General features: G+C 38.6%; 11 protein-coding genes and 1 long non-coding RNA gene across 16 annotated transcripts; 8 read left to right on the top strand and 4 right to left on the bottom strand.

Moving 5' to 3' along the window:
• The first annotated feature begins 2,375 nt into the window (after positions 1-2,375).
• LOC117290776 lies at positions 2,376-25,575 on the top strand. Of its 4 annotated transcripts, none has more exons than XM_033772323.1 (2): positions 2,376-2,895; positions 23,868-25,575. In XM_033772323.1, the coding sequence occupies exons 1-2, from the start codon at positions 2,851-2,853 to the stop codon at positions 24,519-24,521; spliced, it is 699 nt and encodes a 232-aa protein (XP_033628214.1). In that variant the 5' UTR covers positions 2,376-2,850; the 3' UTR covers positions 24,522-25,575. The 4 variants fall into 4 exon arrangements, with proteins under 4 accessions (XP_033628214.1, XP_033628215.1, XP_033628217.1 ...); XM_033772324.1 differs by lacking the exon at positions 2,376-2,895 and adding an exon at positions 11,595-11,807; XM_033772326.1 differs by lacking the exon at positions 2,376-2,895 and adding an exon at positions 17,579-17,833.
• A 6,082-nt stretch (positions 25,576-31,657) lies between these two features.
• On the bottom strand, positions 31,658-41,504 carry LOC117290621 (protein LIAT1-like). The gene is made up of 2 exons (XM_033772086.1): positions 41,203-41,504; positions 31,658-33,009 (listed from the first exon to the last, which is right to left on the bottom strand). Exons 1-2 carry the CDS (start codon positions 41,465-41,467, stop codon positions 32,594-32,596), a joined length of 681 nt encoding a protein of 226 aa, XP_033627977.1. The 5' UTR covers positions 41,468-41,504; the 3' UTR covers positions 31,658-32,593.
• Positions 41,505-41,842: 338 nt separating this feature from the next.
• On the top strand, positions 41,843-44,670 carry LOC117290778 (exonuclease V-like). Its single transcript, XM_033772329.1, has 2 exons — positions 41,843-42,857; positions 43,874-44,670. The coding sequence occupies exons 1-2, from the start codon at positions 42,299-42,301 to the stop codon at positions 44,632-44,634; spliced, it is 1,320 nt and encodes a 439-aa protein (XP_033628220.1). The 5' UTR covers positions 41,843-42,298; the 3' UTR covers positions 44,635-44,670.
• Positions 44,671-49,032: 4,362 nt separating this feature from the next.
• LOC117290643 (tenascin-R-like) lies at positions 49,033-54,775 on the top strand. Its single transcript, XM_033772157.1, has 5 exons — positions 49,033-49,203; positions 51,292-51,444; positions 51,896-52,509; positions 52,899-53,178; positions 54,388-54,775. Exons 1-5 carry the CDS (start codon positions 49,158-49,160, stop codon positions 54,684-54,686), a joined length of 1,392 nt encoding a protein of 463 aa, XP_033628048.1. The 5' UTR covers positions 49,033-49,157; the 3' UTR covers positions 54,687-54,775.
• A 1,882-nt stretch (positions 54,776-56,657) lies between these two features.
• Positions 56,658-60,870, top strand: LOC117290907. Its single transcript, XR_004519098.1, has 3 exons — positions 56,658-56,989; positions 57,804-57,867; positions 58,165-60,870. It is a non-coding gene; the product is annotated as an uncharacterized LOC117290907 (long non-coding RNA).
• Positions 60,871-65,076: 4,206 nt separating this feature from the next.
• LOC117290115 (mucin-2-like) lies at positions 65,077-69,778 on the top strand. The gene is made up of 5 exons (XM_033771369.1): positions 65,077-65,146; positions 66,231-66,383; positions 66,837-67,513; positions 67,902-68,181; positions 69,351-69,778. Exons 1-5 carry the CDS (start codon positions 65,077-65,079, stop codon positions 69,644-69,646), a joined length of 1,476 nt encoding a protein of 491 aa, XP_033627260.1. The 3' UTR covers positions 69,647-69,778.
• Positions 69,779-73,363: 3,585 nt separating this feature from the next.
• LOC117290114 (tenascin-R-like) lies at positions 73,364-82,883 on the top strand. The gene is made up of 5 exons (XM_033771368.1): positions 73,364-73,675; positions 74,389-74,541; positions 79,525-80,261; positions 80,925-81,198; positions 81,842-82,883. Exons 1-5 carry the CDS (start codon positions 73,630-73,632, stop codon positions 82,126-82,128), a joined length of 1,497 nt encoding a protein of 498 aa, XP_033627259.1. The 5' UTR covers positions 73,364-73,629; the 3' UTR covers positions 82,129-82,883.
• Positions 82,884-88,563: 5,680 nt separating this feature from the next.
• On the bottom strand, positions 88,564-91,875 carry LOC117290113 (macrophage migration inhibitory factor-like). Its single transcript, XM_033771367.1, is given in 4 exon segments — positions 88,564-88,722; positions 88,724-88,753; positions 90,056-90,173; positions 91,741-91,875. Coding segments are annotated over 3 exon segments (285 nt in total). The 5' UTR covers positions 90,152-90,173; positions 91,741-91,875.
• Positions 91,876-94,646: 2,771 nt separating this feature from the next.
• LOC117290254 (macrophage migration inhibitory factor-like) lies at positions 94,647-101,641 on the bottom strand. Its single transcript, XM_033771549.1, has 4 exons — positions 101,557-101,641; positions 98,939-99,065; positions 96,763-96,932; positions 94,647-95,249 (listed from the first exon to the last, which is right to left on the bottom strand). The coding sequence occupies exons 2-4, from the start codon at positions 99,044-99,046 to the stop codon at positions 95,174-95,176; spliced, it is 354 nt and encodes a 117-aa protein (XP_033627440.1). The 5' UTR covers positions 99,047-99,065; positions 101,557-101,641; the 3' UTR covers positions 94,647-95,173.
• Positions 101,642-101,909: 268 nt separating this feature from the next.
• LOC117290253 lies at positions 101,910-108,588 on the top strand. Its single transcript, XM_033771548.1, has 7 exons — positions 101,910-102,127; positions 103,103-103,143; positions 103,681-104,195; positions 105,171-105,269; positions 106,050-106,201; positions 106,978-107,020; positions 107,355-108,588. The coding sequence occupies exons 1-7, from the start codon at positions 101,946-101,948 to the stop codon at positions 107,538-107,540; spliced, it is 1,218 nt and encodes a 405-aa protein (XP_033627439.1). The 5' UTR covers positions 101,910-101,945; the 3' UTR covers positions 107,541-108,588.
• Positions 108,589-111,417: 2,829 nt separating this feature from the next.
• Positions 111,418-123,677, bottom strand: LOC117290889 (phosphorylase b kinase gamma catalytic chain, skeletal muscle/heart isoform-like). Of its 2 annotated transcripts, none has more exons than XM_033772456.1 (11): positions 123,428-123,677; positions 119,881-120,323; positions 119,012-119,193; positions 117,959-118,013; positions 117,354-117,419; positions 116,644-116,716; positions 116,178-116,268; positions 115,395-115,518; positions 114,685-114,808; positions 113,715-113,840; positions 111,418-112,743 (listed from the first exon to the last, which is right to left on the bottom strand). In XM_033772456.1, the coding sequence occupies exons 2-11, from the start codon at positions 119,979-119,981 to the stop codon at positions 112,444-112,446; spliced, it is 1,242 nt and encodes a 413-aa protein (XP_033628347.1). In that variant the 5' UTR covers positions 119,982-120,323; positions 123,428-123,677; the 3' UTR covers positions 111,418-112,443. The 2 variants fall into 2 exon arrangements, with proteins under 2 accessions (XP_033628347.1, XP_033628348.1); XM_033772457.1 differs by lacking the exon at positions 123,428-123,677 and adding an exon at positions 123,285-123,338.
• An 812-nt stretch (positions 123,678-124,489) lies between these two features.
• LOC117290813 lies at positions 124,490-133,448 on the top strand. Its single transcript, XM_033772376.1, has 9 exons — positions 124,490-124,591; positions 125,639-126,182; positions 128,759-128,806; positions 129,311-129,370; positions 130,247-130,376; positions 131,475-131,667; positions 131,958-132,067; positions 132,753-132,800; positions 133,162-133,448. Exons 2-9 carry the CDS (start codon positions 125,858-125,860, stop codon positions 133,298-133,300), a joined length of 1,053 nt encoding a protein of 350 aa, XP_033628267.1. The 5' UTR covers positions 124,490-124,591; positions 125,639-125,857; the 3' UTR covers positions 133,301-133,448.
• The last annotated feature ends 1,530 nt before the right edge of the window (positions 133,449-134,978 follow it).

Here is a 134,978-nt window from a genome sequence, read left to right as displayed (position 1 = left end):
GTACAGGGCCCAATAGAGCTGCTATAGAGGCGCAACAATTTGCTTAGCATGAAAATTATTCCTTGACAAAAATAGGATTACCAACCAAATTTCAACGTGGTATATTCAGGACAAGCAAACAACAGCTGAATACCATCAGTTAACTATCAATCAATATGCAACAAGTGTAAATTTGGTTTGTAATACTGTTTTTACCAAGGACGAAATTTCATGCTAAGCAAATTTGTGTGCTACTGCCACAGCAGTTTTACAAAGTTGGGCCCTGATGATAAACACATTGAAGTTTCCTTTTTTTAATCTTAGGAACTTGTGGTGGTCTCTGGAATTGAAATAAAGGAAATGAGTCTTTTTGTTATCAATGTGACTTGAGGTCACTAAAGTTGTGAACTTTTCAGAGTTCAATGAATTGTGTCAACTCATACCTGGTGATCCTACCAGGGAACTCGTGGTAATTAATTGTTTTCTGTTATATTGTGCTTTGTTGTATACTTTTTGAGACATGGTGAAAAATATCAGAATTAGTGCACTGTGTGTTTGGGGTATAAAACGAGGATTGGGTTAGGGTGTGGTTCCGGTTCTGGTTAGGTTGGGGAAGGGTAGTTATAGGTTTGGGGTTAGTATGTGGGGCAAGAAGAGTCACGGTTATAGGGTTTGTGGTTAAGGTTAGAGTTGGGGTTCTAATATTTCTGAACATTTTTATCCACATTTTTTAAAGGTCATTCAACACCTTTCACAAAGAATAAGTGTTAATAAAGTGTTGATAAAATCACAATTCGGCCGTTCGATGTGGTTTTGGTTTGGGTATAAATAGGTATGCCTACAGGTTAATTCAAAATAATATTTGATATATTGAGAAAGTACAGACTAGGGGGTAAGCTTTTCACCTTTGGGAACATTTAATCCACGAAAATAATATTGTAAATAATAAATCGACTGAGTTCTAGGTTGAAGTGGGTGATTAAGGCAACTTTGTATCTAGCCTTGTTTATGGAGTCATATCGTTCATACACAAATATTAGGACCGTTTTAGTAATCACAATAATATGACAAAATTCAACACACTGCTCGGTTGCGAACAGGAAATTACAAATTAAGGCTGACTGGAAGAACTCGACCTAGTCACATGGTTCAGTAACAAAGGGCTTCTTATAGTATATAATACAGACCTTGACGGATACAACCACTGAGCTATTAAAGGCACTGGACGCTATTGGTAATTACTCAAAATAATTGTTAGCATAACAACTTACTTGTTAACGAGCAATGGAGAGCTGCTGGTAGTATAAAACAATGTGAGAAAACTCCCCCTCTGAAGTAACGTATAGTTTTTTTTTTCACTCAAATAATAACGTGCTTTAACTAAAGCCTTTTATTACAGCATCTGAAGTGAAATCACAAATGTGTGCACTAAGTGTCTTTTTCTTTCATTATTCTCATGCGTCTTCGATGATGACCAATTGAGTCAAAAGTTTCACAATTAATTAGTTAGTTATTTTTATGCAAATGCTGGGACACCAAGTGAAAATACTGGTCTGTGAAACCAAAGGTGTCCAGTGCCTTCAAGCGAACATATGATGATTATCATTTTTTTATGCGATAGAAGATTGTTTTCGAAACATCTTGGCCATAGGCCTACCGGAAGCTACTTTGAATGTCCTCGTTTTTATAATAAACGGATTGTGTGCGGTTAATAAAGTGTGATGATGAATGCCATCACGTGATCATGTGTCCATCCTTATCATAACTCATCATCAGTATTATACTTAAAGACACTCTCTATCTTCATTAAATTCCAAAATTTCGTAAGAATTGGGTTACACGCCAAGTTGACAACACATGGTAAATGAGTTATCGTCCACCCCAAAAGCTTCACCAGCAACGGTTCCTTTAACCCGTCAAACTATTCTGTTTTACTTGAGGCATGTAAATATTTTGAATTAATGAAGACAAATAATATTTTAATTGTTGCTTTTTCTGTTGTTATTTATGTAGATCAAAATCATATGCATCCTGGAAAAATTTGTTTCTATCAGATCTACAAAAAAAAATTAGTACGCTTGCAAACTGCATAATAATTTATACATTAATTGAAGAAAAAATGAATTGCTCGAATTGTCACTCAGTGAGTTGCAGCTCTTCTAACTGACCGTAAATAAAGCACATGTCAACAGTCAACGAATGAACTGCGCTATAAGCAATTTTTGGGGAGCTAAATCTCCCACTACTGCACCTTTAACTGCGAAGTGCTGTTCTATTTATAGCCTTCCACGCGAGAGTAGAGAAAGTGAACGTGATCTGCGCAGCCTTTGTTCACGCGCCTCTTGTGAGTTTACAAAAAAATTCATTGTGTACATTGTTGTCTGCAGCCACAGAACATAAACACACGCACGTGCCGTGCTCTGTACGTACATACTACACTGCTCTTCAACGAGAAAAACAAGAACAAGTTTCTCGTAAATTTGGCAGATAAAACACCAGTTAGTCATCAGATTTCGAACTTTGCTGAAACAACTTGCTCTTGTGGGTATTTTAGGCCAGGTTTTTGTCTTGAAACACGTTGGTTTGTAGAGTTGGCGGCCACTGCTTTGGTTGTGAAAAATATCGTCTGCTAGGAGTTGCATGCACAACGTATACTGGTGCCATTTTAATGTCGCAAGTACTGTAAATACGGCGATTTGGTTTTATCGAGTTTGCTGAAGAATTGATCTACAAGGCTCCGAAGCAACAAGCCAGTGGTGGACTCTAACTATACGTGGATTTCCTCGAACATTTGTCAGAATTTACTAGGAATTTCTACCGTGTTCGGGCTTATTGTTCATCGTCGTTGCTCCATATTGCATCTATTTCAAAATGGTGGTCATTCCTCTTCAACGGTCTATTCTTAAAATTAGAGAGGTAAGTTACTTTCATAATTATTATTAATCAGCTGTTCAATTTGTTTGTAAATTAAACAAATGAATCTTCAACATGTGGTCGGAACCTGAAAGGCTCCATTGTTGAGCGGATTAATAAAGAAAAGGCAAATAAACCTGAGTCCATTTCTATAATTACGTTGAGATGATTTTTTAACGGAGGTGGGATTTCGTTTAGGTACTGAAAACTCATGCTAGGTGGCATGGGCTACTGTGACTGTACTGGGGTTGGAACCGACTAGCGATAGTAACTTCAAAGATACCATCGATGTCACGATTGTCACCCAACTGATATTGTTGGCTGCTATAAATAAAACATTGGATATTCAAACTTTTTGTAGAATCATTTCTGGGAAACGTAAATTGTTAAGAATATTATTTGCATTCCCTGCAATATTGTTGGTCTGCCCGTTGTTCAATGTTCTGGCTGAAAAACACAACTCAAAAGCACTGAATTCACTTCTTTCCCTATACACGCTGTCAAGATCGAGATCATTCCGTAAACGTAATAATGTTTGGCATCTGTGTATTTATATAAGGTTTGCTGCTCGTATACTATTCTTTTAGAGTGAACTAAATGTGACATTGCTATCATCTGTCCCTATAGGGGGCCTATGTTTAAAAGAAAATCTCGAAGCGCAATCTCGAATTTTAGTTCCCATCAGCCTCGTTTTGGTCAGGGGTTTGACTCAAAGAAAAGCAAGATGGTTGCGAAGATAAAGGTTAAGTGGTGGGACACTTCCTCAAACCAAGCTCATACATTGCAGTTGCACTCTGATAATGGCAAATCTATGCATGATTGTTGTAGCACAAGACTGAAAGATAGAGTGTGGTTTCTCTCTCCTGTATATGCTGATTGTGCACAACTTCCGTGTCATTATACTCGTGTAATCATGAGTGAAGCAAATCAAAAACTAAAAGAAGTTTATTTCATAAAAAAATATTCAAAAACTTAATCTAGTGTCAGACAACATTTAATCCTTATATCAAATTTGAAAAGAAATAGTGCCGAGTCTGACGCCTATGCCAGAATATCTGATATTTTCAAACGAGGGCAAACGATTTCCGATAATCAATTTAGATTGATTTTGCTATACAACGCGTGTTTGACCGTTTACGCGATTGGTTGTTATTATGTAAAAACTATTTCCAGTCGAGTTGCCATCGCCCCCGACCTTTTGGGTACCGGCCTACATCGCGAGCAACCCATACGTTAAATTCATTATCAAGCAGAGGCTAGGTTCCTCAAAATAATCGTTATCATAAAAGCTTAAAGGCAGTGGACACTTTTGGTAATTACTCAAAATACTTATTAGCATAACACCTTATCATGGTAATGAGTAATGGGGAGAGGTTGGTAGTATAAAACATTGTGAGAAACGGCTCCCTCTGAAGTGACGTAGTTTTCGAGACAGAAGTAATTTTCCACGAATTTGATTTCGAGACCTCAAGTTTGAATTTGAGGTCTCGAATTCAAGCACCTGAAAGCACGTAACTTCGTGTAATCAGGATGGTTTTTTTTATCATTGTGATCTCGCAGCTTCGATGACCAATTGAGCTCAAATTTTCACAGGTTTTGTTTATTTTATGCATAAGTTGAGATACACCAAGTGAGAAGACTTGTCTTTGACAATGACCAATAGTGTCCATTTTCTTTAATTGGTAACGGGCAATGGAGAGCTGTTGGTGGTATAAAACCTTGTGAGAAACGACTCCTTCTGAAGGAAGGCCTAATAACGTAGATTTTTAATTTTCCAATAACGTAGATTTTTGAAAGGGGTAGTTTCTTACTTTTAAAGATACTAAAAGACTTGATGCCTGAAGCATTTTATCATGCATCTGAAAGCACACACAATAATTTTGTGCAATGGTGAAAAAAAATTATTACAGGTCAAACATTTCCAACATTCACCACAGAGCAGACATTTTTATCAAGTTTGCCAATCGATGTTAAAAATTAAACAAAGAAACCCCCAAACAAGCAAACAGACAAATCGAGTTCAAGATATTATTATTGCTCATGTTCCTCAAATTACAGACCCACCAGGAACAAAATTGCAAAGTCCTGCAGCCGTTCACTATCACCCACTTTACCCACATGCTTGATAGAGGTATCAGGCTGTAGGCCCCCTAACCAATAATAAAGATATAAAATTATATTAAAATTAATAACCAACGGATAGAATACAGACCAATCTGCTGACTATTTGCACCTAAACAAAATGACTGAAAATAATTTTCCCCTCAAATAGTAAGAGTCATCTGTCCGGAGAAAGTTAACAGGTAAACAAGTACCCTTTTACCCTCTGGTACCTCGCTCGACCATTAAAAGCCACACAATACACGTTCCCTCGATACGGATCAGCTCCGTACAGGAATGAACAAGCCGTTTAGAGGGAGGGTAGCCAAAAGTGCATGACCCCACGGTGGGGGTCTCTCTGGTGATCCGGGCCACTTATTATTGCGGGGAAAAATAGAGCGGGTTGACCATATACGGGCAAGTCTGGGGAATAAGATGGCTTTAAGGTAGTTTCTGTGAGATAGATGAGCGCAAGGGAGGAGACAAAGAGGATTTTTTACGGGTAGCATTCGGGCAGGGACAGTAGAGGAGGGCCTTTTAATTGTGGACCGTTGTTTGATACAGAATCTGACTGCCTGTAGCACGCTGCTCGGTGGATCAAAGTAACTCGAAGAACTTTGTTGATATGAAAGATTTTACTTTGGAATAAGATTGCTGTAAGGAGTTTCTGTGAGATAGATGAGCCCTTGAGATGAGACAAAGAGGATTTGTACGGGTAGCATGAGGGTAGGGACAGTAAAGGAGGGCCTTTGTGTGCATTTTGTGTCCCCCGTTTTTTTTTTTTTTTTTTTTTTTAGAAAGATGCGGCTTCGGAGAAATTTGCTTCTATAAGTGAAGATTAATAAATGGTTTTGAGGTAGTTGTTGCTTAGGTTTTTAAAATGCTTTTTTTTTTAGATGTTAGTTTTAGCACTGCCCGATCAGATAGCTGTAACAGGCTATGTAACTATACAGGTAGCTCACCAGAGCAGAGAAATTGAGTCAGTAGAGGCATCCTCTTGAATCCGTTTAGTTGATATACAGACCTATAAATTATAATAACATGACATAGTGATTTGTAACACGTACTTGACTAATATGCAATGATACTGTGGATAACAGACGGATTTAACGATGATACAAAACTGTCACGTCATGGTCAAGGTCTTATATAAACAACCACCACAAGCAACCATTTTCTTTTGATGGAGTCACTTCCCGCAAGAGATAAACAACTTTTACTCTTTCTGGAAAGTTTCCAACCACGGCCCTGGAGTATTCGTGATTGGGCCACACAGACGTCCCTGAAATATCCGTGATTGGGCAAGTGCAAATTTAAACAGAGACGGCCCTGAAATATTCGTGATTGAGCCTGTGCAAACTTGACACAAACGGCTATGAAATATTCGTGATTGGGCCAGTGCATATTTAAACGCATCTGTGTTTACAAAGGAAGTGAGGGGAGTATTCGTGATTGGGTCACTTCAAATTTAAACGCATCTGTGTTTACAAGGGAAGTGCGCAATTCATAGCATGGCTGAATACCAATAGATTACACGCTTGGGCCAAATCAGATGCATCCAAACTTCCGAACTTGGAATGGGCTCAAGAAGCTGTTTAGGATTGTGGACAGTTTTTGGAGCGTGATGATGGCGGCACAACAACGCCGTTGTTTGTGTTGGTATCCGGGGTTGGTTCGTTGCATGGTTCACGGTCATAGAGTTTTCTGTCCACTCATAATGACTCCAAATTTATTGTGTGTTGTCACCACCAGCTCATTTACACATTTTTTTTAACAAATAGTATATCAAAGTGGCATAAGAAAACAAATTAACCTGTTGCATGCACGAGTTGCCATCGGCACACTTTCATAAAGTCTGTAAAGAAGCGAAACAATTTGCTAAGCACAGAAAAGTATTGCTTTACAAAAACCGGGTTACTTCTTTTAACTAGCAAGTTGTGAGTGGTGCAATTTTGGCTTAGCAAAGATTTGTGAAGCAGTGTTTTTTTTTTATTAACAGCTTTATTAAATTGGGCCTTATAAATTACACTGGCCTACAGTGATAAAATTTTCAGTATCCAAATGAAACACTAAGTCCACTTTTAGGTTGTTTTTGATGTTCAACAAAATGCATTTCCAAATTCCTCAATCAATATAAGTACAATTTGATACAGGAACTTTAGGAATTGTTGTCGCGTATAATAACCCCCATAAACTTTTAAGTCGAATATAATTAAATTTGCCATTGAGATTATGTTTTGCCATTGTTTGTCGAAACAAGTTTGACTTTTGGATCAACTTAATGTCATTAAATAAGAATTACACAAATCTTTACCCTGCAAAATTTACGTCATATTTTCAGACTCGCCTTTGTTGACTTGGATACTCTACTCAGTGCACTAGACTTGACTCAAGTCCCAATCCCGTGCTATCCCCAGAAAACTATTGCTTTGTGATGCTCTGCATTCCCCAACCTGTTCCACATTTTGACGGCGATCGAGCGCGCACTGTACTGTTTGATAGTATGTTGGCGTGACATGCTTAGGGACCTCTCACACGAGAATGGGACTTGAATAAAGTCTATCAGTGCACGGGTTCCCGTGTTTCGATTAAACTTGCAATAAACCTGTAAATTGTGTGTCTATATGGTTTTTTTGGTGAGCATGTTTTTACGTTTGTTATATATGGTTTGTATATCAAACAGTGCAAATATACAGTGACCCTTTATCCAATGGTTTCTTCAACAATTAGTTTCGTTTTTGCTCCTCAAAGTTCATGATGTTTTACAAAAAAGGCATAAAGAACACACGTTATATATGTCCCACATGAGGAACTATAACGTATTTACTTAATACATAAATAACTATGAACATTTTCCATATGGAGAGAAACTACATCGTGTTGAACTTTCGAAACTCATGTCATTGTGTTTCTGAAAATTCAGGATTCGGGACTTCTGTTTAGTGCTCGGTGAAATCCGGTTGCTGTGTGGCCTAACAAACGGTTTCGTTTTGTTTGGAGGAAGACCAATGATTTATATTTAATTGCAGAATTTCAAATGACGACAACTATTTATTGAGGGTACTGTCAAAAAAGGGTGCACATCTAAAAGGACAAACGTGGACAAACGAAATCCTTCCCCTATTGTTCTTTGCCCGTTTTAAAATAAAATAATAATAAAAAAAATACAATAGGCCTACATCTTGATTGTAATGTTGTATGTCAGTAAATGGTTCCCGGCTCCTTTTGTCAACAACAACAACAATAACAAATCGACAAAAACAAACACAACGCCGACAATGTCAAAGTCTGACTTAAATTACAACCAGAAACAGATTTGACCAACATCAATCATTACGGGTAATAATTGAAAACACAAAGACCTTTTAAATCAGTTATTGCAGTGGTCTCTATTTCTGATGCACCCATACGAAATTGTTCATACTGTAAGGGTACCCTTAACAAAAATAGGGTACATTTAAAATGCAAAACGTGGACTCAATTGTTCCTTTATTTAATTTGTTTTGCCGAAGAGAAGAATGCCTCATCTTGGTACGTATTTCTTTTGTGGTGTGTGTGTGTGTGATTAAAGGCACTAGACACTTGGTAATTTTCAAAGACCAGTCCTCTCACTATCTCATTATATGCACAAGATAAAAAACCTGTGAAATTTTGAACTCAATTGGTCGTCGAAGTTGCGAGATAGTAATGGAAGGAAAAAAACACCCTTGTCACACGAACTTGAGTGCTTTCAGATGCTTGATTTCGGGACCTCAAAATCTAATTCTGAGGTATCGAAATCAAATTTGTGGAAAAGTACTTGTTTCTCGAAAAGTTCTGTACTTCAGAGGGAGCCATTTCTCACAATGTTTTATACTATCAACCTCTCCATTACTCGTTACTAAGTAAGGTTTTATGCTAATAATTATTTTGAGTAATTACCAATAGTGTCCACTGCCTTTAAGCTGGATCCGAGCTCCCCTTTGCCTGTGGCTATATTTCACTGAGTTGTAACGAGTTGAACAAACATGAACACCAATTTAATACCTGCCCAACATTATTATGTTTTCATAGCAAATAAACTCACAAATCAAACACCATTGTCAAAGGCAAAGCCGTCTAATGATAATGGATGCGAACTCTTTGGGTACAAATATTTGATTAGGCCTATAGACCTTTATCACGCTGTCACCATCTTGGTCATGTTCCCTGTTTCCACTGTAACGGATGCCAACATTCATTGCGCAAACATGGCACCAGACTATTATTTCGTCCAGCCTCAGTTTGGTTACAATAAGTTGGAATGGAGTAAAATCAAGATGGCCACAATTTTTGTGTGATATCATAAAAGAAAGAAATCCCTCCCCCATCAAAGGATTGTATTTTTTGTTCATGCCCTGTTCGAGAAGATTTGTTTCTTCTCTAGTTTTCAAATGTTAATGCAAAGTTGAATTTAATCATTCATGAATGTTGAATGGTGCCTATAACGTTTACAAGTTTTGTGGCACTTGTGTGCCACAGTGGGCTACTTCATGAAGATACACTCAACGCTGATACGCTGATGACCCGGAAACAGTGTCAAAATGAAACAGAAAGAGTTAAAAACACGCAGAATCAGAGTTACCAATATCCTGGTCAGCCCATGTCAGCCTGACCAGGAAATGGTTCAGGACCCGATGATACCAGGAATCCGGGTCAATTTTGACCCGGTACGGTGGTAGTTAGAGTGTCGTATCTGACGGTGATGGACAGACCTGGGCCCAATTCCAAAAAGCTGCTTGAGTACAAAAGGTGGTATAGTTGGTATGACACTGCTCTTAGAATCGAAAGTTCGTGGGTTCGAATCCCACCCGAGTAATATGGCTGTGATTTTTTTCCCCACAGAACTCGGGTAAGATTGAGCAGTGCTAAAACACACCGGTGTATGGGTAAAAAAAAAATTAACATAGAAAAGATTAGCATACCTGTCACAAGTTGAACATGTGACATGGTACTTTGGCTGGCAACCTTGGCTGGCACAATGTTGCTGTGCTACTTGTTGTTGTTAAGCAGCTCTTTGAAATTTGGCCCAGGGTTGGGTGTTGAGTCCATCCATTGAAGAAACTGTACTTATTGCACTAAAGTCTCGGTACAGCAACCAGACTAAAAAATAATTTAATCCTCAACTTCTCCTAATCAAATAAGTATGTTAAGCAAACATTTTTTTTTCTCCGTGCATCTTACTGAAGTTTGATGAGCACAGATCCAAGCCAAGGTATTAGAACAACATCCAAAAATAAATTTTAGGGCGACATCGACGCCATTTTATGTATGCGGGTATATCTTTTAGGCGGGAACTTTTGATCGTCTGCTGGTCAGTTTTCATGTCCGTGTGTTTGTGTATAGACGGCTCCTTTGACTAGTTGTTTATCTTACAAATTATCAGCAATAAAATAATAAAAACAGCATGTTCGTGTCGGAGCTGATGCGGTGGTTAATAATACTTTGCCGAAACCAGTGACGTGTGACTGCACTTATTATATTGGGTGCCTTACTTGGTTAAACGAGCAGTGGGGAGCTTTTGATAGTAGAAAACATTGTGAGAAACAGCTCCTTCTAAAATAATGTAGTTTTTGAGAAAGAGGTAATGTCTCACCCAAAATAATAATAAAAGATCTCAGACCTGAAGCCTTTTTTTAAATCAATTTAGAACCAATTTTGTTTCTGTTGTTTAAAATTGCCATCCTCAAAAAATTCCTGATTTTTTTTAAGGATTCCCCTTTTTTGAATCGATTTAGAACAAAACAAATTCTCCATTGAAAAGCACTAAACGACAGTGGCAATTTTGATTTACAGAAACCAAAATTGCCGACGGGAGTGGAGGCAGGAGGTTTTCTCAAGTACTTCGCTTTTCATCTTGTTTTTACCACAAGGAACGCAATGTGAAACCTTCAACCCGGGTCGACTCTTTTTACTGTTTGTGATTAGATTTGCAATCTGTCTAATAGTACAAGATAGATGAGGGTAGGTTATTACGTCCGTCCAGTGAGTTAATAATTTACATCATAGTATCAAATTATATAGCAGGGTGTTTACTAATAATGCTTGTCTAGATGTACAGAGCGACTTGCCATGTTAAAGGCACATGCACCTTTGGTAATACTGTCAAAGACTTGGTGTATCCCAACTTGCATAAAATAACAATTGGGCTCAATTGGTCATCGAATTTGCAAGAGAATAATGAAAGAAAAAATACCTTTATTGCATTCTTAATATGTGCTTTCAGATGCATAATAAAGGGCTTGAGCTTAAGCCTTTTACTATTTAAGCAGGGATTACCCGTTTCTCAAAAACTATGATACTACAGTAGGAGCGGTTTATCACAACGTTTTATGCAGCTCTCCACATGCTCGTTACCAAGTAAATTTTAATGCTAACAGTTATTTCAAGTTATAACCCAAAGTGTCCAGCGCCTTTAAGCCTCCATGCATAACAACAACCATCTCCCCTATTCAAACCACCTTCACGATAAGCAAGGACTCCCCCTGTTGTAGACGACACTTGCGTTCCCCCAACCATACGGAAGATAATACATACAGAATCCCCATTATGCATCATTGATCATCAGCATCAACATACACACACATCGCACTGCTGAGGATGAGAACAGGCGTTGCATACATCCAAGGATGCATCTATTAGTCTAACCTATACACTCTTTAGTCTTTGATTTAACCTATTGGTTATCGTCACGGAGGAAGAAAGGCTCACTTCTTAATTAAAAGGGATCATTTATTTGAGACAAGGTGAAGATGACCATACTTAAACCACAACGGGCTTTCTACGTTATACGGACAGTAAGTGCAGTTTTGGTTATACACTAAACGTATAAGGCAAAAAAGAAAAACACGTTTAGCGTCCTCCCCTTTTGGAAAAAAGGTAGGAGGAGTTTTTTTTTATTTTAAATTAATGGCCGCCCGACACTTTTTTTATCAGACAAACGGCTGGGTGTATTTGTCAATTTTGTTGCTGTTTGCTATTTTAAATATATCGTTTCATTTTCTTTGTAAAAAAAAATTGTCATTTAAAAAAGGGAAATATAGAAAAGGGAGGCGGCCTTTAAAAAGGAAGCGGGCGGATATACTAAACTTGTTTTTATGGTTATTTGGCCTAATGACAGTCTCCCTGCTGCACTGATGGAGGACAATAAATCCAAATTACTGTTATTATTTACATGGAATTCCTGGCCACTGTTCTTTGTACGGATCATTGATTGCTTCCTAAAATCTCAATATATTGTATTGATTTATATATTGATTATGTATTGATCATGTATCGATTATGAATAAAAAGGCAGGCTGCTGTGTATGTTCCATCTAACTGCACACTTTAGCTAATGTATTTTGTCACCACAACTATGCACAATATTTGGTAACAAGTACAGCAAAAAAAAAAAAAAAAACATTGTTTCGTTTTTTATGAGATGAAAAAAATACAAATTTAGATTTTTTTGTTAACTAATATACAGTGACATTTTTGTTTTTATTTTATTTTTGTGTGGATGTATTGTTAATACCACACACTCGATCCTGTGTATTGTTTTGTTTCATTAATGTAATGGATGGAGCAACAAAAGACTCCAGACTTCATTGTTATTTTTTTTACGAGCAGAAAACATACAAATATATATATATATATATTTTTTAATTCATATAATATTCAGTGATTTAAATGTGTTATAGGTGAACTTTTTATTTAGATTTTTTTGGGAACCTACAACAAATTAGCTCGTAGAATAAACAATTTTACAATTTTAAGCCTTAATCGGACATTCACTCGCTGTATTTAAAAAAATATCTATACTGTTACATTAACAATGCAATGTCTGATATGCTTTAAATTATAATCGTGTAACATTTTTCCCCCTTTTGATTGGAGGTTTACGACTCCGTTTTCTTCACACTCGAGAATATCAAATCCTTCACAAACAAAACACCCAAAACTTATTTACAAATAACAGGAATAAAGGTAATTTATATAATAAATACATTATTCACTTTGCATTGATTTATATTTTTCTGATTATTCCTGATTTTGGATGTGAAATTAACTTGCGGTATCCGGCAAAGAAAATCATAGAAGAAGTCAACATAAAGTCTGTGATTATTTTTGTTCATCATCGACAAACATAGTCATGAGTAGATTCGTACGGTAACCGAACTAACTATTTATAAATGCATATTTTTAAATTAATTATGTATACAACCTTGCCGACAAAAATTGAGAATGTCTGTCCCCCAAAATTATAATATCTGACAGATAACCATGGTAATGTTTCTGCTGTACTCCATACAAATGTTAATAATGTGCTTTGTGGGTGTGTGTGAAAAAAAGCACGTTAAGCGCCGCTACCACCAGACGGGTGCCCCACACTAACAAAATAATAGTAACATGCACCGTAAATGCTAAATATTAAAACAAATACTCAACAAATTATTTAAGTCTCCCAGCCTCTTGAAAACCAATCAGATATGTTCTCACACAACTAAAATTCGAATTTGTTTTTGTTTATTTGTAGGCCCTAGAGCAGCCGTTTTGTTGTTGTTTTTTCCCTTTTTTCTTCAAATTACCCGAGAAAACAAGATCTAATGTGCTCTTCCAAATGAGGCATTTCTCCCATACCCAAGCCAAATTAATAGTACCAACTATAAAACCCCCAAAATATCAAATCTCCTCAAAGTTTAAGCACAGTGCCCAAAGGTTATGATACAGTGTTGTAATTAAACAGTCTATTAATTGCATGACCCCCCAAAACGTGATTATTCAAAAGATTTTGTAGGGCCTACAAATTATAATAATCATACGCTTTTCGGACTAGACTAGCTAACTAGTCAATCGAGACGAGACCGTGAACTGACCAGGTATTGGAACATTGTACAGTGTTATGCGTGTGCTTGTTCTGCGCTGTTGTTTTTGTGTTCGGATGACTGAAGCCAGTTATTACCTTAAGATCCAGTGTACCGAGTATAGTTAATTTTTCTGACGGCTGTTGAAGATTGCAAAAAGATATACACAAGGTTGTTGCCAGGATTCGGCAAAGGGGTGTCCAAAATTTGCTTGAAATTAAAAGAACACGTTGCCTTTGATCGGTCGAGTTGGTCTTTGAAAAGCGTTTGTAACCGTTTGTTATAAAATGCATTAAAGAAAGATGATTTAAAAGTAGAATACAATGATCCACACACATTTGCCTCGGAATTGCACGGTTTTCCTTTTTTTTTTACATGAAAACAAAACATGGATGCTACACTTTTAAGGGGATGTAACATTGGACAGTGATATTCCACCCACTTATTTTAAACTGAAAATTACCCATGACAGCAGTTCAAGCGAAACTAATAATATGACAATCTACAACGATAAGGCATACAGAAGTTGCTGTGTTTTTGTGCATTGTACCATTATTGATACTCTTGTATAAAAACAAAATCAAGGGCAGTTTTTATCGCAGTCATAATCACGTGAGGGCGCTTTTCATTTGAGTCCGAGAGGGTGCGTGTTTTAACTTAACATCAAGTGAAATCTCGAGTTTGATAATATTGAGCAAATATTTTTGACATAGTTTTTATCTGAGCTTCAAACTTTATAGGTTGACGTATGGTCATAGTCACACACAAGGATTGACCATTAATTAAAACTTTCAGTGACAAGCAATTTGCAGTGACCACTATTAGTAGTTGCCCTTTCGGCGGGCAAGTGCATCAGTGAGTCAATAGAGACACGTCGCGACGCCACGACGACGACGCCACGACGCGTCGTGGTACAACCAAGTTGTGAAAACGTCATCAATTCGGTGGTCACGTTTAAGCGATCTCAAAGAAAAATCTTTAAAAAACAACAAACAAACAAACAAACAAACAAACAAACAAACAAACAAACATCGAATGCTCGGTTCAGAGCCGTTGTCAGTGATTTGGTTATGTGAATTATAAATATTATGATTTGAAGTTGAAAACAAAACTGACATTGTAACACATGGCTTTATTTCATCAGACGGACAATAATTATTATTCTCTAAAAATATAAAGTTAATGTTAGAAAAAACCGCACCTCATGTTACTGAAAATGATAAATCATACATCATACCTTGAAGGATTTTAAGCTTGAATTATTAAGCAGCAAACTGGAAATAATCAGACTTGTCTGTTGACAAGATGAAGGTAAAAATTATATCATAATAGAGACACGGCAACGACCTTGGTTTACCGCTGATGCAGAAAGAGAGAGACCGTGACAGAGAGATGTTGAGAGAGGGCGCCAGATATGCCGCGCAGTGGGGGGAAAATCAGGCAAAATTAAGTTGAATGGGTAAAATTTTCTGTTCGTTCGACATCAACATTGTAGAGCGCCCTCTTTTGGTTAAAGGAAGTCATTCAGAAGTAGAGGGCGTACACAAACTTGTAACATGGTCCATACAAAACATTTTTGGCCATTGGGAAAAAATAATGTCACCCCGAATTACAGGTCATATCGGACCAGTTCACACACCCGACATTTTGTAAGTGGACATATTAGTATGTAATTTGCATATGGATTTGTGGTCATGGTGGGATAGCGCAATTACGTGTGCGTAACAAATAACGGTTGTTCCCTCTTCTACAATAGGCCTAAAAAAACTAAATTATGTTCAGCCAAATAATATTTTGTTGACCCAAGTATAAAACGGTGGTGTATTAAAAAGCATGAAGGAGTGAAATTGTATGAATTCTTAGTCTTAGGTTTAAGCTAGAGGTCAGGTAGGCCTACTACACTAGAACAGAATATATGAATGAATATGAATGGTGAAAAATAGGTTTTCCATCGTGACATTGATCACTGTGACTGGTGTATAGTCAACACCAGCTTGTCCATAGATGAGTCGGTGGGCCCATCCAAAAACAAGAGGTCCAGCCTCAAGAGGGTCTTAAACCGGGACTAGATTTCTAGAACCCCCCCCCCAAAAAAAAAAAACAAAAAAAAAAAAAACAATTAGTGCGACTGATGGCGTTTTATTTCTAAACTTGGAGTTGAGAATACAAGCATTAATACACGTCTGTACATTGGCATGCGAGATTAACATGTTGATATACACTAATATCAGTAAAACAAAAAAAGTCACAGTTCCCTTCACAAAAAAAGGAAGGGGCCTGACAGAGAAAACCCATGTATTACTGGCATTCTTCAAAGACTTGTTAGTCCCAACTTAGCGTTCTCACGGCCAGTCTCCCTTTTCTCCATCACTCATTATACGGAGGGAGAAAGGCGGCATATAGCTGCTGATAATGTAAACCAACTTGACCTCGAAGGGTCAAGTTTGGTTCCCACTGGCATCTGTAACTACCAATTGAAAAATGGTAACTTTAAACAATTGCTTAAAGGGTAGGTCCGTTTCTTTTGTAAAAACAGAATCTGTCAAATTGTGAACAAAACTAGTCAGAAGATACTAAATAGGCAACAAATTTATGGAGTAAAATCAATTCAAGTTTGGTACATCCCATGACATCTGTAATTACTCACAATCGGAAAATGTTAACTTTAAACAACTGCGTAGAGAGAAGGTCCATGTTGGGTGTACACAAATCTGTGAAATTGTGAATAAAATATCGGTATAGTCCGCAAATTTATGGAGTAAAATCAATTCACCATTAATGAACGAGTGTACATATACTAGTACATGTACTTATTGAATCTTATTGAACATTCCTTGATACTGGTAGTGGTAGGCCCACTACATCATGCACATCTGTACACGTATCATACAAGTTGGAGGTAGAAATTATACACTCCTGCCTTCAAAACCTAAGAACTTTGAGAAAATAATGAATGTTTGTGTCCTCGATTTCGGATAAGACAATCTTTAACCAACCCACCCTTGAGACGGATCTCACAGACGCTCATTTAGAACATAGTCTGGAAAACATCAACATGTGTTGAGGAAAAACAACGACCGAGTCCCAGGATGTTTTGCTTCCAACGTCCATCCATCAACCTATACTACTAGAAAATGCTTACGGGTGACCGTTTCCCTGGGATTATTTTGAAGGGGGTAATTACCCAGTCATCCACCGTGTCTCTTTTTAAAGGCACTGGACACGTTTGGTAATATTTTCAAAGACCAGTTCATTCCCACTTAGTGCATCACAGCATACGCATAAAATAATAATGGTCATGGAATTTGCAAGAGAATAATGAAAGAAAAACCCACACCCTTGTTGCATTTAGATTACTTTCAGATGCACAAATTAAGGGCTCAGTTGAAGTCCTCTATTATCCGAGTGAGAAATTATCTCTTCCTCAATACGTAGTCCTAGCTCTCTGTTCAGTGTGAGCCGTTTCTCACAATGTTTTACAAATCAACAGCTCTCCATTGCTCTTCAATACAAAGTAAGTTTGTATGATCACAATTATTTTGAGTAATTATAACCAAGAGTGTCCAGTGCCTTTAAGGGTCATAACGCTGCTTGATCAGCCTCCCTGGGGGAGCATAGGCTTTCGATATGAAGTGGGTGACGCTACTGTCAGTGTGTTAGTGTACCCATAGCTCCATACGAGAAAGAGAGAGAGAGAGAGTGAGTTACTGCTGATGCCCAGAGTCAGTTGACCGGATCCTCTCATTTACTCATTTTGGCAATAACTAGACCGACTGCTTACAACTAACATACACGTAGCGCAGTAGCAGACGACTTCTGATTATGCGTGCATGTGTTCTTGCTGGTGCAGACAATTAAGTTTCCCGCCGGATTAGCATTATCCGTGATTGTCTCATTGTCTTAAGTCGCCTGGAGCTTGAGTCATTTAGGTTTTGGAGGAAGCGGGATAGTGTACGATGGAACTACTGCGTAAGAGGGTATGTAGGGACGATAGCTAAATTCCACATAATTGTTACTTGTTGGTTTCTTCGTTTCTTCATTAAATTTCAGTTTGTCAATCGTTTCACACGGCTGATGGCGATGCCATGATCGAGACTCTGCTTGGTTGCTGTTTTATATTTCAAGGAACAACAGTTTTATAGCATTAAACTTAGGGGCCATTCATTTCTGTATTAAATCATCACAACACGGATAACTCTGCTAACAATATTATTGTGTTTTTTAAATCACATTTTGTCAGTACAATGTTTTCGGTGAGTGATTTATCGAGTTAGTTAAAGTTTGTGAGAGTTTCTTAATTATACCATTATGAAAATATTATGTGTAGGCCTATAGTGTTTTATTACATGGGCTTCACGTGCATTGCTGCCTTATGATGGATGTATCATTGAGACTATTTAGGCTGGTTGCATGTTTTTCTTCTGGTGACTTTAAATATTGGGGTCAATTCAGTTTGGTTTTACAATTTTCAGTGCTTGGATTTTTGCAATCCTACATATATTGTCTGAATGTTATTGTTATTCCTCTCGCCCTCGCCACATTACATTTATACATACCTAAATCAACTACATACAAAGTAAGTAAATCATTTAAAACAAATCATTTTGTTGGCTATTTAAAGGCAGTGGACACTATTGGTAATTGCCAAAGACTAGCCTTCACAGTTGGTGTATCATAACATATGCATAAAATAACAAACCTGTGAAAATTTGAGCTCAATCGGTCATCGAACTTGCGAGATAGTAATGAAAGAAAAAACACCCTTGTCACACGCAGTTGTGTGCTTTCATCAGATGCTTGATTTCGATACCTCAAATTCTAAATCTGAGGTCTCGAAATCAAATTCGTAGAAAATTACTTCTTTCTCGTACACTATGTTACTTCAGAGGGAACCATTTCTCACAGTGTTTTATACCATCAAACTCTCCCCATTACTCTTTACCAAGTAAGGTTTTATGCTAATAATTACCAATAGTGTCCACTGCCTTTAAACTTCTCTTCTACATGAAACTGAGAAAGATAAAATCCCCATAGATACACACTGAGTTGGAGCCAATTGAAAACGAGTCCCTTTTTATGATGCATCGGATAAGGTTTCCTTCGTGACGTCATACAATTACTTGGAGGGGCACTGAATGCGGCCTTTTGGTTTCGAAACCCACAATACAAAATCTGGACCTTCAAACACCCCCGAGTAATTGAAAGGGTGTTGGCGGGACATGAAACTTAATATTTTAAGGGGTATGCCGCTGTTTTGTACTGAAGTCATGACATGTTGTTCACCATTAATAGGCACCATACTGCCAACTCCATAGGCTCATGGACTCTCGGTGTGACGTCATACACTCAGGATTTGGTATCAAAACAGCAAGGCATTTTAGAAAGTGGTGTTACTGGTTGCCGTGGTGATAGTCTCCACGGCAAAGCCACCTGTGAAATAAAATACTGGCTCGCCGAGGAATAATGTCAGGAACGAGTAATTGATAAAACCACCCAACTACTCAGAATCGTTTACCAGAAAGTAATGCAAGATGATAAATAACCTATATATAAATAATATATATATTCTTGTTCAGTTCATCTATTTTTTTCTTTTGTGCATATCTGCGCATTGCGAGGCCATTTTCATCACAGATATTGTACTGCTGGCCAGTATCAAACTTGGATAGTTTCTGCAGTGTGAAAAAAAGACATTACAATGTTCAAATTACAGTAATAGCTAGGCCTACATCCATGGTTATAGTTACCAGTGATTAAAGACAGTGGACACTATTGGTAATTGTCAAAGACCTGTCTTCTCACTTGGTGTATCTCAACATATGCATAAAATAACAAACCTGTTAAAATTTGAGCTCGATTGGTCGTCTGAGTTGCGAGATAACTACGAAAGAAAAAAAAACACCCTTGTCACACGAAGTTGTGTGCTTTTCAGATGCTTGATTTCGAGACCTCAAATTCTAAACTTGAGGTCTCGAAATCAAATTCGTAAAAAATTACTTCTTTCGCGAAAACTACGTCACTTCAGATGTAGGCCGTTTATCATCAACAGCTCCCCATTACTCGTTACCAAGTGAGGTTTTATGTTGATAATTATTTTGAGTAATTACCAATAGTCTCTACTGCCTTTAATGAATATTTAAATTGTAACCAGCGGCTGAAGTTGTAATGAAAAACTCAAACCAATGCAATAATTGAACTTGAACTAGAATTAACATATTGTTGGCTGCAACGCACATTGTCTCCAAATATCGACTTCATGAAAGCTTGCGATCGAAACAATTTCCGTCACTTCTGACATAAATGGGGTAATATTTCTGTTTTGGGACTATTTTATTTATCATCAAGTTCAGTTCAGTTCTTGTGCAACTGGCCCACATCACTCTTCGCGTAAATAAGTCAAGCCCCATTACTCTCTCTCTGAACGACCGTATTCATGCGTCACTCTGCACCTGTTGATTTGTTTATATTTTTGTTTAGCTCTCAGTTTAGCTCCAGTTTTTCAGCTCCTGCGGGGAAATTCTAACCTCTGACCCGTTCTCGCTGCCGGGGAGAACTCCATTTCTATGTGAACTTTCTGACGCATGTGATATTTATTCTTGTTCATTTCTAAACACAAGTTGACATGTAGAATGTTCCTGATGTGTGGAATTCTTGAGAGGTGTTTCGTCCAAACAAATTTTCCCTCGCTGGATCCCTCCCAAAACAAACGTCGTGAATACATGCAATAATATTGATCACTAACTTTTGGTATTAATATTGAAATGGGTGGCGATATTGGTTAGACCATGGATGGAGGGTTTGATACACGTACGGTGTAATGTACGTTCTTTGAATACAGTGTCAGCTATAAAAATATGCAGGCTGATAGTGTGTGGTATTATAGTCCTGGCGGCCTTACACTTTAATATTGTATAGAGGAAGAGGTAGTGGTTTTACAGCCCAGGGCTTTGATAACCATAAAACAATTCGCTTAGCAATTTTTAAGCAAGCCTGCCCAGCTCGTTCAGTGATAGCACCAAGTGTATGTCGCCTGGTGCCTCATTACATCATTAATCGGTAGAAATATGTTATTCTAAAAAATTGTCGCTAATCAAACAATTACTCCCGCTTAGCTATTTTAGCAAGCCTGTCAATTGTTTGTTCTGTCTGATCTTTGATATCCAAATATTTCGTCTGGTGCCTCATTACATTTTTATAATCGGTAGATTCTACTAAACAATAATTCAGACCCTAAAATCGATTGGTGCAGCTTGAATATATTAACAGTCACCAATAGCAGTCACAGTGACTCGAGTATTGCACACGTTTATCGGCATAGCTTCCTCTAAGTATCGGCTACCATCCATAACGATCGTCACGAACTATCGATTTCGTTCACACGGTTCCCCCCTTCGCAATCTCCCGCCTTTTGTGACGAAAGGGCATGTCAACAAGTCGACTACATGCTCCTATTGTTGAGGCTCTGTGTCACACACCAGGAAGCTATAAGCCTACTAGAGAAACCCGCTAGGCTGTAGGCAGCCCTTCCTAAGTACCCACTTCAAGAGCACTGCAGTGGTGTTTTGAAAACCGGTTGACTGTTGCGGTTGTGTTTTCTTTTAAACCGGTTGACTTTCCTTAGACGATTTGTAACTTTGCTGTGTGTGGCAGTTCCCAGATTATAGAAACACTGTTGGCATAAACATCTTTAGAGAGAAATGGATATTGTTCCTAAGCGTGCTAAGGTAGGCTGTTATTTCCTAGTTAGATTATAGTGGAAGGGCGTGTGTTTGTGTTTGTTTAAGCTTCAAGTGGTGTTTTTGTTTTTCACTTTCAATAGTAATCCGTTTATGTTGACGTATCATTGGAGAGCGAGAAGGATGCTGATAATGGAACACAGCCTGATCAATATGTAGTCCGCTATAATGTTACTATTCTCTCAAGTCTCTCTGGTCAGAATTGACCCGGACGATTCAAGGTCATTGTGTCGATTTCACAGAAAGTTGGGACAAGTCCTAACTTAGGACTAGTCCTATGGAGATATTAAAAACTTACAGATTGTCCTAAGTTAGAACGAATAACTCGTCCTAACTCGAATTAAGACTAGTCTCAACTCTTTGTGACCCGAGGTGTGGATAGTCTTATCTCGAGATCGGACGAATTACTCGCCCTAACCATCCATAACTTAGGATCGACTAGCCTTTAATCTGTAACATTTCCTAAGACTAGTCCTAAGTTTTGTTTGTTTGTTTGAACGATCTTTCCATCAAGTGAACACCGCAAACTCACACAAGGGGGCATAAACACCAAGGCTCGCAACAACCAATCTCTCTCAATCTCATACAAACAATGGTTTAACGTCCATTATGAAATACACAAATCGAGACATTGTGATTCAGTAACTAGACAACAATATTATTTAGTCATTGTGAAATCAGCGGTTAGCTGGGGGATTCGAACCCACAATCTTGCGAATGCAAGTACTGCACAGTCTAACCACTTGACCACGGTGACAGAGGACTATGTCCTAAGTTCTTTGTGGAATCGACCCTGACTCATGTCAGAGTCAAGCTGACTAGGAAAGTGGTCATTAAAATTAAAATTTTGCGTCAGTTTGAACAAATTCTGGGTATTGTTGACTCAGATTCCTGGTCAAAGTGACCTCACTAGGACTAGCCCTAGCAGAGTTATTAAAAACTTTCACAATATACATGTAGTTCTAAAGTTAGGACGAGTAACTCGTCTTAACTCGATATAAAGACTGGTCTTAAATCTTTGTGAAATCCACCCCTGGTAAATTTTGACCATGACATTTTAAGACTGCATACATGTATACTGTATGTGTTTTTTCCATAGGTTAGAGATTTTGAGCGGGGTCAGCCCCAAATTTTCCCCAGCTTTCTTAAAGAGAATCTCTTGACCAGACACCCACACGGAGACCACCGCAGCTGTCTTGGCCCACAACCCGCGCCCACTCATTCCTTGAAATAATACCCTCAAATGAAATCCAAAACATCGGGTAAACAGCGTGAGCCCAGCATGAGTCTAAAACAAGAGATGTGGCAGTTTTATACATTTTTTTAAAACATTTTCTTTTGATTTTACAAAATAATTCGGTACTATAAAAATAGAGTTCGCCATTGGGCGTCATAGAAAAGCTCCCGTTGAGGGATGAGTGGGCATGGCTACCAGTTTCGTTTCATCACAGAAATATTTTGACCACTGCTGCCACAAAAACAAATCTGTAGCATTTCGTTCACTCGATGATTGAATGGCTTTTTGCATTACACATGTTCAACAGCTGGCATGTTTGTGTCTTTATAAATGTTAGGCAGTCCGGGTATATCATTAGTTGTATCCCATGAATATCTGAATATTGTTGTTCTCATGATAATAATGCATAACGTAAATGTATTGTACCATTACCCATTTTAGTAGGCCTTTATACACGTTGTGTAGGTTGATGGGTCAACAGCGTTTGTAAAAACCAACAGCCTGTTTAAAGTGGTCAACAAAATAACCATTTCATAACATGTCGTTAGCTTCAACACAACAATTGCCCTCCGAAGCTAATCATGTCCCAAGTTCCTCTTTCTTACTGATGGCAATTCTTATAAACGAATGTGATCTATGACTGCATGGTCTTATCAAAGACGTGCTATATAACTTTCCTTCGGCAAAGAAATCTATCATCACCGTCAACAACCGACCACAAGCCGCATACAACCAATTTTCACTTGCGACGGCTCTTTTGAGCTCATTTTGCGCAGAGATGAGGAGTGAAAAAAAAAGTATGACATCAAAAGAAATACATAACCTAAAACTTTGCAGAAAACTAGCAACATTTGTAATTCCATACTGTTATTTTTGCAAGGCAGAGCTAGCCCAATCTTTTTATCATCAGCTTGAGGCATGGAGGTGGAGGGAAATAGCACCATTGATGTTGGCAAGTAATTTGGGTATTATTGTTTAACAAAAGAAATTATGTTTTTCCTCTAAACCTAATCCATGATTTATTTTGTATGTCACCAGGAGGTTACAGAGAGGGACATCGACCCTGCTGACATTCCCTTCGGAAACCCTTCTCAGCTCTACCACCGTCATCATAACAATCACACCGGTAAACACCTCAGCAATGGCGGTAGTCTCTCAGGCTCATCCTACACATCGTCCAGCCACTCCAACAAGACGTACTCGGACTCCGAGTCAGACTCCTGCTTCTCAGAGGAGGAAGATGACGGGGAGGACGACGCGCTGCACGGCAGGGAGTACCCGGTCCATTACCGGCACTACTCGGAGAGCGTCACTTTAACGGAGAGGCCGGCCTACCAGAGACGGCACTATGGCATGGAATGGGTCTTACAGGACCGGCGTCGCTTCCGCGAGGAGGTTCAGATCAAACTGGGTGCCAAACCGACCACCATGTACAGCACCACAACACAGTGTTTCATCAATAGTAAGTTCCGCTGGTACCGGGATGCCGTGTACATCATGCCCGGGGCTGCCTCCTCGGCAGCGGCCCCGAAGAGGTTCACCACGACGGTGTTCATCTTTCCAAAGTTCCCGCGGCAGAATGTTGTGAGCAGCTTGGAGCACCACACGGCCAAGACGATCAAGTGGTACAAAGTATCCATGGAGCTTGAAGCTCGAGATTTTGTCTCCATTAAATTGGTAAACCTGTCTTGATTTATGTAGTGATTGGGGTGAAACTGTGAAAACATTTCTTTCTCAAAGAGAGAGATAGACATAAAGACAATGTTGAACAATTCGTGAGATTCAAACGTACCGCCCAACGGAGGATGAACCCCAAACGTCCGAGATCAACCTCATCCCCGTGGGTATACCATCTCGCATTTAGCCGTAATGGCCTGTACAACGGCACAGTGCCCATGGGGACGAGGTCGGTGCGAGCTGCGAATGCTGTCTGAACTCCTCAATATTGAGGAGCCGGTTGTGAACAAACTGTTACCTCACAGCAATTCTTACTTTTAAACGTCTTCCGTATAAACTCAAGGTTTTTTTTACGGCATGTGCCGGTCAAAAAAAGAGACTTTTTGTCAGCATTATGAGATGTGCTTTACTGTTTGTATCTTTTCAAGTACGCATTATAGGTTTATTATGTGTGGGTTTTTTTCGCTGTCAAAAATGTATGTTACTCATTGCTTGCTCAAACTGTCGATTTCCCGTTCGTGCGATATCAGCTGTGTACCCTACCTAACTTGCTATTACGGGGCATGTTTCTGACTTCGGAACTTAAGCTAAATATTTGCAGTGTAGTATCCGTGAGTATTATGCCATTCCAATGGGGATTTTGTTGTTTTTAACGTCCTCTTGATTTAAATAATATTAACATAATGAGGTTGTGCGAATTCCACACAACAAAGGCTTCTGCTTTTGTTATGGAAGGGCGTGTATTGCTTACTTGGACGAGAAAGTACATTCAGTTTGCGTTTTTTGCAACATAGCTGGAAGCTGTTTTGGTTGGGCAGATAACCTTTGTTGCAAAGGCACCTCGATCAACAGACTTCGGTAGAGATTAAATGTACACTGTACGTGTACGGCGCATAGGGGTAAAAGGTACAGCTGTAGAATTATAAAGTGTATGGTTTTTATGAATATGAATATGCAGACATCTGAAAACTATGTATTGTACGGTATTTGGCGTTGTGTGGAATTGTCCCCAAATAACAAATATTTTGCCTGTCAGTTTAATTTGTTCTTTCTTAAGGGTTGGTGGTGGTGGTGGTGGGGGGGGGGGGGGGTTGAAAACAGTGACATGTTGTTAGTGACCGTAAACCGCACCCTAAAACTTAAAAACAAAATAATGAGACCTATACATGTAGAGTCATCCAAATGGCCCCACATAGCCACTCTTCCGAACTCAGACAATTTTAATCTTTAACACATTGCTTAAAACGAGAATAACTTTTGCATTTCCAGAAAAGCAGGAGACAATTTCATTGTCCAAATTACATTAAAACCCGACATCCGGCTGATTGTTAACAAAAACTCAAAAGATGATGTTTTCCAGAGTTATGCCTCAATTTACAGAACGGTTGAATGCCCCTATGCACATTGGGTTTACCGATGGGGGGGGGGGGGGGGGCGGGGCATTCCGATCCATGCCATGCTTCAGTTACTTACTTCTGAAAACTTTTTGTATGCGTAAAAAATGTAGTATTGTGAAAACTTTTTAGAAACTCATTATTTTCCGTTCTAAAGGAAATCACAATGCAGTGGCGAAGTGCCGTGTTATGAATATGATGCAATGCTTCAGTTATTTACTTTCTGAACATTTTTCGTATGGGTAAACAAAGATATTTTGTAGTGTCACAATTTTTGGCAACTATATGGGAAACAAAATCATACTATTTTCCGTTCTAGAGGAAATCACAATGCAATGACGTGATGTGTGCTGGAAAACCCTAAACTTGTCCATTCTATAAAGCAAAACGAAGGTCACCAGCCAAAAGTCATGTAATGTGCAACTGTAATTACTGATTGGTTCCCGGCTATTGGGATACCTGTACATTTTTAAACCATAGCATTGCTTAAAATATCAGACGTATAGGGCAGACTTGAAACCTTACTGATCCATGATTACATCATGACAACCAAAGAAATTAAATTGTTTTTCATCAATATTGGTTGCATAGAGTGAGAGCAAAGAGGGACGTACCCGTGGTAGGGGCTATCCACACGGAGTGCGTTAGTTTAGCTTCCCTGGGTCGACCCCGGTGTGTGGTTTTTTTTTTCCCAGGACGAGTGTGTGCAGATAATTACCCACGTTCGTCCTGGTAAAAAACAAAACACGCACCATGGTCGACCCAGGAGAGCTAAACGAACGCACCCTATATACCTTTTCCTTTGCTACGGTCAAGTTCACATTCCATGATATACCATTGTGTACATTTCGAACGAGAAGAAAAGTGAGCACAAGAATATTGCTTAAAGGCAGTGGACACTATTGGTAATTACTCAAAATAATTATGGGCATAAAAACCTTACCTGGTAACGAGAAATGGGGAGAGGTTGATAGTATAAAACATTGTGAGAAACGGCTCCCTCTGAAGTGACGTAGTTTTGGAGAAAGAAGTAATTTTCCACGAATTTGATTTCGAGACCTCAAGTTTAGAACTTGAGGTCTCGAAATCAAGCATCTGAAAGCACACAACTTCGTGTGACAAGGGTGTTTTTTCTTTCATAGTTATCTCGCAACTCCGACGACCGATCGAGCTCAAATTTTCACAGGTTTGTTATTTTATGCATATGTTGAGATACACCAAGTGACAAGACTGGTCTTTGACAATTACCAATAGTGTCCACTGGCTTTAAAAGAGATGGGGAGACGGGAGAGTTTTGTCTGATGACAAGTTTTTGCAGGGCAAGTTCTTTCATGAACCCCGAACAAAATTGTAATTAAATTTAGTCAGCTTTAACATTTTTGTAAATACATTTATTTATTTAGAGAAGCATTTTGAAAACATATTACGTACGTACAAAATATTAAGTAAGGTTAAAACATGCAGTTGCAACATTCCACAAAAAACCACGGTCAGTCTTTAGACCTTCATGTGATTGGTGACGTCATATTATTTGACAGCGCCCTCTAGTGACAGGTTATACTTTTCAAACGGAAAATGTTTATATTAGCCAAAATGTAATCCAATTGTACAAGTAGAGTGTATAATTAGATCACAATCTGAGGAAGCATAACTGTGGCAAAAGACATATCGTTTGTACGGTAAAGTTAATTTTCGAAATCAAATCAAACGCCTATAAGGGGCGTGGTGTTACCCTCAGAAGACTGTTTCACCATTTCGGGTTTGAATGAATCAAAGATTAACTTGCTCATTACATGTATCTATTTTTTACATTAAATGAGCAGAAATTGCGCCCTCTTGTGGTTGAGAACCCTCTAATCTGTAGGAGCAAGACAAACATTACTTGAAAGCTTCTCACGTAAATCAGATGGACCGAATCAGAGATGATGATAAAGATGGACATTTGAATCGGGGATAACGAATATTAATTTTTGTGTTATGTTTGGGTGAAACCAATTAATATGATAAAGATTGTTGCCGATGCTTACTGTCTTGAATCAGTATAAGGTATACAACTGGTTCCCCATGGCAAAGTGCTGCTTTTGGTTATGTTTTAATGTATAATTAAATAAATATTTTATACAGTAGGTCGGAGCTGAGGGGGGGGGGGGGGTTACCTCAGTGTCATTTTTTTATGATAATGGTTTCCTAATAATCGTTTAGTGTGTACTTTTAAACAATGCATGCATTATCATGTAAATGTAAAGACTTGAGCAAACTATGTCATTTTTTATTGACTACAATTTTGTACTGGTGTTTGTGAACAATTAAAAGAAATAAGTTATCAAGGAAAGCATATCTTAGTAAAACTCTGCTTTATTAATGATTTCAGTTCGAAAGAACAAATCACATTTTGTGGAAGCTTACACTTTCACAAACAAGTTTTTTATTACACATCTGGAAAGCAAAATAATAAAACCAGAAAATAAGTAAAAACACAATTCATAAACTTGCACTTTTAAAAAGTGGCTTATAACTCTCAAAAGAAATCTGTTGGAAAATGTACATCTTCAGTTAAAAATGTGTGTCAGTTTAGAGACCTAACACCAAGTCTTAAACTTCAATAAATAAAAGTACAATAAGCAATTTCGAGATATGGTGGAAAAATCAGTAGTGCACTAGTATTTAGTTTGGGTAAATTTGTCTGTATACATTACACCCAAATCAAACAGTGCACTCCTGGGGTGGATTTCACAAAGGTAGTCCTAACTTAGGACTAGTCCTAGGCAATGCTAAGAGATAGGACCAGTCCTAAGTTAGGATGGGTTACTGGTCCTAACTTAGGACCAGTCCTATCTCTTATTATTGCCTAGGACTAGTCCTAAGTTAGGACTACCTAAAAAAAAAAATCCACCCCAGATCCTATAGTGTCCTCCATATCTCAATAAGGCTAGCGGTGTCTTCACAGAAAATGTTTTGTTTGTTGTTAAATACTAAACCAGGGTTTTTAGAAAGGGCCTACATGTATGCGATAAATATTTCAGTTTTTACTGAATTGCTCTTTTTAGGATAAAACACTGAAGTCATACTGTTGTGCATGTACATGTGTACACGTATCTTGTTATGCTCAGATTTGCATACATACAAGTCTGTTATTTATTCTGCTTGCAACGTAAGAAATCCTGCGACACGTCTTCTGTAAATAGTTGGCAAGCTTGATAGTAACCACTCTTGGAGATTAAAACAACACAAAACCATTCATGATATTAGCTACAACCGCCCTTACAGATGTCAAGCTGTTTACACCATTTCTGCAATTTATCATGCAAGTTTGGAACAACATTTATCTTCTCTGATAAATATTTTGAGATTGTTAAGTAAGATCTTGGAAGTGATCTATGATTGATGACAAGCAGTGTATATGGAGCAACCATTGGAAATTAATTGTGGGTTAAAATTGTTTGGATTTTACACTAAGTCTGAGTAGGGCTGCAGGGCATTAGGCTGCAAGGATCTAATGCCTGAAATTGTTCATTGAATTCAAAAATAAAAGCGTGGTGAAAAAAAGTAGAAATTGTTACTGCACATAATATATTAAACCAAATACAGTTTAACTAATGGATCTACCATAAGAAATTTGGAATTCAAGATGTTTGAGTGTTAGAGAATTTTAAGTAGGGCTATGTGCTGCTTTTCTAGAGCACAAAAAAAAACAAGAATCTAATGCTTGAAATTATTAGATGATTTCAAAATAAAAGGCTTGGGTTTATACTGCACATTATATCAGACAGTATCCATAAAACGCCAGCCAGAAACATGTTTTGTGACATTCTGACCCAATTCACTTAAAAACACATCTCTTTCCAATCTCTCTTATCTGCCTGAATCAGATAATGTAAACTTGGGCTCCAAATAAGGTCAAGAATGGCAATCCATGGAATAAATCATTGACATTCCTTGACAGTTGGCACTCCCCGGTTCCACCAAATGATTTATATCCTTAATTATTTTTTTTCTTTCTTCTTTTAACGATTACAGGGCTTCAATATCGTGGCGCTGCTCAAAACAGCAGAGCTAGGCAATTACGACCTGAAAAGCGCGTACTTTTATAGGCAGTTAACACAGACCTCCATGATCACAGGGCTTCAATATCATGGCGCTGCTCAAAACAGCAGAGCTAGGCAATTACGACCTGAAAAGCGCGTACTTTTACAGGCAGTTAACACAGAACTCCATGGGGAGTACTGCATCAGGCATGATGTTTGGTTCATGGACAAAAATGAGAAATATTTCAATGAGCAGACAACATGTATACATGAAACATAACTATAAATATGTAGCTTCAGAAGAACGACTATTCAGGCCACATAATCACAATTTTTCCCATCGGCAAAACAATTATGGAATAAAGTAGGAAGAATATATCATGCCTAAAGCATGCAATCAGAAGTTAAAAGTGATGGATTTTTATTTTTATTTTATTTTTATGATTATGACAGTTTGAAAATGTGTTTGGATTGGTTGACGAAGTGTAAGGTCTATTTTGAAAGAAAATTCTGCCAGGCAAAGGGAAATAGACCAGTGATTGTTTTTCAAAGAGGGCAAACATCCTAAGATGGGCGCGCCAATCAATTGATCATAATTGCTATTTGCACAGTTTGAGTATAGAGTACAAACTACAATGTACATGTACATTGGTATGGTGACAGTGAAATCTCCATTCTGACTCGTACCAGGACGACCCTTGCCTTAGGGGGAATCGAACCTGGTACCTAAAGAATGGGTATGTTAAGATGGCTATCACAGCTTAAGTGGTTATCACAGCTTATACAAAACCCCCCTTCTGTACATAGTCAAGATAATGAGTAATCAGTACTCATAAATTTAGCATTGAGTCACCTCATTTGCACTGTGAACATTTCAAGGGCCTGGCAGGCAAGACATTATGCTGTTCAATAATGAGGGGGCAATGATGAATATCAATCTCAAGAGAAAAACCACCCAACAAACAACAACAATTTGTAGGATTTGAAACTTTGCATGGTGGAAATACGATATGGAAAGGTTTGCGGTAACACCATGTAATGACTAGTAAGTTGGGGGTGATTCTGAAAAGAACCGTTGGTTTCAAATCGAAACAAATTGAAGGTGCTTCTGACCCGATGAACCTTGATGACGATCCTATATGTATTAAATGGCCCTCTTCGGACCTGCACGTCTAGTGCCCAATTTCATCGAGCTGCTTAAACAGAAAAAATACTGCTTAAAAAATCCCTGCTTAGCAATAATTAAGAGGATACCAGTCACAACTTGTACATGTGACAGGGTATTTTGGGTGGTAACCTTATTCTAGTTAGCATAATTTTGATGTGCTGAGCTTATTATTGTGCTTTTAAAAGCAGCTCTATGAGTTTGGGCCCAGATGATATATGGTGACCACACAGGAGGACAAAGGACTTTAAAGGAACACGTTGCCTTGGATTGGCCACGTTGGTCTTCGAGAAGCGTTTGTAACCGTTTGTTATAAAATGCACATGATTAGAAAGATATTTTAAAAGTAGAATATAATAATCCACACAAATTTTCCTCAAAGTTGCGTGATTTTCCTTTAACTTTGCGAACTAACACGGTCGGCCATTTATGGGAGTCAAAAATTTGACAACCATAAATGGCCGACCGTGTTAGTCAAGGAGGTAAAAGGAAAACCACACAATTTCGAGTGATACTTGTGTGGATCAATACATTCTACTTTTAAATCATCTTTCTAATCATACGCATTTTTAACAAACGGTTTCAAACGCTTTTCAAAGACCAACTCGACCGATCCAAGACAGCGTGTTCCTTTAAGGCTATACACTTGGTTACATTTTAGAGCAGAGAGGGCAGCCCCACCATTTCAGTGATGCAGTGCTGGAGTCCCGGCCTGCTCTCAAATCTGTTTTGCGGTGGACTTGGATTTAGACAGGCCTGAAATTACACAGAGGCCACTGAGGCGAGCGAGGGCCTCTGTTTTCCTGGTCTTGGCCTTAGTGCCAAAGTTTGGCACAACAGACTTTTCGATGGAAGCGCCTTTGGAAAATGAAAATGCCTTGCCCTGTCAAACTCACTTGACTAAGTTGACTAGGGCTTGGACATGATACGTACTGTCTGGACCTGGACCAGGCTTAAGGTTGAGTCCCACTGCAGCGATAACGAAAACGATCATGACGCAAAGAGAACGCATTCCATTGGTTGAATGAGCTTGTGCGTATTCTGCGTGGAGCAATTCAACAATGGAATGCATTCTCTTAGCGTCGTGATCGTTATCGTTGTCGCTGCAGTGGGACTCGGCCTTTAGGCTTGAACCTGTTCTTGGACAGGAACTTGTTCTTGGACTGGAATTGTTCTTGGACTTGAACTTGGTACATGTATGTCTGGACTAGGACTCTGACTGTGGAAATGTGGACCCAGGACTTGGGACTTTGAAGGAAGTCTTCCAATTTGGGCTTCTCTGGACTTCTGCTGAGAAGGACTCAACCTCAACACTGCACTCAACTGGTTGATCCGTGGCAGAGTGGACCAAGTCTGTTACATAACGGTTTGTAACAAGCTGTTATACATCCACCATGAAGCTCAGCCCTCAAGTAGCAACAGACTCCTCGTAAAGCCTAATCCATTGTAATCCAACAGATTATCTCCTGAATTTCATCTGTTGAATCTAGTGTATATCCTTCCTCAGCTATCATCACACGCTGCTATTTCCTTCGCAAAGCTCAACACACTCTCCTTATCCTGGCGTTGCCTCAGTGACTCGGCCAGGTAACGCTTCCTGCGATTGATCTTATAGATCCTGATTCTCTCTGCCTCTTGGGTCGGGTCCGAGCAAACATTGTCCCATCTCAGGCTCTCGTTTATCTTCTCTGCAACCTCGCTGGCGTTGGACTCAAACGAGGACTGCGAGGCCTTGGTTTTGATGGATTCAGAGCTTGATTTTTGCTGGTTGTCAGTGTTACTAGTTCTCCCGCGAAGGCCTATCACAGGTGCCGAGGTGGAGCCGTTGTTGGTGACATTCGTCTGGCTGTTTTTGGCACTTGATTTCACAGTTCTTTGTTCTGCGGAGAGGTTGGAATGCTTCTTGGCTTGGCGTTTAGCTGTATTCGAAATGAGAGGGGGTGTAAAAGGAAGTCAGTACTCAACAAGGCAGACTAAGAGCTTTAACCAGTCTTACATGTACATGATCAGGGCTCCAAGTTTGGATGAAAAATCCACAAGACTGCACGGCTTGTAGCTCAAAACTGTTACTGGACAAGAGAAATTGTTACAAGACCGGAATCAAAAAAAAAAGAGAAATGATAATTGTATGGTTTGAGGGGTACAATGAAACGTGCCTTGAAAATACCCCAATGAAAGTTTCACAACACTTTGATTGTTGTGAAAAGTTCTTCAATTTTGTAAATAATCCTAGGAACTTTACAAAACGCATCAATGTAATGACTGAAGTACCCACAGCTCAATGACCTGTGAATTTGCTCTGTAAGCAGTCATGGCAATCTCCATCGATGATTGGAAAGCACTTTAAAAACAGGACAATATCTCGCAGCATCACATTACAATGAGCAACAAGGCACACCATAAGAATACCCCGTAGAAATTGCTGGATGTGCTCTATAACCATGATGTTTTTATCTTTCAGTAGGCCTACATGTATGTTGTGGATAACAAAATCAAGATAGCACATTTTCTTTCAAGCACATTTTCTTGTCTTTCAAACAGGAATGTTGTCCTACATGTCATGGCTTTATAAGTCTTTACAGACTGAGAAAAATGTTGCCTTCATATAAAACCTGAAATCATAATAATTGATTCCACAAAAAGATAATATAACATTCCAATCAATGCATACCACCTTAGTGGAAGTCCCAACAGTTTGGGTGTTGATTTAAAACCATAAAATGATGTCGGATTTTGTTGCAGTGTGGAAGTGTCCAAGTAAATCCCTCAATGGAGTTATGCAACAGTTTAGCGCAGTATTCTAAATTTTTGCAGTCATGTGTCAGGTTGATATTATAACACACCTCTTGTTTTGTCTGTATTCTGGTTGGCTGAAACACAGTCACGTGGGATGAACTAATATAGTCTAGTGATCGCAACCGAGCGAGCACTAGTCTTTGAAAAAAGTGCCCGGTTAGAGCGCCCTCTCTTGACTTGAACCGTGAACAACAACTACAAAACTTCTTTTCTTTTCCAGATTTCTGTTCTTTTTTTCACATTTAAGACCGAGCTGTGTTATAAAACACATATTGACTGGCATAATTCGGTAACTAGCGTACGTCTTTTCCCCCTCGGGCCTGTGAGTAACCAGAAGAGGGGCCTATTTCCCTCGGCCTTCAGCCTTGGGAAATAGGTCGCTCTTTTGGTCACTCAAAGTCCCTCGGGGGAATAGATGTACACTAGTTATCTCATTGCCAGTCAGTATGTGTATACTAGGGTAGCTTGAGTACAAGTATTAGGGTGGCCAAATAGAACTTGAGTATGAATACTTGGTAACTGAGTACGTGTGTCGAATAGTACTCGAGTATGAATACTTGGTTCACTGAGTGCGAGTGTCAAATAGTACTCGAGTATGAATACTTAGTTCACTGAGTACGAGTTTCAGAGTACTGAGCATTCTGACATCCTTCAGTCAGGTATCGAGTATTGTTGAGTACTAGGGTAGCTGAGTAGTACTTGAGTACAAGTACTAGGGTGTCTGAGTACATGTAGTATGAATACTAGGTTCACTGAGTACTGAGTATTCTGACATCCTTCACTCAGGTATCGAGTATTGTTGAGTACTATGTTAGCTGAGTAGTACTTGTTAAGTGACAAGGTTGACTGAGTAGTACTTTAAGAGTACAAGTGCTAGGGTCTCTGAGTGCGAGTACTTCATAAAAGAAAATACTACAAAGGTATTCAAACAGTTATTGTTTCTTATACTAATTTCAAGACAACTATGAGTGCTCATTAGGACAACTATCTTTAAAACATGAATACATTACAACTTCAATTCTACCTTTTCTACAAGCTTTCACGTATTCCTTGCATAAATTATGCATGTAGGAAAGTGGAAAGTATAAAGTGGTTTTTTACCATGAGCACAAAATATCAGAGTCTGAGTATTGCGTACGAGACTTTTGAGTACAGATTATTTTTCAGTCGAGTATCGAGTCTGGTGGCCGGATAAGAGCACCGAACTCAAGCTCTGGTACTTCTGTTCAGCAGAGTGTGGGTTCGAATCCCGGTCGTGAAACTTGTGTCCCTAAGCAAGGACTATAATTGCTTCTCTCCACCCAGGGGTAAATTGGTATGTGAGGGCAGAGATGAATCTTGTGATTGATTTAGCTGAGTAGCGCGTGCACTACTCAGCAAAATTAATCACAAGAACCACATTATTTCGTTGCACAGGCTGTATACCGGTACTCCCCAGGGAGCTGAGATGGTTTGAGGAATGAATTAAGGCCCAGTGACCAGGGGTAATAATATTGGAAGTGCTTTGAGATGCCCTTTGGGTGTGAAAAGCTGGTTATTACTTAGTCTTATGGACTTTGAGTAAGAGTGTTTTGTGAGCAAGTTTGAGTACCATCAAAACGGTACTTTAGTAGTACTTGAGTAATCAAGTAAAAGTACTAAAATCACTGAGTATCATTGTGCCTAGTAAGTATCCTACGTTTTGTACCTACTGACTAATCCTTCATGTTCCTTTAAAAGACAAATCTAGAAAGCAACAACCATCAATCCAATTGAATGACAGGGCAATCATTCTGTATAGTCTACAAGTCGTCACCCGGGGAATGAGTGCAATCAAACAGAAAACAAAACTACCTACACTGTCTGGGAGAGGGGTCAGGTCGTACCCTCTCTGGTACCACCCTAGGGGAGATGTGTTCTAGCTTCGGCAGGTGGAAAGGCTTGGCTGCTCCTGTGCCAGCAGACCTCCTTTGCCTCCTCGATGAACGTGAAACTATGCTGGTCATAGTGGCAACTACTCAATAATAAAAAATACGCCACACACACAAAAACTCATGGTATGACTCTCATGCTTTGTAGGTAGAAACCTGAGATACAAATTCCCACTGTGTGATTACACACGCGAATGATTTCCCTTGTATAGCAGAGCAGAATGCTAACAAGTTGCTACTCAAAAATCACCAGTTGCTGCTCAATGTTAGCATTCTCTGTGCACAAAGTCTGTTCCGTAAAAAATATTTTGCTATGCAAAAGTGCTGGATGACATCTTTCCCTGTGATTACACGGTAATGATATTTGTGTTCAACACACTGTTCTTCCAGTACAAATATTATCCTGTTGAGTGTCAATATTTAAGTAGCACTTGAGAGAATGGCAGCATCGTTGACAGAAAACCTAACAATTGTTTCTCAACTGTGCACTTTCTGCTGTTGGCGACACTAAACTCCATGATTTCCACTCCAGCCCTGGATGAAATTGCACTTTCAACTCCCTTCAGTAACAGTTAAACTTTTCACCTTGATCTCTTTGTTGCTGACATCCATTGCTGTCAGTATTTTTCCTCCAAACGAAAACAAAATTAAATTTCAACGGTGAAGCAAACAAATTCCTTGTTCAGACGAAGCATCTTGACCCACTAACCTCCGATACAAAGTCTGATTTTTGTTAAAGAGGGGTGTACCATCACCCATCGTAATAGAGTCCAGCTGTCATGCAATCATTCAAACTCCAAAACCATATCTTGGTAATCTGGTTTTATCACTAAGCGTGTTAATGTTCAACACATTAGCATTTCAAGAGCAAACATCGATAATTGTAATCATCATAGATTGAAATGGTCCGCTGTGTTTCTACTTTCTGTGATCTGAAACAATCATATGTCCCCTACTACGGACTGCAAATTAATCAGTTTAAAATAATTGTTCAACATAATTATAAGTGAAGTGTCACCAGAAAAGAGGTCAATCTCTCTCTTGTTTTCCTCGTTAGCTTTACTTTTTATGACAGACTTTCTGCAGATGCGGTTCTCTGTTCGTGACTGGCGGTAACACTGTATCCAACTGACAAATTAATCGTCTCAAACTACATTGTACATCCAGAAAGAAAATTTTGCCAAAAGATCTTCAGTTTTTCCAATCCAGAGATGAGTGACGTCCTTGCTCCGCAGATGACCACTTCATAGTTCAATTGCTGTGGTCTTTCCTTGACCTCAATGGTGGGACTTATACATGTACTTGTCTAGTGGTTTAAGGTAAGTCTTGCCTACAGCCACTTGAGAATGATTGCTTCAGAAAGTTTGCTGAAGTGCTGAACCACTGTGTGAATAAAGCATCCCCCAACACAACAAGCTCTTGAAGACAGGCCTCACTCCATTCATAGTTTTACAACTTGAGTCCAACAACTTCTTCACCATCCACAGGTACTCACAATGACAGCACTTGCTCCTTAAGATTCCCCTTGAAAACTTTTACCTTTACAGCGTCTTTTACCTTTCCACTAACTAACTTTCAGTGCCCAGGGGCAGGCAAAACAGGTAACCTGCCAGAGATTGCTTCCTGTGCAAAGATTCGCCACAGGGCACCAATCGACCAATTTGTGAACTCCAAAACCGTCAATACCTCCCCACGATTGTCTGAAGAAAGTGGCTGGCAAACAAAAGCTAACGGTATCGTTTATGGCAGCCACAGAGAGGGGAGGGATTCATTGACCAAAGTGTTATGCAACTTCAATTTAAGCTGATTATAAACCTACTGTGCTATGGTTTCCCAGGGAGATGAGGGGGGGGGGGGTCATTCAAAGTGTACTGAGCGCCCTGAAAGGCACAATGCTATCGATCCTTCGTACACTTGTACAAGAGCAAAGTGTGAAATATTTAATGACCGAATGGTCATTATAACATTTACCCGCGCAGTCTGTGCCTTTCGGAGGCGATCGATATTATACCAAGAGCTAAAGCAAGCATGATAAAGTACATGTTCATGCATCACATGTGTGCACAGCAAAAAGTAAAAACAAATTCAGACTTCAGCACTTAGAAAGTTTATTGCTGACACACGAATCAATCTACTGTGTGTAAAAAAAAATTAATTTGTTTTATCAAGAGTTTTTGCCGATTTTTTGAAAATAAATAGCCTTGATTGTTGAGGTTCAATTGTTAAAACATAGTCGCCGATATCACAATACAAATCAGGAAAAGAGATATCTGTATCCATTATCCAATATTCATAGACTTGCCCAGTCCCTCCGGGTCAGTCGATGTTGCACCCTCTATTGGGCTTTTTTTCTTTTTTTTTAAGGAAACATTTCTGTTGAATGACAAAATTAAATCCAATCATGGGGCACATGGCTGGCTTCCCAGTCAACTTACCGCAACGGTGATGTAAAACTAACTAAGTAACAGGCCAAAAGAGAAGTCGTGGACAACTTTCGCACAGCCATGGTAACTTAACAGGGCCGTAAAAAGGCTTAATTTACAGAAATTAGCGAGACCAATCAAGACCAGAGTACATTGTGCAAATAGGTGGCAATGGAATCGTTAATTGAGATTGAGACTAAAAATACACAAATTTAATGAGATGTAGAAGAAACCAGACAATCACTAGTACTGTCCTTGAATAAGTAGGATTACACAGAATACATTAAATACTACTCTGAACTCAGTACTCTGATGTGAGATAGGTGTGAGGATTACTGAAGGACTAGGATTAAGGGCAGCAGCCTGTTCATCCTTGTCCTATGAGAGCAGATAATCCCTTTAGCTTGATAACAGTTTGCAAACTTCCTAATCTGATCTTAGTTGAGAGCAAAAAAACACACAACACACTTCTTAATTGTCAATCATTGTTAAGATTACAAGAATTAAGATAAATAATTTAAAGATCAAGTTGATTATCTTAAAACCTTTCAAGGTAAACAGTGATTTCTGAAAACAGTATGGTGTGTAAATGATGTCCAATGTTCTTGTTTGAAATTATCCGAAAAATATTGCAAAACACTTACAAATTGTTCAGTGCTTTTGAGTAATGTAATTTTTATCAATGTCATAAGCCTATAAAATGAGAAAAAAACAATCATACATACAAACTTCGACATAAATTCAAAGAACTTGCAAATTCAGGCATTGCATGTTTTATCCATTATTATAAAGCTCTGGAATCTAGCAGTATACAAAGAGAAAAATGTTTTGGAAATCAGGAAACTATATACAATAGCCCCCTGAAGAAAATATAGAGGACGCTTTCAAGTTATTCAGGGCGTTACAAAATATTGAGTTTGGACCAAGTAAGTGCTGGTGCCTAGCATCTTCTAAAATCGTCATTGGTTTGTGGATGCATCAAATTTGAGTCGGGTAAACCAAAACAATCTTGGTCATGAATTCTGGACATTGTGCAATCCTCATGCGCTCAACTGGGAACATTAATCTTTAAGAGGGCAAAGACAATTTCATTTTTAAAAAGGGCACTTCCATTGGAAATCATTCAAATCTACATGGTAAAAAAATGGCTGGAACGTGTTACTGTGTTAGTTCTTACTTAGTAAAAAGAAAACCACGCAATTTCGAGGCAAATTTGTGTGGATCATTACAAGTATTCTACTTTTAAAACGTCTTTCTAACCATGCATTTTATAACAAACGGTTACAAACACTTTTCAAAGACCAACTCGACCGATCCAAGGCAACGTGTTCCTTTAACATCACCCAAAATAGCTTTGTCCATCATGATCACAAACCCTGTTCAACAGTGAGTACTGAGCAGTACAACGGTTACAAATTATCACAGGATTAAAATCATTCCATTTCCATTATGACCGCAATCAGTCACTCCAAGCAACAATTTAATTAGAACATTATGCTACTTACTGTTCAGGCCCACTGCACACTTTGTCGCTCATTGCCATGACAACAAATATGAAGTATTGTACTCTAGACGTAACGAGTCAGATCCACATGCACCATTTAAAAGAGACTTGATGGTTTGGTTGTGGTGAGCTAAATGATCAACAGCCCTGAAATGACACGCAGGCTGGACGCAGAGGCTATGGCTTCGTTGCCTTGGTGCCCCTCAAAAGTATCCCAAAGATGAAATTCCAACCTTCCTTTATTTCTAGAACTATGAGGTTCATTCCGCTATCTTTGCCATGTGGAGACAATATTAGCGGAACGAACCTCATAGTTCCAGGAGTAAACCTTTCTGAGGTGTCCGACTCCGAGTGAGGTAGTGGAAAAGCAGCATTTGACACCGTAAATAGTGGCAGTATCTCAAGGCAGTGAAATAATTTCTCAAATAGAAACCCACGTTTTTACACCCAAGACTTTCCCCATTGTCACTTACCGCAGCGCTTTGTCAAGAGCACTCTACTCAAAAATTTGCGCACTCTCTTTGGTGGAATTTTATGAAACATTTAGCTAAAAAAACATCGGCTGCGTCGTGATGCTCATTATACGCAAGCGAGACGAGTAGTCTTTGGGTCAATGTGGTATTCTTTGCTCACACTGCCATCACAGCAGAACGTGAATCAGCAACAAGTACTAAGTAGCACAGACAGAGTAAAACTACACACTTAAAAAGCCAAAATTTTGCGCTCTCGATGCGAGGGTCAAACAACTTGTCTGGGGGACAACTCAACAGTCTTACTTTCAACTCAACAAGCTGCCAGCTCAACAAGCCACCATTGACGCATCAGTGAGACAACTCAACGGAGTGCCAAGACAAGTTGACAGGTGAATGATCTACTGTATGTGCGCCTACTGACATCACTTTAGCATGTTTAGTCTGATCAAAAGTCAACTTGTCTAATGTATACGCTTGGAGCCTGTAACACCTGTCGAGTTGTCTGACCGATCAAGTTGTCAGACACGTCGACCCTTTTTCTCTAATATTTTAAAATACCCAACTTCTACTACTCCTCATTGGACAGAGTGAAAATGGCCTTACGTCCTCACTTAAGGATTCTGTCGAGTAGGCCCTATCAACGTAAACATAAACGGGTAAAACAAATTTATATTAATTTTTAATAAATATTGAATATTATAACTATAAAAATTCAAGATTTAACCAATCCCTATTAGCGTATTTATTCACCTATTTTACATTTTTTTTAAAAATGAATTCATTATTATTAATGAATGAATGATTCGTAATCGTATGATATGAATGCTGCTACAGTGCTAGGCCTATATAATAATAATAACAAATTAGATGACATTTATTATTAATTTAATAATTTATAATTATATAACTATAAGGGGCCATTTAATGATTAATATTATAACATATAAATCAAAAGAAAATGAGAATGCATTATTTTGAAAACATTTGAGCATCCGGTAATGCTTACCAAAATCGAGGGCACTGTCCGAGTTCGTTTCGTCGGGGCTCGAGGACTTGAACCCCGGCATGAGAAGTTTACCAGGCACCCGCTTACGTTCAACTTCTCGGTCTTTATGTTTGGCCTTTCTTCGTTTCTTCAACGGCTTCTTCTGCTTTTCTCCGGATAGTTTCCTTCCTGAAGAGTGCTTCTCGTCCATATTGAGTTCATACACTTGGTTTCGAAATGAATGACAGTGGATGTAAGGATGGGAAAATAGATAAATCAACAGCATAAAACTGTCAAAGTTTGTAGACTTTGAAACTATAGAGATTCCGTTAAGTGATGTGAATTGTGACCTCATTTGACCTTTGAACGGAAGCGGCCGATGAACTGCTGACCCAGGGAGGTAGAGTCTCTCATCACACGCTAAAAATATAATCCACTTTTCTCTTGAAAAAATAATTTTAGTTCCATTTTAAACAACTCTTTGTAATAAAATTATCTAGTGAAACTGTTCTTGTCCAGTAACACAGTATGCAAAAATTAAAACACCATTAAACTTATTGGTTTCTCTCTTGCGGATGAATATTGTTCCCTTATTTAACAATCGCCTCTAGAACGTATAGGGTACAAGTTGTTCAGCAGATTCCGCGGGGATCTCAAAAAACCGGAAATGACTCTGTTCCTGATCCTGTGTACAAGAGTGAATGAACGAACCGTATATAAAAGTGGTCCGAACAAATGATTTTGTTGTTTGAACGCCGATCTCAGAAGATCAAGAAACCACAATTTGAAAGGATGGACAAACTGGTATGGTGACCAATTGTATTCTATATTGAATGAACCAACCACAGAACAAGTGACAAAACGTTCGAGCTAATTGTTGTACTTTGTTATGATATGCAGCCTGCTTGTAAGTTGTATGGTTTACAAAATTTTAGCATTATTATAACATGTATTTTTCATGGAGATCTATTTCTACCTCCCGGTATAATTATAAGCAATACACATTGTGAGGGAGTTGTTAAGACTTTGACGAGAAGCTGAATAGATGTAGATGTACATTGTAGACATCTCTAGTCTCTACAACATCGAGTCCGACTGAAACAAAATCAACATCAAAATGTCTGCAGATGAGTTCATGGAAGAAGAACATCTTCCCGCTTTTGGATCTCAAGACGATGCTTTGCTTCTCCAAGCTTACGAAGCTTATGAGTCAAGAAGGATCAAAGAAGAGAGTGATTCGTCGCAGGATGACAAGGTCGCGGATGGTAATACCTTTTGTTGGGAATCGGATAGCCAAGAGATGGCTTTGCATTTAGCCTGCGAGGAATTTGAAAGACAAATAGCATCGGCAGTTGCAAAAACTTGCTCCTCAAGTTTGACTAACTCGACTAATATAAACAATCGGAGTCAGACATCTAAACCTGAGATAGAGGCATCAATTGAGTGCCTTCCAGAGGTCCCAGGAGGAGAAACCGCAAGACCTAGCTCTAAATCCACGTTTAAATGGCGAATACAGCCAGGCCCCGGTGGTGGTCATCTGACTGTGACTGATCTAGTTTCTCAGCTCTGGTGCGAACAGCAGACGGAGTATGGCAGGGGGGTGCCCAAAGTGATTATGAATGTTTTGAAGGACACACCGGCTATGGCAGCGGGTGATAAGATACACAAAGAGAGAGGTAAACATTAAATAAATAATTGTCACTATCACAGCGGGAACGACATTCCAGCATACTCCTAGAACTATGATTTGTATGAGGTTCGCTCCGTTATCGTCTTGTGGTGACGGTAGAGTAACGATCGTCTCGTGGAGATGGTAGAGGAACGAACCTCTGAGGAGTAATTCACGCAATTCTATAAATAAGACAAGGACAAACATTTCTTGTTATAGCTACATTCTCTAAAAAGCTCAAAATGTTTACATGACCAGAGTGTTAACAATGCCAATGGGAAAGTCTGCACAAACTTTCTCAGGGATGAGCTAATACAAACAGGTTGTTTTGTTAAGAATTAAATAAGACTTTAACTTTTGTTTAACTACTGTACTCCTTTCCCAAAAGCTCAGTTGGAATCTATAACCCCATGGCTCTGTACCTCTGAATATCTGGATTGCAGAATCAGACAGCTTCTTTCGAAATACAAAGCAATCTTTATGATATCAGCAAAAAAATAGCCCTTTATTAAAGGATTCGGGTACTTTTTCAAAATGTCCACAGATTTACATTAAACCTACAGGGTTTGAAGATAATGATAGTGGAAAGCTTCCCTTCAAATATTACTAACTAAGGTTGTGTAGTTTTTGAGAAATGAGTAAAACAAGTCACAAAATAATTTTCGTCTCATCATGAGACCAAAGTTATTTTAGCATGTAAAATCCCCTTAACCAGTTATGATATTATACCAAAACCAAAGCATAACTGGTTAATACGTTTTTACATGCTAAAACTGAGACGAAAATTATTACTTTTACTCATTTCTCAAAAACTACAGCACCTCAGTAAGTAAAATTTCAAGGGAAGCTTTCTACTATCATAATCTTCAAACTTTGTTGTAAGTTTAATGTAAATCTGTGGACATTGTGTTTTTTGTTAGGAAAAAGTACATATACCCTTTAAACTCTGTATGCATATCTCACTTTTTTTTTTTCTTAAGCCAAATTGTATATTAATTTTCTGTTTTCCTCCTCTCCCTTCAGAGTATGAAGTAAACAAGTACGTCGAGGTAAAGGTCTCTTCAGCTGAAGACCGTTACGCAATTGGTCTCCTCAATATCATCAGTCACCTTAAGAATCTACTTCTGTGCAGAAAAGGCTGCATCCGAGAAATATCAGTCTTTGGGATGCCCTTTGGCCAAGAATTGATGGTCGTTGGCACCGTCGACGAACTTCGTTTCAACAGTATGGACCAGCTGGAGTTGGTGGAGTTTAAAACGCGGGGCAACACCTCGTCGCCCATCGGGAGGGCCCAGATGAAGGGATACAAGATGCAGACGATGTTGTACAAACAGCTTCTGGATGAGTTGGTGGATGGGCGGGTCAATGGAGAAGTAGTCCTCCTCCAGATGTGCCTCAACCCGGATCGCATCCTGCAGGACGAGCTGGCAGACTTGATACAAGACAGAACAGAAGACGGTATCACTCTCGGCCAGCTCATGACCAAGACCTTGAGTCTGTTTCGGTTGTTACCGTACGTCCAGGTTCTCACGGTAGAAATAAGTTCCCAGAGCAGTGGAACGATCGTTGCCAAGGAGACTGTGGAGTTTGATTTTGATTGGCTGTCGGGGAACGTGCGTCACTGCTTGGCCTACTGGAAGGGAGAGAGGGGGGCGGAGGGAGTCGACATTGAGGATGCGTGGAAGTGCAGAAGTTGTGTTTTCTATGAAGAATGTGATTGGAGGGAAAAGAAGAACCAAATTTATGCACAAAAAAACTGTCTGCACAAAACTAATGGAAAATAAGGAAGCAATACATTTTTTTATACATGGAAATTTGCATTTGGCGGGGATAAAGAATATTAATTATGGTGTTACCCATATAAACCGATGTGTGTTAGCTTTGAGACACCCGTAGGGAGTGAAAAATAAATATTATTATTTATTATTTAGCACTGGGAACATGTACTCTCCCGAGCTCTGTGAAAAAAAAGTTGTTAAGTGACTGCTCAAATCCCACCAGAGTAATATGCCTGCTTGGGAAAATACTGAGTAAACATGTACATTGCTTACACACATCGATGTATATGGGTTAAACCAAAATTTATATATTTTTTTTTATTGATGCACAGTTCAAACTGTGAGAAAAGAAAGATGTAAATCAGTGAAAATATATTATTTACAGTTCCATGCGCTGGTGTGGAAAATAATGAAAGTGCAGAATAGTTGTTCTTAATTCACAAAATGTGTTTTTAACTTTTGAAAATAAAGAAATTAAAGAAAGGAAAAAAGAGGGCTATGATTTGTTAATATCCTTGACAAAAGCAACATTGGTAATTATAAAAGAGCAGTATCAATACTTGGTGTAACTAAAAAATGCTCTTCACTAACAATTCAATGAAAATTTATTGAACCTTGAACCTTTAAAAGCTCAACCAGTCATTAGAGTGAGTCACATAAAACAGTGGGGCAAATCATTATGTTTTCATGGGTTTTGGACTTACAATATCAAAATTCCCATTGCATCCCATTGGTATTTTGAATGGGATTCAATGGGATCCCATTGTTTAAATGGAATTCAGTTCGGTTCAATGGGATCTTCTGTGGATCCCATTGAGTCCCATTGATATTTTGAATGGGATTCAATGGGGTCCCATTGTTTTAATGGGATTAAATGGGATTCAATTGTTTTCATGGGACTCAATGGGATTCAATTCGGTTCAATGGGATCTTCTGTGGATCCCATTGGATCCCATTGGGTCTCATTGATGTTTTGAATGGGATTCAATGGGGTCCCATTGTTTTAATGGGATTCAATTGGGTTCAATAGGGTTCAATGGGACCTTCTGTGGATCCCATTGGATCCCATTGAGTCCCATTGATATTTTGAATGGGATTCAATGGGATCCCATTGTTTTAATGGAATTCAATTGGGTTCAATAGGGTTCAATGGGATCTTCTGTGGATCCCATTGAATCCCATTGATATTTTGAATGTGATTCAATGGGATCCCATTGTTTTAATGGGATTCAATGGGATTCAAAAGGGTTCAAATGGGATCACCTGTGGATCCCATTGAGTCCCATTGATGTTTTGAATGGGATTCAATGGGATCCCATTGTTTTAATGGGATTCAATGGGATTCAATTGGTTCAATGGGATCTTCTGTGGATCCCTTTGGATCCCATTGAATCCCATTGATATTTTAAATGTGATTCAATGGGATCCCATTGTTTTAATGGGATTCAATGGGATTCAATTCGGTTCAATGGGATCTTTCTGTGGATCCCATTGAGTCAAATTGATATTTTGAATGGGATTCAATGGGATCCCATTTTTTTAAATATGATTCAATGGGAGTCAATTGGGTTTAAATGGGATCCCCTGTTGATCCCAAGTAATACCTTCCCAAATTCCACACCAATCCCATTGAATCCCATTCAAATTTTTCAATGGGATCCCATTTAGGCCTAATACCATTGATTTTTTTTCAATTGGAATTTTTCCCTGGGTATTGTTTTACTCATTTCTGAAAAATTACTTCTTTCTCGAGAACTATGTCACTTCAGACGGAGCTGTTTCTCACAATGTTTTATACCACCAACCTCTCCCCATTACTCGTAATCAAGAAAGGTTTTATGATGTTAATTATTTTGAGTAATTACCAATAGTGTCCACTGCCTTTAACAGTTACGTATGCAGTCTTACCCAGTGTTAAATGCACACCTTTGAAGACAAAACTTTCACCAAGACCAATTACATATTAAAAGAATTAAATTTTGTCAGAAAATACACGAATGAAAAGCTTGCTGAATATGATGCTAGTATTTATTTAGTATACCTTTGCACATTGGCATCCGTGTTTTCGACTAGTGTGACACTTTTTTATAGGCCTAGGCCAACCTATTTTTATTTGTATAAATAAAACAACCGATTACAAAAAATGAATTTTTCGCTTTCAATTTATGTAGACTGATTGTGGGTTATCTCAAATGATACAATTTTGTTCATACGAAATGTTTTCAAAATGGACATGTTACGAACCAGTGAAGCATAAACAAAGATGGTCAGTGAAGCAGAACACCAATGGTATGATGACGTACTGCTGCCACAGCAACCAATGGACCCTTCCCATGAAATATTATGCTAATTTTGATCGTCAATTAATGACAATCTGGTTCAATACGTATAATTTCGACAGCTAGTCACCAGATTTTTCCCCATTTTTACCACTTTTAAAAATCATGAAACTTAATCCTCAATCAATTCAATGTCTAATGAACACTCAAGTCAAAACACCTTTGAAAAAATATTTTTGAAGAAAAGGGACACAAACTTACCAGGCACAACGCCTGCATTGCCAATAACTGGCATAAAAACTCCTGGATCTACGGCCGACAGGACTGACATTACGAGTCCGTACCGAACATGAACGATACTGTCCGAATGTTGACGACAACACGTTCGGAACATTTCGGATAACTTCGAAAGAGGAGTAATTCCTCCTTTTTGGTCACGTGATTTTGGGTGATACCGGACCCTAAATTCGACAGAGCCTAGTCGGAGATTTTTGGGTCTGGGAACCAGACTATCATTTTGCCAACCAAAACGTTTAGTGCGCACGCGCTATGTGAAATTGACATAAAAGATGGGACGATCAGCCAACCCGTGAAATATACATTTATTTTTCTGATTTTAAGAATCGAGATGACTTGCTATGTCAGTCCACATAAAGCCAAAGACCACCGAACCCACCCGTTAACTTTGATGATTTCTTTGAGCATGCCAACCATACAAAATTGGATTTGAAAATTAAGGTATTGCTCGAAATCCAATTTCTTTGCCTTGCATCCATTTGAATAATGTTTCTTTTATGACAATACACACAATCACCATATCAATCATGCTCCTTAACCTTTTTTTTTTTACCAACGTACCGCCCAGCCGCCTAAAACAATACACTTAACTAGGTGGGATGAGAAAACCCTCTCTATATAGCTTGTGTTGGGAAAAAACAAAGTAACATCAAAATAAAACTTGATAGTCGAAAGAATTAAATTCGACTCGTTTATAGATCATTATTATTTCCCCTCCACAGTTGACTTATAAATATAGACCCTTATGATGATGAAATAATTTACGCCGGACGCCCCCTGGTGTTCAGGGGTTCAAAGTTGACGTTTACTTCATTACATGAACAGTTTTTAAACCCGATATAATGTGATTTTCAAATAGTCATGATTAAAGTCAATGTACACTATTGGTAATCACTCAAAACAATGGTTAGCATTTCAACTTGCTTGGTAACGAGCAATGGAGAGCTTTTGATAGTTTACTATACAAACACACATTGTGGGAAACGGCTCCCTCTGAAGTAACGTAGTTTTAATATAAAAAAATACTTCAGCTGAAGTCTTTTATTATGCATCTAAAAGCGCTTTTAAGTAAAATGCAACAAGGGTGTTTTTTCTTTTGCAAATTCGATGACCAAGTAATTTCACAAGTTTGTTATTATTTGTATGCATACACCAAGTGAGAATACTGGTCTTTGACAATCCAATCGCGTCCAAGTGCCAATTTCACAAAGAGTTAAGACTTGTCACATATCGAGTTCGGACGAGGTACTCTGCCCTACGTTTTTAGTATCTCCTAGGACTAGTCCTAAGTTTAGGGCTAGTCCTAAGTTAGGACTAGTCCTAACTCTTTGTGAAATCGACCCCACTGGTGCCAATTTCTCGTCAAAATTCGTATCGCATTCCTATTCGCAGGAAGTATGATCCGGGCTCTAGTCCTAACTTGTGAATAGTCCTAGGAGATATTAAAAACTTAAGGCTAGCCCTGAGTAACTCGTCCTAAAACGAGATAAGGATATAGTCTTAACTCTTAATGAACCGTCACACCAGTGCCTTTAAGACAAATAATTAGTTTGTTAGGCCTACCAGACAACTATAGCTACACCATGAAGTGAGTGTGGCAGCAACATACATTGAGCCTGCAGACAAGAATTCACAATTGAAATCCAATTTCCAGGAATGATTCTCCGATCTATAACAATAAAGTTATTGTCATTCATCAAATTACTCTGTCAACAACGTTAACATGATTTATTGGTGCGTTAACACACAAGGACGATTATTGGTACTTAATTAGCCATGCAGTAATTAAACAGCATCCTGAAAAGGCTGCAGCGTTCGGTTCCTTTTTAATGCCTGGATGTTTCGCGTTTTCCCCCACAACATTAACGCCTCCGATCGGCAGCTCAACACCATTATGTGGTGACTCTGAATAACAAATAACGTTCAACGACACTGACAAAAGAGGCGACCAAGATGTCACTTTATGTGGCCGTGGTGACACTTCTGGCAGTTGTTTATGGTAAGCTTTTGGTATCTATTTCTTTAATATCCTTAATAAGCTGTTGATGACATCATTTTTGCCACGATTTAAAGACAGTGTAATTGTCAAAGACCAGTCTTCTCACTTGCTGTATCTCAACATTATGCATAAGATAACAAACCTGTGAAAATTTCAGCTCAATGGGTCATCGAAGTTGCGAGATAATAATGAAAGAAAAAACACCCTTGTCACACGAAGATGTGTGGGTTTAGATGGTTGATTTCGAGACCTCAAGTTCTAAATCTGAGGTCTCGAAATCAAATTCGTGGAAAATTACTTCTTTCTCGAAAACTACATTACTTCAGAGGGAGCCGTTTCTCACAATGTTTTATACTATCAACCTGTCCCCATTACTCGTTACCAATTGAGGTTTTGTGCTAATAAATATTTTGAGTAATTACCAGTAGTGTCCACTGCCTTTAAAGATGTGTGATACGATTTGGGTGATACAACTTGCGTTTACTATAGGTTTTCCCGGCCGCCAATTTCAGCAAAAAACCTTCTGCATTCAATTTCGTTTTTGTGCAAACGTCATAATTTTCGTTTTTCGCACTCAGATTCGTTTTAGTAATTCTTGTCCATGTATATTTAGGCATTCAATACTATCTTTGACCATTATAAGTTGAATTTTTACAACCTTCTTACACTTGCTGTTGGTTTTTACAAAATTGGATGAATCCAATAAAGATGGAATAATCGTACTAGACCAGTGAATGTTAAATCGGTGACATTGAATTACTCCCATTTACTGCATGCTGAATGCTGATTATTCAACGGACTGCATTCATTTTCAAACGAAATTGAATAAACCGCGGATATTAAAACCAATGTTGTTTTAATTGGCCGGGAAAACCTACAGATTCGTATTTCCATGTGTAACTCAATGTCATATTGATACTCATCAACATTTTAGTATACCTTGAAGCTCGCCCTGTCACACTCTAAACTAATAATTTATCTAAGAATTTGTCTTCTGGATTGGTGTGTACCATTACTTTGAAGCTTGCCCTGCCACAATCCAGACTATTATACATATAGACTGGAATTTAGGTAACTAGTGTAAGTATATTCCCCCAAGGAACTTTGAGTGACCAGAAGAGGCCGGAAATATGTCCCTCTTCTGGTCACAGGCCCAAGGGGGGAAAAGACGTATACTAATTACCAGATATAGGCCAGCCAATGTGTTTTATAACACACCTCGGTCTTAAATGTGAAATAAGAACAGAACTCTGGAAAAGAAAGGAAGTTTTGTAGTTGCTTTTCACAGTTCAAGTCAAGAGAGGGCGCTGTAACCAGGCACTAGTGCCCGTTGGGCACTATTCCCGCAAAACACGCGCACGCGAGCACTAGACTTTGTTTATCCCTCGTGACCGTGTTTCAGCCAACCAAAATACAAAACAAACAAGAGGCATGTTATAAAATAATTTATCTAAGAATTTGTCTTCTGAGATATTGCAACTTGCCGTGGCACAGGAGGTCCAGTAAAAGGGAGTTATTGTTTTCAAAGACGGATTGGTTAGTTTTCAGCACACCGCATGTTTATTCCTAGACCTGATTTCAAGTCCGGGGTCAGGGTTATTTCTCTAAAGCAGCCACGAAAATGCCCACATGGCCATCGATAAAGTGATCGTAGACTCTTAGGGGGAGGTTAATCTGCAAGAGGGCGCTATTTCAGGCAATAAAGTGTTGGCTATCGGGTAGACTAAAAGCCACGGTCACAGACTTGAAGCTACGACGGTCTAGTTGTCCGTTCTTCCCTTTGCTCACTTTATTATTTACCCCGCGGGTATGAAGACAAAGGATGTAAGAATGGGTTTTTCAAAAACAGAATAGAAAAACTATCATTATTTTGATCATGTTGAAAGAATGGGGCCTCTGAAATGGTGCTGGGACGGGGAGAGTGGGGCTGAATGTGTTGGAAAGTCATGGCATAATTTTGCTGCGCCCATTTTTTTGAAACAGGTAACAAGTTACACCAGTCTGAAAACTATTCTTTGAAAGGAGTGAGTCATAAAAGCACAGTTTGGAGTGGTTTTTGTTTAATTATTTTTTACACTTTTGTTTTAGCAAATTCGGCTTCATCAGATGAGGGCATGGGTCTGTGTTATCGCTGTCCGCTACATCACCTTGATGGCGACGAAGGCTCTGCATACGCCTGGGTGAAGTCATTCCTTCACGAGATCAAGAGAAGATGTCCTGGTCTTAAGACTACACCGAAAGGTAGGTATCTAATGCTTGGAATGTCAACATGTCTGGCAGTAATTCAGGGGATCTGGTGAGAAGTGAATAGCCTTTCGTCTGTTGACATTTAGGGAGGATTTCCCTCCAACTAAACTGTTGGTGGCGGTGGTATTAAAGTCACCTGGAAGTGGAATTTCTTTAAAAAAAGCTTTTGTCACTAAAATAAAGATATGTGTTTCGATGAGTGGAATATGAACAAACAGTTAACTAACTTGTTCTAAAAAATTGGTTCTCATTTTATTAACAGATTAACAGGAGTAGGCCCCGACCCGAGAGGGCGCTGTTCGTGACGTCCATCGAGGCGCGATATTTGAAGAGAAAATCTGTAACATATAAATCGTGACAAACAATTACTAAAAAAATAGTTTTTATTGTTCACAAGCATATAATCTTATGTTTGAAAAAAACATGTCCCTTTTTTCAAAAACAGGCACGCAGAGATCTACCTCTGGCCGGACCACTAGCTCCGAAACTACAGCCACTTACCCAAAGACATCGACCACTAACCCGATGACATCGACCACTGACCTTATAAGTACGGTGAGTGAACCGTCAACCACGAAAAACAACCCTTCACCCAAGACCACCGAACCACCAACCTCGACGGTCAGCAAAACGCCAACTACGACCACGGACCCGCCAACTACGAGCACTGAGCCACCAACTACGACCACCGACCCGCCAACCACCACCACTGACCCGCCAACTACGACCACAGACCCGCCAACTACCAACAAAGACCCGCCAACTACGACCACGGACCCGCCGACCACCACCACTGACCCACTAACCACCAACAAGGACCCGTCAACTACGACCACTGTCCAGCCAACTACGACCATCGACCCGCCAACTACGACGGTTCCACCAACTACACCCACTGAACCTACTACGACGACCACCAAGCCCGTATACGTTGACTGCCAGGCCTTGCTCGACGCTGGTCACAACAAGAGTGGTGTATACAATATCACCCCATCTCAGTATCCTGACGGCCTGGAGGTCTATTGTAACATGAATACGAAAACTGAAAAGGGATGGATAGTAAGTTGTATATTGAGAAGATTACTTAGTTCTATTCAATGTAACTGAAACTCGAAATGTAATAGTTCATAATAAATATATGGTGATACTAACACTTTTATCAAAAGAACCGTCATTGAGACATTGTTCAAAATTTGACAACAAAATTTATTTTGTTTTATCTAATTGCAAAGGAAAAATAACAACAATGTGAGTTACATGGCATCTATAGGTTATTCGCATGTGTTTGATATTTGTTTGATATTTTTTTTTATGAGCAAAATGTTGTGTTTATTACGCATTATACTGAGACTATACTTTATAGCCACACCCTCACCTCCCCTCTCTTTCAGTCCTACCGTTCCGCCCCTCCTTTTATCAAATTAAAAGTTCGTTATTTTATTTCATAGGTTTTCCAGAGACGCGTGGACGACACGGTGAGTTTCATCCGCAGCTGGGGCGAGTATAGGGATGGTTTCGGTGACAAGGAAGGGTCGTTCTGGCTGGGGAACGAGATCCTCCGTCGTCTCACTGAACCCGTAGACGAGGAATGGCAGATGAGAGTGAGGCTAGATGTGGCTGGTTCGCCAAACCACCAGTCTGGGGCGTATAATGATTTCCGTGTCGATGGAGAGAACTACACTCTTCATGTTGGGGAATTTAGCACTCTGAGCTCCCCGTATGGTTTGAGTAAGTGAGCTATTACACAGTTTGTAACAATTCGAATGTGTTCTGTGAGCTGTTTAAGTGTTACATCAGTATCTTCATTACCATTTTGATAATTACTATGCTGTAACAAATGTATTATATGAATTACATGTACTATTAAACTAAATTTCATTTGATTGAATTGAAATGGTTGATTAATAAAATGAAAACAGTCAGAGGCCGAAATAAGATAAATAATGTGTTACTCATAACGTAGATTTCGCGTGGAAACAGATCAGCGGTTCATCTTTCTATATTAATGTGCGTGTGGGGTTGCTACTGGATTTATGATAAGCAAAACCATCAGCACTGGGCTTAGTGTCTGGAGGTGTTTGAGCATTGTCATAACTTTTCACAATAATTAGACAGTCATCCTACAGTCTTCAGAAAGTGCACTGTGATATTTTTTAGGCATTGAAATGAGAACTGAATTGTAGCATAGATGAATTTGCTGGGAAAAAAGGATATTCAACTCTGTCATAATATAAAGGGCCTGGGTACTTTTTGTAACACAAAATACAATGTCTTCAGTTGACATTAAACATACACAGTTTGAAGAAACGATAGTATAAAGCTTCCCTTGAAATAGTAGGCCTACTTGCTGAGGTGCTGTACATTTTGAGAAATTAGGAAAACAATATCGCTAAAAATAGTTTGTCTTATTTTTAGCATTTAAAATGTATTTACCGTAAATGATAAATACATTTTACATGATAAAATAATTTTCATCTAATTTTCATCTCACTGAGGTAAAAATTAATTTCGTGACAAAAACGTCAAAAACTATAGAACACCTCAGCAAGTAATATTTTAAGGGAAGCTTTCAACCATCATTATATTCAAACCGTTACATTTTAATGTGGACAATGTTATTGTGCTTGTGTTCTACAAAGAGTCCCCAAAACCTTTTAGTCAAAGTGGTAGCATGACTATGGTTAAAATATGACAGGTTTTGAGTTTGGGTTTTGTACATTTACTATGAACTTAATTTGAAATATTATAACAATATTACTCATGGTCAATACACTGTAACTCAAAAAGGCTAGAACAAAAAGAACAGATATATACACACGGGTCGACAGAGGATGGCAACGACGTCGACGACAACAACACAATGATGACAATGACGATGGTTAATTTTTAAACAAGTTGTCACTCTATTTTTATATGATTTATCTGTATCTATTTCAGGTGACTGTCTGTCCCCTCCTCCCGGCGGTGAACCACCATCCAACGGACAGCCCTTCACGACGTACAATCAGGACAACGACGCCGAACCCGATCTGAACTGCGCCGATGAGTTGAAGGGAGGTTGGTGGTTCTATCGATGCACATCTACAGGCTGGGGTGTCGGGCGGCGCAGTAACCTGAACGGCGAGTATTCTCAGATACCCCCAGCCGATGAGTACGGCCGCGGCATCGTGTGGAGCACCATCTACCAGCAAATAACGCGCACTGCAATGATAATGCGTCGTGATGATTCCTCGTAAATCAGAGCTTTATATCTAAAATGTTTTGAAAGAAAGCACATTAATTTTGGGAATATTACCCAGATTTAAAAATCAAATTATATTTTAATTTATTAAATCAAAGAAATCCGATAAAAAGACGTTTCTGGACTCCTGATTGCTCTAGACCTTAAAATCGCAATATGTCATCCTCACTCATCAGGAAAAAAACCAAGGATACGATACCGAAAATAACTCGAATAGTTATTTTAATCGAATATTGGACTGTACCGAAAACAAACCACCCGAATCGAATATTGAATTTTAACTTAAACTATATTTAAACTTATAAATTCCAATGAATCTTGAAAAAGTAGGTTTTTGGACTCCCGATTGCCCCACCTTGAAATTTCATTATCTCATCCTTACCCCATCAAAAAAAGACAGGACACATTATTGAAAATACAACGAATAGTTATTTTAATCGAATATTGGACTCAAGTTAACATTATGTTTGCGAAAAAACTCATGCATTCACTCAGTTGACCCAAGTTGTCGCGTTGCCGCATGCCTGAGCCGGGCTCAATGCCTGACACGCCACACAACTCTATCCTGCATACAACTGATTAGCTCCTCCTTGTTGTTAACTCATGATCCTCGACCAGCCGTCGATTTTACCAAACTCTTCTTAACTTAGGATTCGAGACAGTCTCGATGTCAGACACGCCACACAACTCTATCCTGCATACAATGACTGATTTGCTCTTCCTTAACTCCTGCATCCTCGACCAGCCGTCGATTTCACCAAACTCTTTTTAACTTAGGATTAATCGTAGGACTTAGGAAAAGTTCTGCATCCAAAAAAGCATGGTCCTGGTGGGTCTTCCTGGACCGCGCCTGCCGTGGGTGGGCTCCCACACGCGATAAAAAGCATACTCAAATTTCGACTCGACTATTAATCAGAAGTTAACTTGAAATGTTGACGTCCAAGATTATAAACGGCTTTACTAAATTTGTTGTTCTCCAGTTGTTAAACATTCTGGCATAAATTTTCTGATTTGGGGTTTTTCGGATGTAAAGAGTGATTAATTTATAATTATATTAGTGTGTAATGATGCGGGAGAGTGTTGTTCCAGCGAATTCTGTCCGCCGGAGATTCGGTCCCCCTCGAAATTAACGTGGGTTGTAGGAGGATGATTCAAAAGAGGGCGCTAACAGAAATAGTTTGTACCATGAAGGAGGAAATTTTGGGAGCACACTTGCGGTTCTATAATAGTTTAACACTGTGCTAGGCCCTTTTTATTCCACGGCTTTGGCTTCGGATACGGCTTCAGGCTGCTCCGTTCTCTCGTCTGAAGCCATGAACACGTATATGCAAAGCACGCGAAATTGTCAAAATAACCGCGGGGCCAAGCTACAATCCCGGCCATATCTCGTTGGGCCCCCCTGCCCCCTTTCAATGTTGGTTCCATTTGCCGACTGTGTTCCGAATTACAATCAACATTCAGCGGGGGAGGGGGGTGCGAATGTCTTGAATGTGAATGTGAATGGGAACTGCACAGGGTACTGTTGTATCAGGAAAGGGTGGCACAAGCATTTTGTCCGGGAATGTAGCTTGGAGTAAGTTATGTACTACCCCCCTTCAATGGGGGTAGAGAGATCACCATGGTTACATGCATACTCGGCCTAGTTGAGTTATGGGGAGTAAATACTAATGAGCCCGTTTATGTTACAGAAATTAAAATATTTGTGTGGATTAGAAGTGCTTATTAAAGGTGTGTTTCTTTCGTTGGTTTTGTAGGGTTACGATGTCTTGGTTTTCCACCCCAAAATGCTAAAAGCTAAACCAAGAAGGCCCCGGGATCCACCCGTTACACTAGCCACCCCCCCGCCCAATCCTGAGGTCACAGATCGTCACCGGTCCCACGAAGTGACACGAATGTCAAAAAGTAAGCCTTTTCGGATTTTTTTTTTTTTACATATTCCGTTAGGGTTGAAGGAAATCTTCATTGTCATTGAGTTTAAAAGTCAAAAAAGTGTTGCCATGGTATTTAACGGTTTTACGTTTTGTAACATACATGTCGAAAACCGCTGTTTGCGTTTTCACGAACTGACACCAAGATAACTGTCACTTCGTGAAAACGGCGCGCGCCCACCCGGCGGTTTCACGAAGTGACACAAACTGAACTCATCCCCAAATCTGATCGAACCCTCACGCTGCAAAATGCGCATTATGTTCGTCTTCGTGGGGACAAGAGCTGCGCGCATGTGCATTGTCCGCTTGACAACACACAGATCACATGGAAGGCTTGGCAGGCTGTAACGTGTTGTGTATGGTGATTTTAGTAAGTACTGAACGATGTTTTGTTTTACTTTTTGTAAATTAACGAGTGAAAATAAGTCTTGAAACAAAAGTAAAAGTACCCTTTATAATTTATAGACCATTGTACTTCATTCAGTGGTAAGATTAAAACAGCCTAATATAGAAATACCAGCAATTAGAAGTATGCCTTCGTTCGTGAGTCGTAAAACTCGTAGACTCGTACGCATAACTCATGCATCGTACATTTTGTGTACATGTAACTTACTGCATACGGTATGCAGGCAGCAAACATGCAATAAAATGTTTGTGTTACTAGTTTATTACAGCAGGACAGTGTTGTTGTATGTGTTTCCATACTTCCTTCCTCCACGATGTTCCTCTATTATATTTATGCACTAGTAGTAGTAATAGTATGGTGTCCATACATTATTAAAAATCATGCCAATAACTTTTTATGATAAATGATGTCTGATGAAACTGACAGCTCTATTTTGCCCTTTTTAATTAATTTAATGTTGGCTTGGTTGGGGGATTCGAACCTACATGATTATGACATGAGTTAACCCCCCTTTCTTCAATAACTAGTTTCTAGTGTGGACCGTCCTACAGTAATATAGTGTACAGTAGTAGAAAACTAGTCGGTAGTCTGTCATCAGAAGATAATATAGTTAGCTGCGCTTGTTCAAAAAATTTGTAGTACTTAGGTTTGTCATTAATTTCACTCAATTGCATTGATAAATTGTGGAAACCTTTGATGATTCAATTCCATTTTTTAATTTAATTTAGTAAGGCATAACACTAACAGTTTAATTTGTTTTGTAATTATTTTTGTATAGGTTCTGCAAAGTGCACAGATGTAATACTACACACGGAATGGCTTCACTTTACATCCCCCAAAAGGTATGTTAATAATGTTTTAAGACGTTACTTTACCTTCGTTATGAATATGACTTTTATTGCAGTGTCAGTTATTCATTCCATTTAATACTGTCAACATTTTTTCACATTAAATTTACAAATGTTAATGTTTTCTCCTGTATTCCAAAATGGACTAGTGTCCAGTCTTTAATAATTGTGGACATAGGTAACTGTAGGTTGTACAAGGGTGTACCTTTATATTTAATTCATGTGAAATGACAAACTTACACAGTAAACCCTTAATTATTTTTATTTTTGTGAATTTGTTTTGTTATTCAGGTTTAATTTCCGCAGACCTTGGTCTTGGTCTTGGATCTTGATTAGTCGTGAGTTTTGGGCCCAGCAGATATAAGGACTTCATGGAATTTAGCGGAGACAAACCGAAGATGAGTACTTCATAAGAGCACGAGGGCAAAACAATAACTTATACAGGTTTGTAACCATGACATTGGCTGCATGTCTATTACATGTACATAACTGTTGACTTCAGTTTGTGGATTTACAACAGCTGAATGGTCTTATTTTGAAAACAAACCCCCCGACTTAACTATGTGAACAGAAATTAAAAGCCAGTGTGTGTTTTACACTGTTTACTGACTATTATATGAAAGCACACAGGAACACGTAAAACAATGTTATCGTTTTTCACTCGTGATAGGTTTTGCATACATTTTAAAATGTTGTTTGTCGAGTATTCATATTTTCTTGTTTTTCTGTTTTAATGTGTCTGATTGCAGATAAACAAGTACAGCCCATCGAGATGACCCCCATCTTCCAGCCACCTGTGGGCAGCTTGCTCAATATTTATGGACTGATATAAACCACAATCGCTTTTCTTCTGAACACAATCTAGTTTGCCTGTTCAGTGTGCTACCACTGAGTTAGGGGGTACTTCCTGGAACTAACCTGGCTCTCCAACCTTTCGCAATCTTTATTAGCAAACTACATGGCAATTATTGATGACTGACACAAAGGGAAACTTATTTATATTCAGCTCTTTATCAAAATAAAGTAAGTGTGTGGTTGAAAAACTGACTAGTTTTAAATATGTCCAAGACAACTTGTATATAGAAAGATTTAACAGTAATACATACAGTTACCCAAACCCATAAACATTAACTGTGATATTATCCCAGATGTTAAAAAGTAAGTTAAGATCATACAATAGACTCTGGCGATAATCTCGATTTCACAGTGCAAATAGAATGATCAGCAAAAACTTTACTTGTTCAGGAGAACAAGACCCTTATTAAAATAAGTAAAGCTTTTAACTGCCTGCCAACTGTTTGTGATTTATTTTGTAAATTCTGCTCGTTTCATTTGCAATTCAAACTACTTTTTTTATTCAATTAATTTTCTATGAAATCTTGTTTTTTATGTCAAATTATTATTTTGTTTTATCATTAAACTAAGGTTGTTATAATTATGAGTGCATGAATGAAATGAAGGAATGTTTCATATGTATTTAACAAGTGATTTTGTTTGAGGTGGTAATAATGTAACATGCTAGAAACAGATATTGATAAGTCATGAAAATCATCATTTTTCGAAGCATTCCTCATTCTGCACCAAAGACAAAATTTTATGGCTCTCTCTTATAGCTAAGATTGATCTTAGGTGCGAGTCAATCGTGAATACTGAGCAAAGTGTGACATAACTATGAACAATAAATGATTTAATATAATTTGTTAAAAACCTTCGTATGAAGCTCTTTATAAATGTATAGTTTGTTATGGTGATTAGTAATATTATCATTATTAGTAGATGTGAAACATGCCTAGTGGCAAAACAATCTAGTATGAAGGTCTGCTGCAGTTTCATGAAAACAGATGAGTGTGAGAACATGCTTACAAATATGTTTTTTAATTAGTAATTAATTTGTTAGTTCTTCACCAAAACTCAGTGTGATATTTGTGTATGGTTTAATAAGCCAACATCTTGAAAATATAAAAAGTTTAACTTGTAACTGTCTTCGGGATAAACTTAATTGATTATTTAACAATTTTTTCCAATCCTAATATAATATTTATTCTATGATTAATTTGTTGTTTATCCAATATAAAAACCCTCAGAAGCACAGCATTGTGTAGCTTGAAATGACTTTGAGAAGTGTGTTTGTTTCATTATTTATTTAACAATTGAATTTATTCACTTTTATTAAACTATGTCTAAAAAATAGTACATTCAATAATTCATGAAAATATTTGTTATAATCATAAAACTATACTTTTATCATTGTTTTTAGTGAATTTGAGAGAAAAGGTATTTTTAAGGTAGCGGGTACCAGTTTTTACGATGGTGATCGGCGTAACATACCATTGTGATTACGCATATCTTAGCGTTTTCACGAAGTGACACCAACTGCGCGTACATGTAAGGATCCGGGTTTCGCGTTTTCACGAAGTGACACATATCTTTCAGAGCCAATGACGCTTTATTTAACCAAAAATATAGCAAAATGATGAGACAAATAAGTATATTGGCTCATATTACTTGGAGTACGTGTTGAAATTATAATGATGCGACTAAAAAAAGGAATAAAAAACCGTTTTTTAAAAGTGTTTGTCTTTCAAACTATACTTTTATCATAATGTTTAATGACTTTGAGAGAAAAACTATTTTTAGCGCAGCGGGTACCAGTTTTTACGATGGTGTTCGGCGCAATATGCTATTGGGTTACGCGCATCTTCGCGGTTTCACGAAGTGACACCAACTGCACGCGCATGTCAGAATCCTGGATTCGCGTTTTCACGAAGTGACACCAACTGCGCGCGAATGTCAGAATCCGAGTTTCGCGTTTTCACGAAGTGACACGAATCTTTCAGAGCCAATAACGCTTTAATTAAACAGAAATTAAGCTAAATAATGAGATAAATAGGTATTCTGACTCATACGCTTCAAGTTCGTGTTAAAATTTTAATGATGCGACTATAAAATGCAATTAAAAACCAGTTTTTAAAAAGTGCATGTCGTTCAAAGTCGTTTTTCTCATAATTGTTAGTTTCCCTCCTTTTGACATTCGTGTCACTTCGTGGGACCGCTGACGAGATGTCGCATCACTCTCAAGTTCTACTTGGCCTATGTTAATGATGCATCTATAGCAACAACAACAATGTTACTTTATGGCAATTTTCTGGGCATGGACCGGCTGCAAATATCGCCCAAATCACCTTCTGCAAAAGGCGCTATCACCCCAATGCACCAACTTCATAAGCGACTACTCCAGTCTTACTCGGGCGTCATGAAAATGAGCGCTACAGAATGATGACGTCATGTGAATTGGGTCAAAAAGACCATCAAATACAGTTCTGGTTTAATTTGCACACTGATCGCGATGCCGTCGTGACAAAATTCACTATCATATCATTACAATGCTTGGTGATCTTGGTCTTGCGGACAACTTAACATTTTAGTATGAAATTATATGTTTGGTAAACCATTGCCCGTCCTTTCCCCAAAAAACAAATGATAGGTCTATTAAACAGATATTTCACATTCAAAAGCTGCCTCTATAGACCTTTATGATGCTGCCTCCATCTTGGTCATGTTCCTTGTGTCGAATAGTGAATGCTAATAATCATTTTGCAAATAGGAACCAGACTATTTTGTTCTTCCTCCAGCCTCAGTTTGATACCATTGATATAAATTGGTGAAATTCAAGATAACTGCATCATGATAAAGGTCTTTGATAACCATGGTTACCGCCTACACAAGTGCGATCTATATCATGTCATCGGGGAAACTGACGTCAAAGAAAAAAACAAATTATTTAGTTTTGGAGATCTTTCAGGTGGATGTGTCGCTATGCAGAACTAGCATTTGATAATAGACAAAACTGTATAATAAAAATAGTCTCGAACAACCCGTGAATATACATTGATCTCTATTTCTCTGTTTTGTTTTAGAATATTATAGGTGGCTTGATTTGTCATCCCCAAAACGCAAAAAGCTAAGAGCCCAAAGGCCCCCGGACCCACCTGTTTCATTTCTTTGAGCATGCCAACCATAACAAAACAATTTTATTTGAAAATTGGCCAAATGCAAAAGGCCACATTCTCCAGCACAGATTTTGAAGGCTCTTTGCTGTTCCCCCCGCCATAACTGTTGCCTCTATAACTGTTTGCTAGAGCTATTAAAAACTTAATTATAGTCCTAACTCGAGATAAGACGAGTTTTTTAAGACTGCCTTATTTCACAAAGATTGTTAAATCCAAAGGTTATTGAATGGACGACACATGAGTCCCGGGATTCATACATCCATAATTGTTATTTTGTGTAACCTAGGACGGCGTTTTGTTTAATTAGTTTCAGGGTTGTTGGCTTCAAGATTTGTTTCAGTCTCATACTCTAATTTTTTAATTCCATACTACAGCATGCCTGGTTTATCTTCACAAATCCGAGACGGATGTTGCCCTCTGTGGGAAATATTCAGTCACTGCCAGTAGGCCACAAATACTAGATTGAGTTGAGGGTCTTTTTAAAACAAACACTCAAAAGTTTGCATAAGCAACAAGCTTGAGGAAGTATACTTGGCATTTAACATCAACCTCTACTAATATGAGCAAAGAAACTGAATTGCCTCACAGCCTGAAAGTGGGCGTTGGGATTGTTTAACTGTTTTTAATTTCTTATTTCATAGACATTTTTGTTTGACTGAACTGTGTATTGTGCGTTTCCTTTGCTTTGCATGTGATTAACGTTTCTTTTATGTCCCCTTGAATGGAGTGGCTATATAATCACTCAACAATCTAGGCATACAATTTCAATACATTATTAGCATAATACATCATGCTAATTAAAATGTCAACAGTATTTCATAAGAGCTGCATCATGATATAATGGTAGCAACAACAATGAAGGTGGTGCACTTATTTAGAAATGTTTAATTTATTTAGCTTTCCATCTCTTGCTCAGAGGAGAAAGGTTAACGATTGCTTGTTCCTCTACAAACATATCTACAGCAAATATAATTTAACCACTGCTAATCCTTTCAGATTTTATGTTCCAGAACGTCGCTCGTTCTAGATCAGCTTCCAAGCACATCATGCATGTTCCCATGAGCCGAGTTGATGTTACAAAAAAGGGTTTGTTTGCAGAGGTTCATCTTCATATAACCGGCTTCATAAATCATGCGATGGGGCTAAAACATTGAACTGTTTCGAAGACAGCTAATTAAATTTGCTATTTTTGTTGTTGCTGATTCTTTTATAATTTAGTGTTTTTAACTAATGGATTTTGTCTCCTTTTTAAAATTTTGGTCAGAATTTGTTTTTAAATTTAATTTTAATTTGTCAGTTTGTTGAGGCGTTTTCGTTTGTTGGGATGTTTGTTTGCTGGGGTTTTGGTGTTTGTTTGTTTGTGTTTTTGTTTGTGGGTGTGCACGTGGGTGTCTGTGTGTCTGTGTGTCTGTGTGTCTGTGGGTCTGTCTGTCTGTCTGTCTGTCTGTCGGTCTGTCCGTGTGCCTGTCCGTCCGTCCGTCCGTCCGTCCGTATTTGTTTTAATGGTCGTGAAGTGTGTTTGTGTGCGTTTTGGTGTGCCACAGTCTGTTTTATGTTGGTACTGGTGTACTGTTTTTATATAATCAAAATAATGTTTTTATCAATTATTTTAACTGTAGTTTCCACTTGTCTTTAATATATTTACACATAGTTTTATATGATTTTTTAATGATACCTGTAAGTGGCGGCTATACGCCGTTGGTTATCAACAATGAAACAATGAAACAAATTTAAGTTATTGTCATTCACTAATCACTCTGTCATCAACATAAAAGGGTAGATTGGTGTGTTAACGCACAATAAATAATTAATACTTAAGTCATGCAGTCATTTAACAGCACCCTGGAAAGACTGCAGCGTGTGGTTCCTTTTAAATGCCTGGATGTTTCGCGTTTCCCCCCACAACATTGCCGCCTCTGATCGGTAGCTCAACACCAGGTGTGCATTGTGACTCTGAATAACGACGACACTGACAAAAGAGGCAACCAAGATGTCACTTTAGGTGGCCGTGGTGACACTTCTAGCAGTTGTTTATGGTAAGCTCTTGGTTTAGATTTCTTTATACCCAAATTAAACTGTCGATGACGTCATTTTTGTCACAATGGTTATACTATTTTCAGCCTAAATCATTTCAATTTTGTTACGCCTTCAAACTCACACCTAATCCACTCAAAGTAGGGTTTCTTTCAGCTTTTAATGCATCCAATTTCGTTTTTGTGCAAACGTCGTGATTTTCGTTTTTTTCTCGTGCAGATTCGTTTTAGTCATACTATTTCATGCATAATATTCAATCAAGACTATCTTTGAACATTTCAAGTTACAATTCTTCGACCTATTTATACACTTGGTGTTGTCTTTCACAAATAAGAATGAATCTTGCTGCCCAATAAAGATGAACAATCAAACTTGATCAGTGAATGCTAAAATGGTGAAATTGAATATAACTCCTTTTAAACGCTGAATGCTGATTATTCAACAAACGAAATTGGATAAACCACGGGTTTAAAATCAATTTGTTTTACATGGCTGGAAAACCTACAAAAGTATTTCTATAGGTAACTCAACGTCATATCGATACTGATCAAGATATAGTATTATTATCCATTATCTTGAAACTATGGAAACTGTGTAAATGATGTGTGATTTGAATATAAATTAGTTGGTCCACACTGAAAACACACTGAGATCACACTGTGTTTACATCGGAACATGGAACATTTATTTCGTTTTCAAACGAAATTGAATGAGCTAGGAGTTGAAATGAATGGAATTTTTGTTGAAATTGGTCGGGAAAACGTGCAGTAATTTGCAACTTACTGGAACTTCAATGGAATGCGATGCTATAGCGGGTTTCGTCGGGCTGTGTTAGCATGGATCTATTTGTCAACAGATTCATTGACGGAACATATACCGTAAATCAACTCAAAATTGTTGTCAAACCAAAATAACAGAAAGAACGAAAGACTCAAAACACGTCTTGCCGCTGTCGCTTCTTGTGCAGGATTGATTTGTGTCAAGCGCTGCCATTGCAGGTCAGCTCCGCGTCACACCCTTAACGCCTCAGCGAACTGCAAGTGTTCTTTATAAATTGAAGTCAGGCCTACTTATAAGGGAAGCAATTCGATGTATTAAAATAAATACGTAATCAGATGACTGGGTATTAGTCAGTTAGTTTTACACATTCAAAATAAACATGAGTTGTGGCTTTCGTAAAGTGGGAATTAAAGCTCCTTTACTAGCAAACAAGTTGTCCTTTGCAAGAGGTATTTCCATGTATTTAACATTCCTTTTACATCACGTGTTGTTCTTAATTGAAGTAGTTTTCGCCTTCACTTCCTTCTCTCCAATTTCAACTTTTGTTTTTGCTTTTTTGCCCTCAGTTTAGCTTTTATTTCTCCTCACTGAATCGACCGTTTCGGCTAATACACTTGATGATGACAACCGGGGGGGGGGGGGGGGTGTGGATGGATACCTTAGAAATGGCTAAACACTCGTGTGGCTCTGGCTACATTTTATAAACATGGATGTGGGTTGTCTACGGTCGCCGGATAGTGCCAGGAGATAAGAAGTGAAATAGTTTTTCATCAGTGCGATAATATTTTTTTTGTACCATTTATCTGGCGGCCGCCACATTTATCTGGCGGCCGCCACATAATTATCCAGACTACACGTTCTTTACATAAGGTTTGTTTTTAACCATTGCCTTACGGTAGCCGGATAGTACGGAAGCCGGATGGTGCCAGGAGATAACAATTTTCATGAGTGCGATAATAATTGTTTGTAACATATATCTGGCGGCCGCCGGATAATAAGTGGCCGCCGCGGAATAAATATGTGGCGGCCGCCGGATAACAAGTGGCCGCCGCCGGATAATTATTTGGCAGCCGCCAGATAATAAGTGATTCAAATGAATCATACATTGATACTATCTAGTTGTGTAGTAATTTTCATATCAGCTGAAAATTCTTTCAATATGGCTTTAGAATATAGCGGACGCCCGTAAGCCACTTTCACATCCGTGTTCAAATTTCGTTTTGTGATCCTTTCTCCCGACAAAAACTTCCTTTGTAAAATAAATCAGAAGAATAACTGGATAAGAGTCAAATGAAACAAACAGTGATACCATCTTGTTTTGTTCATTTCATTTCAGCCGAATATTCTTTCAACATTGTGACCCAGACTATAATAACTTATCTAAGAATTCATCTTGCCAAGGCGCAGGGGGTGCAGTAAACGTTGTCGTTTTCAGCACAACGCAGATACATCCCTTAACCTAGACAAAGGAGTGAGGCTTACGGAGCACAGTTTGGAGTGGTTTTGTACATTTTTTTCTTTTTCTTTTTGAAGCACATTCGGCTTCATCAGATGAGGGCATGGGTCTGTGTTATCGCTGTCCGCTACATCACCTTGATGGCGACGAAGGCTCTTCATACGCCTGGGTGAAGTCATTCCTTCAAGAGATCAAGAGAAGATGTCCTGGTCTTAAGACTACACCGAAAGGTAGGTATCTAATGCTTCGAATGTCAAAATGTCTGGCAGTAATTCAGGGATCTGGTGAGAAGTGAATAGCCTTTCGTCTGTTGACATTTAGGGAGGATTTCCCTCCAACTAAACTGTTGGTGGCGGTGGTATTAAAGTCATCTGGAAGTGGAATTTTATTTAAAAAAGCCTTTGTCACTAAAATAAAGATATGTGTTTCGGTGAGTGGAATATGAATAACAGTTAACTAACTTGTTCTAAAAAATTGGTTCTCATTTTATTTAAAGATTTGGGAGAAGGCCCCGACCCGAGAGGGCGCTGTTCGTGACGTCAATCGAGGCGCGATATTTGAAGAGAAAATCTGTAACATATAAATCGTGACAAACAATTACTAAAAAAATAGTTTTTATTGTTCATAAGCATATACTCTTATGTTTGAAAAAAAAAAAATGTTGTCCTTTTTTTCAAAATTAGGCACGCAGAGATCTACCTCTGGCCGGACCACCAGCTCCGAAACTACAGCCACTTACCCAAAGACATCGACCACTAACCCGATGACATCGACCACTAACCCAAAGGCATCGACCACTAACCCGAAGACATCGACAACTAACCCACCAGCTTCGACCACTGACCTTATAAGTACGGTGAGTGAACCGTCAACCACGAAAAACAACCCTTCACCTAAGACCACCGAACCACCAACCTCGACGGTCAGCAAAACGCCAACTACGACCACGGACCCGCCAACTACGAGCACTGAGCCACCAACTACGACCACCGACCCGCCAACCACCACCACTGACCCGCCAACTACGACCACAGACCCGCCAACTACCAACAAAGACCCGCCAACTACGACCACGGACCCGCCGACCACCACCACTGACCCACTAACCACCAACAAGGACCCGTCAACTACGACCACTGTCCAGCCAACTACGACCATCGACCCGCCAACTACGACGGTTCCACCAACTACACCCACTGAACCTACTACGACGTCCACCAATCCCGTATACGTTGACTGCCAGGCCTGGCTGGACGCTGGTCACAACAAGAGTGGTGTATACAATATCACCCCATCTCAGTATCCTGACGGCCTGGAGGTCTACTGTCACATGAATACGAACTCTGAAGAGGGATGGATAGTAAGTTGTATATTGAAAAGATTACTTAGTTCTATTCAATGTAACTGAAACTCGAAATGTAATAGTCCATAATAAATATATGGTGATACTAACACTTTTATCAAAAGAACCGTCATTGAGACATTGTTCAAAATTTGACAACAAAATTTATTTTGTTTTATCTAATTGCAAAGGAAAAATAACAACAATGTGAGTTATATGGCATCTATAGGTTATTAGCAGGTGTTTGATATTTGTTTGATTTTTTTTTTATGAGCAAAACGTTGTGTTTATTACGCATTATACTGAGACTATACTTTATAGCCACACCCTCACCTCCCCTCTCTTTCAGTCCTACCGTTCCGCCCCTCCTTTTATCAAATTAAAAGTTCGTTATTTTATTTCATAGGTTTTCCAGAGACGCGTGGACGACACGGTGAGTTTCATCCGCAGCTGGGCCGAGTATAGGGATGGTTTCGGTGACAAGGAAGGGTCGTTCTGGCTGGGGAACGAGATCCTCCGTCGTCTCACTGAACCCGTAGACGAGGAATGGCAGATGAGAGTGAGGCTAGATGTGGCTGGTTCGCCAAACCACCAGTCTGGGGCGTATAATGATTTCCGTGTCGATGGAGAGAACTACACTCTTCATGTTGGGGAATTTAGCACTCTGAGCTCCCCGTATGATTTGAGTAAGTGAGCTATTACAAAGTTTGTAACAGTTCGAATGCGTTCAGTGAGCTGTTTAAGTGTTATATCAGTATCTTCATTACCATTTTGGTAATTACTATGCTGTAATAAATGCATTATATGAATTACATGTACTATTAACATTTGATTGAATTGAAATGGTTGATTAATAAAATGAAAACAGTCAGAGGCCGAAATAAGATAAATAATGTATTACTCATAAACGTTGATTTCGCGTGGAAACAGATCAGCGGTTCATCTTTCTATATTAATGTGCGTGTGGGTTGCTATTGGATTTATGATAAGCAAAACCATCAGCACTGGGCTTAGTGTCTGGAGGTGTTTGAGCATTGTCATAACTTTTCACAATAATTAGACAGTCATCCTACAATCTTCAGAAAGTGCACTGTGATATTTTTTAGGCATTGAAATGAGACCCGAATTGTAACATAAATGAATTCAACTTTGTCATAATATAAAGGGCCTGGGTACTTTTTGTAACACAAAATACAATGTGGTCAGTTGACATTATAGACAGTTTGAAGAAACGATAGTATAAAGCTTCCCTTAAAATAGTAGGCCTGCTTGCTGAGGTGCTGTACATTTTGAGAAATTAGTAAAACAATATCGCTAAAAATAGTTTGTCTTATTTTTAGCATTTAAAACGTATTTACCGTAAATGATAAATACATTTTACATGATAAAATAATTTTCATCTAATTTTCATCTCACTGAGGTGAAAATTATTTTCGTGACAAAAACGTCGAAAACTATAGAACACCTCAGCAAGTAATATTTTAAGGGAAGCTTTCAACCATCACTATATTCAAAGCGTTAAATTCTACTGTGGACAGTGTTATTGTGCTTGTGTTCTACAAAGAGTCCCCAAAACCTTTTAGTCAAAGTGGTAGCATGACTATGGTTAAAATATTACAGGTTTTGAGTTTGGGATTTGTACATTTACTATGAACTTAATTTGAAATATTATAACAATATTACTCATGGTCAATACACTGTAACTCAAGAAGGCTAGAACAAATAGATAACTATTGACGAGACCGCAAGAGCTACAAGTCTCTCCTGAAACAAACACAATGATGACAATGACGATGGTTAATTTTTAAACAAGTTGTCACTCTATTTTTATATGATTTATCTGTATCTATTTCAGGTGATTGTCTGTCCCCTCCTCCCGGCGGTGAACCACCATCCAACGGACAGCCCTTCACGACGCACGATCAGGACAACGATGCCGAACCCGATCTGAACTGCGCCGATGAGTTGAAGGGAGGTTGGTGGTTCAATCGATGCACACCGTCAGCCGACTCCTGGGGTGTCGGGCCGCACAGTAATCTGAACGGCGAGTATTCTCAGATACCCCCAGTCGATGAGTACGGACGCGGCATCGTGTGGAACTTCATCTACCAGCAAATAACGCGCACTGAAATGAAAATGCGTCACGCATGAAAAATCTTATTGTATTCAAAATTCACTGGTTACAATCACGTCAAGAAAATATTGTTGATTTATAATTTGCAGTGACTTAAAGCCATTGTACACTTTCGGTAAACAGTATTGTCCAATGCCCACACTTCGTCATATCACAACTTCTATATAAAATAGCAAACCTGTGAAAATTTATGCTCAATCGGACATCTGAGTCGGGAGAAAATAACGGGAAAACCCACCCTTGTTTCCGCACGTTTCGCCGTGTCATGACATGTGTTTAAAATAAATCCGTCATTCTCGATATCAAGAATTGATATTGTTTTAATGTTTTCTCAAAAAGTAAAGCATTTCATGGAATAACATTTCAAGAGAATTCTTACACCATTGCCTTCTGTAAACCCTGTAAGTTATTTGTAAATCTGTGCACTTTTATTTATTTTTTTCTGTACCGAAAGGGTCCAATGGCTTTAATACATCGTTACTGGCTGAATAGTTATACAATGCAAGACGGAAAAATCTTTTCATTAAATTCATTAAATTTTAATAAACTATTCAATAAAATAATGTCTTTCTCACTATGAGTATGACCTATTGTTAATATCATTAAGATTTCAATTCAAAGACTTATTCCATTGTTTTTTGTTTTTTTTTAAACATTCCGATTTCACAAATAGCTAATATTGATCTTGAGTGCGAATCTACCTTAACTGCTAAGCAGAGTGTGATGTCATTGTACAATTAGCAATGGTAGATAGTACTGACAACTCCTTTTAAGATAAATCTTAGTTCTTTGTAGAAACAATCTAGACATGTATATTCTCAACATGTTCATTTTCTCTGTCTCTTTGATTCTGCAAGAGTCTCGCGCCTATACTCGAACGGTTTGACCGTTCAGCGCATATAAGTTTTTTTTTAATTTTTCCCATTCATTTATTAGTCTTCATCTTGATATAAAAACATGATTTTCCATTTCCATGTGTTTTAAAAATCAAGACATTAATATATACAAGAACTTGAAATATAAACCAGAATCATTCTAAAAAGTACATCACATAAAAAACACTCGAAAACTGAAAAAGTGATTCAGCAGGAAGCCAATAATTATAAATCGCCCCTATGCATCGCTATGAAATTTACCGTTTGAACCTATAATAAAACAGATAACTGGCATTTGGCAAGAATTAACTCCTATATAGGGCTATGTATTTATGAGTGGAGGCCTAATTCAGTCACTGCTAGTAGGCCACAAATACTGTATTAGGTTGAGGGTCTTTTTAAAACAAACACTCACAAGTTTGCATAAGCAACAAGCTAGAGGAAGTATACTTGGCATTTAACATCAACCTCTACTTATATGAGCAAAGAAACTGAATTGCCTCACAGCCTGAAAGTGGGCGTTGGGATTGTTTAACTGTTTTTAATTTCTTATTTCATAAACATTTTTGTTTGACTGAACTGTGTATTGTGCGATTCCTTTGCTTTGCATATGAATAACGTTTCTTTTATGTCCCCTTGAATTGAGTGGCTATAGAATCACTCGACAATCTAGGCATACAATTTCAATACATTATTAGCGTAATACATCATGCTACTTAAAATGTCAACAGTAGTTCATAAGAGCTGCATAATGATATAATGATAGCAACAACAATGAAGGTGGTGCACTTATTTAGAAATGTTTAATTTATTTAGCTTTCCATCTCTTGCTCAGAGGAGAAAGGTTAACGATTGCTTGTTCCTCTACAAACATATCTACAGCAAATAAAATTAAATTAGCTGTTGATAGTATAGAAAATTGTGAGAAACAGCTCATTACTAAATTAAAAGTAACGTAAGTATTTGAGAAAGAGGTAATTCTCACTCAATTATTCAAATACTTCAGACCTGAAGCTTTTTTAGGCATCTGAAAGGACACAAATAATGTGCAACAGGGGTGTTTTTTCGTTCACTGTCCTCTTAAAATTTCGATGACCAATTGCAATTGAGTTCAAATGTTCACAGGTTTGTTATTTCATGCATTATGTTAGAACACATGTACACCAAGTGAGAAGACTGGTCTTTGATACCAAATGGTCCAGTGTCTCCAGTGCCTTTAAGACAAACTTGCCAATTAATCTTTCCAGAACAAATTAATATATTTCACGCATCGCCGGCGTTAAATTGCTTTCCCTCTTCAAGTGAGTACCACGTCAGTTTAGTTAATACTGAATCACAATGTATTTGTGTGCAGTGGCTTGGACGATGCATTGTGTGAGCATGAGACTGGCTCTATGGCTCGCTTGGATTTTATGTACTGCCACCCTTCATCAATGGGGGTAGAGAGATCACCATGGTAACATGCATACTCAGCCTAGTTGAGTTATGGGGAGTAAATATTCATTTGAGCTTGTTGATGTTTACAGAAATATTTCCAGTGGAATTAAAATATTGACATGGAACAGAAGTGCTTAAAAGTGTGTTTCGTTGGTTTTATAGGGTTACGATGGCTTGATGTTTTAAACCCCAAAACGCTAAAAGCTCAACCACGAAGGCCCCCCTCCCCCGGATCCACCCGTTATGCCCCCCCCCCTCCCCGCCCAATGACATAATCCTGAGTTCACAGTTGTCGCATCACTCTCAAGCTCTACTTGGCCTATGTTGTTGATTCATCTAAAGCCATGACAACAATTTTACTTTTTTTTTGCGATTTCTTGGGCATGGACTAGATTCAAATTATCGCCCGCAATCACCTTCTTCAAGGGCGCTATCCGACTGTGTTTCCTTTAATGCCATATTCACTGAGAAGTTTCTGATATGTTTTCTCCTTATTTCCCCGTAAACCTTGCGTACATCCATTGCAAGCAATAAACTAAACATACATTTTGATTTTGATTTTGAAATGTCATATTAAAAGCAAGTTAATACCAAACTTCATGATATCCATTTCCCCCTTTGGTAAAGAAGCAAAATTAAAAACTGCAACCCCTCAATCTCAGTGGAAACATTATGTTTGCATTAATGTTAATATGCAGAGTAAATACCGCATTGAAAAAATCTCAACCGACCAAGCCCTCATTGTTTTTATTGATGATGTAACTGGAATTTCAAAACTTCTTTTTTCTGATGTAAACTTTAAAATGTAATGCTGACTACTGATACAGTTTTCCTGAACTCACACTGCACTACGTCTCTTCCCAAATCCCAAAGGCCCAAACTCTAAAGCTCAAAACTAGTTGTTTATGTTTTTTTTTTTTTTCCTTTTACTTCATCATTTATGCCTCGCATTTGCCTTAGATTGCACCATATCATCTACAGAATGAAAACACTTTTCCCCAGAACCCCACACCGTAAAGGCTTCATGCTCTGCGCTCACATGCTCCGTCTTGGGTCTGGGTTCGCCAGTGCTATGGTCCAACTTCGTGTCTCTGCTTACCACAGTGTTATGTGCTAAGTAAATACTACGCCTTGTAAAGCGCATGTACTTCAGTAGCCGTCAGCTGCCAGGTGCCGTCGAGTAACGCTGAAATCGGGCACAGCCCACGAAAGATATGCTTTTTGTCGAGTGTCATTCTAATACCGCTCTACAAAACGCGGGTATTTGTCAATATTAGTATGTACCGTATGTTATTTACTAGTCGGCTGCGCCTGCAGTGCACATCGTTTTAATAGACCAAGATCCATCACGAGGTTAACATTTGAACCATCATCCCTTGGTGCATCAGGACCAAATCGCTTTGGCTGGCAAAGACAATAGTCAATGTTCTCCTTTTTCACAATTTAGTGAAAAATACGCGGTTCAAATTTCCAAAGGCAACTTATTTTCTCCTTTGGTGCGCTCCCCGGGAACGAGATCACCGAGGATTAGCAGCAAGGCGTCGTTTATAGAAGCACGCCTGGATTGGACGAGTTCCGCTCCCAAGACATTTGCATTGCAACTTCGCAGCTCGTCGTTGTCTGCTGCGGAATACGACCGACGTGAAAACTGAATACGACGGGCAGCGACATTGATCGGTAACAACAAGATGTCGTCTTCTATAGCTTTGGTGGCACTTGTCACAGTCGCATTTGGTAAGTTGATAATGCTCTTAATCATTTAGTTATTAAAAATATAATGAAGAAGGTCCGGTTTGGATTGAAAGCTAAGGCCATCTCATACCCTACTCATATATAAAATGAGTAGGCCTATGGGTAGAAACTTTAACTGACTTTAATTTTCCCGCTTTTTCTGGATCACTTCTCTTAAGCCTTTCCCATTCCTTTTCTCTGTAGATTGATACTTATTTGTTTATGCCTCTGAAGACGGTCCGGTTTGGATCGAAATCCAAGGCCATTTAACCTACTCATTTTATATAAAGCCCTTTAATTTGGCAAATAATACTTTCACACTATTGAGCCCTAAAATATTGGTTTGAGGTGCGGAGATAGATCAGACACCTTTCTAGGCGGGTCAAAGACTCCCCCCGTATTTGAAAGCTTGACATTTGACCTTAAACACTACCGTAATATGGAAGGAGGTGATGGCACAGTTATCATTGATATTATGCGCCCCCCCCCAGTTCACCAACATCCAGGTGCGGTAAGAAATTAAGCATCTGAATGCACACAACTTCGTGTGACAAGGGTATTTTTTCTTTCATTATTATCTCGCAACTTTGACGACCATTTGAGCTCAAAGGTTTGTTATTTTATGCATAAATTGAGATACACCAAGTGAGGAGACTGGTCTTTGACAATGACCAATAGTGTCCAGTGTCTTAAAGACATGTGTCTTATTTTCTTAGTCAGTTTGGCTACGACAGATGAGGGCATGGGTCTGTGTTATCGCTGCCCGCTACATCACTTTGATGGCGACGAAGGTTCTCCATACGCCTGGGTGAAGTCATTCCTTAAAGAGATCAAGAAAAGATGTCCTGGTCTTAAGACTACACCGAAAGGTTAGTATCTTATAATCGAATGTCACAGATGTCTGGCAGTATTTCAGTGAATTTGATGGAATATTAATCATTAAAGGCAGATGGACATTATTGGTAATTACTCAAAATAATTATTAGCATAAAACCGAGTCATTAGGAGATGTCGATGGTATAAAACATTGTGAGAATCGGCTCCCTCTGAAGTAACGTAGTTTTCGAGATAGAAGTAATTTTACACGAATTTGATTTCGAGTTCTCAGATAATTATTAGACTTTAAAGTCTCAAGCACACAACTTCGTGTGAAAAGGGTGTTTTTTCTTTCAGAGTGATCTCGCAACCTCGACGACCAATTGAGCTCAAATTTTCACAGGTTTGTTATACAATTTTCAATAGTGCCCAGTGTGTTTAAATTTGACCGCCTATTGGCAATTACTCAAAATAGTTGTCAGTCAGCATAACAACTTTAATACTTGGCATCGAGCAATTGAGAGAGTTTTAGGTAGTACAAAACATCGTAAGAAACGGCTCCCTCTGTGGAGTATTGTAGTTGTTGAGGAAGAAGTAATTTCTCACTCAAATAGCAGAAGACTTCAGGCTTGAAGCCTTTTATTGGGCATCTGAAAGCACACAAATTAATAGTGCAATATGGGTGTTTTTATCTTTAACTATTTTCTTGCAACTTCGACGACCAATTGAGTCAAAATGTTAAAGCCCCCCTTGACGTCCATACCAGTGGACACTATTGGTAATAACTCAAAATAATATTTAGCATAAATCTTACTTGGTAACGAGTAATGGAGAGCTGTTGATAGTATAAAACATTGTGAGAAACGGCTCCCTCTGAAGTAATGTAGTTTTTGAGATAGAAGTAATGTTCCACGAATTTGATTTCGGGACCTCAGAATAAGACTTTGACGTCCCAAAAACAAACATCTGAAAACACACAACTTCGCGTGACAAGGGTGTTTTTTCTTTCAATATTATCTCGCTACTTCGAAGAACAATTGAGCTAAAATTTTCACATGTTTGTTATTTTATGAATAAAATGTTGAGATACACCAAGTGAGAAGACTGGTGTTTGACAATTATCAATAGTGTCCAGTGTCTTTAGAGGCACTGGACCGCCTATTGGTAATTATTCAAAATAATTGTCAGCATAAAAACTTTAATATAGGTTTTCTCGGTCAATTTCGGAAAATGAGCATTTTAACCACCAAGCTATTTTCGCGCAAAATTGAATGCTACTCAAAAGGGTCTTTCGATTTCGTTTTAGGATTAGTCAAATGTAATGTTGCGTCATTCGAATTAACAAAATAATCATTCAATTTAACAGTTCATCAAAGCAGCATTCAAATTCGTAGACGCTTCTTGAGGCGTGTGTGACACAAAAAAAGAATGACGCTATGCTAAATTGAACAGAGTGCTAAAGAAATTTGATTCGCCCCAAAACGAAATTAAATGGCCGAATTCTGAATATGAAACGCAGTAACAACTGGAGAGGCAAACAGCTTAAATTCGAACGCATGAAAATGAAATTGACTGCTCATTTGCCGAATTTGGCCGAGAAAACCTATACTTGGTGTAGAGCAATGGGGAGTTTTTGACAGTATAAACATCGTGCGAAACGGCTGCCTCCGTGGAGTATTGTAGTTGATGAGAAAGAAGTAATTTTTCACTCAAATAACACAGGTCTGAAATTGTTTATTTGGCCTCTGAAAGCACACAAATTAGTACAGTATAACAAGGCGTGTTTTTCTTTAATTATTTTCTTGCAACTTCGATGACCAATTAAGTCCAAATGTTAGCAGAGTTGTCATGTTTAAAAACATGTTGTGTTTATGTACACCAAGTGAGAATATATCAGACGGTCACTTTTGATCAGTAGCGATTCTCAGATTTTGTAAAGGGGATTATTCTTCCTGTGTGCGTATTAATTTTTTGCTCTGGATTTTCAGCGAAATCTGCAAAATGAAATATCAACCTTTTGAAGGTGAAGTTAGTTTTGTTAAACTTATGGTTTAAAAACAGCCGTACAATTCCGAAAACCAAAGGTAGGGACAGATAATTTTCCTTTAAATGTGTAAGTACACAATTTGTGAATTATTGAAGGAGAAGAACAATCAATATTGTCTAGTTTAAATGCCGCAAACCCCCTTGAAGTCCAAACCCGTATGACACCAATCTTCTGAAACAAACATTTCTGAAGGAAATGCTGTCAAACTCGAGAGAATAGAATTGACTACCCCGGGTACCACTTGTTTTTCTTTTGTTGAATTTCTTGACAGGGCCTAGTGTTGTTGCTCTGGCAGCCCTTGAACTACAAGGATGCCACGTAGGCCATGGCCTGCGATGCCCCTGGTCTTGGCCTTGGTGCCCCTTTGAAAATGTCACACAAACCCTTTTCACACGTGAGCAATTTAGGTCCTTTGCTAAATTGTAGAATATGGTTGTACAATTTTACAAAATCTGAAAGGACCACGATTTGTTCTATTTTCCAAGTTCTCTTCCGAAATTTTGTCAAACATTGCTATACATTTTACAACCATGCTAAAATTAAGCAAGAGACCCTAGCTAAATAGCTATCGTGTGAATAGCACTGTAAGATTTTACAATGGAAGTGCCCTTTACAAAATTAAAATGGCCTTGCCCTTTCAAAGAGGCCTAGTCTGCTTACCGTAAGCAAATAATCGGTAATTACGGAAGCAGGGGATGGTTGCTTCCCTATACATTTTTCGCTTTCCCTGTAAGCGAAGAAAGGTGATTGCATGCGCAGAATGAAACAGAGCCATGACATTGGACCATAGTCTTTAACATCTTGTTGCTGCTTGTAATTTGACAACTCCACTTTGTTTAAATTTTAAAAGGGCCTAATTGCATAAAGCTGCTAAGCAGAAAATACCGCTTGACTAATTACTTTGCTTAGCAAAAAAATTAGTGGGACACCAGTCACAAGAGTGTAAACTAAAGGGATGGACGCCTCAAGCTGGTGATTGCTAAAGACCAGTATTCTCACTTGGTGTATCCGTAAATATGCATCAAATAACAAATCTGTAATTTGTTTGATTCAATTGATTTGTCATCAAAGTTGCAAGAGGATAATGATCAAAAAATCCTTCTTGCGTGTGCTTTCAGATGCCTTAAAAGGCTTCAGGCCTGAAGTATTTTAAAGGCATTGGGCACTATTGGTAATTGCTCAAAATAGTTATAAGCATACAACTTTTCTTGGCAACGAGTAATGGCCGGAGAAGTTGATGTTATAAAACATTGCGAGAAACGGTGTTTTGTTCATTACTATCTCGCAACTTCGATGACCGATTGAGCTCAAATTTTCACAGGTTTGTTAATTTATGCATTTGTTGGGATACACCAAGTGAGAAGACTAGTCTTTGACAACTACCAACTATAGAAATTACCTCTATCTCAAAAGCCGTACGTTACTTCAGAGAGAAACGTTTCTCACAATGTGTTATTTCTTTCAACAGCTCTCCATAGCTCTTCACCATGCAAGTAATACGTTTTATAATGCTCAAAATAATTTTTAGGAATTACCAATAATGACCAGTGCCTTTAAAGTAATATAGGCCGGTAACCTGTTTCTATCTGTAACGCAGTACCTTTCTGTGCATGTACAGGCTTTATGAATTTGGGCCAAGGTCGGTTGAATGGTGTGTTCGCTGAAAACAATGGTGAATTTCACCTTGACGATGGCTTTTTGGAAATTATCCCCTTTTTTATTGTCCTGACTCATCTGCACTATAGACGGAATTACAAACGAGTAATGGATAATTCATCACTCTTCCCGCAAAACTGGTTTGTGTTTGTGTAAATATAATTTGTTGTCACGGCAACCTTAACGACGGTGGGCATTAATATTATTTCGTTGTTTTACACCAACAATGAAAATGATGGTTGATGGAACAGAATGAATAATTAATTTTTATCCCGTCCTTGACAATATTCAAGTTGCCAACGCAGCACGAAGTATTACTAATATTACAAGGTAATACGACATAAATCGGTCTCATGTAATTCACAAAAACTTCAAAACATTTCTTTAAAGACTCTGGACACTGTTGGTAATTGTCAAAGACCAGTCTTCTCACTTGGTGTATCTCAACATATGCATAAAATAATAAACCTGTGAAAATTTGAGCTTGATTGGTCGTCGGAGTTGAGAGATAACTATGAAAGAAAAAAACCCATCATTGTCACACGAAGTTGTGTGCATTCAGATGCTTGATTTCGAGACCTCAAGTTCTAAATCAGGGGTCTCGAAATCCAATTCGTGGAAAATCACTTCTTTCTCGAAAACTACATCAGTTCAGAGGGAGCCATTTCTCACTCTGTTTTTTAGTACTATCAGCAGCTCCCCATTACTCGTTACCAAGTAAGGATTTATGCTAATAATTATTTTGAGTATTTACCAATAGTCCACTGTCTAAAGTACGCAGCGAAAACTTGGGTATTGAAATTTACTCCCTAGAGACACCGGACACCTTTGGTAATTGTCAAAGACCAGTCTTCTCACTTGGTGTAGGCTATCCCAACATACGCACAAAATAACAAACCTGTGAAAATATTTACTCAATTGGTCGTTGAAGTTGCGAGATAATAATGTAAGTTGTGTGCTTTCATGCTGGATTTCGATACCTCATGCGAATTGGTATAATAAATTTGATTATGTATATGAACATTCTGTGTGTATATACGCTAAATCATGTGATGAGGTTCTGGGACTAGGCGAATTGTATGTTTCCTCGCACCCATCCATCTTAATGGCGGAGACGGGAGCGTAATTTTTTTACAAAATAGCGAGTGTTTTTAATAATTTGACTATAATAGACGTTGTGACCTGTGATGTCACATGTGTATAAAAGAGTGTACAAATGGAAGGAATTTAGAGAATTAGTTTAAATCATTTTATTTAGAACTACCTCATTTTTTAAATTCTCCTGTTCTGAAATTTGTTTCTTTCTGTGCGGCACCTTATTCGCCTTCTCCAGTCACCAAACCGCCAAATACATCCACCCGCACAAGCACCAAGGCGTCAACTACGACTACTCACCAGCAAACTACGACCACCAACTCGCTAACCAAGACCACCAGCCCGGTAACTGTGACCACCAACCAGCCTACAATGACCGCCAACCCGCCAACTGCGACCACCGACCCACCTTCTACGACCACCGACCCGCCAACCACGACCACCAAACCGCCAACTGCGACCACCGAACCACCTTCTGCGACCACCAACCCGCCAACAACGACCACCGACCCGCCAACTACGACCACCGACCAGCCTACAATGACCGCCAACCCGCCAACTGCGACCACCGACCCACCTTCTACGACCACCGACCCGCCAACCACGACCACCAAACCGCCAACTGCGACCACCGAACCACCTTCTGCGACCACCAACCCGCCAACCACGACCACCGACCCGCCAACTACGACCACCGACCCGCCAACCACGACCACAGACCCGCCAACTACGACTACCGACCCGCCAACTACGACTACCGACCCACCAACCACGACCACCGCACCGCAGCCGCCAATTACGACCAGCGAGGCACCCACTATTGCTCCAACGCCACCTCCGGGAGCCGCAGCTGACTGCCAGGCCTTATTAGATGCTGGCAATACAGTGAGTGGTGTGTACACAATCTACCCAACAAGCTACCCAGGCGGGCTGGAGGTCAGGTGTGACATGACCACTGACTCAAAAGCCTGGATCGTAAGTATATTTTGGGGATTGTCTGTGATCTCTATCGGAAGCGTTTTAATAGCCACCCAACTATTGATTTTAGGTAAATTTAGACGCAATTCAATATTTATTGATTTAGGTAAATTTAGACGCAATTCAATATTTTGATCGTTATGTATTCTTTTGCATTTTAAAATAATAAACCATTTATATCTATAACTCACAATAAAAACATTCTTAAATGGTGCACCGCGTGTTCGAATCATTATACTGGGCGTCCAATATCCCGAGTATTACGTCTTGAACATAGACTACGTCTCAGCAGCTTATTAACCTTAGCTGGATTCTAATAAAATCCATGGAGCTATCTTCGTTGATGCCCACCTACTGCACATGTACAAGAATTTTTGTTTCCAACCTCCCATTACCTTTTTCAGAAAGAGAAATTATCTGGGGTTTTTTGAACCCCAAAGCTGGCAACCTGGGGTCGATTTTTTAAGAGTTTTCACTCTTAAAAGGACTAGTCCAAGGAGATATTGAAAACTCAAGGCTGGTCCTAAGTTAGGACAAGTATTACTCGTCCTAACTGGACGAGCAATTCGTCCAAACTCGAGATAAGACTGGTTGTCACTCTTTGTGAAATCTCGGTACTCTACTTTTTGTAATTCCCCACTGTGTAACTTTTGTGTGCAGGTTTTCCAGAGACGCGTGGACGGAACGGTGAGTTTCATCCGCAGCTGGGCCGAGTATAGGGATGGTTTCGGTGACAAGGAAGGGTCGTTCTGGCTGGGGAACGAGATCCTCCGTCGTCTCACTGAACCAGTAGACCAGGAATGGCAGATGAGGGTGAACATTGTTCGAAATGAAGCGACAAGAGCAACAGATCGATTTGCTCTGTATGACCAATTCCGTATAACTGGAGAACTGTACAGTCTGAGTTTGGTATATAGCGGAGCAGCATATATCCGTAAGCATGAGCTTTCCTATAGCCATTGATACAACGCAGCGGCAGCAGCAGCAGCAGCAGCAGCAGCAGCAGCATCATCATGTTTTGGGGTTTTGTTATAATATAAATCTCCACAATGATGGGCCATGGAAATTTCTGTATAAGTTTCTTTGTTCGGTCTGAAACTAATAATAATATAGCGCTTTATACACCCGAAGGGAGTCTCAAAGCGCTTCTCAGTACCCCTGGTCACTGGACTTTATTTTAATTCATTTAAAAAAAACCATCTCAGCTCCGTGGGGAGTATACAGCCTGTGTGCCAAATAATGTAGCGCACTGGGATAAATCAATCGCAAGAAAAAACTCTGCCCTCTCAGGTACCAATTTACCCCTGGGTGGAGAGAAGCAATTATAATTTCGTGTCTTGCTCAAGGAAACAAGAGTGTAATGGCCGGGATTCGAACCCACACTCTGCAAAACAGAAACACCAGAGTTTGAGTTCGTTGCTCTGGTCTCGACCCTGTAACGGTGTTTAACGCAATTTAACACACAATTCCATCTGTGCTGATTGATTAATAATTGTTTAAACGGGTCGACTTGGTTGTTCACAATATTGCTTATTTATAATTAATAAATTATTCTAATTTTATTTCATCCACCACAGAAGATTCTCTTTCACCGCCGCAAGCGGGCAACGGACACCCCTTCACGACCTACGACAGTGACAACGACCAGGACACTGGGCTGAACTGCGCTGACTCGCTGAAGGGGGGCTGGTGGTTCGACACCTGCGGCACAGAGTCTGTTGATTCGATTCTGTACAGTAATCTAAACGGAGAGTACGGCCAGGGGCTGACGGGGAGTCTAGCCTTTGTACGTGGTATAACGTGGAGTAAATACGCAGGTTTCATATTTGTAGAAACTGATTTGAAAATGCGGCGCGTCTCCTAGCTATGACGTCACACGCGCTATAATGGTATGCCTCAATCGCCGGGGAGATAAATAATTGGTTTCCCGTACACCAACATCGCCGCTGTCGTAGTGCTTTTCAAATGGGAGCCTTTGTTCTTAAATAAAACAAAGGGAACCCTTCACACACAAAAATACCGCCGGGGATAGTCCTTTGTCCGAATTGGCGGCTATACTCAGCTACGGCTGCGACTATTGTTAAGGGAGTTTTTAAGGACGTCCTATACTTCAACACATGATGACGCAGACATCTAGCCATAGCCGTAGCTGTAGCCACTTATTCGGACACGGTTATAAATGCGGCATCGCCTAAAATGCGCACTGTACTGTGTAACACATGCGGAACATTTCACTTCCCGAAATTGCATAGCTGCGACTATTGTGAAGGTGACGTCATGACGCCTTATAGGTCACGAGCTAGAGGTTGGCACACGCGCTCTTTAATATTTGGATGTATTGTAAACAACTCAAAGACTACACGGGATTAATTTATCAGAAATTTTTCAGATTTTTGAAACTTGTTGGCAGAGATTCACATACTTTCAGCGTATTATGCTGAATGCATGTACGAGGATTTGTAGTTTGTAGTACGAGGCTTTGTATGCTTTTATAGATTTCATGTTTTAAAGAAAAACATAATAGTACATATGCAGTGAGAGGAATCGCATGCAATACAATGCAGATCATGGCCCAATTTCATAGAGCTGCTAAGCACCAACATTTGCTTAGCATCACATTTTTTGCCTTGATAAAAACAGGATTACCAACCAAATTTCCGTGTGATTTTCAGGATAAGCAAACAACAGCTGAATACCTGTAACAAGCAATATGCAACAAATGAAAATTTGGTTGGTAATCCTGTTTTTATCAAGGAAGAAATTTAATACTAAGCAAATTTTTGTGCTAAGCAGCTCTATGAAATTGGCCCAGATCACACAGCTTTAAGCTAGATTGTTTTCGCAACACTCTGCTCTGTAGTAAGGACCGTCCTTTATAGCGCAATCTCAGTATATTCGTTTCATAGCAGGCCGGAGGTCGTAAACAAAATATCATTGGGAAAAGCTAAGAAATGTTTATTTTTTGCGGCTAGAATACTCGTTCGATTCCTTTGTGGCATGCATAATGTAATTGTCCACCAGGGTGGAAGTTTAAGTTCGATATTCTCGGAAAGATTGTGGTGATTGCTCTATCATCTTTCTGCAGAGCTCACGTTCGGTCCTTCTCCGGTGATACCTCGACCTGTCGGGCGCAGCGCACTTTGGACGGTACGTTCTCTGACGAGCGCACGGCGATTTAGGCCTAATGTACATAGCAACAAAATATATTGTAAATTAAGTGATGTTCTTATATTATAACGACAATGTGGTAGATAGTTACACGATTCCTGTTTTTTGCATCATTTTAAAAGTTTATATTTAAAGGCAGTGTGGACACTATTGGTAATTACTCAAAATAATTATCATCATAAAAACCTTACTTGGTTACGAGTAATGGGGAGAGGTTGATAGTATAAAACATTGTGAGAAACGGCTCCCTCTGAAGTGACGTAGTTTTCGAGAAAGTAATAATTTTCCACGAATTTGATTTCGAGGCCTCAGATTTAGAATTTGAGGTCTCGAAATCAAGCATCTGAAAGCACACAACTCCGTGCGACAAGGGTGTTTTTTCTGTCATTAATATCTCGCAACTTCAACGACCGATTGAGCTCAAATTTTCACAGGTTTGTTACTTTATGCATATGTTGAGATACACCAACTGTGAAGACTAGTCTTTGACAATTACCAATAGTGTCCATTGTCTTTAAGCAGTTTTAATTATGTGTCTATAATTAATAATAAAAAAAAAAAAAAAAAAAAACACGGTACGTTCTCTGCCAAGCACACGGCGATAAAGGCCTAATGTACCGTATGCACCAAAATGTATTGTAAGTGAAGTGATGTTTTTATATATAATGACAACGTGGTAAATAGTCACACGGTACCCTTATTTTGCATAATCTTAAAAGTTTATAAGCAGTTTTAATTCTGTATCTCATTGATTTACAAAAAAAAACACCAGTACGTTCTCTGCTGCTGAGCTCACCCTAACTTATTTTTATTCCTTTTTCGGGATGACAAGTCTGGGACGCGGCGTAAACTTCCCCTGCAGCCGATTTCATGAAACGCTAGGATTAATCCCACACCGAGTCAGGACGAGTAAGTCGTCCTTGCTCAGGAGCCCTAATTTAGGGCGGGTTCAACATTTCCTATCGTCTATCAGGAATCTAACTCGGCCTAAGGTCCTCAGATTATTAATAAGTTTGGACGAGTTCGGTGGAAATCAACGGCTGCCCAGTTGCATGCAATTCGCACCCCATGCATTTCTTTTACAGCACCTTATAATAATAATAACTAAGTTTATTGTAATTGTCAGAATTTAACCTCATGGAGACATGTGTATATAGTATTTCCCTCCTCAGTAGCTGTGAGCTTAGCAGGGCCAGTAGGTAGTTATTCTGTGTCTTTGTTTTAAATGCTTTGCCTTATTTGGGTCTGCAGTGGTAAGTTCCCCCTCCCCCCCCCAGAAATTCCTTAGGGCATTATGTTCCGGTCAAGTATGAAGTTTTCAATGGGTGAAATTTTGGGGTATGTTGAGTACATGGGTGCGGTCAGGGAGAGGGAGTGTATGCTAGCTGTGTGTTGGATAGAGGGTAGTCATTCCATGGTATATTAATCTATAAGAGACAATTATAGCGTGCACATTGTATGTGATTTTGATCATTCTTTTCTCAATATTGGAGTTTAGCCACCTCGATTCTCTGTTGATGATGGTATTGACCGCCCCCTCCAAAAATGGGGGTGGGGCGGGGCTCATCCCCAGGATTAACATCCGTGGTGCTTTATTGCATCGGGATAAAGAGTGATGTGTTGATACGATTCTGTTTTTACCGAAGTTACACCATTGCAGGATTCGTAAAACCACCAAGTACACCAAAAGTATGGTGCAGAGGAGTAAACCCCTGTGATATACATGTAATCATTATTATTATAGGTTTTCTCGGTCAAATTCGACAAATGAGCAGCCAATTTCATTTTCATGCGTTCGAATTGAAGCTGTTTTGCCTCTCCGGTTTTTACTGCGTTTTAAATTCAGAATTCGGCCGTTCAATTTCGTTTTGAGTCGAGTCAAATTCCTTTAGCACTCTGTTCAATTTAGCATACCGTCATTCTTTTTCGTGACACAACCGCCCCAAGAAGCGTCTGCGAATTTGAAAGCTGCTTTGATGAATTGTTAAATTGAATGATTATTTTGTTAAATCGAATGACGCAACACGACATTTGACTAATCATAAAACGAAATCGAATGACCCTTTTCAGTAGCTTCGATTTCATGCGAAATAGAATAGCTTGGTGGTTAAATTGGCTGCTCATTTTCCGAAATTGACCGAGAAAACTTATATTATTATTATTCAGTGTTTTAAATACTTTAAGTTGTTTTTTTTACGTCTGTGCAATCCAGTCTTTTTACATGGATTGTTTGTGCTTTGTAAAATGGGAACTCACAGTTTGTTTTAATCAGTATAGTTGTAGATTTACCACCTACACTGTGAAAACTTCATTTCAAGAGGAGGTTGCATTTTTGAGATAGGCATATTGCCTAAAATCTGAAGCGTTAATGTCCACGCAGAAAATTTATACCTGCATTATTGGAATACACAATTACAATGGGTACCATAGCCGCTGTATTTCAAGTGACAAGTTAAAAAAAAATGCATTCAAAGCTGGTGTGCTTCTTACACTATACTTAGCGAGTAAGTTTGTACTGCCATTAATTTTCAAAGGCATCACCAAACGTATACAGACCCTATAAAGAAAATAGATATGAGATAGTTTTAAAATAAATAAATGTATACAAATCGACGTCATGAAGCAGGCTCATCTTACTCGTGTATTCATTGAGGTTTCTCTGTATCTTGGTCATGATCCCAAGACCTCACGACCACTGTGAGGTGAGGGCTACACCTACCAACCAAAATCAGCTGCCCCAAGGGGCACCTTGCCACCAATGCTCTACGGGCTGAAGCAGGGTATACCCCCCCCCCCTTCACAGTCGTAATGATATGGTCACGTGTATCATCCACTAAAGGAGCCTGGGTGGTAGAGCAGAATACAATACTTTCCCAACTGTTTTACGAAGCAAATTATGGTTTAATGCCTTCTCAAGGACACAAGTACGTGCCATGACCGGGATTCGAACCGACACTCTGCTGCTGACATCACCGAGGCTTGGGTCCGGCCCTAGACCGCTCGGCTACGACACATAATTACGCTATTTGCCAATCGCCATTTGTAATGCACATGCTTAGAAAACACTTTCGACAACATAAACTGAAAAGAAAATTCAACTTACGAAAACAACTCTTGGTATTTAAGAGGTACTAAACACTTTATTAGTATTCACATGTCATAAATAAAGTGCGCATAATTAAATATCCTCGAGTTTCTTAACCAAATAAATATAGCTACGAGAGAAATGTGATTTTTTTTTTATCAAAGGCATGGGGACGTGTGTTTGACATCAATAAATAATAAACAACCAACAGTTCAAGCATTGTTGAGAAGCTTGTTCAAATTCATAACTGAACTGAGAAATGTTGGCACCATTGCATCAACCAACTGAAAAATTATAACTTTCGGTTTAAAATTTTTTTCTAAAGACACATCACACCTGCTTTGACATACGTTGCTATAATTTACGAGCAGAAGGCGAGTAGGCCTACATTGCAATCACGAATCTACACTTTCTCTGGCTTACACTATTTTCCCCATCAATCTTTGTATTTTGTAAAACGACGTTTTGGTCACATTTATAAGTATTTGCAAAATTTATAAAAGTATATTGTACAGTGCTTGTAACACTATCGAGACAATTTGTTTGAAATTATGTTTTTACTAAAGTAAATTGTTATAACTGTGGAAAAATGTTTTTGGCAATTGAAATATAACATGTGTAGTCAGCTGATGTTTTCCCATCCCATCATGTTATTTTTGGAAAGACAGTCATTTTAAAGTTGAACTAATACACACTCAACTGTAGATTCGTACATACGTAACGAATCTACAGTCATAAAAATAATCTACACTTTCATCAATAGAGTTATATCACTAAAATGGTTTGATATGAATATTTACTTATGAATGGTACTACATATCAGCTGCATAAATTGTTCAATATTGCAGATAATGCTATAGAGCCGTGCGCATTCTGAAGGTTGAGCAAGCTCATAAATTGAGCCCAAGACCTATCAAAGTTGCCAATAAAAAGATATAAAAGGAGTATTCAATTCAGCATTCCAAGGACATGTACAAACATGAATAAACAAATTAAGCAAAACAAAAGTACCTAATTCAAATATTAAAAATACAATACACAACCAGGTAAATAAGAACGAGTCGCAATTATTATATTATTCTAAATAATTTAAATGGCCTATACAAGATAAAGGTGAAAAAAAGAAAGAGATAAAGGATAGAGTCGGGGTGACAGGGGGAACAAAGTCACATGACCAAATAGCGAAGAAACAAGGACAGATTGAGAATGGGGTTATGGGAAACAAAACTGGTGTGGAATGGGCCAAGAGAAACACAAATAAGAAAGGCAAAAGGACAGGCAGCTATTACAAAATCAAAACACACGCACACACACCCACACAAAGATTTGATTTTGTTTGAAATGAATTTATCTTAAAGGCAGTGGACACTATTGGTAGTTACTCAAAATAATTATTTGCCTGGAACCTTTCTTGGTAATGAGTAATTGGGAGCTAATGATAGTGTAAAACTTTGACGTAATGTAGTTTTCGAGAAAGAAGTTATTTTCCACGAATTTGATTTCGAGACCTCAGATTTAGAATTTGGGGTCTCGAAATCGAGCATCTGAAAGCACACAACTTCGCGTGTGACCATGGTGTTTTTTCTTTCATTATTATCTCGCAACTTTGACGACCAATTGCCCTCAAACTTTCACAGGTTTGTTATTTTATGCATACGTTGTGAAACACTAAGTGAGAAAACTGGTCTTTGACAATTACCAACAGTGTCCACTGTCTTTAAAGGCTTTCTTGGTAACGATTAATGGGGAGCTGTTGATAGTATAAAACATTGTGATAAACGGCTCCCTCTGAAGTAATGTAGTTTTCGAGAAAGAAGTAGTTTTCCACGAATTTGAATTCGAGACCTCAGATTTAGAATCTGAAAGCACACAACTTCGTGTGATAAGAGAGTGTTTTTTATTCCATTATTATCTCGCAACTTCGACGACCAATTGAGTTCGAATTTTCACAGGTTATTTTATGCATATACGTTGAGGTACACCAAGTGAGAAGACTGGTCTTTAAGACTAGTCTTTAACAATATCATGACAAAGGGTGTCCAGTGCCTAAACCTTTATTACATACCTGTTAGATGGCACGCCCAGTTTCTCCATGAGTGCTGTGATTGCCGTTGTGTGTTTCTTGTTCTCTTCTTTTCCGATCTTTCCAGCGCTGATGAAGTCGACCTTTGCACATGGTTCTGCGCTTCCTCCAAATGCCATCATCCTGATCTGGGTTTACGTACACTGAAATGGCCTATAGGGAAGGGGGTGTAGGGAGAGGGAAAAACACAACAAATGATGGAATCAGACTCAATAAGAATTGACAAAAATTGTGTAGGTTCAACATCATGACTAAGAGAAATAACAAGGAGAAAAAGACGAACTCAGTCAGTTTCCAGTATGGTTTGTTCCACTCATCAGTAACTACGGAATTTGTACAGTGCATTAAACAAACTGTTCTTTATTTTTGGTTACCAATTTGTTGTTACACCAAACATTTAATAGCCAAAATGTCGCAATCAATAGTGTAACACTTTTACACGGTACCTCCTTTAGGCCTCCGAAAATCTGTCTTGTCATGGTAAAAATATTGTAAGCCTAGCAAATATTCATAAGATCTACCAGGAATAGTTCCTTTGCGTAAAATACTGAACAGCCCCACGTCGCAATTTCTTTGTATTTTGTTAATTGTTTACTCTGTGACCCCCTTATTTTGGCTCCAAAATCTGCCTAGTCATGGTTTAGAACATTTTGAGAGCCTAGAAAATATTCATGAGGCCTTCGCTCTGTGCGTTTTCTACCTATTCAGTGCGAAGCTGCAGCCATAGATGTGTTAGTGTGCAATTTGGAAAGAGACGGTGGGAGAGCCGTGATGAGCGATGGCCGTTGTTGGGCTCGATAAGTGGGGTGTACCCCGCCCCCAAGACACACACTCTCCTTTTGTGTTGCGTACTTAGAATCTCAGGAATTCTTTGGGTACTTCTGACTTCTGTATCAGATGTAAAGAGTGTGTGTAGCGAGCATATACAGACGGAGCTTTAAGAATGTGTGACAAGTTTTCACGGAAGTTTAACCCATTTGCAAACAAAGTCACGGTTTCAAAGCCACGATTACGCTTTTTATTAACTTTTGACAAAACAACACCGATACAAAATGGAGAGTCCGCGTCAAACCGACTCGGAATTTGAAGCCATTGTCCAGATTTCAACCAGATTCTTTGACATTCTTTTGAGGATTTTAGGAGGGTAGAGGTCCTTTTGTATATCAAGATGAAAAAAGTGTGTTGCGTATAAGCATGGAGGGTTTTCTTCCTCCATGGTATAAGAGAACTTATTTGGGGGGTGGGGGGCAGCCTTTGCCACATAGCGGGCAAAGTATAGCGATGGCGCTTTAAAAAAGTTGTGCGACAAGTTTTGTTTCTCGAAAGTTATTTTCAAATAGCATTTTTTTTACGTAAACATAGTTCAGAAATCATCTTTCCCATCTTAACTATAACTTTTCAAAAAGCACGGGGGTTCGTGCCAGATTTTGTTTTAATACCAACCTCTCATGGTTTCCCGACGGTCTCGTGCATAGCAACGGATGCCGTCTTCAGAAAGTCGGCAGGGATCTTCTCTTTCTTGACATTGGTGCTGATAGTGAGCAGAGGCATCTTGAAGCTAACTTAAAAGAAGCTATACAAAGAAAACAGCAGATGTTATCGCGATTAAATTCAGTATATTAACAAAATTATTACTCTTGTAGATATATAGGCCAAACGAGCTTTAAGAAATTGCACCAACAATAACTTTCAACCTCTCATGTAAAACATGTTTTGTTTCCTCAAATCAAGGCCAATTATTTTCTGTAGGCCTACACATGCTTCTTTTTTTATTTTTTAAAAAATCAACAAAAATGTATACCAAAAGTCGGACTTGACTATATTAAGGCGCGAGGAAGGGAAATAATTATAATGTACTTCTATATAGAATGAAGTAATAGGCCTACAGGTTTAGTTGCAGAACTCAGTTATACAGGTTATAGTATTTGATGGGTGGAAAACATTTTTGTTGCCAATCACTTGGATACAATAAGAAACAATTTGTTTAAACATTTCAATAAAAAACACTTCTAATAACTATACAGACACATTTTTCGTAATTAAAAATAATTATCAGCATAAAAAGGAGAGCTGTTGAAACATTGTGAGAAACGACTCCTTCTGAAGTGATGTAGTTTTCGAGAAAGAGGTAATTTCTCACTCAAATAATTTGAATAATAATAAAAGACTTCCCAACAGGAGTTCTGTCTATTTTAATAAAGGTACTCTTGCAAACTGTCCACGGAATACTTGACAAAACAAAATGAAAGTGAGCTTTTTTAATACCATTTGCTACTTACTTAGATGTTTAGATTCAGTCAAGCATTAAACTTCCATAGACCTTTTCGCAAATACCGGGGCGCGCGCGTAAAGCTTGGAATTAGGTGCATTGTGGTCTTGCTGGTATCCAAATTTGATCCATATCTATCCCACAATGCACCTCATTCAACAGTCTGCGCTTGCGCATTGGTATTTGCGATAAGGTCTATGGACAGCTACTAACATGCTTTCAGTAAAACTTACAGAACTTCTACGCAAGCTTATGCAGTTTCTTTGTAATTTGCTAGTCTTTTAAAGGCTGTGGACACTATTGGTAATTACTCAAAATACTTATTAGCATAAAACCTTACTTGGTGACAAGTAATGGGAGGAGGTTGATAGTATAAAACATTGTGAGAAACGGCTCCCTCTGAAGTGACGTAGTTTTCGAGAAAGAAGTAATTTTTCACGAATTTGATTTCGAGACCCCAGATTTAGAATTTGAGGTCTCGAAATCAATCATCTTATAAAAGCCTGACAACTTCGTATGACAAGGGTGTTTTTATTTCATTCATATCTCGCAACTTCGAGGACCAGTTGAGCTCAATTTTTCACAGGTTTGTTATTTTATGCATATGTTGAGATACACTTAGTGAGAAGACTGGTCTTTGACACTTACCAATACTGTCCAGTGTCTTTAACGGATTAAAACAAGGATATCTTTTGAACAATTTGTTATCTACTTCTACCTTTTAATAGTACGAATGTATTGACTGCTACTTTCGTCAAGGTGGTATAAGTTTTATTATAGCTAGTAATAGATTACACCCCGAGTAGTATAGATATAACCATAACGGCAGTAGCAGTCAATAATATTTGTGGCACAAAAAAAAAAAACTTGCCGGATTACAAAGAAAGTGCAAACTGAAGTTTTTTTAAGAAGAGATTGTCTTCGCTCCTCCTCGCTCAACCTTTAGTAGTCGAAATGAATCCAACCTGCCGTCTCATCGTCGTCTTAACAAACCACCACCACTCTACTTGGCCCCACCCACATCACCCACAAAATTACGCAAGTGATCTTACGTCAGCTCCTTGTTGTAGATACAAAAACTGAAGACGCGTGCACATAGCCTAATCTGCTAGGTGTACCTCGCTGATTAGTACACGCAGACCCAAAGTATATTCTTAACCATGCCTAGGCAGATTTTAGAGCCAAACTAGGGGGTGGGGTAAAGAGTAACTAAAATGCAAAGAAAATGCAAGACGGGGCTGCTGAGTATTTTACGTAAAGGAACTATTTCTAAGGGTCTTATGAACATTTTCAAGGCTCTCAAAACATTTAACCATGACTGGGCAGAATTTTAGAGCAAAACATAAGGGGGTAAAGAGTAATCAAAATGCAAAGAATTTGCGACGCGGGCTGCTGAGCATTTTACGTAAAGAAACTATTTCTAGGTCCCATGAGGATTTTCTATAGGCTCTCAAAATATTCTTAACCATGACTAGCCAGATTTTAGAGCCAAAATAAGGGGGTAGAAATTGGGACATGGGGGTTGTTGAGTATTTCACGTAGAGAAACTTTTGCCATAGTTCACAAATCAAGTTCTGTCAGCGATGATTAAAGGAACATTACAGAATTGTTTTTTTCTAACAAAACAGTTGCTGGCAGTGTAAGCACTTTATGTAATCCACCATATACATAAACTGACAAACCTGTAGAAGTTTGAGATCGATCAGGCGTCTGGGTCACGAGAAAATAGTGAAACACCGATCACACATTTAGCATGACAATGATGCAAAAACAAAATGAATAGTTAAATAATTTTTTTCTCATCAAATATGACATTTCAGGCCAAAATATTTCAAGGGATGTTTTCTATTATCATCATCATTAGACCGTGTAAGTTTGATGTAAATCTGTGATCTTCACGATTTTGTTTTCTTACCAATTCTGTAACGTTCCTTTAAAAAAAGTAAACTACAAGCAAACTGAGTGAACTGTTCTTATTCTTCTGTATTTATGATATACTAAACATACCGTAGACAAACAATGGCGCGATGAGCCACACTAAAAAAGAAAAGTCCCTGGGGTGGACTTCACAAAGGTAAAGTCCTAACTTAGGACTAGTCCTAGGCAATGCTAAGAGATAGGACCAGTCCTATATTAGGATGAGTTACTTATAGGACCAGTCCCATCCCTTAGCATTGCCTAAGACTAGTCCTAAGTTAGGACTACCTTTGTGAAATCCACCCCTGGTCAGACAGAAGTAACCCAGAAATCCGGGTTAGATCCTCTTTTTTTTTTTGGGGGGGGGCAGTTTCTAAATTTGGATATAGCCGTGGCAAAGCATCCCAATGGAAACATTTTATCACATCAACTTTTCGTATGGGTAAGACCCAGTGTGACCCACAGTAAATTGGTAAGTCAGTTGACTTTCTTCCTCCATGGTTTGACGCGGACTCTCCGTTTGTCTTGCCCTAAAAATTGTTAACAACGATTTCGAAACTATGAATTTGTTAGCAATTGGGCCCAACTCCCGAGAGAAAACTGTTCACTCCTTCCTGTTTTTGAATCTCTGCGGAGCAATATTCTTCTTTCCTCCGCTGTCCCTGTTACAATCCCTCATTCTATAAACTTTGTATACAAGATTCCTTGAAGCAAACATCCCCTTTAGAAATTCCTTATGGAGAAAAATATTGTTCTTTACTTTCCCTTGTGTTATAAGACGCCATATAAGGGGGAAAATATGAGGGCATAACCTTCTTGAAGCCACTGCCATGCCCGCTATACACACACTATTTTCCTCTAATGTATGGAAGACAAAAAATTACCCCCAAAAAATCCTCTAAAGAATTTCGTGAGATTTTAAGAACACAAAAGAGATACAATAGGAGGGGCGGGGTTACACCTTGTCACATCGAGTAACCAAATCGCGCACATCTATGGCTGCACCTTCCCACTGAATAGGGAGAAAACGCACAGAGCGAAGGGTCGAGGCTCTAAAAATATTCTTAACCATGACTAGGCAGATTTTAGAAGAAATTGCGACGTTTGGCTGCTGAGTATTTCACGAAAAGGAACTATTCTTAGGTCATGAATCTTTTCTAAAGGCTCTCAAAATATTCTTAACTATGACGAGGCAGATTTAACAGCTAAAGGGGGTGGGGATAGAGAGTAAACAAAATGCAAAGAAATTGCGACGTGTGCTGCCGAGTACTTTCGCAAAGAAACTTTTTCGATAGTTCACAAAACTAGTTTTGTTACCGACGATTACAATTATTAACAAAACCACAAGCACACTGTGACTGAATTCTTCTTGTTTTTCTTTATTTATAATATAACATACACAATTTAAGTTCCCCGTTATTAATCTGCAATAAAACTGTGTGATGTAAACTAAAGAATATCAAACATATAGATATCTAGTACTTTAATAATTAATATTTCTCTTTGGCTGTGCTCAAACGCATGCAAACTGTTTTTAATTTATAACTCACACTTGTAGATTAAAGACACTGGACACTATTGGTATATCTCAACATATGCATAAAATGACAAACCTGTGAAAATTTGAGCTCAATCAGTCGTCGAAGTTGCGAGATAATAATGAAAGAAAAAACACCCTTGTCACACGAAGTTGTGTGCTTTCAGATGCTTGATTTCGAGACCTCAAATTCTAAATCTGAGGTCTCAAAATCAAATTCGTGGAAAATCACTTCTTTCTCGAAAACTACATTACTTCAGAGGGAGCCGTTTCTCACAATGTTTATACTATCAACCTCACCCCATTACTCGTACCAAGAAAGGTTTTATGCTAAAATAATTATTTTGAGTAATTACCAATAGTGTCCACTGCCTTTAAACAAAATTTGGTTCTTCATGTCTACTAGACCGTATATTAGGGCAATTTGTGGACATGAGTTGAATGATTTATGGAGGATATTTCAGGACTGTTGAGTTGATATTAAGGAAATTGGAGGTTATGAGTTGATTGACAAATTAAGGAAATCTGTGGACATGAATGATTGACATAATGACACATTAAGGATATTTCAGGACTCAATGATTTGCTTGAAAAGTAGGCAAACATTTATAGCCAATTTACTGTTACAATAAATTAATACTTTTGTCACTATTTTTAACATTTCAGTAATTATGAGAAAGCTACACTAATATAAAACACTACTTAGCAACGCATGACATTTTAGATGAATTTGGTAAAAGCATTGCCCCCCCCCCCCCCAATTTAACCATTAAATAACATTTTGGCAGAAGCAAGAATCATACAAAATTATTCATCATAGATTGTTTTTTTTGTTTTTTTTGGTTGAATCCTAAAATATGGCTGCCATGGTGGATCCTTTGTATCCGACATTATCCCGAGCAAGATCGGTAAAGACGATGTACATCCTGTTAATAAAACAGACAATAATCAACAACAAAAATTATCATTAAAAATATTCATTATAGGATTGCTAAATGCAGTCAAATACTCCTTAGCAACAGGGAATTAATTAGTGTGGGGGGGTAGACTTGATTCAAGTTCCATTCTCGTGCGAGAGGTCCCAAGCATATAGCGCCTACTATCAAACTTGCCATACTTGCCAAATTCACCTGAAAATAGGGACTGAAAAATAAAAGGACTCTCACAGTTTTGGGACTTGAGTCAAGTCTAGGGGAGAGGGGGGGGGGGCATGACTGTTCAATATGCATAAAACAAAATTGAGTAAAATGCAGAGGATTTGTATATTTTAGTGATGTTAGGGATTTGTCCAATTTGAAGTCATGCAGCTCTTGATCCTTTAGTGGATATATTTTAGCCTCACTTTTGCCATGCAATGATTGTGTACTCTCATTGCTCAAGGGGTTAGAGTCAGTGCAAATCCCGATCTGCACTAATGCTTAAAACAGAAGCTGAGTAACCATATCTCAGACTAAATATGTATAATTTCACTATCATTTGCCTGTACATGTCGAAGGTTTCTGTTTTCTTGTGTTTACTGACACTACTACAAGTAAAGTTTGGTGCGTCGATGACGCAGTTAAAGTAGTGGAGGGTTTATTAGACAGCCAGGTATCTTGAGCAAAAGTGACGCCAGTAGTGAAGAGTGCTATTTGCGCTAAAGATCTAACATAGACTAATCACATACATGTACATCTTTTACAGCCTTATACCAACACTATACAATAAAAACACAACAACAGTTCAGCTTTCTATTTCTAAGGGACGGTGAACCTTCTTTGATTTCAAAAAAGTTTTTGTTTTCGCCCTTGATTCATTCAGTTATGGATAGCAAAGACTGCCGATAGAAAGTTGAATGAATTTCCACTTCAAAACAGAAATAAGAATAGTACAGAAAAAAAGAAACAATAGGGCAGTATATGACATGCAGTAAGAAGATTTGGATCAGTTTAAAGGCACTGTACACCTTGGGTAATTATCAAAGACCAGTATTCTCACTAATTAGAGCATCCCAACCATGAATAAAATAGCTAATCTGTGCAAATTTAGACCGTTGTTCATTGAAATTGCAAGAGGATAATGAAAGAAAAACACCCCTTTCAGATGCCTAATAAAAGGCCTGAAGCCTTTTAATATTTGAGTGAGAAAATACCTCTTTCTCAAAAACTATGTTACTTCAGAGTGGGCCATTTCTCACATTGTTTTTACTATCATCAGCTCTCCATTGCTCGTTACCAAGTAAGTATTAAAGCTAACAACTTTTTTGAGTAATTACCGATAGTGTATGGTGCCTTTAAAATGAAAATATCCTAACAGACTATACAGTTACAAAGAATCAGTCATCTTGCAACCGGGCACCTAGGTCAACCAAGGCCTAGGTTCACTCAATCAAGTCTACGATCAACCCCTCCCTTCGATCTTTGAGCTTTTAATGTCTCGTTGAAACCCTTATTCACATACCTGTCAGATGGCACGCCAAGTTTCTCCATGAGTGCTGCGATCGCCTTTGAGTAATTCTTATTTTCTTCTCCCCCGATCTTGCCAGCGCTTATGAAATCAACCATTGCACATGGTTCTGTACTTCCTCCAAATGACATCATTTCGTCTGGTCTCACAATCACTGCAATGTACTTGTGGGGAGAATTTACATAATAATTAGTCATTTGTACCAAGGAAATTTCAGAATGGTGACATTGTCTCAAATGACAGTATAAAACCAGCAGGGTTTTGGCCATGTGGTAAATAATAACAACAATAATAACCAGTTTTTATATAGCGCTTCCAACATTATTACCCCTAGTTACTGGGCCATTTATTTCATTCCTTAAACCATCTCAGCTCCCTAGGGAGTATACTATAAACAAAATCAATCTCAAGAACCATCTCTGCCCTCACAGGTACCCATCTACCCCTGGGTGGAGAGAAGCAATCATGGTTAAGTGTCTTGCTCAGGGACACAAGTGTCACGACCGCGATTCAAACCCATACTATACTGAACAGAATCATAACAGCTTGAGTTCTGTACTCTTATCCGCTTGGCCATTTACCTGCACAAGTTTTAACCTCAATAGTCAGCAAGTTTTTGAGGGAAAAAGGGAAAATCACAGAGCAATTTTTTCCAGGAGAGTCGCGGTGTACATGCTAAAAATAATTGTTGTCTCACTGAGACAAAACACTGTTGTGGTGTGTTTAAAAAGCAAACCAAATTTAATAGTCTGGCGATGTTGTCCGCTGCTCAAAGGCTAAACCAGTGTGTTAAAAAAAAACCTGATTTCCAGTTGGCATCATGTGGTTAATTATTTTTTATATCTGAAAAGGCTTCTCGTAGACAAAATGTATTTAACATTTTCCAGGGCGTTATTTTCCATGAGAAAAGTTGCAAGGAAAGTTTTTTTTTTTTACCCGAGTAAGATTTCGTGTCCAGATTATTTTCCAGTCAAGTATGGACTTTGAGTAAGAGTATTGGTGTATTCAAGAATCACTCAGGTACCAAAACTACTACCCTGGCAAACAGAGTTAATACAGGATTAACACTGTGCGGTATGCCAACGCTTTTTGCACCCTCAGCTCTCTCGAATTGTAATGAACAGTTGGAAAGATAATTCATCCATGTATCACTCAGGTACCAAAACTACTACCCTGGCAAACAGAGTTAATACAGGATTAACACTGTGCGGTATGCCAACGCTTTTTGCACCCTCAGCTCTCTCGAATTGTAATGAACAGTTGGAAAGATAATTCATCCATGTATCACTCAGGTACCAAAACTACTACCCTGGCAAACAGAGTTAATACAGGATTAACACTGTGCGGTATGCCAACGCTTTTTGCACCCTCAGCTCTCTCGAATTGTAATGAACAGTTGGAAAGATAATTCATCCATGTATCACTCAGGTACCAAAACTACTACCCTGGCAAACAGAGTTAATACAGGATTAACACTGTGCGGTATGCCAACGCTTTTTGCACCCTCAGCTCTCTCGAATTGTAATGAACAGTTGGAAAGATAATTCATCCATGTATCACTCAGGTACCAAAACTACTACCCTGGCAAACAGAGTTTATACAGGATTAACACTGTGCGGTATGCCAACGCTTTTTGCACCCTCAGCTCTCTCGAATTGTAATGAACAGTTGGAAAGATAATTCATCCATGCAATAATATCACAGTGACCAACATGGGCTGTTTTTTTCATTCCCAAAGGTATTTTGGGACAAACTTGTTAAACTTTTAGGTTAAACTTTTAGGTTCCTTTCACATTAATTGGTAGATAGTTGATGTATTTATGTATTGAAATGGCTCCTTTTACTGTGTTTTGTTATTTCTTATGTATTCCTAACTTAATGTTGTAAAGGCAGAAGTGAATTTCCTGTTTTGGGAACTACAAAGTAAATTTGAATCTTTGAATCTTGAAACAAAGGGACAAAGATGACAATCAATCAGAAAACATTTTTTCAAAATCAACAAAATATTTTTATTTCAAATGCCCCGACCTTAAGATATTTTCACTAAAAAAAAATAATTACAATACACCTTGTTGAAACGGAAAACAATCAAGCAGGTGGTTGAAAATAGTCTGAGCATCCTTGATGGGATTTGTAAAAGGTCAATATTCATGTTTTTTTTCCCACAAACCTGCATTGGTTTATCAATAGTCTCCTGGAAGGTCTTGGATGCAGTTTGAAGAAAGTCTCCAGGGATGTTCTGCTTCGTGACATTTGTACGGATCTCGAGCAAAGGCATATTGACAGATTACAGCAAGCTAAAACAGTTTGCAAAACATTCTCATGATTATTTTCAAGAATAAAACAATACCTTTGGCTTACACACTTACATGTACAGCAATTGCATCAGAATACTATATGCAACCCCCTCTAGCCAAAGTCCTGCTTGTTATTATTTACAGCGCTGGACACTACGGGAAATAACTCAACATAATTGTTAGCATTATTATCTTACTTCGGTAACGAGCAATGGAGAGCTGTTTGGAGAGCTGTTATAGTATAAAACATTGCAAGAAACGGCGCCCCCTTAAGTTATAGTTTTTGAGAGAGCTCACATGAATAATAATACAAGACTTCAGCTGTTACTTTTTGTTGGGCCTATGCATCTGAAAGCACACAAAGTAATGCTATTAAGTGTTTTTTCTTTCATTATTCTCTTGCAAATGTGATGACCAGTTGAGTTCAAATGTTCATATAGGTTTGTTATTTTATGCATTTACATGTATGTTGGGATAGCGCCAAGTGACCACACTGGTCTTTGACAATTACCAAAGGTGTCCAGTGCCTCTAAAAAAAGGGTGTGCACAAAATTGGCGAGATAGAAATTAAACAATAACATATTTGTACAGATAACTTAAAGGCAGTCACAGAGGAATTCTTCCCTTGAAAATTTCTGAAATATACTACGGTTGGAGAAAAGAGTTTGGATCTTGTTAGTTCAACCAAGGAGGAATGGTCCAACTTTTAGTGTTCTTCAACAAGTAGGCCTACGGTAGTACAGGTACATCAGTGAGAATATAACATTATCCTTTTCTTTCGTTCTTTTTCACTATTTTTTGTGACTTTGCTGACTGACTGAACTCACGATTTTGACAGATTTGCTATTTTATTTATTTATATAAGGATCACATACAACAGTGTGGAGACACCAGTCTTGAAAATTCTAAAAAAATTCCCATTCTTCAATGTAGCAAGTACGCACATAAAATGTTAAAAATATTTTTGGATTTGCTTTGTTTGCAAAACCTATGACATATGGCATTTGTATGCATGCTATATAAATATTGGCATGGTATGCCAACGTGTAATTATGCCTTGCCCTTGGCCTGACCATGGATCTATTTCCGTAGCCTGACCGTTTAGGGGTGTATTTCACGATCGTTCCCAATTCGGTCAATGGATGGCCAAGTGATCAGAAAAGTTTGCGTATCACGGCACCACTTTTTCATTCGATATCAAATAATAAAGTTTACAATTTACGTCAATGAGATATCCTTCTTTTATGGGTTGTTCTAAAACCCCCTCGACCCCCACGACCCACGACCCCTCCGCGTCCGCCCCGTGTTCAAAGAATGTCCCAATTCCGAATTTAAAAAATGTCACTTTACGACCGAGTAAGAATTAAGTTCCCGATTTAGAGTTCACAGTGTGTGATCCGCGACGCAAATTCCTTCCACGACTAGGCTTGACTTCAAGTCTGAGACTGCGGTATTTATCTGCATCAGCCACACAGAATTGGGAGTATTTACTCTCCGCTTCCGCACGACAAGTGCACACCGACTGGGGACCCCAAACACGTCCGTGTGGCCATTTGGTCGGTCAGGTCTACAACCTTGAGCTCCGCTTAGAGCAACTAGTAGTACCATTGAGGAATAGTACACAGGACGGGAGCGATCGGCCGCAAATGGGTCTGCCTGATCATCACGTAATGAGTTGGCCGTAATTGTATTCGGGCAGTACATGCAGGTTTCCAGTTGGGATAATAATCTCGGATCGGCCAAGAGATACACGCGGAAATGCCGCGGTTTTTTATCTGTACATCGTAATTGCCACAGGCCCACAAAGTTTGCTTCGTGCATACTACGTGTCTCGTACGCTGTGTTGTTGTGATGCGCGAGGCATGTTTGGCTGAGGTTGTGAACTGTGGCAATTTCGGTGTACAGAAAAAAAATATCGCACAAAAGTCTATGGTCGAGGGGGTCGTGGGTCGTGGGGGTCGAGGGGGTTTTAGAACAACCCTTCTTTTATACTTTTATAGAAATTAGTGAAAAAGTGGTGGCGTGATACTAATACAAAAAGTTATCCAAGTGTGATCAACCAAACCAACAATGCATTATTATTATGCCAAGCTCAACCGAAACAGTTATTGAATTGTGTAAACACACCCCTGTTTATCAACTCTATCATCATATGATAAATCATAGTTCAGACATATTTTATAGAGTTATGTCAATATGGGTCAGACCATAGAGTAAGGACAGAGTAAACAAAATCTGGCATCATGCCAGATATCAAAGAGCAACTGAAGCCCCGCAGCTTTGGCCTTTACGCCCTTCGTATAATAAGAGCATGGTACGAGCGATACTGACAAATTTTGAGTTACTATGCCTGGGTCTAAACTCTAATCGAACCCAAAGTCACACATTATCACGCCCTAAAATGTCCCAAATACCACTTATACAGACAGCATTCTAAGGCTATACTATTATTGCTAGTCCTACACTACAGCTATTGAAATTTGCATCTCACCTGATAGTTGAAAACTTTTTTTGACAGGACGACAATCTGCTAAACCTTCAATCCACGAAAAGTGTGACAAAAAATTAAGGCGCCACCACCCGGCAGATATCGGTTATGTTGAAAGAGCTTACACTAAAAACAGTTGGAGGGGTGTTCTCGTGTTCGTTACTTTAGTTATTTTTTATTTCAATTCGTACAACAGCAAATAGAGAACAGACAAAACTAGGGCTATTGATAACAAATTAACATAACATTTTCTATTGTCGAATTTATTTCAAAATACAATGATACTTGAAGATTACTTGAAGATTTTTATTTCAAAGCAAACTTTACGATTCCCCGCTTTGTCTTTTCAGACGAGTCCAGGTCGTAGGTCACACAGGGCAAAAAAGTAAATAATGGCCGCGAGAGCAGACGACTTTACTCTTGTGCAGAGAAAAAAGAGAAGTAAAGGGCGAACTTTCTCAAGTAATGGCAGAAATTTGAAAGAAGAAAGGCGGGCTGAAAGTGGACCTGATTCATCAAAGGAATTAAAAGATGTAGATGTTGCGGCCCTCCGGAAGAAAATATTACACGTAAAGTGAGATAAGAAGCCTCAATTGTATTTAATTAAATACAAAAGACAAGTCATGTGTTCGTGAATAATAAAAAATTGAATGAATGTCAATGTCATAAATGTGCCGTGTATTAAAAATAGTATAACAGTAAAACTGGTATTTACAAAAAGGGATATCTGGATCTGGATATATTATATGGATAACTTTCCGTATGGCGCCACCACTTTTTTGCTCATTTTTACAAAAAGGGATATATCAATCAGGTAAATAAGTTCCTATATTATTTTATATCGAATGAAAAAGTGGTGGCGCCATACGGAAACTTTTCCTATTATATTGTATTATAACGGATACCCGCATCGCATCAGAGTTATAAGTATATCTCATTGGCGTAAATTTGATACTACATTTTTTCATATCGGGCGAAAAAGTGGTGGCGCCATACATACGGAAAATTTTCCCTGTTTCGTTATATTCAGTTCAAGCTTCTTATATAACTTCCTTATTTCATAAAGCAACATTATTCCTAGTTGCGATAACGTAACCCTCCTCCCGACATTGGGGGAAGGGTTACGTACCTTCCTCCTGACGGCGGGAGGAGGGTTACGTTATCGCAACTACATTATTCCAAGAGACACTATTGGTTCTCCAAACAATACGTTGCATAAAAACTTACTTGGTAACAAGCAATGGAGAGCTGTTGATGGTATAAAACATTGTAAGAAGCGGCTCCCTCTGAAGTAACGTAGTTTTTGAGAAAGAGCTAATTTAGAATTAGATTTTTAGGTCCCGAAATCAAGCATCTGAAAGCACACAACTTCGTGTTTTTTCTTCCATTATTATCTCAATTTCGACAACCAATTGAGTTAAAGTTTTCACAGGTTTGTTAGTTTGTGAATATGTTGAGATACACCAAGTGAGAAGACTGGTCTTTGACAATTACTAATTACCAGTTTCTTTAAGTTGTGAATGTTAATGTTGACTCTTTTGTTTTACAGAGATGATTTGGCAATCAGCAACTTTTATGAAGACTTTAAAGGTAAGTAAGAACAGGCACAACTTGAAAAACATCAGTCTTTTTGTGTGTCACCGTTATTTTTAAACACAGGGCTTGAGTTAAGGAACTAGAACACAGGTTTGTACGTAGCTCTACAAAATTTATTTGGACCAGGGATAGGTTTTTACAATACCTCTTTGTTGACATTTACATTATGATGGTAACTTGACAGGATCCTAAGTGAGGACGTCAAGCTGAGGGTGCTCGATTGTTGGTGCCAGAGTGCATACCAGACAAAAAAGTGCTATCATAAAAACAAAACTTGGAGAACTGAAAGTGAATTGAAAGTGCTGAAGACAAGACTAGACAGTGCAACTAAAACTGGGCTGTGGCTTTTAGGCTTGATGCAACTCCTCCCCTGAAGGCATCTAAAGGTTGGGGCTATGTGTAGTTGGGAAAACACTTTTACTCGTTCAGCTGTGTGGTGTCACTGGCTCAATGCTATACTTACTAGCCATTGGCCAAGGGATACTTCAAGCCATGGTTTTTTGTTTTAATTTCATCTTATTTTTTTTTCAGATCTGCTGTCAAAGGTTCTTAGCAATTTGAGACGCGATGTTGACACAACAAACTGTAGCTCTGATCAGGATTGCTATGACATACAAGCAACTGAAAGCCGGAACACTGTGGTTTCAAAACTTAGTGACGGTTATGATGATGATTCTAAACATCCAACGCAAAGTTCACACAAAAGTAAATCCCAAGACTTTCATCTTGAAGACTTAGCTTCAAAGACTTGCAATTTGATTCTTCACGGTGAGAGGTTTGGAATCTTAAAAGACTCCTCCAAAAGTGAAAACATCAAGGAGGAGTGTACAGGTACCTCTCAGCATCGCGATGACCTTGGATTGAACAAGTCTGAAGAGGTCAATTTTGAGGTCATTGATGGGACAAAGGTTGAGGGTCAATTTAGTGTTGAGGTCGACAACCAGTCAGTGGAAACGGTTGTGTGCTATGGTCTGGGTAATTTCTCGGACTGTATCATCGCACGATACCAGCTGGCTCTTTTGATTCTCATTTGTGGATTTTTAAAGGTATGATGGGATAAAATATAATTTTTTTCCCCCCCCCATTATGTTTTTTTTCCCTTACTCAAGGGTATAATTAGCAGAAAAAATATATTCTGGGTTGGCATGGGATGGAAATTTTCATGTAGAGCTCAATTATCTTCATCTTAAGGACAGAACCTTGTAGATTGTTTGTTGCAGCATGGTCGTTGCAGAATTTCTAACCGTTTGTTATAAAATGCATATGGTTAGAAAGATGTTTAAAAAGTAGACTACTATGATCCACACACATTTGCCTCGTAATTGCGTGGTTTTCCTTTTACTTTGCGAACTAACACCGTCGGCCATTTATGGGAGTCCAAAATTTGACTCTGGCCGACCGTGTCTGTCGACGAGGTAAAAGGAAAACCACGCAATTTCGATTGATACTTGTGTGGATCATTTTATTCTACCTTTAAAATATCTTTCTTATCATATGCATTCTATAACAAATGGTTACAAACGCTTTTCAAAGACCAACTCGACCGATCCAAGGCAACAGATTCCTTTAAAGCGCCTCACAAATGTCACATTTCATTCCAATTTATTTCATTATGGTTGTGAAGTTAAGGGCTCTCAGAAAAGCAAACTTAATCACGGTACTGTCCGAAAACCCAATGGAGAGAATACAGGGAAGGAAGGTCGGCTTTAGATGTTGGAGGAAAACCTCAGAGAACTATATCATGGGAAAACCCACGAAGTCAGACAGGGACTGAAAACCCAATCCATGTGTGAACCGAACTGGGGTCTTAGAGGTGAAAGGCGAGAAAAGATACCAATACTCCAACCTGACCACCCCACATTGTTGTTTGTTATTCAACCTATAGAGCCAAAAGTATTTTGATAATAGACGGGACTAATAAACGCCCCCGCTCCTCAAGTTGTTTGAGTGAGTGTCTGTATTTCCTACACAAAATGCTCTTTTTCTTAAACAAAATGTTCTTTTTGTATGAATACCAACAGATTACAACTGCCTGCTGTCATGTGTACGACCCAAGGTTTACAGAAGAAGAGAAACAAATCCTGTTGAATCTAGGTTTCAACGTTATCCAACAGAATGAGGTGAGAGTATAGACCATTGTAACCTTTGACCTTGCACATTCCAATGGCTTTCTGGCAGGCAAGATACTACACTTTGTGACATGTCATGTCCGAACGTTTTAGTTCGCCGGACCCAAGGAACTTAACCTTAATTGCTTCGTGAAAGTTGGGAAGGTAGTGCATTCGGCTCTAGCGTATGATACCAAGGCCAACATCCTTAATGGACTGTGAAGGGGGTAACCCTGTTTCAGCCCCAGGAGTAGGTGGTAACATGCCGCCGCAGACAGTTGATTTGACCCATTAGCTCATTTTGGTTCGATAGCCCAAATCAGTTAAACGAGGTTCTCAATACATCCTTCTTGTGGTAACCCCGTTTCAGCCCCAGGAGTAAGTGTCTTTGTGCCCCTGTCATTTGTGTCGATAGCCCACTGCCCTAATCAGTTAAGGCATTGTGATGTTGGGCGATTGTTCATAAAATACTTACGTTTTAAAACTTACTTAGTCAGTTTCCCTTGATGTTTATTATTTGGAACAGTAAAAAGACTGTTTTATTGTTCCTACTGGCTCGCTACTAAAAAAGTTTAAATAGTAACTCATTCCCAGGGTTAATGTATTTTTTTATATTATTTTATTTAATAGATGTTGCCTCTAGCTACCGGGGAAATCTTGGTGGTCTAGAATTACAAAGGTTATGTGTTCGAATCCCACCCAAGTGTTATTGTTCTCACAGAACTTGGGAAAGTACTGAGTATTGATGTGTATCTGTAAAACCAAAATGAGTCATTTTTGTTTTCTTTTCAGGAGTGCAAAAGAGCAGCTTCTGGGACCACACTATTCTACATGCCTCACTGCGGGAAACCTCTGTATAACAACTTACTGTGGGCCAACTGGAGTACGCAAAGATTGTCGAGTATTGTCATCATCGGAAATAGCTTTCAGAACATTCAAGAAAGGTGAAATTATTTACTTATTTTTGAAAAAAAAATTGGGACAAAACTACCTGTTGCCGAGACCCTCACCATCTTTTTCATAAAGAAAACACAATATATTAAATTGTTTAATTGTTTTGTGCTTAGCTACTTGTTGTGCTTCAAGCAGCTCTGATGCAATTGTGCCCTTGTTTGGTGACTCTCGAAACTTCTGACCTTAAAAATGCTCTTAAAGGATTTGGGTACTTTTTCAAAATGTCCATAGATTTACATTAAACTTACAGGGTTTGAAGATAATGATAGTGGAAAGCTTCCCTTCAAATATAACTTACTGAGGTGCTGTAGTTTTTGAGAAGATAACGAGTAAAACAATGTCATGAAAATACGTTTGTAAATGATTAAAATAATTTTCGTCTCATGAGACGAAAATTATTTTCATGACATTGTTTTACTCATTTCCCGAAAACTACAGCACCTCAGCACGTAAACCATTTTCTACTATCATTATCTTCAAACTGTGTAAGTTTAGTGTAAATCTGTGGACATTGTGTTTTTTGTCTTACATAAGTTACATAGACCCTTTAAAACTAAGAATGTTTTCATTTTTGCTTGATTATTGTCAACTTTCATAGACAAGCTTTTTGATTTAGAAATACATTTCCATCAAGAACAGTTATTACTTATAAATTACCCAATTTCTTAACCTTTCAAAGTCCCTGCACTATGGCCCCAAACCCCCCCCCCCCCCATTTGCCTCAAAATTATGATACACTTGTTTGTTTATTTTTGTCTGATTTTAGAATACCCAGTCGACTCCTGAAGGATTTCTACTTCTTGAATAATGTATCCTTTCAAAATTGCCTAATTCTTTTAATTCTTCTTTTTAATTTGAATTCTTTATACAAACATAATTTGTATTTGCATAGATTGCATTCCAAATGTGTTCAAAAACAAATATCCTTTTTCTTACATAGCATCTGAGCTCTGTTACACTCTCATGAGTGGGCTTAATTTGTTTATTTTCAAATTAAAAAAAAATGCATGTTTTGGCCAACCTTTTTAAAACACCAATATATTGGATCTTTATTTAGAACTTTTAAAAGACAAAATTAAACACTTACTCAAGTATTCGTTTTAGTTGTTTTTTTTTCCTTAAATTTCGAACCTTTTTTTTCAGATTACTCCTTTCACCAGAGAATTCCCTGTCAAGAATAAGCTCCAGTTTGATGACATTTTTAACGACACGTCAATACATATATTTCCTGTGGAAAGACTGCTAGAGATTCCCAGCCCATTGTGGGAGAATTGTAAAGAGCCAAAATATGATCCAGATTTACAACTGGAAATTATTCTTCGAGACTGAAGGCCCGGTCACACAGGCCTTGATAACGAGAACGAAAAAGAGACATTACAAAATGCACCCACTCGATTGGTTGAGTACGCGTGCGTGCGTGGAGCAGTTCAAACAATAGAATGCGCTCTCTTTGCGTCGTTTTCATTATTGGTGCAGTGTGACTCAGCCTCAAGACATCACACAACCTGTATGCATTTTGCGTAAACATAGGGTTTAAACTGCCTGTAACCACTGGGCTAGCTCTGGTGGTCTATTGGTAAGACATCTGCTCTAGCAATGCAAGGGTCGTGGGTTCGAATCCCACCATAGTAGTGTATGCCTGTGGAATTTTTTCAGGTACCTGCCAACCTGAATACATTTTGCTTAAAAATAGGATTCCAACTGACTTTAACCACTGGGCTAGCTCGGGTGGTCTAGTGGTAAGACATCTGCTCTAGCAATGCAAGGGTCGTGGGTTGGGACCCCACCAGAGCGATTTGCCTGCGGAATTCTTTCACAGAACTCTGGAAAGTACGGTGTATACAGTGCCAAATACCCAATGGTGTAAGGGTAAAAAGAAATTATATACATGTTATTTGGTTAGTAAAACAAAATGCTCCCCCAAAAAAATCACACAGGCAACATTGTAATTTAAACTTTTGTTCTCATTTTATTAAAAGGATAAAGTTAAAATAATTGCAAAACAAAATTACACAAACCCTTACTATTTATTGTGTGCCCAATTTCATAGCTCAGCTTACTGTAAGCACAGAATCGACGCGTGCGGAAGCAGTGACTTCTGCGCTTGCGGCAAGCATATATGTCATGCAGAAATTTGCCGCTTGCATGTAAGCGCGGAGAATAGTGATCGTAAGCCAGAACTCGGCAGTAAGCCGAGCCATGAAATTTGGCCCTGTAGTAAGTGTGAGGCAGTTGGGTGTCTGACCGACATTTGCTCAACACTCTATTCAGAGTTCAAAAACCATTCCTTCACATGTAAATACAAATTTAATGCAAGCAATTTTGACTCTGTTTTACAATTTACAATAAATTCAGATTCCTTATTTGAAAAAAAAAACTACAAATAAAGTTGGTTGAGACCCTAGGCCCAATTTCATAAAACCTTTTCAGCAGAAAATATTGCTCAAGAAATTTATTTTCTAAGCAATATTTTGCAGAGAACCAGCTGAGAGAGTAGTATACAGTATACAGTGTTATTGACTGGTAACCAACTTCTGCTTAACATAATTTATCTGAGGCGAGATGCGTAAACTCTTGTGCTTAATATCCTTGAGACATTGGGCGAAATGCAATATCGTAGATATACTTATAATAAAACAAAAAATTTCAAAGCAAAAACAACTGTTCCATCCTTGGCTGGCTGTCTGATTGATTTTTTGCAACAGTGACAACATTCTTGAGCAAGTATTTATTGCTCAAAGCATCTCTATGAAAATTAAGCCCAATTAACATCAAACTTTTTGATTCACTTCAACAAAGGTAATCTTCAATAAAAAAGAGAAACGGAAGAGCAACATAACTTTAACCCGTACAAATTAATAAATTATTTCACACACTTTTTTCGGATATTTGTAGGGCTTAAATTTACAGTTCCCTCTTAGTACTACTATAAAAGAATATGGCGCTAACAACTTGAGATGTATGTAAATTATGCTTATAAAGTTTCTTTGGTAAAAATGCGGCAAAATGTATTTTCCCTCTCTAGAACTTAAACTAAACAGTACGTGCCTGGGCCCAAGTTCATAAAGCTTAAACAGACAATTTTGCTTATACTTTTTGTGCTCAGCAAAAGTTTGTAGGATACCAGTAAGAAATGGTTTATGTTACATTGTAACATTGGCTGGTAACCGTATTCTGGTAAGCAGAATTTTGAGGTGCTTGTATTTAAGCAGCTTTAAGAAGTTGGGCCCTGGTTACATACAAGTTTAACTTGTTGATTAAATGTTTTTATTTAATATGTATGTATCATACATGTATGTAATGCCCTTTCCCAGATGTCCATTTTACATTTTGGGAAAATCGTTCAATGTTATTCAAAATGGTTTTTAACAAAACATTCCTCCGATATTGCGTCTCAAAAACCTGTCATTTCAATGAGGTTAAATTTGCATGCTAACACTAAACAGGGTTGGATTTTGTTTTTCAATCGAAAACTCAAACATATAAAGCAAAAGCTGAAATAAAGCACACCGTGGTAGGGCAACACTCGTTAAGTGCAGTTCATGCAAATTCAAATACAGCATCTTTCTCGGGCATTGTGCAGCAGAGGGGTTTCAGTTATAGCTCCTGACACTACACACCATCTTAACAGGCAACTTGGGTTTCATCTTTGGGCTGCGTCGATCTTTCTAATTTCTACATAGCCTTGTGTTCACCGACCAATCATGCAAGGAATTTTGATAGAACTCCCCTAAGCCGCATGCGGTATTTATGCATAACGCATAGTTGTGCATTCAAAATTTCCTATTATTGCCCATAAAGATGGTCGACTTAAGTTGGAACTTTCTATGAAGATAACTGTAAACAAAATGTTATTTGTGCACTTTATGCCTAAGCTTATGACTCCACCTGTTATTTTAAGACAGAGAGCTTGGTGCTTTCAACAGCAAATTAACAATCTATGGCCGGCAAACTGACCATATTAACCCTCAAAATCAAAACTGTTAACATCCTGATTGCAAAAATCAGTGTGATTTAGAAGAAGAACCAAAAATAGGAGGTCAATTTCCATAGCTTTCCATACATCATTGTAAATTGTTGCAGGAAGTTTCTTTTAGCTAGAACTGTTCATAAATATTTTTGAATACACACAATAAATACCCACAGTTTACCAACAGTTGCCAATCAAAAAACAGGCTCTCACTCCCTAAAGCTTGTAAGCACAAAACACAAACTCTTGCTTACCACAGAAATGACTGCCTAAGCAGAGCCAAAATGCCATTTAATTCACATTATTGCACTTGGTTACCTTCTGCGTTTCATTTGCAAAGCAAATTTGCTTGCTTGTCAGCTTACCAACATTTACGGCCTAACATCATGGCTCTGCATATCTTCAAGCTCATACACTTAATCATAAAATGCTGCTAAGCAATTTTTTTTTTGGAAACCAACACAACAGTGTAAACTCTGTACAAGTGTGGCTGGTCCTCAGTTTCTGCTTAGCATGATTTGTATGTGCTCAACAAGTTTTTGAGCTTACATATTTTATAAATTGGGCCCTCAAGGTATGTGTTTTGATCACCATAAACTCTGCTTACCATGTGCCCAATTCCATGGAGCTGCTTAAGCACAAAAAGAGTGAAGCACAACAACATACCAGCCAAAATACCATTTCTCATGTGCAATTAGTGACTGGTATCCTGTTCATTTTCACTTAGCACCAAATGATTAAGCGATAATATTTGCCTAAGCAGCTTTATGAAATTGAGCCCATGGTATGTACTAAATTTACATGCTAGCTTTGTAAGCCAAGAATGCTTTAGTAAAAGTAAGGTTCCATGCACACAATAAAACATTTCTAGCATTACACATTTTGTTCTACTATCGTAAGCACAGATTTTCGTTAATGGTAAGCAGAAATGTGATACTAATCCCAGTTGCTTACATTAAAGACACTGTTCACTATTGGTGTGCCAAAGACTATTGGTGTGTCACAGTTGGTGTATCTCAACTTATGCATAAAATAACAAACCTGAAAAAAACACCCTTGTCGCACCATGGTCACACGAAGTTGTGGGCTTTCAGATCCTTGATTTCGAGACCTCAAATTCTAAACCTGAGGTCTCGAAATCAAATTCCTGGAAAATTACTTCTTTCTCGAAAACTACGTCACTTCAGAGGGAGCCGTTTCGCTCACAATATTTTATACTATCAACCTCTCCCCATTACTCATGATCAAGTAAGGTTTTATGCTAATAATTATTTTGAGTAATTACCAATAGTGTCCACTGCCTTTAAATCTTTTCATTTATATTGTATCAATTCAGCTGCTTTGTACCTTGTACTCACGCAGTAATTATCTTTTTGGCAAACACTAATAAAAACAGTCTTATCAGTTATATCTTACACTAAAGAAAATTTACTGTTCATTGTTAAAAGGTTTCGTTTACAACAAGACTCCTTAAAAAGTACAAATTTTATTGCGTTTCTTCTGTGCTCTGTTTTCGGCCAGATGACCACTTGAAATATTTGAAAGCAGGATCATAAAATGCATACCACAGCAAGATACACACACACACGTTTGTGAATCAGGTATATTTAGGACTTCTCTTTTGTTCTCGCACTGTTTGGACTTTGCTTTTTTTTAGCGACGACCCCCATTGCTTTTGTACATGAAAGATCCTCAAAATCATCATTGTTACTTGTTTTGATTGCAACCTAAATAAGCTTGTATATGTGCATGTTTAAAAACATGATTTCTTGTCTCACTGGTTTCACAAAAGAAACATAAAAGCACTGACTTGATGAAACTTTTACAAGTAGGTTGCATGGTAGGTTTAATATAAACCAATAAACCCTATAATGAACAGCGCTTTGAAATTGGGCACTGCTGGGCTAAATCACTAGTTACCACTAAATTATCCTCTTACGGCACCATACAGCATTTGATTCATCAGGCAGTAAGCGCAGAATTTCACGATCACCAAAGCCATGAAATAGGGTCCAGATCCCAAACATGGGGCAGCAATTTACTTTCAGTCATGTTCTACACAACTTTACAGCAGCGTTACTACACACTTTTGACAAGTCAAATTCTTCTCATCACGCATTCGTTGTAAGTGACGCTTTAGTATACTGGTATAAGCAATTAGAGCAGTCGACTCCAATACAAAGTTGCTCATAAAACAATAAAACGGCCAGATCTAGAGTTTCATGTCAAGAGTCTTTTTGAAGCTATAACTGTACGCTTTTATCAACTAGGAACCTCAAACATCACTCTGTTGTCCAGCAGTGACAGCATACTGCCATGTGGAGACTTACTCGACGCTGCGTTCAATGCGTCCGTCTTAGGTACGTTCTCAAACAGAGCCGCCCGGTTCTGACCCTCGCCTTTCTTAACCCAGTGGCCGTAGATCCCGAATGCGCATCCGTCGATGGTTTTGCGGATGGTTCGGACGCTGTACGGGTTCTGCTTGATACGGATAAGGGGTACAGAGCTCTGGCTGGTGTAACGCCTCAAGGCGCAGATTGCAATTATCGCTATGGCAGCAGACTGTCAACAAAATAAATTAATAATAACAAATAATAATGAAACATTATAAAGCGCACAAATTTATCAAAGTGCTCATGACGCTAAATACAAACAATAAGATACACATGTACAATAACCAAAATTGAAACGTCAGCCTAAGCTAGGAAGAAATCAAAGAAAGATGGGCATAAAGCAATTATAAGAGATAAGGTTCATCATATTGTTTAAGTTGGCTAAACCAGGCATGATGTTTGGTCCTTGGGGAAATGTAGGAAAATCTGATTGAGCACAATTAAGGGCTGACCTTAATAGTAATAACAATAACAGACTCTTCATCGGGCTGTTTACACAATTCCTCTTATTTCTCAAAGGGCAACAAATCAGAAATCGGACTTAAGTAGGAAGATTATCATGTATGCTAAACTGTCATACAAAGAGTGGCCTTGTACATTCCAGGGCATTTCCTGGCAGGCAAGATACATCTTGTTAAAAAAAAAAAAAAAAAGAGACCCTGTACATTTCAGTGCATTTTGTAGCAGGCAAGAAACAACCAGTTAAAGATTTGCATCATAATTATGGCTGATTTTTGTATCCTGTATAAAGATCTTTAAACAAATAAAATGAATCGTCAATAAAATGACAGCTGGGGTCAATTCACAAAGAGTTAGGACTAGTCCTACGAGATATAAAAAACTTAAGGCTAGTCCTTAGTTAGGACGAGTAACTCGTCCTTACCAGTGCTGGTCCTAACTCGAGATAAGACTAGTCCTAACTCTTTGCAAAATCCACCCCAGAACCAGTTTTGAGATGCACATGACAACACAGTTTGTCCCACAATTTGAAATGCAATTTTAACTCTTAATAATAATCGTAATAATTATAATGTTGGCCACAGGGAAGGCAAATTGCATTTGGAAATCCATGTAAGGGAAAGAGAGAACAAACAAAAGACATAAAAGTTTGCAAAAAATAAAATAAAACACGAAACCTACCCTGAACCTCTTCCGGGGGGAGAAAGCAGCTTTGGCAGGGGAGTCCGACGTCTGGAAGAAAGGGCTCTGAAGCGCCTCAGCAGGGGTCAACCTCAGGGATGGTTCAACCACTAACAGCTTTCTGATCTGAGATCAATAAAGAGAGGAAGAGTTGTTACACCATGTAGCGGTGGTTTCAGGGTGACTGGCGTTATGGGTATCAGAAAGCTGGTTTTACGAATGATTATCTTGGCTTGATGCATGAGACCAGAGCCCAATTTAAAAGAGCTGCTTAAGCACAAACAGCAGCTAAACATATTACACTAGAATAAGGTCACCAGCCATGCCACAAATAAAATTTAGCAGAAAAATGGTTCAGCAATATTTTTTGCTTCAGTAGTTATTTAGCTCTGCTTACTAAAAAATGCTGCACTTGCAGCCTTCAGGATCATGTGATTGACGAATCACAGGGTGCCAGGGCGCTTGATTCTGCTTTATAGGCCCTAGCTGGGCTTGAAGTGTAAACATTCAAAGTATCAGGTCACTTCCTCTATGCTTCCAGGAAAACAGATTTTCGGTGTCACTATAATTATATAGCCTGGCAAAAATGTCTACGAGTAGGTCAAATACCAAACTCGAGCTCTGGTGCTTTCTGTTCAGCAAAGTGTGGGTTTGAATCCCGGTCGTGACACTTGTGTCCCTGAGCAAGACACTTTACTGTAATTGCTTCTCTCCACCCAGGGGTACATGGGTACCTGTGAGGGCAGAGATGGTTCTTGTGATTGATTTGGCCGAGTAGCGCATATTAATGTTGCACAGGCATACTCCCCAGGGAGCTGAGATGGTTTTAGGAATGAACTAAGGCCCGGTGACCAGGGGTAATTATGTTGGAAGCGCTTTGAGAAGCCCTTGGGTGTGAAAAGCACTATATAAAACTGGTTATTGTTATTATTAAATAACCAGGGCGCTATCATCAGAATTGTAATCTTACCGTATCTTTAGCAGTTTCTGTGTTGTCGTCCCATTCGGGGCTGCCGAAGGAGAACCTGCCCTCCATGATGGTGCGTAACATGATGACCTGCCTCCGATGCCAGAATGGAGGACAACCAACGAGCCTGGTGGGTAGCAAATATTGTTGGAATAATATATTTATGGTTTCTCAAACGAAATCTGTGATTCAAAGGCTGAGTTACACATTTTTAACAAGCAATAAAAGAAATGATTTTCTTGATTCAATATTTGTTCTTATTATTTATTTCTGGTTGATTAAACAGATTTTTAGTGTAGCTGGTTGAGTTACAAAACAGATTTAACAAGCACTAAAAAATATAAATACTTGTATTTAAAAAGGATTAGTTTATTGTCTAAAATAATGAATGAGGTGGTCATTTAAAAAATGAATGGTCAGTGGAAACATTGTCATGCACAGGGACAATTCAAGGCAGTGTAGAACAGTTTGGGTTTTCCCGTTGAAAAATAATTTGACTGGGGGTTGAACAAAGACAAATTGACAAGAGCAGGATTTTAATCTTTGTTCGGGGGGGGGGGGGGCAGTCAGAGGGGTTCAAATCACACTCTAGTAGATTTGTCTTTTGTTCAACAACAAATCATTTAAAAATTTTAACCAGTCGCTGTTCCATGTGGTTTAATATTTAAAAAAGAATCTGATACGCACTACATTCTTGTGTTTTGAGAGCTTACAGCGTGAACATGATGACCCCGCACGCCCAGAGGTCAATCTCCTTGCCGTAACCTTTGACATCATCTAAACTCATACTGCACTTCAGCATTTCTGGAGACATGTAACCAGGCGTCCCACACAACTCTGTGGTAGAAATCATCAAACAAACTATTTTATAAATGATATTTGGTTTCATCCTTACATACATGTATGTGACACCGAAGTGTGTTAGCACTGTATACTCGGTACTTTCCAGAGTTCTATGAGGATTCAAGTGGGCTTCAAACCCGTCACCTTTGCACTTCTAGAGCAGTCTTACCAACTAGACCACCAAGATTGTCTGGTAGCTAGAGGCAGTTCATATAGACCATGTGAACTTTGTTTACAATAAGTGTGACCTTGTACATTCCTTGAGTATTCTCGCAGGCAAGAAACTACACTGGCCCTATGAGAAAGTTGACATTTTGTGTCATAATTTCCACATAAAACCAATTATGAAAGTAAAAGCTGGACAAGTTTTGAAGCGTGCCCCCTTTCATTATATCAAAAGTTGATAAGAATTAGACAGTGCAATCTCCATAAAATATAAGATTTTATGTTTTCTTCTGTTGAGCTGTGTACAAATCTTGCCTGCAGGAAGTCCAGGGTCTTTTGTAAACATGTGATGTCACAGGTCACATTGTCTATAAAGGATGCCGATAGCAACACCCTTTAGCAACAGCCTTAGCCATAGCCACAGGTGCTAAATCAGACACAGGCCAAAATCCACATCACTGGCATTTAGTCAGGTCCCATTCCCTTACCTGTAAGCAGTTGCCCTTCTTTGATATCAGCAGCCATGCCAAAGTCAGAAATCTTGACGGTCAGGTTGTCTTTCAGTAATATATTTTCCGGCTGTATAAAAAAACAAAAGTAAAACAATGTTTTCTAATTCACATAAAGAAACTTTTAATAAGTTCTTACAAAAGGACTGTTTTGAAATCCAGATTATCAATTTAAAGCACAAACAGCAGACAAACTTTCCCAAAATATGGTTTACAAACAAAAAATAACTAGGTTGGAGCATAGAGAAAGGAGTCTCTGCCCTTAATCTATGGTTGCAGGGTGAACAGACGTTATTATCTCCCAGAAGTATTGGAAAATGACAAACTAGTTCTCAAGTCTAGTTTGTCAACCTCAAAGTAAATATCGAAGTAAACCTAGCTTTTCTGCTTTTCCGAGTGTAAGTGTGCTGCAAGGGGTCAAAAGTAATGCAGCTGTTCACTATACCTTCATATCTCTATGGACAATACCATGGCTGTGGATGTACTGCACAGCATCAAGAATCTGTCTCATAATATACCTTAGTACGAACAAATAAAAATGGAAAGTTAAGAGTCACCTAAACAAAGGACTCATCACAGAGGCATGGGGTGTCGTGGTCAAGCGGATAAGAGCACTGAACTCAAGCTCTGGTGCTTCTGTTCAGCAGAGTGTGGGTTCGAATCCCGGTCGTGACACTTGTGTCCCTGAGCAAGACACTTAACTAAATCATTGCTTCTCATCACACAGGGGTAAATGGTTCATGTGATTGATTTAGCCGAGTAGCACATACTAATGTTGCACAGGCTGTCCCCAGGGAGCTGAGATGGTTTAAGGAATGATTTAAGGCCCAGAGACCACGGGTAATAATGTGAGGCACTTTGGGACGCCCTTCGGGTGTGAAAAGTGCTATATAAAAACTGGTTATTATTATTATTATTATTACAATTATTTGGTCCTTTGGAATTTTACATTTTTATTGAGCACAAGGGCTGATGACCTATATGCAGACACATGGTGTAGGCTTTAATAGACCTTTAATAGACCTTTTAACCTGAACACTCCCTTACTAGGAGGGAAATCTTCTTTATTTAAAAAACATTTTAATTTCTTAACTTCTACTCTTTTCTGCAACAAGTTGTCACTATTCTTTTTGAAAACAAAATGGATGATCTCACCTTGTTTTCTTCTCGGAAAGTGTGACCACCTTTGTCAGGTAGTCAAATAGCTCACCCTCAGGACATCTACAAAGAACATCATTAATGAAACAGTGTTACAATTTCAACTAAAAGATAACATGATGAAACATTCTGATACAAAATGATTAGTACATCTTTTATATAGACTCTACAATAAGATTCAATATCATAAAAGATATAGTAAAGGTTCGCAGTAACACCATGTAATGATAATCTCTAAATGAGTTGGATTGGGTGGTTCTGACTAGAATTGTTGGTTTCAACGGGACCTTCTTTGGCTAAATGCTGCAGGTCTGGTCGTGGTTACCCTCCCGGTTCTGATTTCTTTCCATTGTTGTTGCAAATGGTGTTATTATTGTTTGATTAGCATTCACTGGATATGTACATGTATTGTTGTGTTTACATTGTCTCTGCTGCGCCTTGAACATCTGTAAAGATTGATTTGGCGCATTACAAATAACTACTATTATTATTATTATTAACTGTAGAGATTATCATTACATGGTGTTACCACAAACCTTTACTGTATCGTTTTTCCACCATTATGCAAAGTTTCAAATCCTACTTAAAAGATGGTAACTCACAATTCCAATACTAGAAAGTAATACGTTGGCGTCTCCATGAAGTCGTGTAGATCAACTGCAAGGGAACGAAACATGAATCAATTTGATGTAAACTGTCTTTAAATAACCCCCCCCCCCAACAAATATTTAAATACAAACAAGTTAAATTGATTTAGCATCCAAAATGTCGTGGCTTTGGAATGGCCACTACATGGCTCAATCCATGATTTTAGACAGAATTTTAATGCAGGGTGAAGGACAAATTAAGGCGGTAAAACTCAAAACCAAACAAATTCAAAACCAAAGCCGTTTCAGGCTTCCATCAAGTTATCTTTGTTGAGTTCCCAGTATCCCCGTATGATCATGAGCACTGATATAACAGATAAAAACAAGGAGCCAGTCTACTTCGCTATCATCCTCTATTAACTTTAGTACTTATTCGCACTAACATGAAGTTTACCTATCTTTCTCCAGTGTGATAATTTGGTGGACGTCTATAAAGACTTGGTATCTCTGCAATTAATCAACTTGTCTAACAATGCACAGAGATTTTCTTCTCAACTCACTGAATTTTTGTAGTCAAACCGATCATGTGAGAGAAACTTATTATCTCTGAAGTCATCACACTTCCTCTGTCTGTCCTCACCAGAGTCAAAACAAAACCAAATCACTTATGTTCGGTCTAATTTCTAATAATAGCACTTATTATTTGGACATGTGTTGCTGTGACTTTCAAGAAAAAGCCCTGTGGGTAAGCCAAGTCATAGCTTGAATTGGTTAAAAAAAAAACTTGTCTAAGTTTTCTGTTTGAAATGTCATATTTGATGAGAAATAAAACAAATTTTCCCATTGGAGTTAATCCCACAAAGAGCATTTTACTATTAAAAAAATCAATCGATGTCATGCAAAATGTGTGATCAGTTTTCACTATTTTTTTGTGACCCAGATGGCTGGTTGATCTCAAACTTCTACAGGTTTGTAAGTTTATGTATATAGTGGATTACATAAAGTGTTAACACGGCAAACCAATTCTGTAATTTGCTTTTAACCACCCCATTGAGAAGTTGGACTTACTGATGTTTCGATGTTTATTGGGTCTTGACAGCTGACTCAAGATGGCTACTTCGTTGCTGTATTCATTCATGATGGCCGTCGTCTGGTCAGAATGCTTCTGGGTCGTCATGTCGATGATCTTGACTGCGAAGCTCCTGGACGTCTCTCGGTGAATACACATCCTGACTGTGCTACTTACTCCTCTGTCAAGACAATCAAAAGAATAAATACTTTTAGATTTTCATTTCTTTTAACAGATTTTAAGGCACTGCTGTCGATTTCACCAAACTCTTTCTAACATTGGATTAATCTTAGGAGTTTTTAGAACGAATTAAGTTCTGTATTTATGGCAGTTAGTAAGCATTGAACTCATCCTAAGTTAAGACGAGTTACTCTTCCTAACTCGTTACTTGTCCTAACTCGATATAGGATTAATCCTGGCATTTCGTGAAATCGCCTGCCGGACACCTTTGGTACACTCAAATGGTCATCAAAATTGCAAGAGAATTGAATGAAGAAAAAAAAAACCACCATTGTTGCACAAACTTGTGTGATTTCAGATGCCTAAAAAAGGCTCCAGGGCAGCAGTTTTTTAATATTTGAGTAAGAAATTACCTCTTTCTCAAAAACTATCTTACTTCAGAGGGAGCCATTTCTCACAATGTTTTAATACTATCAACAGCGCAATCAGGGGTAACAGGCAAACTTGAGCTTTAAAGTTGTTGTTTTTTCTTTGTAGGAGTACACAACATAGCAATAACTTTTGGAAGAGATGCAGAGTTTGCCTTTAACTTGTCTGTTTCTAGCCAGCAGGACCAGTTAGCTTGTCATTTCACTAGGTTGCCAGATTCACTAGTTGCCAACCTTCTCAGACTATAGTTATTACTTACTTGCCCAACATCTGCTTGGTAACATAAGTGCTGGAGAAGACGTCCCCATACTGCTTGCTCAGCAGCAAATCCGCATCGGTCTCATCCGTTCCGATAGTCATCTTGGCTGCAGCACCTGTCTTTTTAAAGTCTCTGATCGGCCAATATACAACACTCTATCATACAAAACATAACTACACAAGTCTTGTTAGCCTTTTTTTAAATAGAGGTCCATGCTAACTTTCTGTCATAGAAGTTCCATTGCATGTTGGTATTTCCTAAGAAGAGTGAATCTCATCTTGTGTAGATCTCGCAATCCACAGCTAGGTTACAGGACCATGAAGGAACTCCACAAAGTATGATTTCCAGTTTTATAGTTCGGCTTGACATGGAGTGCTCCACTTTTGAAGATGTCAGCATTCTGTGATACGCCAGACAATTATCGCTCGATACCTTCTTCAGATCTGCAAGAAGTATTACAAAAAGTAATAGGTTAAGGACATTGCCAAATGTGTACTACGGATTTGTAGGATTAGAAAGTTTGCATGGTTGGAATACAAAATACAATGATGAGAGGTTTGTGGAGACACCATGCATGGCCCAATTTCATGGCTCTGCTTACCATAAGCAAAGAATTGGCGTTTGCGGATGCAGGGAATTCTGTGCTTCTTCCTGTGCCTACTCCACGTTACAATGCATTTTATGCTTAACAAAAGATAAAGACCATGGCGCTAAAACCAGTAAAGCCCGGTTCATACTTCCTGCGAATGTGATACAAAATTTGGCGTCACAAACGAATAATTCGCATCAGTTGAAATGTGCTCAAATCCTGCAAAACATTCCCAGCAAAAACAGTGATGAGACGTCAAAATTTGTATCGCATTCGCATTTGCAGGAAGTATGAACTTCTTTTAACAACTCCTAATACTGGCTCAGTCATACGAAAACACTATTCCATGGAGAATTGCTAAGTGGAACTTTGCCGAGTGAGACTGCATTTCTCTCAAAATCAATTGCAGCTGCATTAACTGTTTACTGTTTTCCTTTTTGATAATATTGAGTAAGTGGAATGATGTGAAAAGAATAACAACAACAATTATGCACACAACCACCAAAATAATTCTGAAAAAAGACATCTGATCAAAGATCTGCAAGAAGTTACTTTGCCATAACAAAGCTAAGAAATAGGCCTACCTTTCTTCTCGACAAACTAGTTATATCCACCCTGTGCTGTGTGTTCAAGGCGCAGAAATGAATACACACACAATTTTCAAGCTGAAAATCTGACCATAGAACTAGCTATTACATAACATTATACCAACAACAGTAAGGCCGTGTCCGAATTGGCGACTTTGGCTACAGCTACGGCTAGATCAGCCGGTCTGTCAGTGTTGAAGAATAGCAGACGCGGGCGCCCTAGCCGTAGCTGTAGCCGAAGTCGCCAATTCGGTCCAGCTCATTAGCATATAACTGACCAATACAAACATTTAATCTTCCACCACACCCACTCAGCTGAAGCTCCCTAATTTACATACAACTGTCCACAGCAAGGTATTCAAAGAGTTCATTGGTTCCTGTGCCCATATGCAAATGACCAAATTATGTAATAAGCAGGTAGCTGCACATGTACTGACATGTGCTGGTTACAGTACCCATGTCCTTGTGTATGTAAACACACAACCTTACTACAGCTTACAAACTTTTGCTAAAACTAGGTTTCAAAACCAGAACACCATGCTGTGACTTGTGCCCATCTCATTTCTTGCTAAGCCAAGAAATTTGCTGAGCAGATTTTTCTGAAATTTGGCCCTGGCAACCCAACAACCACAGATGACTTGAGGCATGCTTGATGACACACAATGTATGTGGGGTGGAGTAAGGATAGAATTTAACTGGTCCCAGTTGGAACGTTTGTTTGTCAACCACATCAGCACAAATCTTTCTTGAATGCACTTTAAAACTTTCTAAAAAGCAGGTCTAAAATTACACGCAGGCCACATGGCTTCTGTTGCCCCTGGTCTAGGCTTTGGCGCCCTTCAACAATTTTCCATAGACTTTAATAAGATTTTCCTATGGAAGTGCCCTTTGCAAAATGACAATGGCCTTGTCCTTTCAACATACTCAAAGATAAAATTCCAGGCCTGAAAATGTGTACAGTTTCACAATTGTTTCCTACATTTTTCACAAACTATATATTTTTCACAAAGATATAATACAGACTTCTGCCTAACATAAAATGTCCCACTTTTCATAAAAAAAATTCAGGGTTTTAATTTCTTATAATTAGCCTAAATAAATAACCACAAGAAGAAATCTTTGGGACATATTTGCATATTATAATTAATATTAACTGATCATGGGAAACAATCATACAAAAACAATCAAACATGGGCCTGTGCAATTTAACATAAATCTACTTGAAAGTCTGAACATTTTTATTTTCCAATTGGACTCCTTGTTTTATAGAAAGGCCCAAGTACACTTTATGGTAAAAGGCAATGCATTTTCTTGTGTATTGCGACCTGGGCGAACTTCATCAACAGGCGCATTTGCTTGAAGTTTGCGCGGCCCATCATGAAAAATGCGCGCGCAAGCTTGAAGCGTACAGTTTTCAACCAGCGTATCAATTAACCAGGGTCATCAATTATTTTTGGTGTAATTAAAATTAGAATGAAGCCTAACAAACCTACTACTACTACTAGGGTACTGTACTGTAGTTTAGTGCTAAAGTACAGTGTCCCCTGGTCCTTAATGGCATTTTATAACACCCCTTACAATTATTCTGATAAGGCATCGTTTGCCGTGCTATGATTATCACATGGCGTGCAGTACCCAGACGTTTTTTTTGTTTCCAACATCGAGCCCAATCAGTTGTGCATCTGTGTATCTAAAACGCGCGTACGAACATTACGTGTACGAGGATTATAAAATAGTCTGTTGGGGTGTTATAAAACAATAGACTGGTTTTACTTGTGCTTGGTTAAAACTCCGACTCCTTCGGTGATTCCTCGGGGGGGGGGGGGGGGGGGGGGGAAACGCTCCGGGCAACACCTCGGAATTCGTAGTTTGAACCATACAGGCCGCCTACCCATGGTGGCCTACCATACCATAGCACTTGAAGCAGTCAATCTCCAATATTTGTATACTGTCGGGAGGTATTGTAGGTCATTCAGCTAGCATTCAGCTAGCTAGGGCCAACAACCCATTGCCATTGCATTGCCATTCGTTTGGACTTTCTCTTTCTCCTCACAGAGTCACACACACACTCCCTCACATCTTCTTGTTCTTTGATCTACAATTACATTCATGAGTGATGAGCTTGACTTGAGTTGAGACGAATGCACACAAAAAATTAGAATGGAACTTTGGACTGGTCAGGAATTTCTGTCTTGGTCGTCTTGAATTGGATTAATAATTTAGCCTACCTTTTCACATTAGCATCACACCAGCTAAAAATAAATCTAAATAAAATAAGTGTAGTTGCGATAACGTAACCCTCCTCTCCTCCGCCGTCAGGAGAAGGGTTATGTTGTCGCAACTAAAAATAAATAAGTGAACATTTGGTTACCTTTTTACACCACTCACTGGTGTCACCAGCCTCACTCAGCACATGCTCAGCAGTAGTCCCTGTCTTCTTTCTTCATAAAACATTTTTAGTTCTGTCATATGAAAGAGTTTTTCGGTGCTGCATCCCTAAGTCAAAAAAGTCACTTAAATGTTAATCAATTAATGATCTACAGTTCTATTTCCGTGTAAGCAAATATTAATGAGGTAAACACAAAGTTGACTGGGGTTATTTGTCATCATCTATCTATCGCCACTCATCAGGCAGCAGCAGCAGGTAGAGAGAGTCGAGCAGAGCGGTCGGTTCAATCAGGGTTCAATTATCAGATAGCAGGCCCTTTTCGAAACGATGAATTCAGATTCGGCTACAACGATGAATTCAGATTCGGCTACAGGCTAGCTCGGCCCGCGGTTGTTTTGACAGATGTGCGAGCTGTGTGCGTATACGCACTACGGGTTTTAGGCGGAGCCTGATGCCGAATCCAAAGTCAAAAGCGTAGTTTCGAAAAGGGCCATAGATAGTCTTAGCTCAAGACTCTCTCCTGTTATTATCACAAGATCTTAAGAGGGCGCGCTCTAACCACCCCTGAGAAAGGGGTCATTTTAAAAGTTTGAGTCGATCTAAGAATTTATAAGCATAAAGCCTTTCTAATCAGTCATCTGGGACACCGAAAACATTATTTTTTCTCCGTGTTCCAATGGCACTGGGTCATCCATCCAGAGTATAAAGGGATACGAAAAAATTTCACGGCTGAGCGAATGGCAAAGCATACACGCATGGTGGCGCTGTTGCTAATTTCTCTGGACCAAGAGTCACCTCGTTCTTAAATAGTATATTTAAAAATTTATAACATTGTATAATAATCACAATAAAAACATTTTTAATAGTATGTATTAATATTTGTACTCAAAGTATTAATTTACTTTGTAAAATGTAATTTTAATTTATTAACTTGTTGTTATATTCGGCATTGAAACAAATATTTTGGAATGAAGACTATTTGGGTCAAACGTCACTTGGCAACCTGTAATTTACATAAAATATGCTGCGCTCGCACGTACCTTGGACCAGGAATTTCTTTCATCTGAACAAAAATGGTCAAGAATACATAAGTGTTACCGTATTTTATTATCTCAAATAAAGTAATAGTGGATATAAGGATGAAAGGTATGTATATATGAGGTTGTTTTTGTGCTCTTTTTGGTTATATATGCGTAATAAGTTGAGATATATACATTCGTAAAATTGTGAACCCAGCAAAACCAAAACAGCAAGCAGTCGTCAACCGCAGAGTGTTGTTATGTTGTAATGTTTTGTGCCCAGTCGGGTTGTCTTTGAAGTTTGGTCTTGTGTCTTTTTGTGATGATGCGACCGAATCGTTGTCTTGTTGGCTATGTGTGGTGTTTAAAACATAGCTTATCTATTGTCAGATGTAATCCTTTAACTGGAAATGGCCCTTAAAAAATAGCGAGCGTCCAGTGGATGATTAAATGTGAACAGTGGTGAAGTCAATTGTTTACTTTTTTTTTAAATAGGCCTTCCTTATTATCTTAATTATTCTTATTTATATCAAAAAAGGTTAACCCAGTTGAGTCGGACTGAGTCAGTTTCCCTAGTCTTGTCTGTTTATAGTTTATTGTTTGAATGATAACAAAAGTTGTAGTTGCGATATTAATTACGTAACTCTCCTCCCAACGGTGAAGCAACTACAACAAATGTAGAAATTACGAAAAAGAAATGTTGTCCGAGTCTCCCGACATTTGTCAACTTGCCCTTCCATTATCATTTGGCAATGGAAATGTTGGATTCCCATGCACAGTACAGTTGACATTAGCTAAAATAATTGTAACCATGTTACTTTATCCTAGAACTAGGGGGCCTATGTTATTGTAATTTTGGTAAAATTTGGGTAATCTAAAAATGATCTAGTCACATTGGAGAAGTACCCACCACAAGTCAAGTTGGAAAAGTTTCCGTATGGCGCCACCACTTTTTCATTTATGAAATAATATAGTATCTAATTTACCTCAATGAGATAGCCCTGTTTGTAAAAATTTGTGAAAAAGTGGTGGCGCCATACGGAAAGTTATCAGTCAAGTTGCCAAGTATTGGTAGATTGAAATCTAGGCATATTATTATTGATATTAATATTACAAAATTTGAAATATATTATAATTTAAATAATATTTTTACAAATTTTCTTCTGTTTTCCAGGATTTTATCATCACCAAACACACGTGTCATAGCCACAGCTATGGAGTGAGGTTTCGTCAAGTCGTTGCTTCAAATTTAACAGCCCAGTCTGAGATTTGCCACAAACTTAGCTGATTTGATATCTAGGATGGCAGTTTGAGAACAAGAAAGAATCGGAGTTCAAGAAGTCTGCAAGGATCTACAACAAGGATTTTTTTATATAAACTTTGGTGACAGTTCATGGCATCTCCAATCATGTCCATGACACTTCCACCACTCGCTAACCTTCCCCAGTGGCAACGGGTCCAGACGCTGGACAAAGCCCGCTATCCACGCCCCTTCCTGAAGGACCAGATACCTATCCTCCCACCGACGAACTCGAGTGGTGCTTCGTCATTTGTGCTTCACCCCGATAATGAGAGTCTGGACACTGGGGGTTCGGAGGTGGATCCGCTGCAGAGGGTACTCCATATGGAACGCAGTATGGAGTTTCTGAAGAGACAACATCATGAGGTGCTCTTTAGTCTCCATCAAGAAATTGATGACTTGAAAAGGGAAAATAAAGGTGAGTTGGTGATTTAAATGCATTCATTGGAATCTGTTACTCAGTTTATGAAATGAAAGTAAGATCGGTGAGGTATTCAATTTCAACCCAAAATTCTCAAAACATTTCACAAAAATTTCTCTGTTACCTTTTGTTATGGCTCTCTGGTCACAACATGATGCACATGTCATCAGTTTTAAACCTAAAAATTCAAAATACATGTAGTTGTTGAATGATTGCAGTATGGGAATTTGCTACACAAAGTAAAAAACAAGAGTTAAGAATTGTAAAATTTTAAATAGCTCTGATAAAAGAAGTTATGAATGTATGTAGAGTTTTTTTCTGCAGTAATCTCTTAGTAATTGGTATTTTGCTTAAAAATACATGGATATATTATAAAGGCCAAGCAAGAATAAAAACACCCTTTTTAAATGTCACTCTTTAATATCTTCTGATAAAATGCATTGTTTTGTTTATATTCAAGATGTTTTACAAACTCAACTACTTTTTATGGCAACATTTCATAGTGCTGCTATTGCTAACTAACAGGCAGCTGCTAACTGGTAAACATGTAAAGCGCTGCTAACTAACAGGCAGCTGCTAACTGGTAAACATGTAAAGCGCATAAATCTATGGGATGTAGCCAATTGTTAGCACAGATCTCTGTGTGGAAAGGTTTATGACGCTAGCCCCGTTTCCATACGAAACATTAAAGACATAAAATTGATTTGTAATGATTACATGCTCCAATTTAATAATAATAGCTTCAAACCAGAAGGGGGTCTGCACAGTCAGTAGGTTTGATAGTTTTCCGTTTAAAGGGGTCATTAAAACATTGTCATACATAAAATGCAAGCATGATCGTTTCCAAATGACTCGTAATTGCTTGAAAAACACTAGGTTATAAATTAAGATAAATCATGTCTGCCTTCGTTTCACTCCCATATTTTTGTCACACACTCGACCTTTGAACTTGTCACTATTTCGTTACTTGTCGCTCTTCAATATGATACGCATAGTGAGCTTTGGTCAATGTAAAATGGGTCACGACTTGGACCGAATGTTTGCAGACTGCATTTAATTAACCTGTAACTATGAACTAGATGGGATTATCATGTGTTTTTGTTCCCACAAATAAACAAGAATGAACTATGGACTTCAGAATCAATATGTGTGGTTGCAATACAAAAAGTACAGTACAGAGGTTCATCAAATATTGGCATCTTGCTTGTGAATGTGTAGATTCAAAATGTTCTTTTTTAAAATCAAACTGTGGTGAAACTCAAACAAGATAACTTTGCAGAAATATGGAAAGGGTGTAACGGTTCAGACACATTTGAGTCTCAAGTGAGCTTGCGCTAGTAGTAGTTTATGAGGTATTTTTAAGTGGTTTTTTTTTTCTCTTAAAGGTAGGGTCATAGATTGATATAGGGCCTACTCCAAAAATGAATGATAAAGCATTACTTGGTGAGAGGCACTGCAGCTGTTGATAAACCTCAATGAGAAAGGATTCCCTTTAACAAAAATGGATACTTTGTTCACCCCCTAAGATGTGAATCTGAGAAATGATTCATGCATTCAGGGCAAGGTTTTAGCCAGGATTTGGTAAAAGGGTGGCAAAATTTGCTGGAATATTAAAAACTGTGATTCAGAGGTTGGTGTCTGCTTGCAAATGCTTCGGTCAGGATGCGGTTGTTACCCGCTGTCACCTCATTAAGCAAGATTTCATTCAACATAAGTGTGAAAATAATGTGGACAGTTTTTTACCTTTTTCAAAACAAGAGCATATAAGTGCATACATACTGTATTCAGCTGAAACTATCACATTATTTTGACTTTTATTGTGTCATAAAGGATTTGGGTACTTTTTCAAAATGTCCACAGATTTACATTAAACTTTACAGGGTTTGAAGATAACGATAGTGGAAAGCTTCCCTTCAAATATTACTTACTGAGGTGCTGTAGTTCTTGAGAAATGAGTAAAACATTGTCATGAAAATACGTTTGTAAATGCTTATAATTTTCGTCTCATGAGACGACAATTATTTTCATGATTTTTTTTTACTCATTTCCCCAAAACTACTGCACCTCAGCACTTAATATTTTCAGGGAAGCTTTCTACTATCATTATCTACAAACTGTGTAAGTTTAGTGTAAATCTGTGGACATTGTGTTTTGTATACTACAAAAAGTAATACACCCTTTAAAGACTGTCTTTCTTAATAATTTTGCCAATTGCTCAGCATTTTGTTTACAAAAACCAAATGCTACCCTACATAAGCAGTCCAAGCATATTTCAACCAACACTAAAAAGAGAACTGCAATTATTATGCAAAGAACCGTGAAGATTCGATTTGTGTTCTAATATCAACTCCCGCTTTTCGGTTACATCACGGATGCAATTACATTTGTAAACTAGGGATTTAAAAGTCAAAGTATTCGCCGAAGAAAAAACCCTGAAATACAATAATGGATAGCGACTACAGTTACATTGTAAATGGCTCATTAACATTGTACGGGATTACTTCCAGTCAAAGGCCTGCTGTTTTTGTGTGGATCTGATTTCTAATTGTATATTAATGTCTTTTGTCATGTAGAGTTACAGTTCAAGGTCATCATGGCAAGAGGCGCAAGTCCAAAAAAAGGTAAGATATCGGTCTCACGATTCTAATCGACTACCTTAAGGCCTTTTAAGTGGTTTGGAAGTTATTTATCTGTGTTTTTTTTTTTTACTTCTTTGGGGACCATTTATTTCTGTATTTTGTTTAATAATCATAACAAAACACCAAGACATGACTAACCTTGTTAATTTTGAACTAAACTTTGTTCGACAAAAATACCCTTAAAAATATAATGTGAAACAGGTATATATCTGGTTTTCTCTTAGAATTTTAAACACTAGTGGAAGTTGTAAATTTAGGACCTTTACTCAGACCTCCAGTGAATGGAAATAAATGTAGGTCAGCACTTTTTTAGAAATGATACTTTTCAATTGAAATGTTTTTTACTCAAAAGACATATTTTTATGTAATTTGTTATAAAAGCAGTTATGAATCTTGAGTATTTTATTTTTATGATAATGATTAAAGGTTTGCTCAAACTTTCATTTCAGTTAATAGAAGTGTTTTTGTTTTTTGTTTCCTTTGCAGAATCCTCAAACTCTTCAATCAAATCTGAAGGAGATGCTTTAGGAGGCATCCAAACACAAAGTACAACAAAATACTCCACCCCTGTTTTAGTTTACACATATGTTAAACACTCATGAAATAACCTTGGTTTCAAGTGAGGCCATGGGTGTGGCCATCTGTCTGAATGTTTAAATTGCAAAATGAAGTTGAAATCAAGGCCTGAATTCCAAGATGGTATCCATGCACAAAAGTCTAGAACTTTCATGGTCCAATATATATGAGAGTGCCGCAGGGGTCAATTTATGGTCCGTTTGTAAATTGTGCAAGCTGCATACATCCCTGTGTGGCTCATTTAAAAGAAGCGACTTTAGTTAGACTCAGGCTTGGACTCCTTCAGTATTTGAAAATGTACACTTTAGGTACATGGATTTCAATAGGTGGATTAAGCCGAAGCCATAGCCTAAGCCGGGTGTTTAAAACAGCCATAGATGAAATCCATCCATTGGCTTATGGTTTCAACAAGTCAATCAACATTGCTTTAGAATCTTTGAGGCTAGGTATTGATATTGTAAGGAAAAGTAATATGCAAGATGACTTTTCTTGAGAGGTTACATTTATTGTGTACGCGGAGTAAGGGCGTAACGAAAAGTTGCCAGAAAAAGAGTGCTAGCAGTTAATGTGCAAAATTGCGTTTCAAGACAACTGAGTGTGAAAGTTTGATCGGTTTTCTGCCATTCATTAGTCATCACAGGCAGGTTAAATTATGCAATCGGAGAAATTCTCTTTGAGGTAATTCTAGCAACATTTACGTATCAGTGATTCCCCCTAAAATTCCATGAGCCATTTACGGCCTTTTGTTACTGGAACAAAAGTACTTAGTGTTCCCGAAAGAAGGGCGTAGAGCCTTCACACAACAATTTTATTCTAACTGTCCTTTGTTTGTCTGTCATCATTCAGCACAAAAACTAGACCAGCTCAAGATGCTGTACATGGAGGATAAAGTGAAGGAGCTCACAGCCGCCGTCCAAGACGCTAGGAATAGGAACACTTACCTCCAGAGGTTACTCAAGGATGCTGTGGAGAAAAGGTATTGTTAAAGTCACCTGGAAGTGGTATTTTTTCAAAATAAAGCTTTTGTCACTAATATATGTGTTTTGATGAGTGGAATGTGAATAAACAGTTAACTAAGGTTTAAAAAAATCAGTTCTTATGTTATTTACAAATTTAAGAGTAGACCCCGACCCGAGAGGGCGCTGCTCGTGACGTCAATCGAGGCAGACTTTGCCTGTAATGCGTAGAGTAAACACAATTGCAAAGTACATGTACGGACCAAGTCGTGAGTTTGTACGTTTAAAAAAAAAAAAAAAAATTGGTTTTTTTCCGGCAATGCCGACCAGGTGTATTGCTGCTGAATGAAGAAAAACACTTTTTGAAATGTACCAACTCACGACTTGGATGTACATGTACTTTGCACGTGTGTTTACTATACGCATTGCAGGCAAAGTCTGCCTCGATTGACGACACAAAAGAGGTAGGCGAAATCAGCCCCCCAAACAACTTTATATATTTTTTAAACATATAAATCGTGACAAACAATTACTAAAAAAATTGTTTTATTGTTCGTAAGCATATACTCTTATGTTTGAAAGAAAAACAATTCTATTTCCAGGTGACTTTAATAAAAAATAATTAGACTATCCCACATATCAACCAAATACTCAAGGCGCTTAGCATATATAACAAGATTCTTCAGAAAGATAGGTTAGTGAAGTTATGAATTCTGAGACCAATTTATGTAGCACCTTATATAGGTTTACAAGGTGCTGCGATTCATTCAGCAGCCACTGCCAGGAACACCAAGCGATTCCTTTTTTTAGAGGTAGCATAAGGGGAGAGAAGAAATAGTATGGGGAAATGCCAATAATCAGAAGTATCGCCTAGTATCACTATTGCCTAACATCACAAAGTGAGCGCTACACTGATTTGGGCTGCGAACCCAAACCAACTTGTTGCCACTTCTCCTGGGACTGAAACAGGGTTAGCCTCTTCACGGTCCATAATGGTATAGGCATGGCTATCATCCAGTAGGAGCCTGGTTGATAAAGCAGAATGCATTACCTTCCCAACTTTGCAAAGTCAAAAGCCGATACTTCATCAAAAGAAAACTCAATTTTTCTTCTTGCAGACCACCAAGCCAAGAAGCTGCACAGCAGACCAGTCCGACCGAGCCCCAAACCAATGGAGCCCCCGTCCCAGTCAGCATGAACCCCTTGCAGGTCCAGGGGCCCAATGATCCCCATCCCAGGGTACCTACCATGGCAGAGTGTGAGGTCATCATATCACACCTTCAAGACTGCAGTGATAGGCAATCACTAGAGGTAAGAACTAAAGACAATTTTCAGAAATTTCAGAACTCAAAAATCTTGCTCTTTGATCTACTTCTACTAAGGATACTGTTCCACGAAGCTACTTGCAATCTTCAACTCTAGGCGATACAAGCAGCTTGAAAACCCCATCATTTCAACCTGTCGCTTAACATTTTGATCCTAGATTCAGACCTTTCCCCTCGCAATGACTCGCGCCCCTGAACAAAAAAAAAATCAAGTTTTTGTGCCTTCTTGACAAATTGTGTTTAATCATAACCCAGTATTTTTCTTCTATTCAACAGTTGTCAAGACTGAAATCCGATCTGAAGGACGTCCTTTACTCTCATAAGTGGACACCCGATGCGTACCTCCTTGCTAAGGCGTATGTAGCAGAGGATGATCCCAGTGCTGGGTAAGTAAAATTATTACCTTTAGTATCTCATTTTATCAAAGCAGCATGCAAATGAAAGATCACACTTTCCTTTGTGCCCATTGACCCCTTGCACGCGCGTCACACGCGGCGACTGATGCCACGCTCACCATGTTGGTATTAACGCTGCGTCACATAAATGCGCACTTCACTGGATAACGCACAGCATACTCTATGCATAGAGTTATATATGAGAACGCACAGTGAAATTGCCCACCAGTATGGCGCATTCAAGATTTTTCTAATAATGACGTCAGGTGAAATGGGTTAATAACTATTTGCGCCTGTAACTCCTCGAGTCGGGCTATGTAAACTAAGGCCCTTTATGAAACCACGGCTCCAGATTCGGCTCAGGCTAGCTTGGCGCTCGCAGTTGTTTTGGCAATTGCGCATGCTTTGCGTTCGCGCTCAGGGCTTCAGACCAGAGACTGGAGCCTGAAGCTGAATCTGGAACTGAAGCTGTGGATTAGAAAAGGGCCAAAGATCTCAAGGGTCTTTATCAGGGTCCTTGCTGTAACAGATCTATCCTCACATGAGTTCGTTTTTTATCTCTAGAGATGTTTCTCCAGTGCTTTGGGAATGGGTTACTGCTAAGCGCTATACATGTATGTCTGTATTAAAAAATCAATTTGTATTCATTTGATCTTCATCTTTTTTTTCGTTTCAGGGATGGGAAACTTCCAAGAATATCCTTAAAGAATCAATCCAAAAAATTGTAAGTAAAAAAAAAGGCAATAACAATGTTTTTAATTTTTAGTTATTATGGCTTATTGAAGTTGTGTACTTTACTGTGGAATATGATTGAGTCTGTTGAGTTCTGAATCTTAAACAAATGCATTTTGTTTAATGGCACATGGACTATAGTCGGTTTTACAATAATGTTGTTAGAATGGTCATTGGTTATAACATGGGAATGGTTTCCAAACAATCATTCAGCAAAAAAATGCTGTGCTGAAACGTTGTAATACCTTTACATATTATGGAGGCATCATCTAGAAGCCGATGCTTGTGGTTCATTATGGAAAAGTTTTGTTTAAAAGAAATTTAAACAATCAGTTAAATTTTCATTATTACAGACCGGAGGCAGCGTTCAGCCAGAACAGCTTCTCCCTCCCTCCCCTGACCCAGACGATGGGGAACAAGGTCGCCGAGAGACAGAAGCGAGTAGACGCCGTCAAGAGAGCACGCCAACAACGTAAAGAAGTCATACTTTGACCTCCCGTAGTAACTATCATGTATTACTGAGGGTCACTCTGTTGTCTACTAAAGGGCCAGTTCACTCACACTCTTAGTTTTGTTGTTTTAAAAGTAAATACATATTATATGTTTTATTCGGGTGGATTTCACAAAGAGTGAAGACTCTTTTTATCTCAAGTTAGAACGAGTAATTACTCATCCTAACTTAGGACTAGCCTTAAGTTTTTAATATCTTGTGAAATTTACCCCTGGTCCTCCAGCCAGGTAACAGTTTCACCAGGACCTACTTTTTGTAGATGTTTAATGCTGGTAAGAATTGCACCCACTTTTTGACCGATGCCTTGGCACCACATAAACAAAGTACAGTCGAGTCTCGAACAAGGTCGCTGGGACTGGCCAAATAACCTCTTTATAACAGAGCGTCTTTATAACCGTGCTCTTTAACACGAAGGGTAAACTGTACTGTGTTACAGTGATTGAAATTCTTACACACTTGAGGGGTCTTGTGCAAAATGAGACAACATGAAGTGATTGAACTGGCTCTTTAAGTTGTTAACTTTTCAAACTTAGCTTTTTTTGTTTTCTTCCTAGTCTGCTGTGACATCCGTGTTTAGTATTGAGTCAATGTATGCTCTGGGGCTAATGCTATAAAGCTGCTAAGCTTAACAAGTTCATTTACTTAGCAAAAACAGAGAACCTTTCAGATTTACATTGTACAATGTAGTAGTTTGGCTTGTTAACTCTGCGATTAGCGAATTTGTGCACTTAGCAGCTTTTTACAAAGAGGCCCCGGGTCAGATGTTTTGAGAATGTGCCAAACAAGCTGGTAAAAAGTGCTTGCTCAGATTGTGTCTGAAATGTAAAGTGTTCAATATTTGGTAATCAGTGAAGCTCACAATAGACCAATCATGTAGGCACTTCCCACCAATGAAGCTGTCTATCTAGGGTGTTGATGTGGATAATGCGTCTTGCTCTGCTCTGTGTCAAACGTAAAAGCCACTGCACAGCAATCTAAATAGTGGAAACTTGTGTGCATTTTGCAATGGGATTTTAAGGTATTGGACACATGGGAAAATGTTAGCGCCTGAATCATTAAGAGAGCAAAACTTGATGGATTGGTCTGTTGTGCATTGTGATTCTTAAAAAAAATACCTGGGGGTTGATTTCACAAAGAGTTAAGACCAGTCTTATCTCGAAGTTAGGGCGAGTTACCCGTCCTAACTCAGGATTGACTCGTCCTAACTCAGGACTAGCCTTAAGTCTAAGTTATGACTGTCTTTGTGAAATCGACCCCAGGACCACTTTCATACATCAACTTAGTACATTTAAGTTTAAATCTACACATCTTTTACTGCTGGTGTGATGTCACAGTTTTTTACCCCTTTGCAGAAGAAACGGCCATTTTGAGATACGGTGGACTCTTTTAGGTTTGGATTAATTTTGTCTTATACCCAAACCAAACAGTGCACACATTTTAGTGTCCACCATATCCCAACAAGGCTGATTGCACGCGTTGTGTCTCAGTACAATGCTCTGAAATGCAGTACTCGGATTACAACACCAATATTATAAGCAATACTGTAAACAAACTTTGACTGTACAGCGGGGGCCTATTCGAGATGCTGGGTTTTCTTGTATCCAAGTAAAGCTCACACAGAATATGCACAAAATATGGCCAAAGTTAAAGGTGCTTTAT

Source organism: Asterias rubens, chromosome 5 (genome assembly GCF_902459465.1).
Source record: "Asterias rubens chromosome 5, eAstRub1.3, whole genome shotgun sequence".
Classification (NCBI taxonomy): Eukaryota; Metazoa; Echinodermata; class Asteroidea; order Forcipulatida; family Asteriidae; genus Asterias; species Asterias rubens.
The sequence above is the reverse complement of the archived record's forward strand: the minus strand, read 5'-3'. Positions and strand labels throughout refer to the sequence as shown.

Excerpts from the sequence above, each read along its gene's own strand:
- LOC117290776 (XM_033772323.1), top strand. The coding sequence starts at position 2,851 with ATGGTGGTCATTCCTCTTCAACGGTCTATTCTTAAAATTAGAGAG. Across the intron at positions 2,896-23,867 it reads CTATTCTTAAAATTAGAGAG|GAGGTTACAGAGAGGGACAT; the intron begins GTAAGTTACTTT and ends GTATGTCACCAG.
- LOC117290621 (XM_033772086.1), bottom strand. The coding sequence starts at position 41,467 with ATGCTGTTGATTTATCTATTTTCCCATCCTTACATCCACTGTCATTCA. Across the intron at positions 33,010-41,202 it reads GGACAGTGCCCTCGATTTTG|CTAAACGCCAAGCCAAGAAG; the intron begins GTAAGCATTACC and ends TTTCGAATACAG.
- LOC117290778 (XM_033772329.1), top strand. The coding sequence starts at position 42,299 with ATGTCTGCAGATGAGTTCATGGAAGAAGAACATCTTCCCGCTTTTGGA. Across the intron at positions 42,858-43,873 it reads TAAGATACACAAAGAGAGAG|AGTATGAAGTAAACAAGTAC; the intron begins GTAAACATTAAA and ends CTCTCCCTTCAG.
- LOC117290643 (XM_033772157.1), top strand. The coding sequence starts at position 49,158 with ATGTCACTTTATGTGGCCGTGGTGACACTTCTGGCAGTTGTTTATG. Across the intron at positions 49,204-51,291 it reads ACTTCTGGCAGTTGTTTATG|CAAATTCGGCTTCATCAGAT; the intron begins GTAAGCTTTTGG and ends CTTTTGTTTTAG. Across the intron at positions 52,510-52,898 it reads AAACTGAAAAGGGATGGATA|GTTTTCCAGAGACGCGTGGA; the intron begins GTAAGTTGTATA and ends TTTATTTCATAG.
- LOC117290115 (XM_033771369.1), top strand. The coding sequence starts at position 65,077 with ATGAGTTGTGGCTTTCGTAAAGTGGGAATTAAAGCTCCTTTACTAGCA. Across the intron at positions 65,147-66,230 it reads CAAGTTGTCCTTTGCAAGAG|CACATTCGGCTTCATCAGAT; the intron begins GTATTTCCATGT and ends TTCTTTTTGAAG. Across the intron at positions 66,384-66,836 it reads TCTTAAGACTACACCGAAAG|GCACGCAGAGATCTACCTCT; the intron begins GTAGGTATCTAA and ends TTTCAAAATTAG.
- LOC117290114 (XM_033771368.1), top strand. The coding sequence starts at position 73,630 with ATGTCGTCTTCTATAGCTTTGGTGGCACTTGTCACAGTCGCATTTG. Across the intron at positions 73,676-74,388 it reads ACTTGTCACAGTCGCATTTG|TCAGTTTGGCTACGACAGAT; the intron begins GTAAGTTGATAA and ends TTATTTTCTTAG. Across the intron at positions 74,542-79,524 it reads TCTTAAGACTACACCGAAAG|TCACCAAACCGCCAAATACA; the intron begins GTTAGTATCTTA and ends CGCCTTCTCCAG.
- LOC117290254 (XM_033771549.1), bottom strand. The coding sequence starts at position 99,046 with ATGCCTTTGCTCGAGATCCGTACAAATGTCACGAAGCAGAACATCCCT. Across the intron at positions 96,933-98,938 it reads CTATTGATAAACCAATGCAG|TACATTGCAGTGATTGTGAG; the intron begins GTTTGTGGGAAA and ends TCTCCCCACAAG. Across the intron at positions 95,250-96,762 it reads CTTGGCGTGCCATCTGACAG|GATGTACATCGTCTTTACCG; the intron begins GTATGTGAATAA and ends TTTTATTAACAG.
- LOC117290253 (XM_033771548.1), top strand. The coding sequence starts at position 101,946 with ATGGCCGCGAGAGCAGACGACTTTACTCTTGTGCAGAGAAAAAAGAGA. Across the intron at positions 104,196-105,170 it reads TCATTTGTGGATTTTTAAAG|ATTACAACTGCCTGCTGTCA; the intron begins GTATGATGGGAT and ends GAATACCAACAG. Across the intron at positions 106,202-106,977 it reads TTTCAGAACATTCAAGAAAG|AATACCCAGTCGACTCCTGA; the intron begins GTGAAATTATTT and ends GTCTGATTTTAG.
- LOC117290889 (XM_033772456.1), bottom strand. The coding sequence starts at position 119,981 with ATGACTATCGGAACGGATGAGACCGATGCGGATTTGCTGCTGAGCAAG. Across the intron at positions 118,014-119,011 it reads CAATAAACATCGAAACATCA|TTGATCTACACGACTTCATG; the intron begins GTAAGTCCAACT and ends GTTCCCTTGCAG. Across the intron at positions 114,809-115,394 it reads GGGGTCATCATGTTCACGCT|GCTCGTTGGTTGTCCTCCAT; the intron begins GTAAGCTCTCAA and ends GCTACCCACCAG.
- LOC117290813 (XM_033772376.1), top strand. The coding sequence starts at position 125,858 with ATGGCATCTCCAATCATGTCCATGACACTTCCACCACTCGCTAACCTT. Across the intron at positions 126,183-128,758 it reads CTTGAAAAGGGAAAATAAAG|AGTTACAGTTCAAGGTCATC; the intron begins GTGAGTTGGTGA and ends TTTGTCATGTAG. Across the intron at positions 128,807-129,310 it reads AGGCGCAAGTCCAAAAAAAG|AATCCTCAAACTCTTCAATC; the intron begins GTAAGATATCGG and ends TTTCCTTTGCAG.